Below are 144,179 nucleotides of genomic sequence, written 5' to 3' on the forward strand. Positions count from 1 at the left end.
TATCATACAGGTGGAAATACACAGGAATTATACAAAGCCTTAACTCTCATAGTTAGCCAGCTCTCAGTACAATCCTCATAGATGCTCACAGGCAATCTTGGCTTCTCTCCAGCCTTCCTCTCTGCCCTCCAAGCTCCTATTTCCTTGCACTGTTCATTGTGGATAATTCTCTCTTGCCAAGTGGAAAACCCATGCATCAAAACTCTGCAATCCTCAAGGATAAATCCTTGACTGCATGCATGAGTTTTCTCCATGAGAAAACACATGCAACTGATAGTACATTGTCCTTGACTTTAATCTCAACTGGGTCTTTCTCAAAATAGACATGCATGAGTTTCTGATGAGGGAATCTTCACTTAACTGGAGTAGCACTAGTTGAGTGCATGCATACATCAAGTGACTGTTAACTCTCTATTAGTTCCTCAAACAGTTTGGAACTAATTTAACTGGACTTAACTCAGTAAACTGAGTTAACTAATTACAACTCAATCTTATCTCCTTAATTTAAAGGATAACTCTTGCATGACTTTAAAAAGACTTCTAACTTGAATTTCTCTGAATAATTAATTTAAAATAAATTAGTTAATTATTTCCAAGTAGCTGTTAAGATTAAATTCGATTTTAATTCACAATTTAATTCAAGAACAAATTAAATTGGAATATTCTTATTGCCATATTTCAACACTTATTTGAAAATCCGTAAAAAAACAAACATCTACAAGAAGAGGAATAAAATAACATGAACAATTGTTAAATAATCAACATTAAAAAAAAAATTGTCCATACTTAGGACATCAGAAAATTTTAAGTGTCAAAAATATCCCTTAAAAAATGATGATTTTCAAAATTCGCATGAAAATCACAAACATTTAAAAAAAATTATCCACACTCAATACATTAGAAAATTTAAAGTGTCAAAAATAAGTCATCAACACTTTTCAAAATCAATATGAAAATCGCTAACATTTTTAAAAAAATGTTCATACTTGATACATAAAAAAAAAAAAAAAAAAAAGTGTTAACAACATGTTGTCAAAAAAAAAAAGAGGTTGATGTTGCATCAACACTATTCAAAATCAGCATGAAAATCACTGACATTTTTAAAAGAATGTTTGTAAGAAAATTTAAAGTGTCAAAAATATGCTTAGAAAAAGAGTGTATTCTGAATCAACATTTTTCAAAATCGGATGATTTTTTTGCTACCTCAAAAAAACGGGTAATCAGTAATTTTCTCATTTGTTGAGTGACTATGTTAAGCATGTATATAGTAACTTGGGTGTATAAAAGGAAAATGTAATTGAAAATGCAATCTATATCATGGAAAATAAGGGGGGGATTTCCTTGATTATGTAGAAAAATGATTTTATGTTTGATATTATTACTAATAATTATGTTTGGAAACGAGGTTAGATCTTTAGCCTTTATGAAGCAAGATCAGTCCTGGTTCCATCCAAAGTATTATGGAAAAATTGTTGAGGAACGAATGGTCCTAGTGGAGTGGCAAGTCTCGTTTGTCCTCAGTGGTGCCAGTGATGAAATAGACGATTACAATAAAATAGAAAATCTAGTGTGTACTTTTTTAAGAAAGAAAATCAATAATTTTGTTAATAACCATTACAAATCGAAACCGGAAAGCCAAAAGTTGCACATTACTGAACCCTCGATTACCAGAGAAGAAGACAAAACATAGTAATGCTAACAAAATGATTCGATGGGAGCGAATGCTTACATATTAAAATAAACCAAATTTGGAGTAATGTCATAATTAAAAGGAAACAATATTTCTTTAAAAAACAACAACAACAACCACAACCTCGTCCTCCCAAGATTCGGGGCATAATTGTTTAGATCATGGAATATAAATATATATATAAACAAAATTCATGAAGAATTAGTTCAAGGCAACTTTTACATGTCATGCTAACCCAATGTAACTCTAAGTACAAACACAATATGAATTAAAATGCCATAATATTGTAACTCCATGTCAAGGGGTAGCATAGAGTTAACTGTAATAGTGGTACCAAGCTTTATTCCTCAAAAGTGCATTCTTTCATTAAACATTATATGTAGAATGAAGAGTGTAACATAATAGCATTAAAATACCAAGAAATTGTAGGAAGGAAACCAAGCAAAACCATTTATATGCATACAAGTTTAAGTGGTACATTAACAACTAGAACATTGTCTAAAATTACAATAGAAAATACATACTGGGTTTCTCAATTTAAAATGCATTAAAAATTAAAACCCTTAACTGACATTAAACAATATACAAGAGTTGAAAGCCCAAATGATAATTTTGGGGTCCGTGAAGTAGAGCCTCAGTCCAAAAATGAACCTCGTAAGGGTGAAAGTTGAGTTAGTATTATAATAACCAACGATGTTTGCATTTGAGGAAAGCAAGACCCACACATCCAATTGACTAAAGAAGGGTTAAACCCCCACCTGCCACATCAAATATTCAGGCCGAGTTAACATTGGAGCTCGAATGTAACAAGAGGAAGAATTAAGTAGACAAAGGGAGGGCAATACACCTTAGGAGATTGATATTGATGGTTGTAGCGATTGCCCTAAAAACTTGAGAAAGGCAGCTTGAAAAATGAGTCAACCCTAATAGGATGCTCAGCTAGTCAGAGGGAATAAAGGCGTTGATCGTTCACGTTACCTGTGCAAGATCTGTATCATTTTGCATGAAAACCATAAGTCGTCGCGGGGCCATATCTAAATAAAGAGAATGAGACGCAGTGTTGAGGGTAGGGTCGGGGGCAGTTACACCTTAACCACCTCCCAGTCACATGCACCGTAGGATTAGATGCCCGCTCATCCAACGATGGAACAAATTCCAAATTTGTTCCATTAGAATGAAGAGTGTACCATAATAGCATTAAAATACCAAGAAATTGTAGGAAGGAAACCAAGTAAAACCATTTATATTCATACGAGTTTAAGTGGTACATTAACAACTAGAACATTGTCTAAAATTACAATAGAAAATACATGTTGGGTTTCTCAATTTAAAATGCATTAAAAATTAAAACCCTTAACTCACATTAAACAATATACAAGAGTTGAAAGCCCAAATGATAATTTTGGGGTCCGTGAAGTAGAGCATCAGTCCAAAAATGAACCTCGTAAGGGTGAAAGTTGAGTTAGTATTATAATAACCAACGATGTTTGCATTTGAGGAAAGCAAGACCCACACACCCAATTGACCAAAGAAGGGTTAAAGCCCCACCTACCACATCAAATATTCAGGACGAGTTAACATTGGAGCTCGAATGTAACAAGAGGAAGAATTAAGTAAACAAAGGGAGGGAAATACACCTTAGGAGATTGATATTGATGGTTGTAGCGATTGCCCTAAAAACTTGAGAAAGGCAGCTTGAAAAATGAGTCAACCCTAATAGGATGCTAAGCTAGTCAGAGGGAACAAAGGCGTTGATCGTTCACGTTACCTGTGCAAGATCTGTATCATTTTGCATGAAAACCATAAGTCGTCGTGGGGCCATATCTAAATAAAGAGAATGAGACGCAGTGTTGAGGGTAGGGTCGGGGGCAGTTACACCTTAACCACCTCCCAGTCACATGCACCGTAGGATTAGATGCCCGCTCATCCAACAATGGAACAAATTCCAAATTTCGTGCACTAGAGGGTCACAAGGTTGCCATTGTGCCAGATAGTTGGCTTCGAGAAACTTCAATGCTCATACAGGTATTCTTAAGCCCTCCATCAGGTTGTATGGCCTCGTGGTAACTCGCGAGAAGAGCGTAGCGGAACATCCATATTTAGTTCACATACAAGTAATATAATGATAAGGTTAATTAACTAATATAATGCTAAGGTTCATTAACCATCAAAGAATTTCATAAGAGTAGGGTTATTGTTTGTCATTCAATACATCCACTATGTACCTGGTTAACAAATGCGATACTTTTATGGTAGTAGGTAACTCTTTTGTTTTCTTTAATGTGATTAATTAAAAGGGAATGTTACATAAATCCTCTAGTTTCAAAAAAAATATTAAATCTATATTTTTATAATTAAAAATAATTAATGTCATTATAATATACTTTTAATAAATTTATAATAAAAAATTATATCTACACATATATATTCAAAATTTTGAATGAAGATAGAAGGAAGGCGATGGTGAAAGCGGTGATTAGGGTTTGCGCTGACTCGGCCACTCAAAGAGTTGTCCGCCTCCTGCTCTTGGACCAGATCGGAAACTGGAATCTGCACGATTGCTTGCTCCTGCACAGGGATATCCATGGAAGAGATGACGTCGTCGTCTGGGCAACTACACTACCCGGAACGGTATTGGAGCCGCCGCCTTCACAGCTACTCGCTACGCTACAAAGACTCACCTTGGAGGTTCCACAGATCTCACCTCAGCAGAAAGCCATCAGCGGATCTGCCTCTCGAACCTGCCAAATCGGTTTTCAAAGACGCCAAAGCTGGCCATTCTCATCCACTGTGTAGCAGACTTGGATCTGCAGGCTGCAAGCCCACGCATGCCCATGCACAAGGCTCCCCTTGGCACAGATGATGTCATCATCTGCGTGGCTGTTTTCTTGGCTAATGTTCCGAACGATCCTAATGTCGCCACTTTTAGAGTTGCTCACAATGTAAATAGAAGTAGCCCTAAAGCTCCTTCAGATCTCTTCTTTGTTGTACGTATGCCGCGGATCGGCTTCCCGAACCCGCTTGATAGGCCTGTAAAGGCGCCAAGGAAGGCAATACACATCGACTGCATATGTGCCCCTTGTCCAACTCTGGTCAATGCTCAAAGACTGGCGAATCTGGACATGGATCTGTCTGTTGTTGGTTGGAAGAAGCTTCCTTTCTTGACCCAGCCAGATCTGCCTGAAGAAACACATGCATTTCAGATCCAGGTCAAACTCTCGGGCAAGATGATGATGCAATGGGTACGCGCAACAGATCTTGTGCAGGATCTTTTGCAAAAACTCGAACGTCGGTTGGGGATCCCCTCCTCTTACCTCAAATTGCTATATAAGGGTAAGCAACTTATGAATCCCCTTCCTCTCTCCTTTTACAGCATACATAAAGAGGCTTCTATTGTGGCTACCTTTCGTTTAAGAGGTGGTTCCTTTGGGTAGACCTCCTCTGCCCCTTCTTTCTCTTTTAAAGATGCAGTCCGCAAAGAAGCTACCCACCCACAGTCCTCTTCGAAAGCAGCCCAACCAACTGTGGCTCCAAAGCCATTTTTGGTAGACAAATTAGAGGAAATTCCTTCCATCAATCTCTCTCATCCTGAGATTGACAATCGTTACCAGATATTTGCAGAATCCGCTCTCATATGCAGATTTAATGGGCTCTGGCCTCGCACATCAGATCTATACCAATGGATCCATACCAATTGGACTAAAAAAAGCAAGATCTACTTATGTTCAAAAGGATTCTTCATTGTGGTTTTTGACTTAAATGAAGATTACCATAAGGCCTTAACGGGAGGCCCTTGGTTCTGGGGTTCGGCTGGGCTTTTTCTCACCCCTTGGTTTCCAGACTTCGACCCTTCTACAGCTGTCATCACCAAGCTTCCCATTTGGGTCAGGCTCCCAAATCTTTCGGCACATCTATGGCATATCTCTGTCTTCTTAGCCATTGGAGACACTTTAGGACGCTACTTGGCTATAGATTCTTCAAGAAAGGAAAATGGACTCTACACCTACGGCAAAATTTGTGCAGAAATAGATATCAACAAAGGACTGTCGGATCAGATCAATCTCAAGATTGGAGATTTCCACTGGACACAAACCTTGGATTACGAGAATACAGCCTTCCATTGCCGCCATTGTCATCAAACGGGGCACCTCCAGAGTACATGTACCCAGTTCCTCGACAAAAAGAAGAATCTGAAACACAAACCCAAATCCAAGAGTTGGAATCCCTGTGTGCCACCCCCTCCTATGGACGATACAGATTCCTCTAGTTCGGATGAGGAGGAAATTGAAGCAGATGGGCAGAATGATGAGATTCCGCTGGACGCTCCCTCGGTCGGTCCGGCAGTCCCCTCTGCCCCTCAGTTCTCTCAGAAACATTCTCATATACCTTCGTCCTCAGACTCTGATAAGGATATTCCGCCGCCTGAGCAGAATAGTCTTCAACTTGTTATGGCTCAGCCAAACTCCACTGGATGGGTCAAAGTAGGCAAAAAATGTCGTATGGCAGTAACTGCCCTCTCGGGGTAGATTTCTCTACTTAGTTCTAGCTTTTTGTATTCCCGTGTTTTCTATGGCCCTTTCCTTGATTGTCTCTAAGGAGCAAGGTTGATAGCCTTTCACCTACGACTCCCATGCTTTTCTGCTTCGCTTGCATGCAAGCTTGATTATACTATACTTTTCTTTTCTTAATAGAATTAGTCTTACTCAGAAAACAAATATATATATATATATATATATATATATATATATATATATATTCAAAATTTTACATTAAACATATACATCAATCATTAAAAATAACCCTGCACTAAATATACTCAAAAATAATTTTAAAAAAATTATTATTTAAATGGCCACTAAACATATGCATTTATAAATCACAAGTAATTAAACATATACTAATTAAGGAGGCATTTATATACTTTTCAAATCCAATATGTTTGGTTTTGGAATTTTAAAATTTATAAAATATTTATTGTAAGTGTATATATTAGGTATTTTTCTTTATTATTTTTAATTTATATCCAATAAACAGTTTTAAAAACTTAAATTTAAATTGTTTAATCTATAGAATATGAGCGTGTCTTGGTTTTTAAAATTGTTGAATCCATTATGCATTCAAATATGTATTTTAAACAATAAAAAATCAAAATCTTTCTTGAAGTTGCATCACCAAATTGTAGTGAAAATGGTCATTTCATCTAACTTGTCATTTCATATATAAGTTAGATTGTGTCTTTACTACATATTTTGGGAAAAAAAAAAAAAAAAATTGGCATCTTTTCCAATCAAATTTACTCAAAATCTTGTAAGAGATTGTTAGACTCATAGTTTGAACCGTAAACTCTACACAATCGAAGTGCCCAACAAATTTTCAAAATGTTAAATTCATATAATCTGTTAAAAATATCTTTTAAATAACAAAAATCATGATTTGACCAAAAATTATTCACTTATTTTTAAAAAACACTCCAAAATATATAATAGTTAAAAATCTAAAAAATAAAATTGATTTTGAAAATCTATAAAATATAAATATAAAACTTATAATAAAAATCAAAAAAATGTTAAATAATCATCACAATAATAAATATGATAAAACACTTAATAATAATCCATATAAATTTATTAATAAATTAAAGCATCTAATTAGTTTTGGTTGAGTTAAAAATTTTAACTCTATTTCTCTTTTATTCAACTTATGTGAAAAACCTTCCACATTGAAAAAAGCAACTCCAAATTAAGCCAACTATCAAAACTTACCATTTAACATATATCTCTATAATAGTCAGATCACTCTATTGGTTTTACTTTATTCAATTTGAATGGTTGAATAATTTTTTTTCTCTAACCTTCATTACCATCCTTAGCCTAGAGGCATCACATCTTAATTTAATACATCATCTTTTATGAATCAACTCATCTTTTAACGCGCTATAGTTATAGTTTTTGCAATGCACATTAGTTTAACACGCACAACAAATCTTTGTTTTTTTTAACAAAGTTCTTTTTATATCAATGAAATACTTTTACCTTTTAACCAACTAGTGAAATCAAACTTTTTAACCAAAGTTGAGTATGGTTATAGTTTTTACCATACTTATTAATTTAACAATTCTTATTAGATGTTTTAACCAAAGTTGAGTATAGTTATAGTTTTTACAATACCTATTAATTTAACAATTCTTATTAGATTTTTTAACCGATTAATCTTTTTTATTTTTTAACCAAAATTTATAAATGCTTTTACCATTCAACCAATCAGCAAAATCAGATTTTTTAACAAACATCATTTTATATTAATGAAATGCTTTTACCTTTTAACCAATCAAGTAAATCATCCTCTTATTTAGCATCGAGGCTAGAGTAAATTTAAATAATATTTTTCCTTCTAAATTTTGGACTAATAATAAAGGTAATCATCTAAATATTCATGCGGATTAATGCTAACATTAAATCATAAACATTACATGTCAAGTTACATGCATCCTATCATGTATGTTATTTTATGCTATGTCATGCTATCTAATGTTTATTTATTTTATTCTTTAACTCCCTTTTCATCTTTCATCCCGTCTATTATTTATATGATTCCCTTTTTTTTTACATCCTCCCTCATTTTGTTACATGTCCTTTGACATTATTTATATACTTCTTTATTTTATTCCCTTTTCTTAACATCCACATGTTTTTACTTGGTGCTGTATCACCATAAATAAAAATATTAACTCCAATCCTTTCCATTAATAAAAATAATACTTTATTTTTTATAATTAATAAATAATAGTTTTAGATCTTATAAATAATTGATTAATTTGTTTTTTATTTTAATTTTCACTGTAGCAAAAATATTTATTTATTTTTATTAAATTATATATATTCTTAAAAGGTTATTTTAAGTCATCTGGAATAAAAGTGAAATTCTTCAATATTATTGTTAGTTGTTGTTAATCAAGACCACGGTTTACTCAATTTACTATCCCATAAAATGTGATAAAGTAACGAGTTGTCTCTAGTGAAGCTTTTTGAAAGTTTTTCTGATGGGTTTTTCTAGTCTAATTTCTCTAAAATCAGGCATGAATTTATTAAAAACAAGCTTCATAGGTAACCCTTGAATAATCTAAATGCCCTTCGGGTTTTTCAAAGTGTTGATACATAGTCAAAAAACCAATTTAAATAACATAAATCAAGATTTCACTTCAATTTAAGTCCAAAAAATCACACTAGAAACAACTCCATACAATAGTCTGAGATTTCCCATTATTTCATTCCAAATATTAAAAAACAAAAACATGTATAAATATTATTAAATTAAATTGAAATAAATATATTGATATTACGTAATTAACATAAAAATACCCTATTAATCTTTTATTGTTAATCTCTCTAAATGATCCAAAATGGATTTTGAATAGACTTCTAAGTGTTCCTCACAGAGGAAAATGAAAGTCCAAAGAAGTTCCTGGAAATAGCCCCACGGTAGAGATCTTTTCATTCTGAATCCACTGCAACTTGAATAGACAAAAATGGATTTAGGATACAGAAGTTATCACAGAAAGAAAATGCTCTTTGTTCTTTGGAAAAAGAAGCAAAATACCCTAAAAAATAGCAAAAAAACCCTTATAAAGAAAAATTGCATCGGAGATGGGCCAAGAGATAGACTTAAGCGGAGGCGGAAGAAACCTCGATTGTCGATCCCCGACATATCGGGCCGGACGCAGGGACATGCACATGACATAAGGTAAGGACCCCCAGACCGATGTGATATTGCGATCGCCGATATCAGCGAATCGGCATCAGTGATGGCATGAGACAAGGGACGAACCCCCGGGCCAATGCGACTTGCGATTGTGATATATCACATCGCAACGTCGCGTCGCAGCGATATAAAGGGGCGATAACATGTCGAACCCAACGGATTTATAAACCCGATTTGATCAAATTTGAGTTCTGGTAAAAGGGATTTTCTGTGTATTAACGTTTTTCAATGTAAAAACCGAAATATAAGGAAAGATGCCCGAAGCGATAAAGCCTGACTCGAAGGAGAATTATAAGCGCGGTTTATAAAATTTGAGTTCCGTAAGGGGGATTTCGGGCAAACCTCAAGCGGTAAATGGTATTGGGCCGGCTCCGCCCGATCCCATACAATGAATGATGCGTGGCTAGCGGAGAAAAGAGGAAAATTGTCTTTTCAGGCAGGTAACCTCCGTACTCTTAATCCACCCGAAATCGCATATTGACCGTTGGATCGGGGATCTCATAGATCGACGGTGGGGCTTGCGATAGTGGCCAAAGGCGGACCCGATATGATTATAGGGTGGATGCGATAAATTTTCAAGTCCGATAGAAAGAGTTCTGTCGGGTTTTCATGTATTTCCCATGTATTTGGGATTTTACCCAATATGCCTATGCGATGTGATATGCTGCCTAATGGCGGACCCGATAGGGATTTTAGGGGCGATTGAATGGAATTTCACGTCCGAAATACACACCCGGTAGTGTATTTTCCGAAAATCTCTGTGTAATGAAATTTTCTCAGTTTTCGAGTTTTTTGCCTAAGAGAAAGCTTTGAAACCTCTATATAACCACTCTAGATCATCATGCCACGCTGCAAGCGGACGTTTTACAGGGAATGATGCATTTTGAAGCCATAGAGCCACAGAGCTAGATGGCCAATCGAACTGAAAAGGAGCAAGGAAGCCGCAAAGGCACAAAGAGATGATGATACGCAGAGAAACGACTAGGGCAGTCAAAAAGCCGGAAAAGTACCTCAAAGGAAGTAAAAGCAAGAGAGCAGAGAGGGCGAAAAGCTAATGCGCAGAGCAATTGAGGGAGTCTTTGGAGTCACTTGGAGGTTAAGTGAAAAGCCAGAGAGCTGAAAGTTGCAGAAAGCCAAAGCCAAAGCCAAAGAAGCTAGCGCGGAAGAGTCAAAGCCAGAGCCAAGAGCCAGAGCCAGAGCCTAGAGCCAGAAAGTCGAGAGCTTCAGAGCCAGGGGATAAGATGGTGTTCTAAACCCATTATGTTCTGCGCAAACCAGTGGAGTTGAGCGTGGAGCTTGTAAAAGAACTTATACCATAATCCCAGAAAGCCTAATCGAGTTGACTAGAGCTCAAGGAGATGTAGCCCAAGAGTTTTGGGTGAACTCCATATTAAACTTGTTGTCGTATGTGTGATGCTCATTTGACGCATTGTTTCATTGTTATATGTTTTATATCAGTTTAAGCAAATCAATTTACAGCATATAAACAGTGTTAAAACAACCATAAGCATACACCTTATTTTCAAGCACATATTTAATTCCGCATTGGTTAATCATAAAGACTTGGGAATATTTAAACTTGGAAGTGGGGGAGGTTCTTGTAAGTTAGACAAGAAGTCTAAGTGCCCCATTTTCAGATCAGGTGGTATCGGAGCCTGAGATTGATTAACCACACCTTCCGAGAAGGTTACATCAGAATGTTTGATTGACAGAGCAAAGATTGTTTGTTTGAAAGGTGTTTGGGCAGTCAAAGATTGATTGTCTGATTGATTGTATGCTTGTTGCAGACTGACTATTGTTTGAATTTGCAAAGGTGAAGGGGAAACTATTGATAGCTCAGTGCAGGAAAGACAACAAAGAAGAAGGGCTGAAAGCATTCTTCTTATCTCAAAGGACCTCAAGGCAATCCTTGAAGCATAAGAGGTTTGTTGCAAAAGGTTGCTTGAATAAGCTCTTTGTTAATCTTGTTTGAAGTTCTTTTGTTCATTAGCATAATGACAACTTCTACAAGCGAGTCCTCAAATTCCCCCTTCTTCACAAAAGTCTTTGATGAAGACATGAAGCAAGACTTGTTCATCTTGATGGATATGGTGAGGGAAATGTATGAGGATGTTAGGAAAAGCAGCATACTTAGAGAGCAGTTGAATTCCGTGGAGGAAGAAAAACAATTGCTTTCTGACAAATTGCAAGAAATGGAGAGGCAACTTCATATTGCAAATATGAACCTAAGAATGATGCATGAGTTGGAGTCACAGCTCTTTGTTCCCAAATAAGCCTTAGTCAAGTATCAGCGTGAAAAAGAGGTAAATAGTTCCTGTTTGTCTTCAAATTCTTCTAAGAATGTTTATATTGGTTCTTTTAAAAAACATACTGGACACATAGGTTCCAAGCTAATGTCCAAGATGGGCTATGAAGGAAAGGGCTTGGGTAAACATGCACAGGGTATTCTTGAACTAATAATGGTTGAGGGAAGGCCTAATTATTTGAATCTTGGCTATGGATAGTCTTTGGAGAAAGTTCCAAAGCTACCATGAAGGCCATTGAAACAGTTCCAAGGAGTTTCATTTCAGGTCCTCTACCTCAAGAGTGTGAAGATTGTATTCAGAAAGAATGCAATAGCTTGAAACATCATTTGCAAGATGCAGGTGTTCAAAAGCACACACTTGAACCCAAGAGTTGTGGAGACTCTAACAGCGTTGAAGAGATTGATGGTATTCCAAAGGGAGCCACTTATTCATTTGCTTCACCTCCTCATGAAGGAAATAAAGGTGAAAGAGAAAGGTATAAATCTGGTTCTAAACATTTTCCTTTTGATTGTGCAAAGCACGATAAATTTCCATGTTGGTATGGGAAAAGAATTGCATGTTCCTTTTGTGGTTTGGATAACCATAATGTTTCTAGATGTTGAAAAGAATGGCCACATACAAGAAACTTTTGAAGGAAAAGAAGCAAGAAGCCAAAGGCCCATTGGACAAGGCAAATCATGCTGTCAAGAGGATGCACGTGTAGTGCACTCACTGCCATAAGCAAGGGCATCTTGCTGAAAAGTGTTACTTTGAATCCAACAATGCTTCCACAAACGCTGAAGAAGGTGGAAAGAGAAGATGGCAGAAATGGAAAGGAAGATTTCATGGATGATGTGTTTCAGGATGATTCACATGTTGATGTTGATGTGCAGAGAAAGGTAGTACCTTTGAAAGGGATTGGTGAAGAATGGTCAGAATTCTTATCCAATTAAGATTGCATGTCTATTGATATAAGGCATCTATTTGCATTTCTTTGTTAATGGAATGCAAGTTGCAAGATTTTACCAAGAAGGTGAATGGAGAAGTTGAATAGGAAACTCACTTTGTCGCTACAACATTATATTTCATTTCAGCTACGAAAGTACAGTGTGCTTAAGTGAAAGTTGAAGGATGAGATGCATGCATGGGAATGTTGTGCATGAACACAGAGATGTTGATGATTTCTTTGTTTTGAACATGTATGTGTAATTAACTTGCAAGGTTGATTGTTTGGACATGCATGTGATGTAATGTTGACTTGGGATAAGTTAACTTGGTCTCCAAGATGGAGATAATGATGAAGTGATTCATCTTTTGAAAAGAGTCCTAATGGTCTTTTTCTACATGCTTAACTTGAAGGGTCATTTGTTTTAAAAGCATGTTTTGTGCACTTGTTGTCTAGTCCGTCATTTGTCTGCAAATATAAGACATGGAGGTGTTCACAAGATGCGAAATATGTTTCTTTTGTTGAAGCAGGAGTTAGACCATCCAGTGGTTGTCTGTATTTCTGTTATCGTTAACAGTGGTTGTTGACAGCTTTTCAAACAAGTACAAATGAAAGTTTTGTGGAGCAGATGTACTTCACATTCGTTTGAGCCACCTTGGATCAATGATCAATGCAGAAAAGTTCAAACTACTTTCTGTGACCATTTCAACAGGAATTCTACAGGAACGCAAGGAGGAAGGCAATTCTTCCCAGGAGGACCAGCACATCCAGGAAGGAAAGTGGTCAAAGGCTTTGGTTTAGAAGCATTGTGCAAAGCAAATGTATGGAGGCTAAAAGAATAGGGTGTTTTTACTCTCATTTACTGTTTAGATCAGTATATCAGTTTTTTGGACCACAAGTTCTTTTAGTGGAAAGGTGTGATCCAAAATGGGTTTTGGATAGACTCCTAAGTGTTCCTCACAGAGGAAAATGAAAATCCAAAGAAGTTCCTGAAAATAGCCCCATGGCAGAGACCTTTTCATTCTGAATCTACTGCAACTTGAATGGGAAAAAATGGACTTAGGATGCAGAAGTTATCGCAAAAAGAATATGCCCTTTGTTCTTTGGAAAAAGAGGCAAGATCCCCTAAAAAATGGTAAAAAAACCTTATAAAGGGAAATCGCATCGGAGATGGTCCAAGAGATGGACTTAAGCGGAGGCAAAAGAAACCACGATTGCCAATCCCCGACATATCGGGTCGGAGGTAGGCACATGCACATGACATAAGGTAAGAACCCCGGACTGATGTGATATTGCAATCGCAGATATCGGCAAATCGGCATCGGTGATGGCATGAGACAAGGGACAGACCCCCAGGCCAATGCGACTTACGATTGCGATATATCACATCGCAACGTCGCATCACAGCGATAAAAAGGGGGCGATAACCTGCCGGACCCGACGGATTTATAAACCTAGCCTGATAAAATTTGAGCTCCGGTAAAAGGGATTTTCTGTGTATTAACGCTTTTCGATGTAAAAACCGAAATACAAAGGAAAGACGCCCAAAGCAATAAAGTCGGACTCGAAGGGGAATTATAGGCGCAATTTATAAAATTTGAGTTCCGTAAGCGAAATTTCAAGCGGGCCTCAAGCGGTAAATGGTATTGGGCTAGCTCCGCCCGATCCCATACAATGAATGACGCGTGGCTGGCGAAGGAAAAGAAAACCGCCTTTTTGCGCGAGTAACCTCCGTACCCTTAAGCCACCCGAAATCGCATATTGACTGTTGGATCGGGGATCCCGTAGATCGATGGTGGGGCTTGCGATAGCAGCCAAAGGCGGACCCGATATGATTATAGGGTGGATGCGATAAATTTTCAAGTCCTATAGAAAGAGTTCTGACGGGTTTTTCACGTATTTCCCGTGTATTTGGGATTTTACCCAATATGCCTACGTGATGCGATATGCTGCCTAATGGCGGACTTGATAGGGATTTTAGAGGCGAATGAATGGAATTTCACGTCTAAAATACACACCCGATAGTGTATTTTCCGAAAATCTCTGTGTAATGAAATTTTCTTCGTTTTCGGGTTTTTTGCCTAAGAGAAGGCTCTGAAACCTCTGTAACCACTCCAAATCATCATGCCACGCTACAAGCGGACGTTTTACAGGCAATTATGCATTTTGAAGCCACAAAGTCAGATGGCTAGTCGAACTGACAAGGAGCAGGGAAGCCGCAGAGGCACAGAGAGATGATACACAAAGAAACGGTTGGGGCGGCCGAAAAGCCGGAAAAGTACCTCAAAGGAGGCAAAAGCAAGAGAGCAGACAGGGCGAAAAGCTAATGCGCAGAGCAGCTGAGGGAGTCTTTGGAGTCACTTGGAGGTCAAGTGAAAAGCCAGAGAGCTGAAAGTTGCAGAAAGCCAAAGCCAGAGCCAAAGAAGCCAAAGCCGAAGAGCCAGAGCCAGAGCTGAAAGCCAGAGCCAGAGCCAAAGCCGAGTGCCAGAGCCAAAGCAAGAGCGAGAGCCTCAAGCCAGAAAGCTGAGAGCTTAAGAGCCAAGGGATAAGGTAGTGTTCTGAATCCATTGTGTTCTGTGTAAACCAGTGGAGTTGAGCGTAGAGCTTGTAAAAGAACTTAGACCATAATCCCAGCGAGCCTAGTCGAGTTGACTAGAGCGTAAGGAGATGTAGCCCAAGAGTTTTGGGTGAACTCCATATTAAACTTGTTGTCTTATGTGTGATGCTCATTTGCTGCATTATTTCACTGTTATATGTTTTATATCAGTTTAAACAGATCAATTTACAACACAAACAATTTTAAAACAACCATAAGCATACACCTTATTTTCAAGCACATATTTAATTCCGCATTGGTCAATCATAAAGACTTGAGAATATTTAAGCTTTGGAAATTGGAGCAATTCTTGTAAGTTAGACAAGAAAACTAAGTGCCCCATTTTCAGATCACTAAATCATTAATTATTTCAATGGATTTTTTTAGTTTTGGATCTCTAACCATCATCAATGCATACCAATCTTAAATTCTTATTTGACAAAAGAAAGAAATTTCCAAAACTCTACATAATTTATGTCCCAGAAAATCAGCTATGTAAAAACCAACCAAATCAAACTAAACTTCCATGACAAAATAAATAAATAAATAAAAATTAATAATACCACTGATAAAACACTTGACAATAACCAACATAAAACATAATAATAAACCAATAAAAAAACTATATAAGAATCTGAACAAAATGATAAACTGGTTTTGATCAAAATACTCAGTAATAAAGCAATAAATATAGTTTCGAACGTGAAATGCCTGTTGTGCTTCGTTTTGAAAATCAAAATGAAGCCAACCAAATCAAACCAGACTTCCATAACAAAATAAATAAAATTAATAAAACACTCGACAATAACCAATATAAAACATAATAATAAACCAATCAAAAAACTAAATAAGAATCTGCTCAAAATGATAAATTGGTTTTGATAAAAATACTCAGTAATAAAGCAATAAATATAGTTTCGAACGTGCAATGCCTGTTGTGCTTCGTTTTGAAAATCAAATTGATGAAAGGAGCAGTGTATGCGATCCAACCCAAGGTTTATAGTGCACAGGATAATATATAATAATTTATGAATAGTGTGTACAACAATGCTTTCTGGGTGAATAACATTGACCAAAATTTTCGCTGTGACTTCTTCTGAAAAAAAAATTATCCAATTCTTATACATTATGATATGGATCACAGAAGCTTGAATTCGAATAACATTAAAACTATGAAAAATGTGGATAAATAATATCAAAACTTTCAAAAATATTAAAATATTGATTTTGAAGAATATTAAAATATTGACTAACTATTATGTTGGAAATCTGAAAAAAAAAACCAGGCAGCATAGACAAGAAATAGAGTTTAGAATTTGGAATGCCAACCGTGTTTGGAAAATTATATGCTAGTTGAGGTGTATGCAAGTCATAAAAACATAGTAATTTCAAACAAAAAGCATTCTTCTGTATACTGTGTGTACCTTGATCGAACGCATGCACAGCAACAAAGCAACTTCTGCAACATCCTCACTTGAGCAACATCCTCCCACTGACAGTGCACTTCGTTCTAAACTCCTATTTGCCTCTAGGAATTTGTTTCCTTGTGCAACACCATGCACATTTACATGCTACTGTATTTCATGCTAGCACTACCATTTCATGCAATAATCCACAAGCTGCATACTCCACAATGCTGTATACAGTAATAACTGATGATGTGGCATACAGTGGGACTAAAAGTGTTATTGTCACCCACCTTGGTTTGAATCATGTTTAATACCGCAGGGGATATAGTTTGTGGCCTGTTATATCGACCCAAATGATTATAATGGCAAATCTCTAGTGATTTCGACAATAGTACGTTCTAATTACCAACTCCCCTTTGTGTAAATAAATAAATTACCCAAAAAAACAATAATAACTCAAGCTGTGATATACAATAATTTAAGAGGGAATAAAAAAATTCCATTGATATCATTAGCTTCTTGTACGGCCATGCTCCACTTCCCACTAAGCATGACACATGGCCTAAACAAGGCATCACAGTAATTTTATAATCATATTAGGTAAAAGTGAAATAGTAAACAAGTCAAGCAATGATAAATGTAGGAATTCATGTATTCAAATAATTCAATGTTCAAAATCTCATCCATTGATACAGAGGAGACAACCAGAATATGCCAACATCTTTCCTTCTGGACAATCAAATTAGAGTTTGTACTTGAAAGATGGATTAATCTATCATTGAGTGCTTTGTTTCAATATGACAAAACTCCTAAAATATTGCATAGACAGCTCTCCCAGTCTCGTGGGGAAGCTATAAGACCATAACATCACAATTATCACAAATTGAATCTCTAAAATAATGCCCCTAAAAAAGGAAAATAAAAGAAAGAAAGAAATCATAAACTTTAAATAACCCTGAAACATTATTATGAGGTAGCAAATTTAAGTCATGTAAAGGACTAATATAACTAATTAGTATCGGAATCATTGCAAATAACAGGAACAATCAATAGAATCCCTTCCACGGATAGTTGTCATGCTTCACCTTAAATTAAATGGCTCAATTAAGGCATGGAAAGACAGCGCTAATTGTCAATATCTTTATCTTTAAGCTCTGCAGATAACCTTGCAGAATTACATCACATTAATTGGTCTTGACAAGGACATTTGTTTTGACAATGGAACGTCATAGATAAGAAACGCATGGGCATTTATTGAGAACATAAGCCACCTCAGATTAACATGGGGAGGCATCAAATTTCAAACTTGCAGTTTGAAAGACAGTAGACTTCCTACAGTAGAGAGCATTTGCATTCATGTCAAACTTTAGATCACAGACTCAAATGCGTATGGCTTTACTATCCATAGGTTTACACAAACATAACTAATGGGAATTTATCATTCATCCAAATGTCAGAAATAAAAAAAATAAAAAAAACGATAAGGCAATTTTTTTGGGGATTGATGGCCTTTACTTTTCAAGAAAAACAAGATGACTCCTTACAACCTATACGGTAGATTGCCTCCTACCAACAACTCTCAATTTTCAATTCAAATCTGAAGCAAGTTTGTCGAAGTTCTATACTGGCTGATGCTTCACTTTCCATTCAATTGTTCTGGTTCTACCCTTCCCAATTATCATAGTAATTTACTAAAATTACACTTGCTGCTTTGAAATGCTGACCCATCAATCAGCAGTGCTCATCATGTATATGTTTTATTTCCTACTTGGCAGGAAGGCAGTAAGCCTCTTGCTTTAATGAGAACCTTGACGATTTCCAAGGTCAAGGAAATTTAGTGAACAATATCACTAGAAACAGGACCGTCTGGGTATTGCCCAGTTTCACGAATCATGCCTGGCTTGGTGCCAAAATCAGGACAAGTCAAGCCAGCTCAGCAAATACTTGGCAACTCACCAGACACTCATCTAACTTTTATGGGCGAATTTTGTATAATTTTTGTTCACCAGGTTTCAGCAAGTTTGGTCAAATCTGAGACATACTTTTCCTTTTGCTTAGCTGAGTTGTCCACTGAATTGAATCTGGCTACTTAGGCTAGAAAGATGTTATAGATGCATTACTCCTAACTCATTCCATCATATCTACTATCTTCATCAACTTGAACACTACCAACTGAACTGATTTATGGTGCAAAAATCAGCTTCAACCGTATAGAACGCAATAAAAATTTACTGGAGTAAATTTAAATATGAACCCTGTAGTTCCTCTGCAAAATTATTGGATCACATTCAACATGCCCAATTTCTTACAGCCATTTTCACATGGAAAAGCTTTTGTTAATAATGCGGTAGGCATCTCATCAAAATTCATTTTCAACAAGGTGATGCATAAATTCTAGGTTTCTTGACTGAGACAGATTAATTACTGATTACACAAAAGAAGCCAGTTAAAGTAAAATATATTTTTTAAACAGGTCACAATCGATACAATATAGAAATTAGATGACCATTAACATATTCATGAAAATAAGGCAAACCACTAGGTATCGCTGTAACCTTCTTTACCAGGCCAGCAACCATTCAGTCTATGCTTGGGTAGGACACTTCAGAATATGTTGCAACCAAATCAGTTAGAGGTTAGTAACCACTGCCCTGAATGATTTGAACACAATGAAGTATTCATGAATGTGCCACTCCACTGGACATTGCAGCAATCTTACTTGTCAAACCAGCAACCATTGAATCTGTATTGTATGTGACAGCACTCGATTCACTGCCCAAGTCCTCCTTTTTCTCATCCCCAGGTTTCATTGTGGAGTTTCTTCTTTGACAGGAATTGACAACAACTGTGCACTTGGAAGCATTGATGCTAGCACTCTTCACTAGGTTTCGTGGATCTGGAACTGCTCTACTTGGACCATTAGATAGTGAAACTGCAGAATCAATCACAGTTCCTGGTTGTGCAGGAACCCATGTATCAGCAACAATTCATCAAACTAGGAAAGACAGGTGCATATTATATGTAAACATCGTTTCCTTTCAGCTAAAAATGATAAAATCCCTTCATTTAAAGATCACACTTTATAATGCAACATGATGCATTATATACAAGACAGGAAAACTAAAGTTAAAACTCCAGTCCTCACCCTGATTTCTTGGTGGACTTTGAAGGGTAGCCTTAGTTACAGACGCAGTGATTCTTTCTTGCTGTTTTTCAGAATCCTTGCTGTGCTTTGTAGGATTCTCTCTGAATTCAATGACACGCTCTCTACAAAAATGACAGAAGTTGTTAGACTAACTAAATTGAGCTACATAACAGAAAAAATAAAAGATGTATCTGAGGCATACCTTGGTAAAGAGGCATGCTGCCTCCCAAGGGGTGTGCTGTTTTCACCTTTACTATAGTGTTCCTCTAGATGAGCAAATTGTCTCTTGAACATATCTACAGCACTGTCATATACAATAGGTACCAAATAATTAAGCAAAATCAATAAAAAAGAATATTGAGATCAATAATCATTTACAAAGATAAGTTTGGGAATTCCAAAATGAAGAACCAAGATGTTCTAAGAGTAATGTCAGTGTTCAGAAGCCTTGACAGTAAAGATAGGTATTTGCGGAAAGATCATATAAATTCATGAACAGTTAATATGAATCTTCCTTTTCTACACAGAAGAAACCCGCTTAAATAACTCCAATAAATTCCACAAATCTGACGTGTGAAACTGTCTAAAGTGAAAAACAAAATGAATGTCACATAAGGAAAATACAACTTGCCAGATCATGACGTCCTCCAAGGCACCCCAAGCATGAACTTCAAAACTCTTTTGAGAAAATGATGGCACCAGAGAACACCCGAAAAGAAAAAGTTGGGATCCATGGGAGATTGAAGAGTTTTCTAATAAAAGTATAAAGCTATTGTTATGACCCTGTAGCCAATATAAGAGATCACTCGTAAAAGATATAGTAGGGACCGGGAACTGGGCCCACGAATAATGAGTGATAAACTAATATATATAGAAGATTAATATTAAAGTCATTCACACACAATGCAAATAGATATAGTTCTGTGCCAGCAGGTGTCCAGTTCATATCCCCTTGGGTGAGGAACACTAGTTTACGCCAATGGGTTTGCCATCCACGAATGTGCAGAGGCAACTGTTGGGTTCCCCAAAAGGTTTTCTTTGGGGAAAAAGCACAAATGTATATATTATTTGATATTTTAACTTTATGGATCAATCTGGATATATTCACCTATTTATTAGGAAAATATGCAACTACACACCATTATTGTACTTATGACTCAGGAACCATCTTCCCCATCTTTATTTGGCATATTAAGTATTTCTTTGGTTGAATTTCTAGTGAATTGATTCATAACAGCTATTGCCACCATGTTTTTATCAATTTGTAACCTGTACTATATAAGTAAAACCAACAACCTCTACCAAAATGGATGATTTGTGTTGTTGTTGATCTTTACCAGCACTTTATAGGAAACATTATATAACCTAAAATCACTTTAAAGAATAACTTACAGGTGTTGATTTTTACAGTTTATATTTTCCTACTAGAATATAACCCATCTAAATGACTGGGATTGAAATTCAATTCCGACTTTCAAGGGAAAATGAGACCAAAGGAAGTATCAGTGTCCAAAAAATAGGAAAATGAAATCATCGAGAAAATAAATAAGAGACATTTTTACAGGACTAAGTTTAGATAGATGTGAGCTGAGTCAGCTCTTTTCTTTCATTGGCTGTAACTCAAATAACTTGACTAGTTGCTTTGCAAATCAACGGCAATATTAGCTAGAGAAACAAAGCCAACTTGGACTGCAGCTCTTTTACATTGCATGTTTTTCTCCATTCAACCACATGCAGCTCTTCTCTACCATGGTGATTTTTTCTGCAGCAGAATAGTTGTTTAGGTTGAAATTCAATACATATTAATGTTCTATGTTTACAAACAATAAAGTAGGACTAAATTTTATTATAGGGCTTTCAAACTTCCAACTCCAAGTACACCATGTGTTTTGTCCATGATCAGAGGTTTAGCAATGAAACAGCTCATCACAGAAAGATGACATAGCCATTTAAAACTCCTCAATCTACCATTTTCTAAACAACAACTATCAGCAATGATTGATGAATTCATCACAGTTTTCCACTTTCCTGAGTTGCACTCGCCAAGAATTGCTTCCTACTGAGGGGCTCAATATTTGAATCTAGAATTTATAAAAATAACAAGTTACCGATTTCAAAGAGAATGATGACATCTTCCGTTGATGGAAAGTGAAAGGAAATATATCCTTCAAATCCCATTAAGCCAGTCATGTGTCTCTTTTCTAATTGTTCAATTTTTTCAATTCTTCAATAGAATGCTATCACACCCAAGAATCACAACTAAAGTGTCAAACATCAGATTTTCCAATTCCATATCTAATATCTTCCCTGTTTGTCTAACACGTCAGCCAAATCATTCTGTCAGCAATGTATACATAATATAGAGCTGTTTCAATGTCAAACTAGGGAAATGAATTCAAAATTCCAAAATTCACTGTGGCTAGGTCTTGTGGCTTAGTCAAACTTAAAATTGGTCGGAATATATCTTTTATCTTTTCCCATGACCCCATCCATTTTTCATTTTTTGTTAGACTGTCCCATTATCGCTGAAACTTAAAATTTCTCCAATAATAGGTGGACCCAAAAATACAAGAAACCCACTATGAGATACTCCTTAATATATACTTTTTTAATATATTTGCTCTCTTAATAAAATCTACTGACTTTGCTTTGTTCACACGTCATGATAACTTGAACATGTCCTTTCACCCAAAATCTAACAATCCAAATGAAACACAGTGATTCAAATGTCCTATGATGTAAGCCTTAAGGTAGTTATATCCATGGCTACGTCGGCCTGCTATCATTGCAATGATGAGAAGATTTTTGTGGAGGGAGTTTGAGGCAGCCTATTATGAAGCAACTTCATTCAGAACCTATCCAGTATGCCTCGATGATTCTTCAGGGCTACCTTGGAGAGATGACGACCCAAATCTCTAGCTTGTACAGTGACAACATGGCCCGATTTAGTAGATGGTGACATGCTTTTTCCACAAAAGCTATGGTGGCACAATTTTGTTGATACTTTGTCCAAGGCAAATTCTATGATTCCCTAGCAGAATCAAAACAAAGAACAATTGCAGTTCCATAATTCAATTATTTGATAGCCAAGATTGTGCCCGATCTCTTAACTCCTTGATCTGCAAAGGATTGAGAGAGAGATCAAATAATTGTAGTGGTGGCTCTGCTTCCTCACAAATATCACTATGCTTCTCTTTCTATGATAATAAATTTTTTTTACCGTGATGTTGTATTCTAATAATCTTTCGTAATTATTTTTCCTGATTTCTAGTTTTCTTCCATTAACAGCAAACAGACTTTTTTTCATAGGAATTTCTAAATTGTAACTGGCCAAGGGCCAATTATGGTTACAAACCTATGGATCAAAGAAACTTTGATATAATCATAAAATCCAAATCCAAATCATACAAGTTCTGATAAAAAGTATTCTCAAAGGCCAAAATCAAACTCGACTCTTATACTAATGTAATGAACAGATGATAACTCACAAAACATCCAACACAAGGACAATAAGTTGAAATCTGTATATAAGAAATAATGTATAAATAATGAACCCAAAGAGAGAAAGGAATACACTGTACAGTGAGGTGACAATCAGGGGTTTCCTAAGAGTTATTTGGACTCCTTTAGTCTTTGCAAGGAAGGAAATTCAGGTGAAAAACAGACGGATTTCAATGCATTCACATTAGTTTCATCATAGAGAGGCTGCTTAGGATGAAAGAAACTCTAAAGTCTAGAATTTACTAAAACAAAACTGATCAATGGAGCATTTCATATTTTAGCACACTCCATACCATGAAATCAACTGTGCCCCACATGCCACCACATCTATCATGAACTCATCGTCTAGATCAAGCTACCATCATCTATGTATGAGCAAGCCGTCTTCTACGCCAAGCCACCAACCATGATCAAGCATCATTCATGATTCTTCAATCACCCAAAATTCAGGAACCGCCATTTCTAATTGAATCCAATTGCCACCACTTGAGCCAAATCTAATTGGCTACCATCGAATATAGTATTTCACTACCACTATGAGTCCAAGACGGTCCTATCATTCTAGCAGTGTCTCTATGGGACAGGTATTATATATTTACCCCACACTTTATTGGTTAGCTCCAGCAAACATCCATACCCTCCTATACGTGCATGCCCCTTTCTATGACCCCCCTACAGGTGATTTTACCATTTCCTAACCTCACTAATGGGTTTATTATTCCTACCCTCAACCCAAAACTCGAGGTCTTTGCCATTGCAATGGAAGATTTACCATATAAGGCCTCCAATAAATGAGGAAAATTAGAAACTCCAGAATGTGATTGAATGAGTGATGGTAATAGCAATGGAGACCAAAACTTCAAGAACAAAGATTATGGTGTTGATCAAGCAAATGGAACATATTGAATTGTTGAACTCCAAATTACAAATTGTGGTCCATTTGTTTACCAACAAAACTTCAGAAATTAAGTTAGTGAATTTAATGGTAAAACAGTAGGTTAATGACACCAAGATACATGAAATTCTTCACTCTGCAAAGGACTCCCTCTATGTAGATATCCTAGATCTTAAGCATAAAGAAGAGAAAATCCGTTTGACATGCTCTACTTAAACATGAGGCCAAAACGCAAGAGGATGTCTTAATTATTGGGTTTAGGTGATTCGGGTAGGAGCAAGGCAACCCCCATGCAGAGGCTGAAGAAGATGTTCAGGCCAAACCCTTAGAGTAGTATACCAAATGAGCTCAAAAATTAAATCTAAATGGGAGGGGACTTCAAACACCATCTTCTCACCCTTTGTATCCCATGTAAAGAAAATTTCCTTTCCTTAGGGACACCCTGTGATTACCTGATTAGACCTTAGAAAGTGCATGATTTCATTCTGACTTTTCACTTTTCAACTGTAAGCCCTTTGGGGTAAGCAAAAGCTCTTATCCCTCTCTTACAAGACTTTTCTTGATGTTGACCTTACAAGAGCCCAAATTGCTAAAGCTCAAACAAGCTCAAGAACAGGTTTCTACAGCTTAGAACAAATAGGTTGTTATTAGAGACCTTAGGGCAATTATCAAAGAGTTCACCCCATCACCTAATCAAGACCGTCCAAATAACAGCCCCATCAAAGTGGGTGTGGGGTATCCATTGGTTGTTGGAAATGTAATGGAATCTTTTGTTCTTCATAGGGCTCAACACTGAACAGAAGGTTCAAATCAGCCATTGAATTTTCTATTTTCTATGGAGACCCACATGAGCCCAACTAGGACCACTATAGACTAGCTAAGGTATCATTGTTTATCAGTAAATAGGCAAGATATCTAGAGTTCAGCAGTGTTCGCGGTTCACATGGTGTTGCTTACTTGTTTCACTACTCCCTTTAGGCTAAGGGCACCATTGTCACCTCAAAGAAATTCAACAAGATATAGAGTTGTTTCATTGAATCTTTTGTCCAATGAAGGGAGAAGACAACCCGCTATGAGGGAACTAGATTCTATGGAGGATTTTAGGAGGTGTGAAGCTTCACAAGTTTCAATGATTAGAGTGAAGCCTGAGAAAGGCACAAAGCCCTGTGAGAGCTTAAATTGTTTTGTGTGCCTGTGAGGAGCATATTAAAATGTGAAAGTTTGTTGATTTATTTTGGTTGCACTGTTTTGTTTATGTTCTCATCCTAGCAACTAAAAGAATGGCAAACTTCAACATGCCAAGCCTCAAGGAATCTGACTGATTAAATAGGAAATATAATTTCACTCCTGAAGTGGAGGTCACAAATGTTAATGAAAGAGATTGATCTAAGAGCATAGTCCATTGCACAAGAACTACTCTTACCAATCCTCAAAGAATAAGTACAAGGAGTTTGTTAAGGCTAGGAGGATTCTTTTCAACTCCATGAGTGTTTCCACCAAGATGCTTTTGAAGAACAAGCTTTCCCAAAAACATGAGCAATTCATACATTGTAACAAGTTACCTCATAAAGATCACTACGCTTAGAAATAAATTCTTTGCCAATGGTATGAAGATAGAAGATGAGGTATCAGTGCCCATAGCACTAAAGGGTTTTTTCTCATGTTTGGCAAGTCATTGTCCGAGGTGTTTGTACTTGAGAAAAAATCCCAATTTATGAGAAGATTTGGGATTCTTTGTCCAAGAAGAAACAAGGCAAGAAAGAGTTTTAAACTAAAGAGGTTAAAAAAAGAGGATACATGTATAGGCCAAGGAGGGGGAGACCAATGTTGCACTAATCGCCATAAAATCATTTTATCGCGACTTTTTCAAAAAAAAAAAAAGATAAAATTGGGCGATAAAATCGAGTTTTTTTTAGCCGATTTTTAGAAAAAATCGCGGAAAAATAAAATATATATATATATATATATATTATGAGGAGGAGGAGGTGACCCAAGCTACCCTTGTCACCAGTAGAGGACGTGGTCTACCTCTTGTAGCTCCTAGTTCTTCAGCTTCTAGAGCACAACAGAGTCTACTGCCAATTCCACCGACATCTACATCTAGAGGGGCAAAGGAAATCAGTAGTATTAGACTTTAGTTATTTGGTTCATTTCATTATAAATGACATTATGACTCATGATATGAGATACATTATTATAATTTTTGTTGATATTTTGAGGCTGAGTTGGGAGTCATGAGTCAGGACTTACTATTCAGGACATGATTCACTGTTATGTGTGATGTGGCACTAGAAATGATATTAAACATCTTATATATTAGTTCTTTTATCATATTTATGTGTCAATGTATTTATTTTATGTTGTAGATGCTTGAGATCTTAAAAAAATTGCCAAAAAATGAATATTTTTGTATGTTATGATTTTTTCCCGATTTTTACCGATTTTTTCCTGATTTTTACGAATTTTTCCGATTTTTTCCCTGCGCTGATAACATCCCGATAACGATTAGTGCAACATTGGAGGAGACATCCTCTTTTGACTCCCATGGAAGGAATCAGAATCATGTAACTTGTTACAAGTTTAAAAGAATGCACACTACATTAATCAATGCTCGAGCAAAAGAACAGGGAAGGACAAGCAGCAACATAAGCAGTTTACAAGGAGTGCAAATACCTCTAGGGTGGAATAAGTTAGCATCCAAGCTTGCAACCACCTTTTCTATGGTTTTAAATTTTTCTACCAATATCGCTTCTGGTGTCATTGGTATGTGTGGACAGTGGAGTGTCTTGACAAATGTCATTTAACAAGAAAGCATTCAGCAAGCTTCAAAAAAAATGATTAGCTGTCCAAGTGGAGTTGAGTGATGATGCTACGTACCCAATGATTGGAACCAGCACCATATCCTTCAAGATGCTTCCTAGCGATATTTTTGAGTTGCAAGATGTTCTTTTTGTGCCCAATTTACTGGGAATCTCTTGTGCCTCTTAGTGAGTGCAAACCTGAGATGTGAAGTCGAATTTGATGATAAAAAGTGTGTTAAACACACATGGACAGCAAAGACTAGGAAAGATAAATCAGTGAGTACATTTTTTATTAACATCAGATATACATTTATAGTACAAATATGTGACTCTTGGGTTTCAGATCCCAAGGTCTCTTGGACTGCTTTTGTCCATTCGACTTCCACACTAACCCATTAGGATTAGGTGTCCAACATTCCCCCCCTTAATCCGAAGGGTTATGTATGAGTCCAAGAAAAGAGTTGTAATACAAAATGTGCAAAAAATACATGGCAGCACTAGGCTGAATGTGCTCTATGAAATGTTGGTATAAAGGGCGGTGGTTTAAGGATGACCACCAACACTGGAACACTTAGTGTAGTTCCCGGAACTCTTCCAAAACTGGCAAGAAACTGAAGTTTTCTGCTAGAGGAAGTGTTCTCAATCTGTGATGGTTTAAGGATGACCAACAACTCTGGAATGCTTAATGCAATTCCTGGAACTCTTCCAAAACTGGCAAGAAGCTGGAGTCTTCTGCTAGAGGAAGTGTTCTTAATCTGTGATGGTTTAAGGATGACCAACAACTCTGTAATTCCTGGAACTCTTCCAAAACTGGCAAGAAGTTGGAGTCTTCTGCTAGAGGAAGTGTTCTAGATTGCCAACTGAAGGCATGTTCAGGGGCATCTTTGTCTCTGGCTACAACTCTGAAACTGGTGTGGCAGGTTGTGGCTCAGGCTCGCTTGATGTGACTTTGAAGCTTGTAGATGACCATCGTTTCCCCCCCTGTCAGATACAAGGTGAGAAGATGGAGAAAACTCAACTGCAAGACTGTTCAATATTCTGGAACAAGTTCTGACATGTGTTTGGAATATCTTCTTGGCTGTTGATGCCCATTGCCAAGAAGCGATCCATCAAAGATGAATCTTTGTTCTTGCAGGACGTTTGTTTTTGAAGCATCTTTGTGAAGAATGGCTGGTTTTATGACAGTGCTTACATGGATGAAGATCAAAACAGTGATCTTTCAAATGGCCAACTCGATCACAGTGTTGGCATTTCACAATCTGTTGTTGTTGTTGTTGCTGTGGAAGAGGGGCAGAGTCTGGAACAGTTGAAGCTGAACTGTCATGAATGAATCCAGCACTCTGAAACTGAATGGGCTTGGCATAGTCTGGAATATGAAAGGACAAGTCCTTGTCATATCCAAGACCAGTTCTGTGCTTGTTGTGGACAAGTTGTTCCCAAGGTCTGATGATGGGCTTGGGAAGTGCAGACTGAGTTTCTGCATCTGCATTTACAACTGCTGCTTTATTGGAATGAACAGTAACATTAATGACTTGCTGCTGATGGGTGGTTGTATCAATGTTCTGAACAAAAACAGGTTCAGAATGGTGTCTATTTTGATGTAGCTCTTCTTGCTGTAGCTGTGATTCAATCTGTAAAAAATCAATCTTTTCCTGTGCATTATATAAGCATGTCTGAATTTCTGAGAGAGATCTTTTGCTGATTTGTAATGTGTCATCAACAGTAGATTGTATAAGAGTTTTGAGGAACTCTAATACTTCACTGATTCTGGCCATTTTTTCTTTAATGTCAGAATTACACCTCAAACACTGATCACAACTACTACTCAATGCAAAAAGGTAACACCCACTAGCAATATCCCGTGCAACAAATGATCAGTGTGCGACCAACAAGCACCAATTACAATCCATATAAAAAATAAGATGATGAAGCTACGTTACTGTTGAAGACCTTAAATTTGATGCTATGATGATATCACTGAAATGATCAGTACAATATATGAGTATTTGATATCACTGCACTTGAATGCTAAAACACTGTATCAAAGGTGAAGTGATTGTTCCAGTGACAGAGTTATAGTGTACTGCTACAAGAACAAAGTGACAAGGAAATGCAACTGTGAAACCTTGAAAACTTGTTGTACCAATACAACCTGATTATTTCTTAATTACTGTAACTAGACATCATCAATATATATATATGTAACTAGACATCATCAATATATATGTGGCATTTCTGTTCTTGAGAAACCCATGCCTTTTCATGGCATCAATACACAAGATTATTATAGCCACAAAACCTTCACCAATCTGTCCTCAATCCAACATTAATTCAATCATGCGATATGGAGGAAGCCACTAGATGCATTCATGTTGGTTTTCTGTACACAAACCGATGTAAATCTTCGCCCATCAATGGTTGACGTTATTACGATGCTTTCAGAGCCTTATGGGTCATTGTCAATGGTTGACGTTATTACGATGCTTTCAGAGCCTTATGGGTCATTGTCCATTCCTCAGAAAGAATACCAAAAGGACACCGCTCACAACCAGATCTCAAATCAATACACCAGTATTTTTGACGTGGTTAAAACCCTCAGAGTGCAAGGAGGGAAACAGTCCACGGCCTGTCCCAACGTGGGTACAGACAATTTATTAATCAAAGAATGAAAATTTACATAAGCTTCTCTCATGCACGGATTTCCCGAACAATGACCCTCCATGCGCTTTAAATAGAACTCATGGACCAATCGGGTGTCAAGCCACGGATCAAGTGTCGGTAATACCGAGGTGAGAGTGAACCGTCGGATCACTACATATCGTGACCGTCGGATTGTAAGTTACAAAATGTACAACGGTAAAGAAACACACTTTACCTAACTCTAACCTAACTCTATACTAGACCAAGTTGAACTTAACTATATCCTATGTGTCGGAATATCCTAACATCCCCCCTTAAGAACAACTTGGGATAGGATTGAAGGATTTTACAAATATGACACAATAGGAGAAGGAAGGAGGCACTAGAGCCTATCCCCCCTTAGTGACAACTTCCTGAACTCCAAGCATATATCGAAGTTTAGTGAACTTCGCCTCTGTGAGAGCCTTTGTGAAGATGTCTGCAACCTGATCATCTGTGGGACAATATTGCACTTCAAGAACATGGTCATGAATGAGCTTTCTGATGAAGTGCATGTGTAGTTCAATGTGTTTGCTGCGCTGATGCTGGACTGGATCTTTGCATAGCTGAATGGCACTTTGATTATCACACCAAAGTGTGGTTGGATGCTGCTGCTCAAAGCCAAACTCTGATAGGATCTGACGAAGCCACAAGGCTTCCTTACTAGCTTCCACGGCACCACGATACTCTGCTTCTGCTGACGAAAGAGAAATTGCAGCCTGTTTCTTACAAGCCCATGTAATAGGTCCTGAACCAAGAGTGAAGACATAACCGGCAGTAGACTTCCGATCATCAGGGTCACCAGCCCAATCAGAATCAGTGAAACCAACTAACAGAGGAGCTGCTTTGGCACTGTAATGAATCCCAAACTGTACTGTACCTCGAACATAACGAAGTATTCTTTTAGCTGCTTTCCAATGACTTTCACGGGGGTTTTGCATAAAACGAGCAACAAGGCCAACAGCAAAGGAAAGATCAGGACGAGTATGGGTTAAATACAAGAGTTTTCCGACAAGTTGACGGTATAAGGTAGCATCAACTTCAGGAGAAGTACAAGAGACTGAAAGTTTGACTCCAGACTGAAAGGGAGAAGGGGCTGGCTTACAGTCTTCCATGTGAAAATGACGAAGAATATCACAAGCATACTTGGACTGGGAAAGAAAAATACCCTCTTGGGATTGCAAGACTTGAAGACCGAGAAAATAGTGTAAGTGGCCTAAGTCTGTCATTTCAAATTTCTTTTTAAGGCTTGACTTCACATGGTTTATAAGGTTGGGATCACTACCAGTAAGAATAAGATCATCAACATAAAGAACAAGGATGATAAGAGAGTTGCCCACTTTCTTGGTGTAGACAGTATTGTCAGAATGACACCTAGAAAAGCCAGATTCTAAAAGAAAGCTATCCATTTTGGCATACCAAGCCCGAGGAGCTTGCTTGAGGCCATAAAGGGATTTCTTAAGTCGACAAACAAGGCTGGAGTCTGTTTGTATGAAGCCAATGGGTTGTTCCATATAGATTTCTTCCTGCAAGTCCCCATGCAAGAAGGCAGATTTAACATCCATCTGATGGACTTCCCATTTTAAAGAGGCAGCAAGGGAAAGAACAAGGCGGATAGAGTTCATTTTGGCAACAGGGGAGAAGGTTTCAGTGTAGTCAATGCCTTCAACCTGTGAAAAGCCCTTAGCAACGAGACGAGCTTTATGTTTATCAACTTTCCCATCTGGTCCATACTTGGTTCTGTAAACCCATTTACATCTAACAAGTTTGCGTCCCTTTGGTAGAGGAACAAGATCCCATGTATCATTTGTCATCAATGAATGATATTCTTCATTCATAGCTGCTTCCCAATGTGGATGGCCTGAAGCTTCTGCAAAAGTGTCAGGATCATGATTTACTGGAGCTTGAGCCAGTAAAGAAGAGGCTCTTTCAAACTGAGAACGTGTACGTCGCTGATCTGTAGGATCACCGGCAAGATCACCTGCTGCATCCCGAGTAGCACGGACCCATCTTGGAAGTTGAGGATCCTGAGAAGGTGGGGGAGGATTATCATCCTCGCTTTCATCATCTGAAGAAGAAATGTTTTCAAAAGTAGAAGAGATAGGAAGAGGTGGCACATCCGCCGGACTAGGCTCGCAGGCCGATTTATTTTCATCAAATTTTACATCTCTTCTAATGATAACATTTTTGGACTTAAATGGAATAAGTCTATAACCTTTTACATCTTCAGAATATCCAACAAAAGTACATTTCTCACTCTTAGGTTCTAAAGCTTTATGCTTTTCATCTGGAATATGGGCCCATGCTTCACTTCCAAACACACGAAAGTGACTTACATCTGGTTTAATGGAACTCCAAGCTTCTTCTGGAGTGATATTCTCTAGAACCTTAGTAGGAGTGCGATTGATTATATAATTTGCACAATTAATTGCTTCGGCCCAAAAACTAAGACTGAGTCCTTTAGATTGCAGCATACAATTAGCCATTTCCTTTAAGGTGCGATTTTTCCTTTCAGCTACACCATTTTGTTGTGGAGTGTATGGAACAGTATGTTGCATTTGAATTCCATTTTCGGTGCAAAAGTTGATGAATGTGTTTTTAACATATTCTCCACCATTATCAGTTCTTAGCTTAAGAATTTGATGTCCAGATTGTTTTTCAACAAAGGCTTTGAAGGCCAAAAAAGTGTTAAATACTTCGCTCTTGAGTTTTAAGAAGTATACCCAAGTGCGTCTGGAGAAATCATCAATGAAAGTTAAGAAGTACTTGCAGCCAGAGAATGAAGCAACAGGGAGAGGACCACATAAATCACTGTGCACAAGCTGTAAAGGGGCTGAGGCGTGCCAAGAGGCACGTTTGTCAAAACTGTCCCGATGATGTTTTCCGAGTACACATCCGGAACAAACACCATCTCTGCAAGATACCATAGGAAGACCTGTCACCATATTTTCTTTACATAGATGCTGAAGGGAGCGATAGTTTAAGTGACCAAATCGCTCATGCCAAAGTTTGCTCACTTCATCATTATGAGCAACAAATACTGAGGGAAGATTGGATGACCCAAAGTTGTGAAACTTATACAACCTTTTGGAATCATCAGCAAGACCAGTAGCTAGAATCTGTTTAGGATCTTTTAGATCCTTGATTACAACATCATGAGGTGAAAATTCAACAATTTTACCTTCACCTGAATGAGTTATCTGATAGACAGATAGAAGGTTGCAGGATAAGGTTGGAACACATAATACATCATTAAACTGACCATTGTCTAGATGAACAGTTCCAGTCCCTACAACATTAAGAGATCTATCATCACCAATATATATATTTTTGGTGTTACAATCATTTAAAGAAGAAAACATGGCTTGATTTTTGGCCATGTGACAAGAGGCTCCAGAATCAATGAGCCACTCATGAGAATGAGAAGAAGAAGAAGATACATTTAATGCATAACCAGACTGAGATGATTGATAATGACATGCAGAAAGTGCCATTCCGGAAGTTGAAGTTGAAGTAGGCTCCACATGGATGTTATGTTTCTTCATTGCGGCTTCCAAGGCTTCCATCTTCTTAAAGCATTTGGATTCTAAGTGGCCATCTCGATTACAAAAGTTACAATGTCTATCAGACTTCTTCCATTTGTTTTTATTGGTCTTATCATTTTGCTGAAATGATCTTTCATTTTGAGGCTGAGATGGTTTAGGACCATTCTTTTGAGGATATGACTTCTTAGGATTCTTTGAATTTGGTTGCTGCTGGGCGGCTAACGCTTTCGTGGAAGAGTTTCCAAGATTAAGAAGACCAAGGTGTAAGAGTTTTTCTTGTTCTCTTATTAAGGAATCACAAAAGGAGTCAAAGGAAGGGGCCTTGTATTCTTGTCCATTGACAAATGAAAGCTTCCCTTGTAGAATGGAAAGTGGAAACAAATACAGAGTAGGCTGGTCCCAACTTAGTAAGGATGGAATAAATAAGGTTACCATCTTCTTTCTTAACTTTAACACCTTCCAAGAGATATCTAAGGGTCTTGAATTTGGACAAGAAATCTTCAATGCAAGAAAAATTATTAGGATCCAAAGTAAGCAGCTCATTTTCAAGTTGATGGGCTCTAATTTCATTTTTAATTCCAAAAACTTTAGCAAGTTTTTCTAATGCTTCATGAGGAGTCTCAAGTTCTGCAATGTGGAATCTAAGATCAGGAGAAACAGACATCCCTATCAAACCACGTGCTTGATCTTGTCTATTTTCCCATTTTGCCGCCTTGTCTTCATCTTTTGGTTTCTTCTCTTGGTCTGTGGCTATTCTGTAGAGACCTTTACTTCTAAGTAAATCTCCCATGTAGGCTACCCATTGGAAGTAGTTAGTGCTGTCAAGAATGACTTGGCATGGACTTTCCATTTTAAAAAAAAAACTGAAGCTGAAGATGCTGAAAGTAAGTGTTCCAATGGATAGATCTCGAAAAAATAGGCGGTTTTAAAAAAAACGGCTCTGAAAAAGGCTTCCGGATGAAGAAGTTATGGCTTTTTTGAAAAAAAAAATGTTGACGTTGCCGGCAAAGTGCGCGAATGTGCGGGAATGAAAAAATCCGCCCCCACAAAATGGAGACTTGAACCCAAGACCTCTACTCTCTTAAAATAGCTTTGAACCAATTGATCTATACAAAAAATTTGAGAGAGAGAGAGAGAGAGAGAGAGAGAGGGGGGGGGGGGGGCCTTGGTTTGCGTGCTTGCCTTGAGAAAGCTCTTTTTCCCTACAAAACACAAAACACAAAACCCAACACGAATATGCAAAGAAAAACGAACCTTACGGCTCGAAGTTAGCTTTAGCCAAAAAACTAGAAATTTTAAAAAAAATCTCAAAGTTAGCTTTAGCCGAAAAACTAAATATTTTTCTCAATGTTTCTGATTTTCCGAGATCACACTAAGGTGCAGGAAAAGAGCATACGCATGAGAAAAATCCTTCTTTTCTGTTTCTGATTTGCCCAGATCGCACAGAGTCGCAGGGCAAAGAGCATACGCAGAAATGAAAGGTATAGATCCGGTTAAAAAAAAGGCTAAATAAACTGAGACCGAAATAAGCAGAGAGAAAATAACAGTAAACTGCAAAAAACACTGTATACCTCCCGATCTGAAAAATGACGCAGCTAGGGCTACCGGAAACCTTTTCGCGTGAAACGAAAGGGGTTCCTCACTGGAACAGATGCTCCGAACGCAACAGAGCAGTCCTCTCGGCCCGAAAGCAGTCAGAAACAGCAGATCTAGGAAACGACAGCCGCATGCAGTTCTACCGGCTTCAGATTTGGATCACCAACGGACGCGGCCCTCAAATAGCTCCGATACCATGTAGGAATTTACAGGGTAAGTTCCTCAGAAAGAATACCAAAAGGACACCGCTCACAACCAGATCTCAAATCAATACACCAGTATTTTTGACGTGGTTAAAACCCTCAGAGTGCAAGGAGGGAAACAGTCCACGGCCTGTCCCAACGTGGGTACAGACAATTTATTAATCAAAGAATGAAAATTTACATAAGCTTCTCTCATGCACGGATTTCCCGAACAATGACCCTCCATGCGCTTTAAATAGAACTCATGGACCAATCGGGTGTCAAGCCACGGATCAAGTGTCGGTAATACCGAGGTGAGAGTGAACCGTCGGATCACTACATATCGTGACCGTCGGATTGTAAGTTACAAAATGTACAACGGTAAAGAAACACACTTTACCTAACTCTAACCTAACTCTATACTAGACCAAGTTGAACTTAACTATATCCTATGTGTCGGAATATCCTAACACTCTGCCCGAAAGTGAAAACCGACCAGCCTACAGGGAAGCCGCCTAACGTAAATGACTTATACAACTCAAGCAAACATTCAATACATATGTCAATGCGATTTATATTGTTTGGACAGCTGGATCAGTGATCTGAAAATGCAGCTATCAATGAGACTCCTGCCTTCACCGTTGTTGCAGCAGCAACAGTGAAACACCGGCAAGGGAATAAAGTGAAAAAGAAAAGAGAATGCGATTCAGCAGGTGCCACTGCATATGGAAACCGAAATCTATCCACGCAAAGCAATACACACGAACACAACCAGCACGATGTCTTATCATGGAACAACTTGATTAGAGACTATGTAGAGCATGGACTCTGCCGCGAAGCACTCAGAATGTGTTCTCAAATGCAACGCGTAGGCATAGAGCCAGACAGGTTGGTAATTATTTCTTTAATTAATGCATGCAGCAGCTTTTCAGATTTGCAAGCGGGCAGGGACATTTATCAAGAAATCATTGCAAGGGGTTTGGAGTCGAATGTTTATGTTGGTACTGCGCTCGCTTCAATGTATGTCAAGTGCGGGAGTTTGGAGAATGCTCGCCATAATTGACAGTTTGTGGTCCCCACTCATAAAAGTCTCTTCTTTGTATTAATAAAGTCCTAGCTACGTCCAGTCATAAACAACAGACTTATCCTTAGTCCAAATAACATTCACGGCCCCAAAACTCAATTTTCTTGGCATCTACACACAATAACAGAGGTGTGCAGCATTACGATCAGCAGAGAGGAGAATACGACCATGGTTTGACAGAGAATGAGTCCCCCACAAATAATACGCTCAGCCTAACCAACTGTATGCAGTCCAATAAGTGAGGATAGCCTTTCCAGCAGTGAATGGAACTCAGCGCTTTGACTAGATGCTCAAGCTGCCTCTTCTAAGAAGAATTTCGAGCCACCCTTTTGTATGCTCATTAGGATCCTCCACGTCGCAAGTTTTTAACACGTCGTCACCCACGTTTATTGACTCCATATATGTTTCATACAACGCCTTTCACCACGGCAGTATAGGCGGGAATATTGACGCCACAAGGAAATAACAACCCATTTTTTTAAGGCAGTTTGACAACTCAGCGATTTGTTTTCTACATCAGAGTAATACCACTCCGTAGTGGTTTCAATGCTGTTTGATGTGTGATGACACAGGTATCATTCTGGATATATGCACCATTTCAACTGCCACCAAATCCTGTGTTCCACCACCTGCATGTTCACGTTAATCTCGCCATATCTTTCAATGTGTGAAGCAGAGAAAGCACATCCAACCAACTTAGGGAGCAAAACATGGATTAAAAATCGTAACAACCGTCATTAATTCGTAATTCACGGCGACATTACAATCTATGACCACAATGGGAATGATAACTTCCAGATTTAAACTCAGCCTCAGTTTGGTCCTGTAGCTCAATTTCTCATGCCCAGAATTTCATGTACATCCTCAATCTGAAAAAATGATATTGAAAATACCCAATAAGCTTTTAAAATCAACTGATAGCACATGAATACCTCATTATTTTCGAAAACCTTGTTCTCCATTGAAGCTCATCGGTGAAAGAGTGATTTCACTCTCATGTCCAGACTAGCGGGTCTACAGACTCATGTTTGTGGTGCTTTCCATTAAAACTAAATACCAGAAATCATGAAGAAGGTCAAGCGACACCGTGCTTTTGATGAGATTTCACGTCGGGTTCACCAAATGAAAAACAGGTGAACGAGCCCGTAGTCTGCAAATTAGAGCGGCTAGAGAAGTTTTTGACAACTATAGAAGACAAGATGCTGGCTTGACAGGTCTGGAGAAATGCAAAGGCGTTATGCTAGAGTAGTCTCGGCGGTTTCCTGAGTTGCAGAGTTGCGTGAGCAAGAACGGTGGAACAAAATCCGCTGAGGGGAGTGCGACAGCAATAAATGAGGACAATGGTAGCATATGGCAGAGGTGAGCAGCGACTGTGGAGGGTCAGGTCGGAATGTAACGAATAGCTCTGAGCAGGTAAGGGGCGTTACAAACGCTCAATGCACCAGGATTATATAGCAGGCCCACCAAATTCAATCATTAATGCAAGAGTAACGACTTTCACAAACTCAACAATGCACAGTTAGGAATTTAAATTGTCAGGACAGCGCTTTTCAAAACGTTTATAAACAGTAAAGAGCGCAGGCATAATTTAAAGGACAGAGGGCGCAAGTAACGCAGAAGAGAGAGAGCGCAGGTATGATTTCAAGGGTCAGACAGAGAGGCTTAAAATAGCCAGAGTCAACAGATTTCTGGCAAACAATGAATTAATGGAGCTTTATAGGTAATGCGCAGAACTGGAAGGTCTGCACAAATGACATATACATAGAGACCACAAAACAAGTGGCTCAAATATGAGCAGGGCCAGAATTCGCCTGCTCTGATACCATGTTAAAAACACATGGACAGCAAAGACTAGGAAAGATAAATCAGTGAGTACATTTTTTATTAACATCAGATATACATTTATAGTACAAATATGTGACTCTTGGGTTTCAGATCCCAAGGTCTCTTGGACTGCTTTTGTCCATTCGACTTCCACACTAACCCATTAGGATTAGGTGTCCAACAAAGTGCATCATAAGAGGTTTTGACCAAGAACCTACTCATTTTTGTTCAAAAGAGTCCAAGAAGGAAGCCTTTATACACTTCGCGTTGAGTTGGAAACGCATGGAGCTTTGATGCATGATAGCAGCAAGTTGTGTGAGAGTTTGCACAAACACTTTGGTCACTTATACTACAGAACTTTTCCCCACTAGAAAAATATGATGCAAGAATTGTCGGATTTAAAGATGCAGCAGATCAATCTGTGCAAAGGTGTACACTCCAACACTGCTTTTCCTTCTACCAGATGGAGGTCAAGAGAGATTCTCACTCAAGTTAACACACTTTGGTGTTTGTGACCCTATATATTCCTCAAGTTAATAGACTTTGGTTTGTAGCATGTATTTTCTTTGAATGGTAATCTTTACAGTGTTTCCTTCATTGAAGATCCCTCCTAGAAAACATAGATTTATTTTATAAGATCTAAAAATGAAGTGCTCAGTAAATTCAAAAAATCCAGTCTTGTTTGAAAATCAAACAAGAAAGAGGATCAAGGTGCTTCAATTAGATAATGGAGGAGTACGCCTTAAAATATTTTGATGCTTATTGTAGGGAAGCAAGAATTTAAAGGAAGCTAACAGTGTCATACAACCTATTAGCACCCGAAAATTCCTTCTTTCAAAACTAGACAGAGTCTTGAACATTCCTAAGAATAGAACTAGTCTCACCTCACTCTAATCATTTCTCTCTTTAGGTTGGTGCTTTTCCAACCACAGGTGGATTCCCTAAGTGATCTAAAGTTTGCAATATGGTTCCTAGAGAGTTAGATTGACCTCAAATCTACAAAGTATGTCGTTGTCCTAAACTAATTAAATCAGAAATCAATGAGTACAAGTTAGGGGGAGCAAGCAAATAAGCCTAATCAATTATTCTAAATGATAAAAACACCAAGTATGCTCATTAATAGGTAACATCTTCTGCTGTTCCACTCTAGAACAGTACAAATTAGCAAACAAATGCACCACAAAAGGAAAACTCTAAAAACATGTGAACTTTCAATGATGTATGCAAGTACAAACTCAAACCTATGAAATTTTATTATATGCTCCTTCTATTTCTGCATAAAATAATGAAGATATTCAAGCTAATCACATTGATTTTTATTATGAACTCAATATTTGATTATGCATGATACCAGGGTGAATGCAAATTAAGAAAAGAAAAAAAAAAGTCTATAGTTTATTACTAAATATATATTAGAAAGAACAGATCAGCAAGCCAAACTTACTGATTTTACTGGGAAGACACACAAATAATGCAAGTTTTTGACTAAGAATGATCATTCAATGAGTGCAAATCAACAAATGCTACATTTTCTGCAACAAAAAGTTGCAGATCAGCGAGATTAACTAGCCCAAAGAGCCAAGAAAATGCCTATATAGTATAAACAACCTCTTACAGTTGCATCCAAATATTACTTTGCAATTCAACTATTCTAGCTTGTTTTTGGAAGATATTTGTTGATTTGCCTTAGTTTAGCGCCTGAAATCAATGAAATTTTAGATTGACCAATGCTTTGTCCTTGTAGTGGAACTATGAATGAATAATTGCCAGAATACTACAAGGACAAACAAAATTCTCCACTTGAACACAAAATACGTCATCAAAAAGAATCTGACATAATATTCATTGCCAAGAATTGTGAAAAGTACAAAGGAACACATCAACACTCTCAAGGATATTGGGGAAGCCAAGAATCCTCAACTTTTCCACATCCAGTGAATTACAATCATAGTATTGAATGTGAAGTCCTCCAACCAATACATGAGCACAAGTGTTTGCTCTTAATCACAAGATTTTAAGGTCAAATAGAATGGTAGCAGGGAGGTGAAAGGAAATAAAACGTGGAAGATTTCCTAGAACGAGGGATCTCTGAATAGTATAAGACCAAGAATTGAAGGAGAGCCAAATCTAGAACATCACTGGAAATAAACAAGTCTTCCACCAAGAAGTGGGTGTTCCTTGTTTAGCCCCATTGATAGATCATGCAAGGGCAAAAATGGACCAAGTAGGATACCTTCATCCTAGACAAGGATCAACCAATAAGAATAGAACAAGCTACTTCATCCAAACCAGCACAAACAAGACATCCTTCTTCTAAATATGAGAAAAACTCAAATAGAACATCATTCTCTCCTGAAAAGAGCACAAGTAAAGCCCTCCCCTTGTGATGAACGCATGTGATATGAAGTAAACAAGACCCATCTCTCTTTATGGCTACACTTCCCAAGTCTAAATAGAGAGTTACTTGATATACAAGTCACCCCAAAATAGAACCTAGCTAGTAGTAGAAAGGAAGTTGGAAATGTGCACTTGTCCCCTTGTCCCCAATTTTGATAGAATATATTCATGAGACCTGGAATGAAGCTAAGGACATTGGGGTACACTAATGTAAAAAACTAGCAAAAAGACTATCTCACCAACATATCCATGTTTGTGTGTCGAGACTCGAATGACAACATCTAAAGGGCTCTCAGCACCCACAATATCCTGAATTCATTGAAGGGAGGTGATAACCCAGTAGCCCTAAGATTGGCCCCAGGGGTCTCCTACAAAGCTCTACATCTAAAGGTGGAAGTCTCTCACGTGAAGAATGCTATGCATCTCTAATCTAGATAGTGCAAGAAAGTGCATAGGGAGCCTCCAAAATATTTATACAAACAATCATATCTTACTCAAATCTCATAATAAACAAATCATTGGAAAATGAATTACTCATTCTCCACCTCCGAGACAACAAATCTTCTATCCAGGGGGAATATAGTGGTCTATCTCAACATGCAATTAGTGAGAGCCAAACGAAACCCTCAACTAGCCAACAAGGATCAGCAAGTTGTGTGACCAATGGCCTTGGAGATAGTCAAATCTAATGATGGTGCCATCAACAATCCAAGAAAATGCTCAACATAGAAGGACATTTTGGGGCCAAGATGTTGTGGGGGTTAGGTCCAAGTAACCTAGATGTACTATTAATTAATATAATCTTTGAAAGCTCTGTTGATCACAATCTCAAGCTCTATTCTTTTCAACACAATTTCAAACAGCAAGCCAAAAGAATAAATAGTATGCATGTGTACTTCAATACCACAATTTAAAGCCCTTAGGACACAGTTTTCTAAGCATGTAACAGATCCAAAATGTATTATTATAACAAATTCTGACAGCAGCAAATTTGCTTCTTTATCTTCAGGATGTGTTAAATCAGTTAACTAATTCAGCTATTTGGTATGTCAAATCAGCATGAACAGCAACCTTGGAGGAGTGGCATCCAGGGAGTACCTAAATGAGGGGATTTAATCAATAGACATGTGAATAAAGTCATAAACTAAATAAGCAAACTTGTCTCAATATCCCAACTTCACAATGCCCAACAAGACCTACAGAAGCAATCCTCTCAGAAGAACATATTTCTAGATATGGGTATCATGTAGAAATTTCTGAAAGCGGGTTGATAATGCAAATTCAGAAATTTCACCCTCAATTCTCAAGGTTTCCTATGTAAAATTCCTACGAGCTTTCGGCCTTAAAGCTAATCTCAAACATTAAATTACAGGAGTAATCTTTCACTTATATTTAACACAATTTCACACAGCAACCCAACAAAATAAATATCATACACATGTACTTCAATACCACAATCTACAGAACTTAGGGCACAGCTTTCTGGGTATATAATATATCCAAAATGTTTTATTATAACAAATTCTAACAGCAACAAATTTGCTTCTTTATCTTCAAGGTATGTGTTAAATCACTTAACTAATTCATCTATATTATATATTATGTCAAATTAGCATGAACAGCAAATGTTGAAATCTAATTAGTCGAGAAGATAACATAAGTTGAAAATAAAATCTACAAGTACACAATATTTGGACAGTTGAAACACTTCATTTATATATATGAGAAGTAGTTCATGTACGTACCAACACCTTATCACAAGTGAGTACATAGAAAAACCCTAGCCACCAACTCTCAGATAGGAATCAATCCTAACCAAACCTGGTCACTCCATAAAATCTTTCGAACCTGTTACCACACACAGGCCTGGCAAGGTCCAGTCAAGGTGCCAGACAGTAAATACACACAAGATGCACTCACTGTCACCTCAGCATACTCTCCTCTCACTTTTGGCCACCTAATGCCATGAGGGGTATCCCAAACTATAAATACTTGACCAATGATCTTAGAATGACCCTTAGCACACACTTTTCTGGGCAGATATAAAGTGTCTTATTAGTTATTACAGCATATTATAACCGCAGAAAATCTGCTCTCTTATCTTCAATATATGTGTTAAATCACCAAACCAATTTTGATATATGTTATGTCAAATCCGCATGAACAACAAGTGTTGGAATCTACTTAATCAAGAAGGTAGCATAAACCGAAAATCAAATCTACAACTACACAATATTTCAACGGCTGAAACAATTCATTATATGTGTGTGTGTGTCTGTTGCATTGGTTTTGGGGACAGGGAACGGCAGGGACATTTGTAGTTGTTTCAAGCTTCTAAGCATAATAAGCTATACTTTATAGTATTGTGCACAACCCTAGCACTGGGCAATTATGAAAAATCTCAAGCAATTTAAAAAAGTGTTGACTGTAATTCCATTATTGGCTACTAGACATGAGCCTTAGCTTTACGAAACTTGACTGTAACTACTTTCAATTTGTAATAAGGTCTATTATGGATCTATTAGACAGAGAACTGTCTTTATGGCAGTTTTTCTGTCCTCATATTTTTTGTTATTGATGACTATGTTAAATATAAAATCCATTCCCTTCTCAATAGGTTTTGCAAACTTTTACAGCTTTGTTGAAAACCATCATAAAATACTTTTGTTTTGTAAAGAGATTAAATTCATATTTCAGATCAAGAAGGGGATTGAGTAGGAATTTGTACCCAATCCAAGGCACTACTATTTAATTGTTTTCACAAAGCTTAGGGTTGGGATGGTGGAAACATTGAACTCTAAGTTACCGAAAACGCTGCCCCCAACTCCCAGAAACGTCGTTCGACGATTCAGATACGGAAACACATACGAAATGGCTTGGAAACAGCATGGAAAAGTTTCCACCACGTTTCACTTTTTTGGAAACAGCCAGCCTGAGATCAGAAAATTTTCCACCACGTTTCACTTTTTTGGAAACGTCCAGCCTGAGATCGGAAACGTTTCAAAGGAGTTTCAAGAAAATTTGAATACGTTTCCGAGTTACCAGGTTTCCAAAGTTCTAGGCACTTTATTGCAAGAATATATTCCAGGTTTGTTTGTCCAGAGCATGTAAATGCAGCTGAATTCTTTGCATACCTTATATCCACTGATTACAGCTCATCTGAAAGTGAACATTTATCTTGAAAAAGGATTCATGACATGATAGAGGTATTTGCCAACAAGTTTTCAACAATCTCATATCTAAAGGATGGAAACCTAGAATTTGGAATCAAAACTCATAAGGTATCTATGAAATCAAGAAGGAAAGTTGTTACCCACAAAGTTGGTTGGTGGAAGCAGTTTCTTTGCATTAGGTTAAATTTCTCAGCATTTCTTTACTAGTATCATACTTCACAATACTTAATTGCTTAAATTGTGGCATCTTGATTCTTGGTCATATGATCTTAGGTTGTGAATAAATAAATCCAGCTTACTTCTTTCTATGAATTTCAGAGCATCTTCTGTTGTAGCTATTGGAATACAATCCAATTTATAATGTGTAGATGTTGTTATTTACAACGATTAAATTTACATTATATACGGTGATACTAAACAATATTTCTATGTCATGACTCCTTTAGAGTCTAGACCGAGATATTGTGCAACATACTATTTACGAAGTCAAATTCACTATGTTGCCTCTGTGTTAGTGTTGTCAAATTCATTAGAAAAATATATGATTTCATGAAGTATGATGTGACTCTGAAAACAATCTCATATTCCTTTAAACTGTGAGTGGATATTGAAAACACCAAGCCAACAACTCCTAGTTAGGAATCATTCCTAAACAAAGTTAGTTACTCCACCAAAGATCCTCTCTGGCACCTACACTTGCATCACATACATGTACAAGGAGTCTCCTCTCTCCCCTCCACAATAACCACATCAAGTAGCACTAGGGTTTTTGAATGACACAAAACCCTAGTCTTATCTCTCACAAGAGCTACTAGATAAAATACTTCTCTTGCCTTTGTAAGCGTTATTACAAAACCTATCTTCTTTGTCTCCTTTTAGTACAACCCTAACCCTAGATTTTCTTTTGAACTTCCTCAAAAAACCTAGCAGAGAAGACGAGAAAAACTATACATGAAAAAAGTACAAGAGATAAGGGGAGAGAGAGAAGTGTTCTACACTCCTCACATCCCTAATACAAGTGTGTGATGATTAATTTCACAAAAAGACTCTCCTTCCTCCATTTCTATAAAAGTTAAGGGAGACCAACAATACAAAGTGGACCCAATCCTCTATAAGCAACCTAGATAAAAGAACACAGCCCTATTCTCCAACTCTTAAAGAACATGTAAAGCTCTCCAACTCTTGGTGACATATGTCAAGCTACAAGGCATGCAAATCTAAAAAGCAAAAAATCCAAGGCTGAATATTCCATGCCATTCTACTCCACCTCCACAAGCCTCCAAACCTTGAACACTCCTCCCAAGACATGTGCTCCTCCAAATCCACCCCACCTACATGACCCTTCCTCCACCGAAACGTCCTCAAGTCAAGTACAAGCTTCCATGCAGGGAACCAATTGTGCCCATGCCATCTAGGGCTCAATGTTGTCCCTTCTGATGCCTAATTGCCTCCTCCAAATCAAGTTGTCCTCCTAAGCAAGTAACCAACCTCCATCTAACCATCATGAAGAATGTCATCAAGCTATCTAAGTCTCCAACACTCCAAGGAGCAGTGTCATTGTCCACACAAGCATCAAGAAAAGGCATAGCAATCCCAAAGTAGGCTACCTCGATAGTGTATGTCTTCTAAAAGTAAGCTATCTCCAATGTGTATGTCTATCAATGAACAACCAAGGTTTAGTCATACAACATGAACCCCACATCACATGTAGAACCATCGCCCATGGTGTAAACTCTTTTGGAGTAACCCCAAAAGTTAACACATCAATCACTCAAGGCCCTGAATCTATGCAAATGCAACATAAACATGAAAGTACTCTTAAGTCAAAAAGGATAGGGAATAAACTCAACTTGCACAATACAATGAGTAACTATTTGTTTGCACTAAGCCATACGTTGAAGCATGTTAGTCTAAACCCTCTCACTATGTGTCCAATCCACAAATCCTAAAACAGGGCCCCAAACTTGGGACCTATTTAGATAAATTAATCAGGTAAGATAAATTTAACAACGTCCAACAAATAGCAACAAGATTAGGTCAATTGGAATCAAAAGTACACCCAAAATAAACATAAGAGAGGACATTATCTTACATCAACCCATTCACAATTATAAAGGATGGTGGGGATGCCTCTTCTCCCTCCTACAACTCTACTTCTACTTATTCCATCTTTAAGTTGAGCTCAAGGTTTGCACTTTTGTCTTACCTAGATCGACCTCTTGTCTTTTGTTTATTGACATTTGTATCTATAGGAAGTATACCCATTGGAGTTTTTATAAGACTATATACCCACCACTATTCATTGACAAAGTATTGCCAACCAGATCCACTTGAGCACCAAAACTTCCATCATGAGTTTCTTCTCCTTGATGCCAAGTCATTTCACCCCAAGTGCATGTATAAAATGCCTTCAATGGAAGATAAAGACCACAAGCATGAGACTAGGAAAAGAGATTGGCAATGTCACATGTTGGTATCAAAGATCAACGCAGAAGTGGAGGAACTAGTTTCTCATCATCCACCACTTTGACCACTCCAATACAAGATCAAATAATATCCATAGAGAATGTTCAAGGATGAGAAGGCTAGGTTGGACAGTCATCTAACGAGGTAAGGTGCCTCCTCTAGAAACTCCCATAACATCCAGGCCAAGATAATTGTAAAAGTAGAAAGGGAGTTGGTAATGCATGCTTATTTCCCTATCCTAGGATGTGAGTAAATGGAACTAGATGGCCTTCAATTTTGAATAGAAATAGATACATGACCCTTAGAATGAAGGTGAGGACACTAGGGTACTTTGATGTAGCACGATCAAAAGAACATTGTCTCACTAACCTCTCTATGTATCAAACGACAACATCAAAAGGGCTCTTAGTAACCCCAACACCCCAAATGCATTTAAAGTGGGTGATCAACCCTCTCACTAGAAGGAGTATGGTAATCTATCTTAGCATGCAACTAACAAGAGAACCCTCAACTAGACAAAAGGGATCCTTGTGTTGCGTGAAAAATGGTGTTAGAGGTAGTCAATTCATATGATGGTGGCATCAACAATCCATAGAAAATGGCAGAGTAAACCATTTTGAGGACAAGAGATTGTAGGGAAAAGGACCAAGTATCCTAATGTAATATCAATCAATATAATCTCTAAAGACTATCAATCACAACCTTCGAGAGAAGAAGACGAGGAGTGTTGTCAAAAGAGTACCTGAATGGGAAGCGATCAATAGATATGTCAAACTTGTCTTACATCATCAACAATCCCTAAAGAGACCTACATGATACACCTCTTATATAAAGCAAGAAGAAGAAAATGAGAGAAATAAAATGAGGTACTGCCCTAAAAAAAGATCTTAACAAAGTTCTAATAGCTAAAAACAGAATTATTTTCTCCGTCAAAATCAAACTGACAGCTAATAATACTCCAACTTCCAAGTTGTTCTAAAGAGAAGTTCAAAGCAAGGGAAAGTAGCAGAATGAATAAATTCAGCAATTTCAAGTTTCAACACTAACCATTATTAGTATCAGTGCTGAGTAGAGAAAGCTTTCAGAAAGTTTATGTAATGTTTTCCTGCGAAAATAAACAGTCAACATAGATATTGTTCCCAGATTCATTTAGGGCCTTTCTGTGTCTGTTTCAAGTTAATTCCTAAAAATCTTGCTATTACAGTTTACTTTTTCCATCGTCACCAAGAAATTTATATCATCTTCTATAATGCGAACTCCAGTATTTTACTATTTTTATATATTTGGTTAAGATTACTCAGTGCACATAACTTCACAAGTAACTAAGAAATAAGGGTCAAAATCATTAAAATGAACAATGAAATCAAGATATCCATGAGCTAACCTTGGATACATAAAGGTGGCATTGTTGCCACCACATAGATACTCCTGTAGCATCTGAGGATGATACTCTAAAATCTGTCCAAGATATGGAAAACAGAAAAAGCAAAGTGATAGTCAGCATAAAGTTTTAGATTTCTCCCAAGTAAATCAAGAGAATAAGACATTTAAGCAACAGTGACATTTTAATTATAAGCAACAATAGCATTTCAATTGTCTATTTACCTCTCGATATATAAGCTCTCTCACATCGTCCTTTGTTAATCTTCTCCTTTCAAACTCAAACTCCAGCTTTGAAATAGGCTGCGTTGAAGGTTCACGCTCAACTTTTGCCAAACCATTGAAATATGGATCAGCTAATGCCTGAAAATTTGCACAGCAATGATAACTAAGTTGCAAACCACTTCCCTAAGCTAACATTATAATTGAAGATCAAACAGGAGACAACTCCTATAATAGAAGCAGCATTCAATATTGTCTTAGAACTTCATCTTTTCTCACCTCCTCTGCTGTAGGTCGGTCTTTTGGATCAAATGCAAGCATACGCTCAAGCAGACGAAGGGCAAGTGGATCTACATTTGGGAACTTCTGTGAGAAGGGTGTTGGCTGTTTTTTCCGCATGTTACTTAAGTATCTTCTGGCCTTCTCATTGCGGATCTGAAATTTTCATAAAGATAAACTATTCAAGAAGAGTTGTAAAGGAAAAGAAAAAACAAAACTTACACATGTATACTGTTTGCATGTGCTATTTCTTCACATCTTGCTGGAAGTAAAACATATGTCACATGGGCTTTCATAGGTTGTAACATCTACCACGAGAAGAATATTTCTGACTCCATTATCACTAAAATGTCAGTAATGGGTCACACTAACAAGCCAAACCTCCATGAGGAATGCCTGGGTAGCCCTTTAGATAAATCCACAAATATTCTTCCTTGCTGCAAATGCGATTAGCAAGAAGAGAGAGCCAACCCTAGAAAGTGTTTCTGTTGACGGAGTGCCAAGCAAATCAGTCATGATATCCAGTTGATGTACAACATTCTTCCCAGGAAACAATGCCTTTCCCGTAAGCATTTCAGCAAATATGCATCCTATGCTCCAGATATCAATGGCAGGAGTGTACTGCAACAGAAATATATCGCCAACAAATTAAGTAATAGGCACAGCATTATTTCCATAATTCTAACAGGGAAAAACAGATCAATGGCATTGTAAATGATAATAAAGGTTCAAAGCAATAAATTATAATGGATATAGATCCATGCATTGAAAAGAAATATCTATGCTAAAAAATGTGGAATTGACATACAGTAACATCTCTAAGAAAACCTTTCTAGAAAATGTTAGGACAGTTAGGAAATATATCTGCTCCGTTTCCCCAGAAAATTCTAAGAATCACACCAACAACATTGGAACTTCATTCAGGACTTTATTCACCAGTAGAGAATAAGATTTTGTAGCAATTCCAAGTCTGAATCTGAAATTTTAAAACATTGGTTTGAAAAACCATTTTTAGCACTGAAACTTAACAGTCAGCAAACACTGGCTGGGATATTACTGTCTTACTGGCTGAAACATCTAGATGGACAATAGCAAAATTCCAGGAATGCTCATAAAACTACCACCAGGGACATATCTTAGCAGTGATTGTAACACGGAATGTTGCTGGTAATTAGGTGTTATTTCCACTCATTCCCGAATGGAAGTTTGTCTTAGCAATGACACCTGTATCACTGTCAGGTCGTTTTCATGAAATACGACTTCCTCTTACACAAGAAACTGTCATGGTACTCTTTCCAGCGAATATCCTTTTGGAAAACATACCAAGCATATCTAATAAAACTTGATAAATGTTAGATGAGGTCAAAGTAGGAAAGGTTAGAACTTATCAAGGGTACACCCAATGTTTTAAAATGTGGATATGTATTTATTTTTTTCAGATATGTATTGCAATTTGCACTCAGTGCCATTTTGATATATATATACCCCTTACATGGTATATACTTCAGCAGACTTTGCATATTTTGTCTCTAATGAATCATGGTTTGGAGTCTTTAGAATGTAATTTTTCATTACAGTCACCCTGGAATATGAAAAGTTATAAAACTGCATGTCATTAACAACTTCAAAGCTAACCCTTTTTATGATAATATAAGTAAACAAATAAGTAGAATGCAATAAAATCAGCATGATATAAAGAAGGAAGGATATTGAGTGCCAAGAATCATTCTTGGGCCCAAAACTGTTTTAGCTCTCAGTTTATGGGCTTGTTTTTCCATCAGTTTCTGGACTTTTATGACTGCTAGTTTTTGGACCTTTAGGACTCAATTTACTTTTATAGGCTTTCGTCCCTGTTAGTTTTTGAATCTTCAAAACTAGGATTTTCACAGAGTTCTCAGAAAATGTTAAAGAGGGCAATGTCTTTTCTTTCTGGCTTGCATTCTGAGTGGTAGGCCTGATTCTTAGGGGCCTTGGCCTCAGCTAAATTGTACTGTTTACCTGTTTATATTTATAAAGTAGAAGCTAAAAACAAAATGACCTTATCAGTTCCAAAGGAAATGTCTCAACAAGATAGTTGTAACAACTAACAACCAACATGTATTCTCCCGTTTGCTTTAAAGTTTAAACAGTGTATAGACAAAATTATGCTAATCTCATACACAGCTGTCATTAGAAAAATTGCCCTCTGGGCATGGGGTAAAGCACTAAAAGGCAAAAAACAAATGACAAGTATGAAAAATGCAGCTCGACTATACATTAAAAGATTCACCTTAGTAAAGAAAGAACCGCAAAGCTCAGGAGCTCGATACCACCTGGTTGCCACATAATCCTGCAACAAGGTCCACGCAATATCAACATTTCGTGAACAAAAAAAAAGGTAAACAAATTTCTCTTAAGTATTGCCCCATAATCAGACTTTGCTACTTTCAGAAGCTAAAGGCCCTCTCTAACGTTGACTAAAGAATATGCATCATTTAGCATGCTTAGTGACTAGAGCATCTCATCTCACATCAGAGGATAGTCAACAAGATGATAAACACTGATATGTTTGGCCTAAAAGCCATGCAAAGCAATTCACACACCAAAGAATTGGCTCCTCTCCCATGAAAGCTAATACTATCAATGCTCTCCTCAGTGATTTAATTAAGATGCTGATTAGAGCTCATAAGGAAAGCAAATATTAACAGCTAATATCAGCCAGACTGGGAGCAGGACTCTACACGAAGAGAAAACGAATCCCTCATTCCAGGTAGCTATGCACATGGAATCCAGGTGAGAGAAATTACCGTCCAGAAAATGGCAGATGGAGCATCATTGAAGGAGACACGAGCAAGCCCAAAGTCACATATTTTCAATTTACAGTCAGCATTTGCCAAAATGTTTTTTGGCTTCAAGTCACGATGAAATACATTTGCTGTAAGAAAACCATAAAAACATTTCATCAAGTAAAATGAGACTTCCAATAGACAAAAGCCCAAAGAAAAAAAATTGTACTAGGACTGGAAGCAGATCTTTCAGGAGAGATTTTCAGACCTGTATGAATGTACTTTAGAGCTCTAAGAAGCTGATAGAGAAAGAACTGATAGTGTTCAGGTGTGAGATCGTCATTTGCTTTAATAACTTGGTGAAGATCAGACTCCATCAACTCAAATACAACATATATATCTTTGAATTCCCGTCGAGATGGAGGAAGCATAATGTGCTTAATCTCAACAATGTCTGGATGGCGAAGCAGTCTAAGGAGCTTGATTTCTCTCAGAATTCGTGTGGCATCAGATACATGTTCAAATACATCATTAATCTTCTTAATTGCCACTTTCTCACCAGTATGAGTATCAATCGCAGAACTTACTACACCATAGCTTCCCTTGCCAACAACCTCCTGTATCTGGTATCGGTTTGCCTCACCATATTCGGTGAAGAACTCCGTCTCCAGCGAGCTCTGGAATATCACAAGAACACCATTAGCATAAGAACATTTGCACAGTGTTACAAACCAAGACATTTTCTCAACAAAAAACCTGGTTGAATTCCAACATGATAAGGTCATTATTAGCAGATGACATTTGATCCAGTCTTACAAGTGAAGTTATATCTATACTTAAGGGGCCATTCAAGCTCTTTCCTACCAAGAGTTTACATGTTTAATCTCCAAGGCCCAACATTGTGTATCATACAAGAGCATATATCCTAAATGTTTGAAAAACTAGATGGGTTACAAAATTTTAGGTCAAAAAAGTTATAAAGGAAATGAAAATAGGCATGCCTAATTGAATGTGAAATTTGAATCTTAGGCCATGCTGCAGAAGTAAACAAGCATATGGTGATAAAACACCCCTCCAATTGAGATAAGTCACAAGTGTATTAATGTCCAACAAATGACCAAATGTAGGTCAATGTGACTGTTCAATACATATGTGGCAAAACAAAGTGGGAGTGCCAAAAAAATGTCACTCCTATAAAAGCAAGAAACAAAGCTGATCTCTATAATCTGGATGCAACTAACATAATGCAATGCTCCAGAACCGAATGCATGAGAGCCTCAAAGCTCCAAGACCAAGTGCCTATTGTCAAATTGGGGAGAGAGAGGGTCCTCTGAAGTTGAATGTGAAATGGCACGAGTGAATGTGAAGGCTTCCTGCCATCTAAGGCAGGAATCTCTGTATATAAATCCAGTTGGAGAAGTTCGATATGGCCTAGAGAATGTCTCTGGCCCTAGAAGAGGTGACCTACTGTCAATATTTGGTGGAAGGGAGTTGCCTACTAGTGAGGCATGAACTGTCTGAAAGCTCATATGACAGCCCCTCGTGGGTCTCAGTCAAGGACTGTGCTACCCCCAAAGGTATTGCCAATCTGGGCATCAGAATGGCACTGCACTCAACCTATCTTTTGGTGCCCCTGTCTACTGGGAGCACTAGAAAGAAAGGTGTGAACCGCTAAGTAATGTTGAGTCAAGTTGGGGAAGGGGGGGAGGAGAAGGATGTAAGCTCTAAGCCTGAGAACCTCTCCTAGAAACAACACTCAGCACCAGTGATTTTGATATTATTTCAAAAAAAAACGAGAAAAGACTCTCTAAATAGAAAATGGAACCCCCTGCCTCTCACAGTAGCAGGGGGCATCTGAATACAAAAGTTCTCCTCTATCTTTGTCACCTATGTATTACAACAAAATCCTCCACCCTATAATGTAAAGAGTCCCAAGCATCCAGGAGTTGGTCTTGTGTTAGTCAGGGAGGCTACCCATTATCACCTCAATGGCTCTTTCTCTCCCATTTTGTTGAATCTTCTCCAACACAAGGTGGCATCCTTAGATATGATTTCTAAGGCTATGGCATTGAGGCAGAAGATGATTTATTGAAGAGTAAGCCCAAGCAAAACATATGTTCTAGCAATAGATGAAAAGTGAATGGGTCAGGGAAAGCAAGATGGAGGTGAATCTCTAAGACCAGTACCTACTATGCCTACCAAATATTGGGCAACGTAGAGTGAAGAGGTATGGATCTAGAGGACAAATGCATGAATAGGTAATGTAAATGAGGGTTCATCTATTTGCCACAAACAAACCTAGGTTTGCTAAAAATTACGGCAGAAAACTACCCTGGAAGGCTAGGGATGCCATTCTTAAGCATTTGTTATGAAGGTCAGGTCATGTTTTTTTTTAGAGGTGGTTCACAGCATAGTTTTAAAATTCGGCCGATTCGAAACGGAAACGGCCGAGTTGATCCGTTTCATTGCCCAGAAATGTGACTCGGTGGAGGAAACGGTTCGGTAGGCCGAGTCATGGCTGACTCGGCCAACTCGGCCGTTTCCGTATTGAGTCGGCCGAGTAATAACCAGTGGCCTGTAACCCCATCAAAACAGCGATTTGACATTTTTTAATGAAATTTTGAAGTGTTTGCTGATTGGTTTGGACTCCAATGTGTTTTATGAATTAGTTAAATGTTATTTGGGGTCCATTTCCCCCTCCCAAACCCTATTTAACACACTCAAATGCTCTCTACTATTGATATGCTATTCAAATTTCATGGTAATGTTAAATTCTTAAAGTAAAAGTGACATTCTCCTTAATCTTCATTTTCATCCTTTTACTTAAATTTTTAACATTACCATGAAATGGCTCAGGATGTTTGAGAGTGGTTTCGGCCTCATTGGATTTCATATGGAGAAAGTAGAATTTTAGATTTCATTCAAAATCCAGCAGACTTATTAGTTTTTCAGGATTTCAGGATTGGAGGATTGCAATGTTTCCATTGAATTTTGTCATGTATTAGGGCATGGAACTTGTATTTAATCAAGAGCACCAATCCCTCTATGTACCTTGATGTTAGTGACATTGGTTGTCGAACTCCTCTGGGATTCACTCCCAAACGAGGAGCTTCTGAAAATATCGCTCCCGCTCCCGTTTTCGCTCTCGCTCCCCACTTTCGCTCCTGGTCCCAACTTCCAAGTAACACTGAGCCAGATGATGTTGGAAACTCTAGCAGTAGCCAGTAGTATTGGTCACAGACTTTTGTTGTAGAGGCCATTTATAGCCTCCTTGGTTATGTGTTTTTGTTTTGATCTCTATATCATCATCGTGTATGTATTGGACAATGCATTGGGTGCCATTTTGATATAATGGATATATTCATGAGCCTACTTTGATCATATGTTGTCTTCTATCTATATTCTAATGCTGTGTGTTTGGAAACATGAATGAAAATCTTTACAATTATGTGTTTTTATAAAAAGTAAATATTTAATGTATTTTTTACAATGACCGAATCACTGAAATCGAGTCGGCCGAGTCGATACCGAGTCGGAGTTGGAGTCGGAGTCGACCCTCGGCCGAGTCGGAGTCGGAGTCGGAGTTTTAAAACATTGGTTCACGGGTCGCTGCTACATCCACGAAAAATCTGGGCAAATCAACCCCGAAGAGAATCTTTTAAAGCCCGTCAACCAGACTAGTAGGGCCTAACTCCAAGGGCGTCGAGGAGAATTGACCCTGTGACCTACCAAGCGGCAAGGTACTTAACAACAGGGACTCGACCAGTTGAGCTAACCCTTGGGGCTAAAGGTCAGGTCATGTTACTCTAAAAACAACTAGGTTTATTAGATGCAAGCTCAACACAACAATAACAGATATAAGGGGGATTAAATCCTCACATTACACTATCCAACTAACACATAGTTCATTACAAGGCCTTCATAACATGCTACAAGGGTTTCCTACAACATAAATCAACATGTAAAAGGGCATAAAAAAGGCCTCACATAGATAGATTTTATACCTCCAATATTCCATTTAGATTTGCCAAAATGATGTACAATGTAGCTCAAGAAGAGAGCTCCTCAATTCCTAAATTCCCAACCACCATCAAATGGAGAGAAAATTCCTCTTCACAAGATTTTCTTCTCTCTTACAATAAAACATTATTATTCTCCAACTAACTCCTTGAAAAGACAAACAAATAATTTTGATGCATTTTCACTTCAGAGATGGATTGCACTTGATGTTATTTTGGTTATGTGCACCCTTACAAACTATATAAAAGAGAACTTGTAACTTGTGGACGTGGTTGATGAAGATTATAACTTCTAGATGATTGATGTTAAATGGTTTAATCCATGTTTTTATGCTTTTTATATCTAATTCATCATTCTACATGCTTTTGTTAACATATATGCATCAATATATATACACACACACACTCCCAACTCAGGAGCTTTCAAAAATATCGCTCCCCGCTTCCACTCCCGCTCTCAAGTAACCTTGGTCTAAAGTTGAGTTGTGAGGTAGGTGTTGACCATGTACATGTCAACAGTCTAGGAAGCAAAGTATAAAGAAATAGATAGAAAATTTGAGTCAATGTGATCATTGTAATCCCAAATTTTGTTTTTGTATTGTAAAAATGATTCTAGTATGACTATTAAGCCATGTAACAATACGTAGGTAAGCCTATGATTTTTGTCAAAGGGTTTCACTCTATGGAGTTTTTTAACCTCCCCAATTATCTGTGTTTGTAAACATGCGTAATTGGTAGAGTTTTTCTCCCAGATATACCCCAAAGCTAGGGTGAAATTTATTAATGAGGTTTTAGGTGAGTCCTAGTGTTAATCAGGTATTTGTATTTTTCATACTAGATCGTGTGTCTTGTGTCGCAGAATTTGGTTGAGTCTCAAGTGATCTATGTTTATGTGTATTTCCCCTTCTAAGGGTTGAATTATTATTTTAATGTAAAAATGTGTTTAGAAATATTTTTGGTGAATGGTTCCTCCTAATTAGAACACCATTCCCAAAATATTTTTTAGACACGCTTAAAGGGTGGAAAAATAATTAATCCCTTCTTGAGTCTTTTTAATTTTAATTTTAGGCAAAAGTAAAATTAATATTAACCAAGTATTATCCAAAAAATAAAATTTAGGGAAAATTAATTACCCTCCAAGTGGAAAATTCATCAAAAATATTTGAGGGTATTTTCAAAGGAAAATAATTCATGTCATAAATAAAATGCCTCATTTCCAAGGTAGAAAGACCCAATCCAAAAATTTGTTGGGCCCAAAAGATTATTTTCTCCAGCAAAATTAAATTTTTGGGCAAAGCAAATTTTATTTTGCACAAGTAACGAAATTCTATTTTTTGGAGGTCCTCCATGGTCCAGAAGTTAAAGTTTGACCCCTCCAACACAGTGAAAATGGAAGGTCGAATTTTTTTGGAGATTTGTGCCAACGAATCAAGGGATAGGATTTTTCTTCCAAGATCAAGCAATGGATTGATGCAACTAGCCATTATTTCCACTTGGAGGGGTTGATCCCTCTCATTTTCTATATAAGGAAGCTCTCAAGCTCCTCATTGTAACATGAACTGTGTTTAAAATCTTTTGTATTGAGCTAAAAGCTCTGTTGGAATTTTTGCATTAATAGAAAGTCTTTAGGGTTTCAATTCAAGGTGCATTCTCGCTTGATGATTGATGGTATGTGTTGAATTTATTTTAATACTCTAATTGTTTTAGCTAAAGATTATTATTCCATAGCCCGTGGTTGGATTATATATTAGCACAGGTATCTTGCTTTAGGTATTGGATTAGAGAAAGCACATCAAACCTAGCAGATCTAGCAAGTATCTCTAGATCTCTAGACTTCCTTGTGTGAATCGAGCCGCTCTAGAACTAATAATCTATGTGTAGAGGTCTTCAGATATTCAACACTTGGGTGTGCCCAAGTACATGGGCTTCAGGGTGACGGCATCTTGTTTGGACTCTGAGCTTATCTAAAGAATTATTGTGCAAGATTTGGATTGGTGCATCAAAATACAATTTATTTTTATCAATTATTTTCGAAATCTATTTGAGCTTAAAAGATGTATTTGGTAAATAGAGTTTATTTTGAATTGTGGATAGTGTAAATAATTTGTAAAATATTTTGGAAATTATTCTAACCCTTGTATATTATTTTTCTCATTTGTAAATAATATTTTTGGGGTTTTTATTTTAGAAATTTCTAAATCTTGTGTCTTGGGCTCTATTATTTAGCTTGCAGGTGTGAAGGCTCAAGGATTTCAAGGATAATTTGATTGTGAAGAGCTTTAGTCCTCTCCTAGCCTAGACGACTAGGGTTTATTGGGTATAGAGGCCTAAAGTGGAGTCGTCCAAGCAAAGATCAAGGTCGTTCAGGATTTGAGGCCTGTTCTAGGGCCTAAAGGCATGGATCTAGCATACCCACCTCTCATAGCTTCAACGTCGAGCCTAGAAGAGGAGGTCGCTAGCCCTATGAGGACTTTTTTACTGAAAATTCATGGTTTTTTTGTTATTTGCTAACATCTGAAGCTTGTTGCAGGTGTCTTGTGTGGGTTTCATCATTGATTTGGGCTTTAGAGATCATTTTTTTGACTAATTGAGGTAGCCGCAAGGTTTGGAGGGCTAATTAGCCCTACACGCAGGCCCAATTATGCCTTGGAGACTAGGCCACAAGGGTTTTCAAAGTGCTACACTTGCTCAAAAGTTTTCTTCTCTAATCTCTCTTTAGTTGTAGGCCTAAAGGCATTGATATCTAGGGTTTTCAAGTGATTTTCATTGCTAGTTTGCCATTGTGAATTTTGAGTCATTAGGGCTTGAAGTAGATTTGTTTTGTGGCTAACCTTTTATGTTTGCGGGCCCTAATTCACTTGGAAGAAGGGTTAGAGGGTTGATCCCATCATATCTTAGCCATCTAAGGCAATCTAGCCCTAGCCGTGAGGCCTAAAGCCTCTTTTTCACTAGGTCACAAGCCTTATTGGGCTTCTTAGGCCTAGCCGCAGCCCTTGGAAGACTAGATCCATTATACATATTTGTTTTAAGGCTAATCCATTGGTGTTGCGGGTTCTTTTTTAAGGGTTTCAAGGCCAAAATATCAATATTCCAAGACCTAGTCTTGTTAGCTAGTTTTGTACAAATCTGATCCATTATTTGCATGTGTGTTTGGGCTAACAATTTGTGGTTGCAGTGATCTAACCTCTTGTGAGTGCAGGCATTAGAGGAGTAATTTCTCTTGGGTATCCCCAAACTTCGCATAGGCTTCTAAGGGTTTGCATCTCCTATCCCCATCTCTCTCTTCTCACTGTTGAAATTTACATCAGATTTGAATTATTGACAACAGTGCTATAAGTGACATAAGTGGTGGCATTCATTAAGGAAAATGTCCTAAATCTAATCTAAATAATCTCAAGATCCTAAAAAGTGATTTACTAAAGAACTTAAGAGTAAGTTTATCACTGTTTTAGCTCATTTGCAATTGAAATATTGGATTGATATCATTGTAAAAGAAGTCTGATCAGATTTGAAGTAAGTGCTTAGGACTTAAATCTAATAAGTCTTATAAGCCTAAAAGTCACTTCATGATTGTTCAAAGTTTTGCCATTGAAATAGTGATTGTTTTCAAGTAGATTTTGGGACTACTATTGTGCAATGTGTGGGCTGATTTATAACAGTGATATAGTGCAAGAGAAGCTCTTGAAAATCTTAGGTTACATTGAAGTCTTGATAGTAGCCTTCCATTACTTCTCTTACGTTTCTTCTTGCATCATTGCAAAACATTGCATTGGCATCAGAATATCTCTATCATTTCAAATTGTTAAAGTGCTAGTTGCATTTTGCATATTGCATCTTTGCATTATCATTGCACTTAGCAAAGCATATCTTAACCACTCCCTTTGGCATGCTAAACCTTGCATTTGCATCCTTGCATTGTCATTATATTGCTTTGCATTTCTTGGCATCTCATTTTTTTGTAGTTGCAGCAGTTTTATTAAAAATCACTGTTAGTGATCTCTTATTGAGCTTGTCAACATTGCATTTAATCTAATGTGCTTCATTGACTTATGATCTAAGTGATAAGTGCTATAAGATTTTTCTTGTGCCAAAACGTTAAATCACTTCATCATAAGAAGATTTAAATAAGATCTTAATTACCTCATTGATAACCTCTAATAAGCTCTTGCGGTTGAAATTGCTAATATTGTTTCATTGGGATAGTTGTTCTCTAAGTACTTCATTTATTTGTTCATATTGCTCTTGTCATCTTGTGTTGAATAAGGATTTTGATTTCAAGTAATTTAATCTTGTTGAAGTACTTAACAAATTTAATATTCTCATTGAAGCAATCACTCACATCTTGCATCTTCATTCTAGGTTAGATGTGCATCTTTAAAATTAACCTCCAAGCATAAGCTTGGTTGTAAGAAAGATAGGGCCACCTTTCTCACACAATTTGCAAAGTCTAGACCCTCATCTGCAATTAACATGGTGACCTCGCAATTCTCTTGTGGGCAATTCCTTGTAGGAACGGAGGCACTTGGGTGGTTAGAACTCCACTGGAGGTATCATTAATGAGGCCTTAGCCTCCTTCCTTTGGACTTCTCTCTAGAACTTGCATTCGAGACTAGTTTCAAAAGAATTGAGAGGGAGGATTTACCTAAACTAGGCATCTAATTAAAATTAACCAAGATTCTGCATCTCACATAGATTTAGGTCTTGCACTTCATTTAGATAGATTTTGCATCCCTCAACAACTATTCATCCGGTAAATTGGAAATTATTAATTCATATTGTGCAAGTAATTAATTTTAAAATGCATTGGTCTCTAACTTGCAATCTCAAGGAATCTAATCCAATCGTGCTCAATAATCATACTTGCCACTTAAATCTCAACCAAGTTACTAGGCCATTCAGTTGTGTCTCCTTCACTTGTTGGTTCCTAGCAAATTGTTCATCATCTCTCCGTAGGGACTACCCCCCTTAGCCTGCATTTAGGAGACAGCTTAAACGAAGAGGGCAGGGATCAGAGTGACAACCCCCTACCCTGAGCGTTGTCTCAATCTCGTGTACAATTCAGGCAACAACAATAGGCACCATTAGTGAAGGGGTTTCTTGTGATGAGAAGCCACCTTGATGGGTCGGTCACCGCTCAACATTAGAGCTCTATATAAATAGACAAGCATGTGGGAGCAAATCATCAATAAAGCAAGCTCATTCAATCTTTTCTAGTGTATGAGAAAATTCAGCCAAAGAGAAACCTATTGTTGGAGATCATCTTAATCTTTTCTTCATCATTCTATCATTCTTTCTGGAAGCCGCACGTGTGAGGAAGAAGGCAAAGTTTGACCAAATCGTTGACTAGCATCTTGGAGGTTGCACGTGTGACAACTCGATTGTTCTTTGACCAAATTTTGATTGAAGTTGACGGCATCTATTTGACCACAAAGTTTGACTGCACATGCAAATTGTTGACTACAAACCATAGGTTTGACCACAGACTTTGACCAAGGTTAAGAGTTGACCACAAGGCCAAAGCTTGACCACAGGGCCAAAGCTTGACCACAAGGCAGTTTGACCAAGTCATTTTACCATTGTTAGATTTCTAAGTATTTTCACTGATTGACTATCTTTGACTTGTTGTTTGAACATGTTTGATTGGTATTTTGACTTGGATATTGGCACAAATTTCTTAACATTTATGATTTGTAAACCTTGTCGAAAAGACAATTTCACCTCAAGAAAATATTGTCGGGTTTTCTCCCAAGGTTGGGTTTTCCATGTGAAAAATCTTGTGTCTATTGTGCATGGTTGTCTTTCTATGATCTTTACTATTTTCATTGCATTTACTGTTGAGATTTTCTGAGTATAATTATTCAATGATAGCAGTGGCATAAAAAATATTGTTGTAATTATCAGGGGAAAAATTGTATTCTACTGCACTTGCCATAGAATTTCAACACTTTAACCGATAAACCTGGGTCTCATACCCATGCACCTCAAAGCCTCTTGGTTGATTTATGTACACCTCCTCAATCAACCCAATAAGAAACGTTGTCCATTCATTTGATATAAATGCCAACCAAAAATTGATGCTAAATACATAATGAATATGATGGCCTAGCTACTATGTCCTCATGGACAATTCCTTCTTATTGGGAGAACCCTCTAGCCACAAACAAGGCTTTGAATTTCTCTATGTTGCCACATGATGCATGCCTAACCTTATACAGCCACCAAAAGCCAATCATTGACTTCCCATCTAGTTTAGGCGCAATGCCCTACACATCATTCTTCATGATGGAATCATACTCCTCCATCATGACATCCTACCAAAGTTGTTGATTTGCTACCTCCTCAAAACTAAAGGGCTCTACATCAATGATGGAAAACATCAATACCGCATAATTCAAAAATTTCTTGGGAGGTTGACTTAACAAAATCAATCTTAGGAGCCCCAACTTGCTCCTATAAATACTGGAATGTTTGGGTAAGCCACTTAGGACCTACCTAGGGTTTCTAACTAGATTAGATGGTAAAAAGGCATCCCTGTTGAAATTTGGTACCAGAGGACAGGTGGTTCCCTTAGGCTTTGATCTTTGGCCTAGGGAAAAGTGTCCAAAAGAATTTAATTTTTCTCCTAAAGTAACTTTATAATTTTTATAAAGTTAAATCTAATTTAAAAGTGACTTTAAGTGATAAAGTTACTAAGTCTAATTTTAAAGTGACTTTTATAAAGTCAATGAAAAATTAGAAAGGAAAAGTGTCTTTGGAAATAAATGACTAAGTGGGTCTTTATTAAAGTGGGGTGAATTAAAAAATAGAAAGTGAGATTTAAATGAGCATTTAATCTCAGCCATTGATCTAAATCTATTTCAGCCATTAGATTTAGGGATCACCCAAAAGTCACTTAGGGTTGGGTTAAGGGAGGAAAAGGAGGAAAAGATCATTCATTCTTTCATGAGCAAATTGAGAGAAGGAGAGCAAGAGAGCAAGGGAGATTTCTGGACAGCTGAAAGCGGAGTTTCAGCAGAACGGAGTTTCAGCAGCTGAGAGCGGAGTTTCAGCAGCTGAAAGCGGAGTAACAGCAGCGGTGTATCAGCAGCTGTGTATCAGCAACGGTGTAACAGCAACAGCCGCGGTGTAACAGCAACAGCAGCGGTGTATCAGCAAGGCTGAGTTTCAACAAGGCTGAGATAAGTTGTAAAAGTCTGTTTGTTGATTTTTTGTTGAACATTTCTCTCACTGTAAAAAGGCATTTTCCAGAAATAAAGAAGAGCTCTCAAACTGGTTTTCCCCAAGAGTTGTAGGGGGTTTTTCCAGGGTCACATTGACCAAAAATCTCAGTGTTTGAATGTGTTTTAATGGCTGTTTATTACTGCTGATTTTTATTTCTGCAATTTCCAGCATTCTGTAAAATTTCCAGAATTTGTGTTTTCAGCAAATTTATTTTTTTCAGCATGTTAAATGTATGGTTATGGGAAAGGGCATTTAACTATATGGGAGAAATAAGGAGAAACTGAAAACCGGGGTGGGAAATGAGAAATTTCTACAATCCCCTCTACCTTCAAAAGCTTGTTAATCTTGATCCAATTTTTCCGAAATTTGTGGCTCGGCCTTTGGAGTAGCTAGCTCATCTAACCTCCTTAGTGTCTACTAGAGGTTCTTGAGACTTGGAGGACCATGCATTCTCATCAAACTTGACATATCTACTCACAAACACCTTTCCTTGAGATGGAATGTAGACTTTATAAGCTTTAGAGGTCTCATTGTAACCCACCAAAATGCCCTTCAAACTAGAACATTTTAGAATATCAACAATTGTAAGAAATACTTTTGCCCAAAGACATATCTACATCATGAAGAATCATAAATTTGGTTGTCTCTATGATGGACCTATTCTTACTTTATGCAACCCCATTCTACTAAGGGTTGCGATGCACTCTCAACACCTTCTTGATTCCTACTTGCATGCAAAAAATGTTAAAGTCTTTGTGGTTTACTCCCCTCCATTGTCAAACCTTAACACCTTAATCTTCTTTCATATTTGATTTTCTAGATGAACCTTAAAACTCTAAAACTTTCCAAAGGCCTCATCCTTGGTCTTCATTGTTAATTTGGCAGCTCGGTGACAAATTCCAACCATTGCATTAAATTCCTCTTTTCGAGAGGACCAAGATTGACTTATGAAGCACTCAATTCGGACAAGAGAAAGTAGATTTTTGAGGTAAAGCCCACAAGTACAAAATTGTCAAGGTCGGCCTTGGGTCAAATGGCACCTCTCAAAGACAAGATGGGACCCCTCAAGTTGCATATAAATTCAAGTGACCTCAACTTAATTTGGCATCTCCTCGACTCAACACATTTCTTCTCTCTCACTTGATTGGTTCATACAGGTCTAAGGCAGCTACTCTTCTTCACACGTGTGAGGGTTTGGAGACATCTTTGACTCCTTTCTTTGGCATCTTTGACTTTTGATGATTGGGCATTTGGTTTGGCTTGTTTTTCTTGGGTTTTGGATCTGATTAAGGAGGTCGAATTCAGTGAGGAAGGAAGGATGAAATTCTGAAGCAGCAAGACCACCTTTGACCAGTGTTGACTTTTCTACAGGAGTGGATCCAGTCGGTTCAGAGAAAAGCGCGGGGAGTGGATCCAGTAGGTTGTACCTCACCCTATTCGATCGAGAGAGCGTGAATGCATATATTATATATGTTATTATGCCATGAATGATAGATCGATTTCTTGAAGTTTGACCAGTATTGACCAAGGGTCAAAACGAGCATTTTCACTTTGATTTTCTTGGAGAAGGTTTGTCCCATCAGGCCACATTTTTGGGCACTAATACCGGGGCCTTTTGAGAAGTTTGCCTGTTGTTGACCATAGGTTTGACCGCAGAAAAGAGTTGTATATTTTCTCTCTCCATTGACCAAGTTTGACCGCAGTTTTTGGAGTTGTTTTAACTGATCCTTGACCAGCAAAAGAGGCTGCATTGACTGGGCTTTGACCAAATTCAATTGGACCAGATTTGACCATGACTTGATTGTTGTTGACTTGACTGGTTAGTGTAGTCAATTGTTGTTAACTTTTTGCATATTTGACTCTTCCTCATCATTTTGACATTGGTATATTGATTTGACATTAGATTGATTGGATATTGGATATTATTGAAATAACAGTTGAGCGTAGAACAATTGATGAAAAATTAACATCGTATCAGAGCCGAGAAAAATACAAGCCCAAGAGACATAGAGCAAGAGCATCCATCTTCTAAAGCAGTTAATTGAAAGGGAAAAAACTTTTGGTAAAAAATGTCTACCTCTTACTTCAAAGATAATGAAAAGTTAACTGATGCATCTGGCTTTGCAGCTTGGAAGACTAGGATCAATGTCACCATGGATGAGTATGATGTCTTGGAATACGTGGAAGGAAAGATTTCAAAACCTCCAGAAGATGCTCCCCAAGCAGTCAAATCCAAGTTTAAGAAAGGTGATATTAAAGCTAAGAAGATTATTATTAATTCTGTACGAGATAATCTACTTGTCTATATTTCATCTTTGAAGGCATACAAGGAAATGTACGATAAGATTGTGGGCATGTATGAAGTGAATAATTTGAGCCACAATATGGATTTGAAAAAAATCAACTCAAGGAATCTAAGTTGCGCAAGGGAGAGACTATATAATCATTCTTCATGAGAATCACTAAAATCAAGGATCAAATCTGGACTGCTCAAGAAATTATACCTGACAGGGAATTGGTGATGACTGCCCTTAGTGGCCTTCCTTCATCATGGGACATGTTCATTACTTCTATCAACAATAGAGAAAGGATCCCTTCTTTTGATGAACTATTTGCTCTATGCAATCAAGAGGAAACATTAACGATATCTAGAGGGAGAATTCAAAGGCCAAATGAAGGAGAGCCAACTCCCTTCATTGCTCAAGGGAAGAAGAAAAATGTGAAGAAAGGAAAGGGAAATCCATCTAAATCAAGAAGACCTCCTCAAACCAATCGAGATTCCAAAGATTCAAAAAGGCAAGATAGAGATGTTGAATGCTACAATTGTCGTCGAAAGGGTCATTATGCTCGAGATTGTCCTGAAAAGAGAGATGCTTCAAGAAGAAATCCTTCAAGGTCCTACAACAATAATTGTGGCTTCAATTACAACAGGTCACATGAAAGAAGGAATGATAGAAGAAGAGACTCTCCTGATGATTGTGAAGATAGCTATCGTCCACCAAAGAGGTTAAGAAATTCTAGGTATGAAAGTAATGCTACTAATCAATTTGAATATATTCTTATTTCCGCATTATCTAGCTCATCTCCTCCAAATACTTGGAATAGTTGGTTGGTTGATAGTGGGGCCTCTCATCACTTCTCTGGGTATAAGGAGGTTCTCTCTAATTTGGTAGAGAGGGAGTCCAATTTGAAAATTATTCTTGGAGACAACTCCACTCATCCCGTTAAGGGCTTTGGGTCTGTCAAATTTCACTTGGGCTCTGGGGAATTTGTTTTGCTTCATGATGTGATGTATATGTCGGTATTGAAGAAGAAATTGGTATCCATATCTGCTTTGGAAGACAAAGGAATGAGGGTTGCATTCATCAAAGGAAAAGTACTTACTTAGTCTGTTGGATCCCCAAAGAGAGATGCTTTCACATTGGGATCTAGATTTGAAGGACTCTATGCAGTCACTGGTAGACCTCTTCTAGTTATGGTCCATGATACAAATCATCAAAGCGAGTTGTGGCACCGAAGGCTAGCCCATCTACATTATGATGCTCTTCCTAAATTGAAGAAGTTAGTCTCTGGGATCCCAAATGTTCAAGCCCATCATGATGGTATATGTCCAGGGTGTGCCAGTGGAAAGAAAACAAGGGTACCATTCCCCTCTAGCAAGATCAAGACAAAAGATATCCTTCATCTCATTCATTCTCATATATGTGGTCCAATGCCCGTCAGTTTACTTGGTAGCCATCTCTATTACATCGCCTTCATCGACAATTTCTCAAGGAAGACGTGGATATATTATTTAAAGCAAAAAGATGAAGCCATCGAAATGTTCAAGGAGTTCAAGGCTTTGGTTGAAAATCATAGAGGGAAGAAAATAAATATCTTCAAGTCTGACAATGGTGGGGAATACATCTCAAATGAATTTGTAGACTTTTGCAAGAAGGAAGGAATCAAGAAGGAGACTATTATGCCCTACAATCCCCAACAAAATGGAGTAGTTGAGAGAAAGGACCAATCTATTGTAGAAATTGCCTGATCCATGCTCCATGATCAAAAGTTACCCAAGTTCCTTTGGGCTGAAGCAACAAACACAGTGTGGTATATGTTCAAAACAAGGTGCCTTATCAAGCTTTGGACAACAAGACCCCTGAGGAAGTATTCGCAAGTGTCAAGTTCGATATTGGCCATCTTCGAATTTTTGGCTGCTCCATATATTTCCATGTGCCGAAGGACAAAAGAAACAAGTTGGAAGTCGTTGGTAGAAAAGGTACATTTGTTGGATATAGTGAAGATTCTAACGCGTTTAGAATATATATTCCTGGTCAAAGGAAGGTTGAAATTAGCAAGGATGTAACGCTCGATGAAGATGCTACCCTTAGAAGAGCAAGGGACCTTCCCTCCACCTCCTCATCCTGAGAAGAAGAGTGATGATATGGATATTCTAGAAGGTCCACCTGTGCCTAAATCCAAGAGAGATATTGTTGATGGTCCCATGGAGCCTATGGACCCCTTGGATCCTCCTCCATGTGATTCCCCTACCAGGAAGAGGCCATTATATCTTCGTGACATGCTTCAAGATGTCGAGAAACATGCTATTGTCTGTGGAACATTTAGAGAAAGCAAGAAGCCATGCAGGTACCAAGCATATGTTGTAGCTATGAGCAATATGATTCAAGTTGAGCCTCATACCTTTGAAGAAGCCATGAAAGAACAAGTCTAGAAGGATGCAATGGCCAAAGAATACGAGTCAATTATGAAGAACGACATATGGGATGTTGTGCCAACACTGAAAGGGAAATTTGTGTTGCTTTGAAATGGCTCTACAAAATCAAGCATGGGCTTGATGGAAGCATCGAAAAATACAAGGCAAGGTTCGTAGCCCGTGGATTCTCCCAAAAAAAAGGAGAAGATTACGATGATATATTTGCTCCAGTGGCCCGGTATACAATCATTCATTCAATAGCAGCCCTTGTTGCAAATCAGGGATGGACTCTTCATTAAATATATGTGAAGACTACTTTCTTACATGATTTGCTTCAAGAAGAAGTGTACGTTGAACAACCTCCAAGACTTGAAGTCCATGACAGGAAGACCCATGTATGCTGATTGAAGAAAGCTCTTTATGGATTGAATCAAGCCCCCCGTGCATGGAATGCCCGCATTGACAATTACTTGATGAAGCTGAGATTCACAAGGAGCAGTGTCGATCCAAACTTGTACTTCAAAGTGGTCCAAGGTATTCCTCTCATTTTGGACCTTGGTATTATATGTTGATGACTTATTTTTGACAAGTGCAAATCCTCTTATTCTTGAATGTAAGAGGGAGATGGCTACTAAATACGAGATGAAAGATCTTGGTTTGATGCACTATTTCCTGGGACTTGAGATTTGGCAAAGACTGGGTGAGGTTTTTCTTTCACAAGGAAAATATGTTGTGAAACTGCTAGAGAGATATGGCATGGTTGAGTGCAAGTCCTTTCCTACACCTATGGAGATGAATTTCAAGAAGCTATGTGGAGAGGTTGTCGGACTAGACCTAGAAAACCCTTATGAGTATAGACAACTGATTGGTGCTCTAATGTTCCTCGTGAACACTCACCCCAACATATGTTTTGCAGTTAATACTTTGAACCAGTTGATGACTGAGCCTCACCATGTACATTAGGTCGCTACCAAGCATGCATTGAGATATCTACATGGGACTATTAACCTTGGATTGAGATATGTCGCTGGAGACGTTATACTACATGGATATACAAACACAAATTGGGTTGGTAGTGTTGTTGACAGGAGGAGTACTTTTGGATGTTGTTTTAGTCTAGGACCCACCATGATATCGTGGATGTGCAAGGAGCAAAAGCCAGTAGCCCTTAGCACTACTGAGGCCAAGTATATTGCAGCCAGCCTGGCAAGTTGTGAAGCAGTTTGGTTGAGGAAGCTCTTTGGAGAGCTAGACACAACAGTCATCTATTGTGACAAAAGAGTGGGATCTGTTTGTCAGAGAACCATGGAGTTTGATTGTTGTTGACCACAGGTTTGACTGCAGAACAAAGTTATACATTTTCTCTCTCCATTGACAAAGTTTGAACGAAGTTTTTGGAGTTGTTTTGACCAATTGAGATATTCATCAAGGAGGTGACTACATTATCTATCTTGCTCATGTGCTTAGAATTGAGTTTATTTTGCAACAAGATCTTCCAATTGATGTTCACACTTAGATATAGAATAACTAGAGCATCAAACATATCCTTAATTGCGACCTTTTTGATGATATCAAGGATCAAGTGGTCATTCACAAAGTCTAGGATGACTATGTTATCTATCTTGCTCATGTGCCTGAAATTGAGTTTATTTTGCAACAAGATCTTCCAACTAATGTTCTCACTTAGATATAGAGTAACTAGAGCATCAAACATATCCTTAATTGCGACCTTTTTGATGATATCAAGGATCAAGTGGTCATTCACAAAGTCTAGGATGACTAAGTTCATCTTGGCCATTTTCTTTTTATGTTCTAGCAAAAACACAAGATTGATCAGCTCTACACAAATCATGCTCCTCCAACAACATATATATCTAACACTTCCACCAGACAATGTTATAGGGACCTTCCAATTCCTCTTCGTATCTAACACCAAATGTAAACATACTCCTGTCCTCGGAATTTGTTGCTAGATGAAACAAACCAACAACCTAAAAGCAACCTATCACATCCATAATGTTATTCTCAAGCATGGATCTTGAGCATTCTCACCCTTCAAACCTCTGGACAACTCCCTATCACGTGTATGCAACCCTTCTATCCATACACAAATTACTGGAATGTTTCAGCAAATATGCTCTAATAACACAACAAAAATCAAACCATAGAAACTAACCTAAAAACTATTGATCGGTAAATCTTAAAACACCAATCAAATTTGAGCCAGGAGTCTTTAACGGTTCACCTACAAACACATACCACTGATAAAATAAAATAGCAAACACGATTTTCTGAACAATCAAAATGGCATCACTAATTAGCTATTAATTATGAAAACATAAAGTTAAAGTGACAGCACAAAACTCAACTCTCAAATCACCAAAAGGTGTCCTCCTCCTTTATAGACTAGGAAGGACATGTACAGTCAATCTAGATGCATGCGCAACAACACCTCTACTATGAGTAAGAAATCCTAACCCTAGTGCACCTATATGGATGGACAGCTGAGACAAAATAAGGTATACCCTCCTAGAGATATGTACCTTTCACAATGCTGGAAAATCCTCATACAAGTGTGCTCGTACAAACTTAGGGAATTGTGCCATCTATCTTTGTGCATTCAAAAGCTAAATAAAGCACAAAACAAAATTAGAACTGAACTATAAATTTTCAAAAGCATCTAACACTGGAAATGGACTGAAGATGGCCCTCAATTACTAGTGTGCCACCAAAACTATCGCACGAACTGCTAAAGGATGACACACTGCTGGTGCACAAAAGTTTGAAAATAGAAAGATCAATCAACAACTCAAAACTCAAACTCTCGAACCACAAAATGGTGAGTCATTCTTCTCATCTGCAAACTAGGAAGGGCAGGGGCAGTGAATCTAGATGCATGCACAACAATGCCCCTACTGGCAACCAAAACTCCTTACCCTATTGCACTTATTTGCATGGATAACTAAACCAAATTAAGGTATGCCCTTCAAGAAATCGTAGTTCTAAAAACTGGAACCAATGATCGGACCGGTCCACCTAATAAATCTGATATCAAACCAGAACCAGTCAAACTGGGACTGGTCAGATCTCAATGGACCAGTTTTTAAAAAAATACATTAAATAATTATTTTTTAATGAAAAAAAATATTTTTTAAGATTTAAAACATGATTCCAATCCAATAGAAACAAAATATGCAAAGTTTGTTCATTTATATACCATGTAAAGGTGAATATATCAAAATGGCACCAAGTGCAATACATATCATCGACAAAATACACAAGCAATGAGGCTCTAAATGGTCTAAAAAGTCCAAAAATAATGATACAAGCTACGAGACCATTGGCCTACTACAAGTCTAGACTCTACACATGATCAATCATCAAATTCATCACCACTACTAGACACATGAACATCATCATCAGCAAGAGCTACATAGACATCATCTGGTTCAGAGTCTGAGGATGCCTCAGCCTCATTTGCAACCTCAATAGCATTGCCACCAATAACAATAGAAGTGGACCTAATGGAAGCACGAGTTGGTCGAGTTGCACGACTAGTGCCTTCCATTGGTTGTTTGCCTTTCCTTGATGCAACTACTAGTCCTGGTTCTGATGGTGCCACCAAATTTGCTCTATCCCCTGCTAATGGCATGTCAATATCAAAATCAACATCAAACACATGATCTTCAGTCTCCTCCACCCATTGTGATGTTGGATCAATATCATCCAACACAATGGGATCTAGATCAATTGTTTTGTTCATCATTTGGTTCCACCTTAGTCGAAGGTTGTATTGCATGAAGACAGGATCATTTAACCGTTTTTGTTCCAAACGGTTTCTCTTCTTTGTGTGTATGCACTCAAAAACAGACCAATTGCACTCGCAACCTGAAGCACTACAAGTTTGGTTGAGGAGTCTAGTCGCAAACTTTTGCAATTGAGGACATTAGCCGTCAAATGACTCCCACCAATGTGCTGCAAAGAAAAAGACATTAATTACTAACTTAGTTCATTTCATTACTTATTTACAAATTACAAGTATTTATAGATAGTTTGAATTGTAAATTTGTAAACAATTTAACTTGAAAAGAAAAACAAATTGGAAATTGGAATTGCTTACCTGATTGATCCATCCACATCTCTTGCCATCTTTGGCAAGTTTTTGCCAAAGGCACCAATTGCCACACTTAAAAGAGTAAGTTTTCTGTGTATTTCCAACTGGTCTGCATGGATAGGGACCATGTGTTCCAAGCAATCAATCAATCTAGCTCTGACCTCCCCATCTTGCAGGTCTCCTAACCGAGCTTTATGATGATACATTGGGTTCAAAAAATACCCAGCCGCATGTATAGGACGTTGGAGTTTATGTTTCCATCTATTTTCAATGATCTCCCAGATATGGCTATATTTAGCTAACATGTCCTTGTAAGTTGCCCGTATCTGCTCCTTTGCCTAATTCATAGCCTCATAAATGTAGCCCATGGCCAATTTTTCCCCATCCACAATCCTTAGCACCTTAACAAGGGGCTCAGTAATTTTCACAAGCTCTGCAAACCTTTTCCAAAAATAATTGTCAAACACTCTTTTTGGTGCCTTTGCCATCTTGTCTACGAGCCCACCAAGATCCAATCCAATCATCAGAAGAAAACATTTTCTGCAAGTTTTTCTATTAAGCATTGAGACATTGAAACGTGAGGAAGTGAGTTGCAAATCTCATAATTGCAGGCCTAACAAGCTCTTTGCCCCTAGTGTTTTTCCTCATTAGGCTCAATACCCATGAGTGGTTCTACATGTATTTTGTAATGCACTTGGCATGCTCTATAGTGTTTTTTACCCACTCCACTTTGCCTATGTCCTCAAGCATGAGGTCTATGCAATGTGCAACACATGGAGTCCAAAATATGGTCCTATATTTGGACTCAAGCATCTTTCCAGCAAGAAAATAGTTTGAGGCATCATCTATAATGACCTGCACAACATTCTGCTCCCCCAGTTCCTGAATAATGTCATCCAAAAGCTCAAATAGAAGGGTTGCATCCTTCACCTTATCAGATGCATCAACTAATCGCAAAAACATGGTTCCTTGAGGACAAGAAACAAGGAAATTAATGATAGTGCAGTTCTTTCCATCGGCCATCCATCTAACATGATGGAACAACCTGTTTTGAGCCATGAATCTCTATACTTAGCCAAATACTCATCAATGGAAAAAATCTCTTTTTACAAAAGAGCTCCCCTCAAGTCATGCATACTAGGGCCTTTGAAGCCCTTTCCTGAAACTATAACAGAGTCCCACATAGCTTGGTAATAAAGTGAGTGAGCAGCAGTGTATGGGATATTTGCATCATACCACCATCTAACAATGTATTCATAAGAAGTTTCTTTGCATTGTTTTTTCCAATGTTGATCCAAAGTGGGTTGACAACTTCGCTGGGAGGAAGTGGGATTAGAAGAGGCAATGGTGGCAGAGGATGAGAAATAAATCTGGATGTTTGTTCTCTTTGTTCCTTTTGATCGTTGGCCAAAAGGAGGAACATAGTGAAATGGGTCATTGGTGGAAGGAATAGAAAAGGAGTCTTGAATCTCATAATCATCATACCCACTCTCTTTCATGGCTTCTAATAATTCCCTCTTCCTTGCAATGTCATCTTGGATGGCCTTCTCCCTAGCTTTATTCTACTCAAACTTTTCAAACTTGGAAAGGTATTCTGCCCTAATAGGACCTAGCACTTCATTTGGTGCTTCACATGGCTTTACTTGGCCTCTTATCCCAGCCAAGTGTTGTTTCATTTGGAGAATATAGCTCTCCCCCCCCAACCTCCAATAGGTTATGGCAAAATTTGCATACCATTTTTCCATCAATCAAATCACAATGAGCCCTGCATTGTCCTTGGCTTTTGGAGCCATGTTGGCTTGAAATAATTAAAATTTGCAAAGAAATCTGCCATTTAAAAAGTTTGTAGCTAAGAAAAATGGAAACCAAAGCTAAATTTAGGAAAAAAATGCACATGTAACTCACAAAATTTGATAGCATGGGGCTAGAGATTTGATATCATAGACACACAAAAATTTTAATACATGGACAGCAGTGAAATGAGAAATTTTTCAAGTGAAAATCCTTACCTGGAAATGCAAACTAGCTTCTTTAGCCTCCTCTTGAAGATGCCAACTCCACTGACGACTCCAAACTATCTCCAAAATAGCTTCAACTGCAACTCCAAGCCTCCAAGATGACTACTCCAACAAAAACTCAACACTCTCCAAGCTCCCAATCAAACTCACAAAAACTCCAAACGAGATGTGTGAGACAAATGAGAGGGGTAAGCTCCTTTTAAAGGCTTGGAGAGGGTGTTTTGGAGGGAAACAACCCTTATTTCCCTCCAAAACACCCTGGAACCTTCCTAAAGTGCGTTGTGTGGGTCCTTCGTGGCCTTGGTAGTGAACCGGCCGGTTTAGGACAGAACCGGTCGGTTTGACTATAAACCAGCTGGTTCCATCCTCAACCGGCCGGTTAGCACCGATTTTTCTGATTTGTGGACGAAGAGGTGGGTTAAACCCAATTTTTCAGCTAATTTGACCCAGTCAGCTAATGAACCTGCCAGTTTGACTGGTTTCCGGTTCAAGCCAGCTGGTTTTTAAGACACTGCTAGAAATACGCACCCTCCACCATGCTGGAAAATTCTCATGCAAGAGCATCCATACCAACTTAGGGAACTGCACGCTCTATCTTTGAGTGTGCAAAACTAAATAAAGCACAAAACTAATTTAGTACTGATATGCTAATTTGAAAAGCATCTCAAACTGGAAATACTGAATATGGCGCAAGCATGCACTCCCTCTCTTTCTCTCTCTCCATAAATACTAGTGCGCCCCGAATACTGCTGCATGAAGTGCTAAAGGAGGGCACACTGATGCTGTACGCACTGCTTTGCTTTGGGTGAACCACGTTAAACCCCTGTGTTTTTTGTGATATGTGTTTTTATGCTGTTGTTGTCTTTTGTTTTAGCTGCGCACCGTTGGCTCTAACAGCTGGAACACTATCTGAGCTACACAGGTAAACTAACAGTGCATTTTCTTGCGAGGGAAATCAAAGAGGAGCTAGGTCATACAAAATTTGGAATACTTTATGAATTTACAACTCAGCCAACTCCCAATTATTGCCAAGTTGAACAAAAGAATCCACTCTACGTGTTTGTTGAATCCCCGCCGAGTCCAAAGCTTGTGACAAAACATGACTTTGTATGCGATGAGGTTGGATTCCCGTCCCTGTGGCACAGACCCTATAGATGGATTTTAAGCACTTCACAAAAGAGAAGAATGCGTTGGTGTAGAAGAGTCTGAAACAAACGAAAAGGCTATTTGGGGGTCACACATGTAACTGAAATAGATATTTTGAATGGGAAAATCAGAAAGATACAAGTGCTGGAAACTCAAAAAATGGTGGAAATTATGATCTGTATCTTCAAGATATCTGAGGAACAAAGAATATATATAATAAAGAATGAAAAGCCCTCTGTGTAATTCCTTCGTGTAAACAATCAAGATAAAAACCACGTAGCACTGATTGCTAGAGCAGATCATTTAAAACGTAAAGGGTTTCACACTACATGTTATTGGCACGGCAATCTCTTTCTAAAACAGATTTAATTAGCAACATTGGCCATCCTTATAGCAGGCTGTCAACCTTTTGTACAAAAAGAGCAGATTTTAGCCGAATCTATTTTTCCTTGAATTGTTTGACAAATGTATGACTGGACAGCAAGTGAATCAGAATAAAGCATATCTTCATTTAAGAGGCAGTGCTCAGAGTCGCTCGCGAACCGGATGACATACATAGATAATCAAACATACTCTAAACATCAGCACAAAGTCCCATCAACACTCTCTTAATCTGAAAGCATGTGCGAAGACGCCAAAAAAATTATATATTTACATCCAAGAAAAAGGAGTTTCTGAAATTAATTAAACTGATTACCAATTACACTGACCAGCTGCTCAAGAATTGAATCTCACAGTAAAACTGAACAAATCTATAATTGCAAATATAAAAGGTGCTTTCTTTAAAATATTAATATTTAACAATTCGTTCAACCAATGCTGAAATGGTAAAAAATGAAAATGACCAATGTGCAAAGAAGCTACGGGCATATATAAACAAAATTTACTGCGAAAAGAAAAAAGAAAGCTAAAAGAAAAGGAGACCGACTTTCCTGGAGCGATCGGGCCCGGTCATTTTGCTTCTCAACTGCACGCGCACAGGCTTCAAGCCACGGCCCTCCGCCGCCTTGGTTTCCACAGGTAACGGAGAGACCGAAGAAGAAGAAAGGGAATCAACTGTTTGTTTCTCTTTTCCTGATTCGTGAGCGCTTGAAGAATGACTCCAGCGACGCTGATACCACCTACGGACGCTATCTACTACCGTCCCTCCCATATGTGTGATGATGCTCCTGTTCTTCTGCTCGCATTTCAGTCCGTCCGAATCCTCTTTGAAGCCCCGAGGATTCGAACCTGGATCTGTGCAGAAGCAGGCGAAATTCGTTTTCGATGCGCGTAGAGAAATTAATCCCGGGACTTCCAAACTCTTTTCTTTCTCCTCGTCCGCGTCCTCGGAAGTAGTAATAATCCGATTTGACGCGGCACACACGGCAGTCTTATTTCTCAGAGTATAACCCCATGAGCTCCCGGGTTCGGACCCCGAGTTCGACCTCTGTTAACTTAATTGTTTTTAGCTGCCGTGATATCACTCTCATTATTTTAATCCATTAACGCCGCGTATACGTGGTGGGTCGCCATGGCTTTGACTATCGCTAACAATAATCTCCGCTTCCGCTTATCCAGAGTGTTTGGCAGAGTGTTTGGAAGGGAAGTTAGCTTTATATTGAGCAGCTTTACACATGTACTGGATCCCATTCATCCATTTTAAAATATAATATAAATTAAAATTATCTTACATATTTTATTTAAATTAAAATTTATAATGGTTTATTTATGTTTTTTTTAATTAAATATATTATTTATATATATATGGTAAGTGAAACCTAAAGGGGTTGAATTTAATATTAGAAAATGAGGAGGTTTTCATCATAGGCAATTTACTATTTTCATGAAGGTCTAGCTTAAATCATCTAACAACTTGAGGTAGTGGTTGAATATTTGATTGCAGCTAAATATATAATATTAAATGGTCTTTTTATTGTTAAAATTTAAATTCTAAATCACTGTAGACTAATAATAAAACACCAGGTAAATCCTGAATGTAATATGTTTATATATATATTGATAAAAATTGAATGAGTGGTGCTCCTTAAATAGGAGTTGAGTGGCCATGCCTAATACTGATGTCTCTTCGTTTTAATTAATTATTTGATAATTTATTTATTATACTTAATAATTTATTTATCTAAATAATATTTTAATATTTATAACATCTTTCAAAAAAAATCACATACGAGATAGTCTCGTCCTGTTTCTGTTTCGAATCAACCAGTGTGGTTCATCTTCAGGACAAGATGATGAATCAGATCTAGGCAATGAAATAAATAGATGAATAGAGTCTTCAGGACAAGATGATGAATCAGATCTAGGCAATGAAATAAATAGATGAATAGAGTCTTCAGGACAAGATGATGAATCAGATCTAGGCAATGAAATAAATAGATGAATAGAGTCTTCAGGACAAGATGATGAATCAGATCTAGGCAATGAAATAAATAGATGAATGGAGCAGCTAACTCGCCATTAAAAATTAACAGCTAGTTTGGCTAAAAATAATTATTTATTTATTTTATTTAATTAATTTTTTTGGTTTTGACCCAAAATCCAAAAGAATTTTAATTAATATTTTTGAATTAGGTCTAAACCCAATAAATATTTTAATATTTTATTTAATTGTTATGATTTTAAGTTCATAACATTGTCTTCCCCTTAAGATGCTTTGTCCTCAAAGCATAGGTAGGCCTAGGTGTTAATGCATGAAATGTTTTGATTCTCAAAACGAATCTTCCTCTCGTAACCTCTTCCATTTGATGAGGTATTCCTTTATTGTCTTAGATCATAAAACCTTTTCTCGGGTAGTGAGTATACCTTCAGGTTCAAGGACTATTCTTCTTTCTTCATCTGTCTCTAGTATTTTTGTTTGTGCTATTTGGTTTTGCCCTAATACTCTTTTGAGACTTGATACGTGAAAGGTATTATGGATTCTGCAGTTGTCCGGTAACTTTAACCCATAAACTACACTACTTATCTTTTCTATTATCTGGTACGGTCCATAATATTTAGGTGGCAATTTATTCTTCCCTTGTTGTTTTAGTGATAGTTTCTTATAAGGTTGGAATCTAACAAAGACCCAATCTCCCTCCTCGAACTCTCTTTCAAAACGGTGTTGGTCGGCTTGTTGTTTCATTCTATTACGGGCCATGGTTATATTTTCTTTTAGTAAGTTGATGATCCTTTGACTTTCTCCTAAGTGGTCTTTAATTGTTAGTACCTTAGAATCAAGGAGTGCAAAGTCCTTCCACCTGGGTGGCTTGTAACCATATAAGGCTTGGAAGAGTGTCATCTTAGCTTACGTGTGGTACATGGTATTATACCACCATTCTGCCAGGTGTAGCCACTGCGTCCATCTGTTTTGTTTATCTGTAACAAACCAACGAAGATATGTTTCCAAGCATTTATTAACGATTTTGGTCTGTCCATGTGTTTGGGGGTGATAGGCCGAACTCATATTGAGGGATATTCTTGCTTGATGGCAGAATTCCATCCAAAATTTCCCTTTAAACCTTAATCGCTGGCTGTGACCTTAGGAAACCCATGTAGTTTGTAAATATTTTTACAAAACACAGCGATTTGTTTAGTTGTGTCAGTATTTTTAATAGCCATAAAGTGGGCATATTTAGTGAGCCTGTCGACTACTACAAATATTTTATCATTTCCATCAGATACAGGTAGTCCTTCAAAAAAATCCATCGAAATCTTCTCCCATTTCTGATTTGGAATGTGTAGTGGACGTAGCAATCCTGGAGTTGGAACATTTTCGCTCTTGCTTCTTTGACAAATATCACATTCTGCAACATATTTCTAAATGTCCTTGCTCATACCCTTTCAATAGAATGATTGTCGGATGTTGTAGTAAGTCTTGTAGAATCCAACATGTCCGGCTGCTAGCAAATTGTGAGACTCCTTTAATTTTTTCACCTTAAATTTGGATGCGGGTATTAAGTAAATTCTCCCCTTGTACCATAAGATGTCATTTTTACACTCGAAGTTGGTATACTGACTGATATTGTTAATCATGGAGTCACAATCCTTATCCTTAGCATATTCAGCTCGTATTTCATCCAACCATTCCGAAACAACTATCATGGTGGCACACGTTGTGTGATCGTCATCTTTACGTGAGAGTGCATCAGCAACGACATTCTCCTTTCCCTTCTTGTGTAATATTTCTAAATCGAAGGCTGACAACTTCTCCATCCACTTCTGTTGTTCTGTTGATAATGTCTTTTGTTGAAGTAAGAATTGAAGAATGTTGTGGTCAGTTCGGATTGAAAATTTACTTCCAAGCAAATATTGGCACCATTTCGTCAAAGCATGTATGATGGCGAGCATCTCCTTTTGGTATGTTGATTTTAAGCCTTCTCGTTTATTAAGTTTCCTGCTCTCAAATGTTATAGGGTGGTTGTCCTGCATCAATACAGCTCCAATTCTGAACCCAGAAGCATCACATTCGACTACGAACGGTTTGGAGAAGTCAGGAGTTGCTAGTACTGGTGTGGTTGACATCACTTCCTTTAATTTCTCAAAACACTTGTCTACTTGGTCATCCCACTTAAAAGCATTTTTCTTTAACAAATTCGTCAAGGGTGCTATCAGATGTGCGTAGTTTTTTATAAATCTTCTATAATACCTTGTTAAACCCAAAAATCCCCTCAACTTAGATATGTTCTTGGGTTTGGGCCATTCTTTGATTGCCTTGATTTTGTTGGGATCCACTTGGACTCCTTCCCTTGATATAATATGACCTAGGTATTCAACTTCCTTCTGCCCAAACGTACATTTTGATAGCTTGGCATAAAACTGGTTCTTTTCCAAAACAGACAATACTTCTTCTAGATGTTTGAGATGTTCTTTCCATGTCTTACTGTAGACTAAAATATCATCGAAGAAAACTAATACGAACTTCCTAAGATAAGGGTGAAAGAGCTCATTCATGGTTGCTTGGAAGGTGGCTGGTGCATTTGTTAATCCAAATGGCATGACCTTGAACTCGTAATGCCCTTCATGAGTCCTGAATGCTGTCTTTTCGACATCTTCTAACCTTACTCGTATTTGGTAGTAGCCTGATCTTAGATCTAACTTGGAAAAATATTTTGCACCATGTAATTCATCTAACATTTCATCAATGAACGGAATCGAAAACTTATGCTTAATAGTGATTTTGTTTAAGCCTCTGTAATCTATACATAATCGGAAAGATTCGTCCTTCTTTCTGACCAATACTACGGGTGCAGTGTATGGACTTCTACTCTTCGTAATGATTCCATGCTTCAGCAGGTCTTGTATTAAGCGTTCTATTTTTGTCTTGTGGTGATGGGGATAACGATATGGCTTAACATTAACTGGTGTTGAGTCTAGTTTTACTTCGATAATGTGTTCAATTTACCTTTTCGGGGATAACTTTATTGGTAGATCTTGGAAAACCTTCTTGTATTTCTAGATCAAGGATGAAATCTCTGATGGTTGATGAGTCCCTTCTATCGATAATAATTCCAAGTGCTGACATTGTGCAAAAAATGTTGGTGCCCCCTAGCGAATAAGCTTCTTCATCTGTTGAGCGGAGATTACTTGTGTTGGTGGTGCCTGAAACCCGAACAGTTGATATTTCCTCCCATCCCATTTGAATCTAATGAACTGTTTTATGTGATTTGTTGAATATGTACCTAGTGTTCTTAACCATTGTAAACCCAAAACAACATCTACTCCTCCTAAGGGAACCGTATAAAAACTGGACTCCATTGCATAGTCGTTTAATTGCAACTTAACTTTATGGCACTTGCCCACTCCATCTATATGCTTTCCATCTGCTACCATAACTTTTAAGTCTACTACCGGGTACGCAAAGATGTTCAGTCTTTTTGCAACATTTACATCTACAAAGTTGTGCGTACTTCCTAAATCCACTAGAACAATAACACTTTGCTTCTTGAGGTGACCTTTAAGTTTCAGTGTCTGTGGTTGAGCTATCCCTGTGATGGCTGCTATGGAAATTCGTGGCATATCGTCTTCTAATTCAGGACTAGGGTTTGCATTTTCGTCATTTTCTTCTTCGTTAGAGCTATCTTCTGAGGATTCCTCTTCTTGTTCAGCTTCATAGTTGTACAATTTTTGTGTTGCGCATTTGTGTCCTGCATAATACTTCTCTTCGCACTTCTAGCATTTGCTATCCTTTTTTCTTTCAACATTAGATTGTTGTTTTCCTTCACTTCTAATGGTGGTGGAACATACTTAGTATTTTCTGACAAGGGTTTACCTGTTTTTCCCATGGAATAGTTATTAATCTTGTCGTGACTGGCATATGGTGCTTTGTGAAGTTTGTATTTTCGCTCAATAATTATGGCTGCATGTCTAGCCTCCTCAATAGTTTTGGTTTTATGTAATTTTAATTCTTTGCGAATGTAATCTTTAAGGCCACAACGATACATTTTTACCAGTTCCTCATCTGAAAACCCTCTCTGCCTTACTGCTAATACTTCCCATTTGTGAGTGTATTCACTCATTGAACATTTTTGCTTCACGTGAACAAATCTCTCATAGACATCATCCTCCTCTTCGTCATGAAACCTTTTTAACAGTGTTTTTAAGGTTTTTCCAATTGAACAAGCAACCTGTGCATTTAGACGACCACCACAAAAACCAATCGTACGCTTTTGCTTCTAAGTAGTTAGATGCAGTCACGAATTTTTCTTGTTCGTTGAGCAGAGGGTTTGCTAAAAAAATTGCATCCATCTTCTTCACCCATACGACAATGCCTTTAAAGTTCTTACCATCACACTTCGGTAATTCATTTTTGATTTTAAGATGGTTCCTTCCAAAAGAATGAGTATAATATTGACTTCCTTCGAAGTGAATTTGGGGTATTTGTTGCTTCTCATTCCTCAGGAAGTCATGTTGTAAAGAAGTCTCCCCTTCTGGAGTCTTGGGACTCTGTGTAGCTGAAGGTGGATCGGTCTCTCCGAAGAGTCGGCTCATCAAGTTTTTTAATTAATAAATATCATTGGCCATCTGGTCTTGCTTACTAACTAACTTCTCAACATTATCTAGGTGTTTATTCAGCTTGTTGATGTCCTCTTGAACCTTTTTCATATCTCCATTGTTGTTGGCCGCCATTTTATTTTATTTTTTTCTTGAAGACCCATTTTTTTAAATGTTAATAATAATATTTTTTAATTAATTAATCAATCAAATAAACTTTAGTTTATATTATAAAGTTTTTTAAAGGACATAAGAATCAGTTTTTTTTAAAGGAAATGATTGGATGTCACCCCTCGGTCACGTCCGTTGACCTTGATGTTACCCGTATCTTATGTGTAGAAATATCGTGGCCCTCCTGTCAAATCATGGTCACTTGGTGTTTTACTGTGAACAATGATTGCAATGTTTACGGTGGCGGTTGTTCTGTCCGCTGACTTACCCACACCCACGCCGATAGAACCTATCCACACAGATAGAACCACCAGCGAATCTCGGGCTGGATATGCTAGAACCGAGCCACACCCACAACAACCTTCCTTGGTGGTCGATTACCCCACGCACACGCTGTCGACATTGCAGTGATACGCTTCTGTAGTTTTTTTTTTCTCCAAGACCACTGGGAACCGCACCTCTTTTCTGCAAGTACAGTGTTTCACAGTGTTAGTGTCAGTATCTTCATCCCTTCGTCAGAGATCAAATCCTCTTGTTGCATTCATATTAGGTGTCCCGCCCAGTCATTTGCATTCCATTAGGCGCATAAATCATCTGATAGTAGTGGCATTCCTCCAGTTTCCCTCATGTTATCTACCTGTTGGCTCATGTTTGTTCATTAAAAAGCATATACAGTCTTCTTTTTATCTCGAAACTTGCAAAGGTTGTCTTTAGGGTTTCATTGTCAATTAGGTCTAGGGTTTCATTAGGGTTTCGTAAAAAAATGTGTCAAAGTGTCAAATAATTGCCAGCAGGCCATAAGGAGGTTGCAACATCAATAAATTTCATCACCAAGTGTTTGAAAATGTGCAAAGTTTTGAGGAAAAAACAGAGTATTTAGCTTTTATTGTAAAAAATCATGAAAATTTTGTTTTCCGCATTGTAAATTTCTTCATCTGTACCCTGGTTTCTTTCCTTAGCCCAAAAGCTTCAACACCTGCAAGACAAGCAAAGCAGAGGTTATTTTGTTCATCACAAAGCCCAAATGCAGTGAAAAAGTCCAAAAAAAAAGAGTTCAAAATAAAGTCATTTGGCCCGCTTATTTGTGTTGCATTTACATGGTGATCAAGCCACTCTTACTGGTGTTACTTTCTCATTAACATGAAAAACCATTTCATTAGTTACCGGCATACCAAACATTGGAGAACCATGGAACAAGAGGCAGAAAATTGATCGGCAGCACTATGAGCCATACATCAAACCTGGTTTTTTGAGAGAGGTCAAGAGAGTGTTTCCTTTTTGGTACCTCAGGGATGAGTATGCTCCTTTAATGAAACTCGTCATAGAGTATTTCACCTGTGAGGGCCGGTTCTCCCCCTTGTATGCTTATCACTTCATGCTACCGATGCATTTTACTCGGGTACGGATGATGAACATTCCTTATTTCATATGCCGAAACATAAAGAAGATGACCACTCTTGTGTAGCACAAGACCCCTCAACATCAGTTCAACAATATTTATCATTTTGCTCTCATCAAAATTGTGGTCGTTCATCAGCTTGGATTACAGGGCATCACTTGGGATGACTTCATCTCTCGTGAGTTTTTCAGAGCTTCACAGGGACCTTTAGAGGCTGAGCATGAGAGAGGTGGACCTTCTTATCAACATGAGGGCCATGAGACCACTAGTGTGCCAGTGTTCATCTCCTATCAAAGAGGCACTAGACGGTTGTTCGCAGTAGCAAAGCGAGTGTTATCTCCACCTAGGGTGGAAGGGGCCTCTTTTCCTTCATCGGCATAGCAGGTTCGGGACCGAGGCAAGAGGCCTCTACAGGAGGAAGGACCATTAGGTGAGCGAGAGACTGATTTCATCCTCATCGAGGGTGATGATACTGACATGGGCCCACAAAGTGCAAACCTTAGAGAGATCATCAAGGAGCAGTAGGCGGACATTGATGCCTTGTCTACCAACTTTGATCAAGCTCAATGGACTATACAGTACTTGGAGCAAAGGAACAAGCAACTTGAGGATCAGCAGGTGGTTATGGAGTTACAAAACATTCGGCAAAACCGCCAAGCTGCCCAAATGAGGAGGGTGGAGTTCACTTCCTTGTAGCAAGAGATCAATGCCGATAGGGAGTCATGGCTCGAAAGAGTCAATATCCACTTGGATAGGAAGCTGGAGAAGGCAATAAACGAGAAGAATATGCTTAGAAACTTGTTATATCATTACTTGTCCCGGAATTTGGTGTGTCAAGTGAGAATCAGGAATTTGAAAGCAAAGCTAAAGAGAGCATCAAAGAGGCAAATAGAGGATGAAGGACTTCAAATCTTGGATAAGGCTTCCTTGGCCCATCACAGCACTTGATAGAGAAGACTCAGCTCAAATTTCAAGCAATTTGGAGCAATTTTTGTATTTTTGCAGATTTTTGGCACAAAAAACAGGTTTTTTCTGCCCTATGCGCCGCGCCACGTGGCGCTCGCTTTTGCTAGGGGCCTCCAAATCACAAAAACTCAGCATTTTTGGATTTGTCATGAAAAATTATGCTTGCCTACCTATGGCCAAGAAATTTGGGCAGGTTTTGAGCCCTCAAAAAGGTCAAAAACACTCAAAAAATGACCTCACTGCCCCTATTTTGACACACAGGAAGTAGTGTTGGGAGAATGGACTTTTGGAGGGGCAAATGGAGGCCAAATTGAAAATTACACTTGGGTTGGAAAGTAGACAGGTAGACCTTTCCAGAAAGCACACTTGGAGCTCATTTGGACATCGGGAAGGCCTCCAAAAGTGGGTCCAAACAGGCGCTACGCATAGAGAATCAGGTGCGGCGCATAGAGGAAAAATTGCCAGTTTGACCAAGTTTTGCTCTGTTTTTCGCCCAGCTTCGCCTAGTTTGACTTTTTCACTTTCCTAATGGCAAATTTATGATGTAATTTGATGAACATTGATGGATTATGATGTAAATATGTTAGATTTTCACTTGTAGAGGTAGATTCATCAGTTTAGAGGTTGTTTGAAACTGAATGAATCAGTTCCCTTGTTTCTAGAGGCATGCTGTTATGTTGCCTAGTTTCTAGTTCTCAGTTTAGAATCAGTTGGATCAGCTCCTAAACTTGTGAGCTAGACCCCTAGAGGCAAGGAGGAGCTATGTTTGTCTATATTATGTTGTTTTTCAGTCATTAGCATGGTTGGACTCTTGAGAAAGCCTTGAGCTTCATTGTACATTCATTTTTAGTATTTTGGCTGAGAAATTGAGACCAGGATTTGAAGCACTCTTTGGGATTCATGTGGCAATTTGTCTTGGTACAATGCTTCTCCTTGTGATTGTGAATTTGTTTATGTGATTGCATTATCTATCTTATTTCTTCTGAACTAAACAAACAAGAGTGTAAGTAGAATTCATTAAAAGTGCAATGCTCTACTTGAAGTTGTTTTAGTTGTTTAATGTTTTCAGTTGTTTGGGGAGGATTCATGATTGCTCTTGCCCTCTTCAACACCTCACATGTCTTTTCCTTCCATCTCACTAAAATTTAAGTGCCAAAACAATTGCCTACCTTGCCCCATCGAGATCTCTACAGAACTGAGCCTCAATCCCCACACCCCAAAATGTGTCTTTCCCTTTGAGCCAACAAATCATCATTTTATCAAATCAAACTCGTTTGCACATATACCTAGCCTAAAATCAAAAGATATTTTAGTCATCTCAAGCCCCATAGATCATCATTTGTTGAGATTGACCTGGAGAGAGCCCTCTCCTGACCTGGTAGGGCTAGCCACCAGGCTGAGCGTGGTTTGATGTTGGCCCTGGATCCTACCTTCTTCAGCCTAAGGTAAATCTAGGCACTAACACACAGTGAAATGCAGGTTGGGGATGGAAGGCTCGTCGAGCCTAACAGCCAGCAGAACCTTGTAGGTGTCATCAAACAAGTTCTGCCTCTAATACCACTATTAGACTTTAAATTCTAAATTATTGTATACTGATAATAAAACAATAGGTAAATTCTAAATGTAATATATATATCTATATCTATATATATATATATATATATATATATATATATATATATATATATATATATATATATATATATATATATATTGAATGATGTTTACAAGGCTGAGGCGGTGCTCCTTAAATAGGAGTTGACTGGCCATGCCTAATCAGAGAGACATGTCCCTTGGGGACTGATGTCTCTTCATTTAACTAATTATTTGCTAATTAATTGATTATAATTAATAATTTATTTATTTAAATAATATTTTAATATTTTATTTAATTGTTATGATTTTAAGTTCATAACATTGACCCATGCACTCATAAGTGGATCAAAGCCCACCTCCATGTTCTCATTTTTATGTAACACCACATGGGGTGTCAAATCGTAGTATCAATGTATTGGGTTATGGAGAGAACTTGCCACTGTGAGAGGAGGTTTAATACTCCACGTACTTCGCAAATGGTTACACTTAACTTTCTCTGATCTAGTTGTTTGACGACTTCTTTCGTGTTTAATCATAATTGTGTAATCTCTAACAATGGTGGCCCAACTCTCATGGTGAAGAACGTGGATAATGTTCGAGTAGATGTTAATCCAAAGAAAGAGAAAGTAAGAAAGCTTAAACAAAATTAGCATTATTGCCCCTTTCATGTTTGTCATTACTTATTTGTATGGTCACTAGTATGCATAGATGGCAAATAAGCATTGATTTTCTTGAATTGCTATAAGATTAGGCTTGGGAAGAATCATGGTTTTATGCTTCTAATTATTATACGATGCATCTCCCTCTACATGGTATTTAAAGTCATTACTTAAAAGTGAGCACTCATTTTGTATTTAGCATCCATTGGGTCAATGCTCATAAACTCCACATGGGGCAGGTACTCCTATTCATCACTTCCTCTCATCGCTTTGGGAAATTTCGAAGTCTCAGTGATTTTCCTAAACTGTTACAAGGTTAGACTCAAGAAGAGTCATGGTTTTATGCTTTTCGTTATTATATGGTTTGTTGCTCTCTAGATGGTATTTAAAGTCTTTATTTTTAGGTGAGTTCTTGTTATATATCTAGCTTCCCTTAGGTTTGTGCTTGCAGACTCCTCCATAGGGGGTAGGTACTTATGTTCATCACTTTCTCTTATCGTTCAAAAATTTTTGAAGTCTCTCTTCTTGTTCAAGTATTGTTCTCTTTAGCCACGCAATTGAGGTTTTTATTGGCACCTCCCTTGTGGCCCTTTGTATCTTTCAAAACCTCCTTAGCCTACAAGCAAGTGTCATTGCTTTAGGTTATCTCTGCTCTTAGTTCCCCTAAATCATTTTCTATCCCTTATTACACTATGTTGTGTGTTCAAATCCCTTTTAGTCACAAAGGCCAATGAGGCTCATAGTGTCCTCCTCCTCCAAGAGATTGATTAGCAGTGGGGTGCTTAGCAGTGTCCTTTGTAGCTAACATCCCTAAGGCGGAAGCAAGGGTGGAATGTAGGCTTCTATTGGATGTTGAATTTTAGGAAGAGGTTGCCAGATGGACACCAGATTTTAGAAACACGTGCAAGCTACAGAGTTGTATTAGTAACTCAAAACCATTATGGGTAGGGTGCTTATGGAACATCCCCATATGGGGTGTCAAGGAAGGAATAGATGTGTGTGTGTGTGGGCGAAGGGGGGATGGCCGCCATCCCACCAAATATAAATGAGGGGGGCATGGCGCAGTTGATCAGGAGCTCAAAATTTGCCAAAAATTCAAAGTGTCAGAATCTTGATAAGCTTAGCTTCAGATCAAAGACCTTGTCATTATGAATCCAACGATGTGAATGGAACTCAAATCTAAGCTCGTATGAAGAAGTTAGAGCAAGTCAAAGTTCAAGGTTGACTTGATGACATGGAAGGATTTGATGACATGGAAAATCCCTTCAGCGAATGAGGAGGCAGCAAGTGGTAGGCTGCCATTGGCCCCTGTATATCGCATATAATAGCAAAAGGCAGGTCGGCGTTAAAGAATCGGCCCTCGGCATAGAGTAGGTTGTGATGTGATGCGGTCGCAATCGCATATCGCATAATGTTAAGAATTGACCCTTGGCACAGTTAGGTTTGTGATGCGATATATTGCAATCGCATATCGCGCCCAGTACCCGTCAATAGATACATGTCACCACCGATAACGCCAATTGTGATTTACGATGGGGAACTTACATACCCGATATTGTTATACGTTGTATTTTATAACCCTGACGAGTCCGTTGCTATCGCAGTGTATGGACTTTGATATCCATCGAGGGAAAGTGTTGATTGCGATAGGACTGCCAAATGCGATGTTTTATGCATTGAGATTTATAATCCTGGCAGGTCCGTGTTATCGCAGAATGCAAGTTGGGTTGATACGCTGAAGGTTTAAGCGCCGATTGTGATTGCGATGGGGTTCCCAGATGCGATATGTTATATGTTGTATTTAATAATCCCGATAGGTCCGCAAAGTGCCTGATGTAAGGGTTTGTACACCGATGGACTTTGCCAATTGCGATATCCAACAGGGTTGCGGAACCGTAGCCTTAACCATCAGACCAACCACTTTGCATGTGACCACTCGACCCTTAACCGCGAGATAGGTGGGAATGATTGCGAAACCATTGATTTCAATAGAACTGTCAGTTTTAACTGTGGATAATGAATTTAACTGGCAGTAAGCCAGATTTGGAGGATAAAATTGTGGAAAGACTAACATAAGTCATAATTAAGGAAGTTTTCGACCAAATGGGATGCAAAAAGAGGCTAGATAGCCATTTTTGGACATTTTGAACTCATTGGAACATGTTTTAGGAGCAAATGAGCACTTTTGGATAGGCTTTTTGTAAAGTGAAGCCTATGGGTGCCCTAGTCAACTGGAGTGTTGATTCAGTTTATGGAGGAGTCCAAGATGGAGATGACCTTGTAGGGGTCTTCCAACCTCCATATGTTTTCTACAACAGCCATTACAACAATGTTGTAGCTTTATTTCTTCTTTGCTCTATATGTGTATGGAGAAAGAGAATTGTTTAAGTACTTTAAGTGGATGGTAGTACTGTTTATGTTCTTGGAAGTTGGAGTATGGGGTCTTGGTGTAAGATATTTGTGTTTGCTGAAGATTTACATGTTTCACTATAGGTTAACACGTGTATGGAGTGAGAACTTTTGTAGGAAGTTGTTTCTTTGAAGGAGAAACTAGTCATTCCATTTCACTACCTTATGTACTCTTTTTGTTTTGTTTTGTTTTTCGTTTTTGTTTTTTTGTTTTTGTTTTTTTTTTTGTTTTTGTTTTTGGGTTTTTGTTTTGCTTGTTTTGTTTTGTTTTGTTTTGTTTGTTTTTTTTATTTTTTATTGAGCATAATGAGAAGGGGTCATGCTTTTAGAGCTGATCCAAGGAGATGTAGCTCAGGAAGGTTGAACTCCTTTATCAATGGATGGTGCATTATTGTTTGATACATGATTCCATTCAGTGTTTTCGTTTCAGGTTTTAAGTTTTCTTCATCAAACTAACTTAAGTAAAAACACATAAAATTCATGTTTTCACTTGTTATTTTAGAGTCAAACCTCAAGCACATATTTTTTTTTATTCTGATGAGGGGAATTAGCACAACATTACTAATCTGTCCCAATTCAGATCAGGTTGGTATCAGAGCTATGGTTTGCTTTGTGCAAGGAGGAATTGATTGTTGTTTGCAAGTGAATGTGTTTTGAAGCTCATTGAGGAGAAGGTTTTGGAAAGGAGAGAAAGATTGTTACAATCTCTACCACCAAGTTCTACCTCAAATTGCAGTAGAAGCTTCAAGCAAATCATGTCCCAAGGAGGAGAGCTTGCAAGAATGTCAGAGGATGTGAAGGCTTTTAGAAAGGCTTTCTTAGACATGGAAGAAATGGTGAAAGTCCTCTATGAAGAGAGGAATACCAAATTGCAAGGTGAAAGCTCTAGACCTCCAAGAGGAGAATGTTCTCCAAGGGAAGAAGGTAACAAGAATGGTGATAAACCACCATCTTCTCCACAATCTTCATGTTTTTCTACAACTATTATGCAAGATGCTAGTGTAGAAAGTCCCTTCCGAGAAGGTAGATGGACAAGTTTGTACCTTTTGTCCACATGATGTGGAAGATGAGGTTCTATCAGCACCCAAATCTGAGGAGCTGAAAGAAGAGAGTCGAAGAGTCCAAGAGGACACATCTCGAATCAAAAGGGAAATTGAAAACATCTTCGTGTGTCAATCAAAAGATGAAGCAAATGGTAAGAATTTACATGCTTCTTCCTTATGTGAAAGTGTTGACGTAAATTCATTTACAGCCTTTGAAAAACATAGTAAAGGCATTGGATCCAAGCTCTTGACCAAGATGGGTTACAAGGGAGGAGGCCTTGGCATAAACTAGCAAGGCATTAAAAATCTAATTGAGGCCAAGGAGAGGCCTAAATACGAAGGCTTAGGCTATGTCGCAAAAGAAGAATGGTCTTCTAGCGACAGTTCATGGATATCGTGTTCCTTTTGCCGTAAGAAAGGACACAAGGAGGCAAGATGTTGGGAGTTGCATCCATAAATGGTTATCGCTTGGTTCCTCAAGTGTAAGGAGGACTTATAGTGCATAATGTCTCCAAAGAGAGATGTAAAAGCTAAAGAAGAAGGAAAGTCGAGTTCTTCTTGCCACGTAAGTTCCTCATGCAGGCAGCGTAAGCCAAAGGACAAAAAATAGAGGTATAACCATTCTGTTAATTCGAATGTTGTTAATTCGAATGTTGTTCATGATGGAAAACAACATGCAGATTTGAATAACATGTTGAGGAAAATGTTTCCATGCACCTTTTTCCTTTCATCTAACCATTGTGTAGATAAGTGCGATAAAAGGAAAGCAATCATCAAGAAGATGTTTATGTCTACTGGAATTGAGACCGAAAGGAGAAAATCTCATCCAAGGATAAAGGCAAGTGAGCCGAGAGGAGCTCAAAAGAACTTCTGTACTCACTGCAATATCAGTGGACATTGGGTCGAGAAGTGTTGGAAATTGTTTCCACAACTTCATCTTGGTAAGGGAAAGAAAATCATGCAAGCACCAAAAGAGGAAGCGACAAAAAAAAGTGGCACAAGATGTGACCATCCCTGAAGCAACTTCAGAAGAAGAGAAAGTTCAAATAGAGGGTTCATTCACCCAGATGGGTAAGAAATGGGCAGAATATTTGTGCAACTGAAGTTTGTAAATTTTTGTTTTGCACTAGTTGCATATCCCCATAGTTAGGTAATTTGTAAAAGTGATGTTCATAAATAAATCACTTATATGCAACAGTGTTTTCTTTAAGCATTAAAATGCTAGTTTGGCTTGTTGATAGTCAATTTGAATGGAGAAATTTGGGAGTCAAGTTTATTCCATTTTGTAAAATGCATTTCTACTCATAGTTTGAAAAATCATTCTAAAACTATTATACGAGTAGTTGCAACACATTTAGTATGTTCCAAATGTGTGTAGCACTTAAGTTATACAAGTATTCACTATGTGAAGCATGTTTGGGTTCATTTGGAAAAGTCTTTTAGGATCTCATCCTTGATAAATATTTTGAAAATAAGCAATTCCAAGGTGCTCATTTTCTTGGAATTCTTCTTGGGAAGGACGTTGTTGTGGATGGCCATAGTGACATGGACAAGTGTCAGCGCATTGTTTATGGCTCCAAAGAACAAAGGTGAAGGAGAAGGAAGGATGACTTGTAGAACACTTGCAGTTGCAGATTATTTAAACTTTTGGTCGAGTGGGGAAGAGTGATTAGGATGTCAAAATTTGCCAAAAAATCAAAGTGTCAGAATCTTGATAAGCTAAGCTTCAGATCAAAGATTCTGAATCCAACTGTGCGAACACAACTCAAATATGACCTCGTATGCAAAAGTTAGAGAAAGTCAAATTTTAGGGTTGATTTGATGACATGGCAAAGCCTTTCAGCGAATGAGGAGGTGCCAAGTGGTAGGTTTCCTTTGGCCCCTGCATATCGGAGCAAAAGACAGGTCAACGTTAAAGAATCAGCCCCCGACACAATCAGGGTTGCGATGCGATATATCGCAATCACATATTGCACCCGCTACACACCGATATAACGCCAATTGTGATTTGCAATGGGGGAACCTACGGACTCGATATTGTTATATGTTGTATTTTATAACCCTGACGGTCCGTTGCTATCGCAGTGTATGGACTTTGATACCCGCCGAGGGAAAGTGTCGATTGCGATAGGACTACCAGATGCAATGTTTTATGCATTGAGATTTATAATCTCGATGGGTCTGTGTTATCGCAGAACGCAAGTTGGGTTGATACGTCGAAGGTTTAAGCACTGATTGCGATTGCGATGGGCTTCCCGGATGTGATATGTTATATGTTGTATTTAATCATCCTAGCAGGTCCGCAGAGCACCTAATGTAAGGGTCTATACACTAATGGACTTTGTTGATTGTAATGGGGTTCTCAGATGCAATATGTTATATGTTGTATTTAATCATCCTAGCGGGTTCGCAGAGCACCTAATGTAAGGGTCTATACACCAATGGACTTTGCTGATTGCGATATTCGACACGACTGCGAAACCATAGCCTTAACCACCAAACCAACCACTTTGCATGTGACCACTCTGCCCTTAGCCGCAAGATAGGCGGGAATGATGGCAGAACCAATGATTTCGGTGAAACTGCCAATTTTAACTGCGGATAGTGAATTTAACTGGCAGTAAGCCAGATTTGGAGGAGAAAATTGTGGAAAGGCTGACAAAAGTCATAACTAAGACAATTTTCGACCAAATGGACTGCAAAAATAGGCTAGATGTCCATTTTTGGACATTCTAAACTCATTGGAACAAGTTTCAGGAGCAAAGGAGCACTTATAGGTAGGCTTTTTGGAAAGTGAATCCTATGGGTGCCCTGGTCAACTAGAGTGTTGATTCAATTTATGGAGGAGTTCCAAGATGAAGATGACCTTGCATGGGTCTTCCGGCCTCCATATGTTTTTTGCAGCAGCCATTACAACAGTGTTGTAGCTTTATTTCTTCTTTGCTCTATATGTGTATGGATAAAGAGAATTATTTAAGTACTTCAAGTGGATGGTAGTATTGTTTATGTTCTTGGAAGTTGGAGTATGGGGTCTTGGTATAAGATGCATGTGTTTACTGAAGATTTACATGTTTAACTATAGGTTAACATGTGTATGGAGTGAGAACTTTTGTAGGACGCTGTTTCTTTGAAGGATAAACTAGCCATTCCATTTTAGTAGCTTATGTACTCTTTTTTTCTTGATATTGAGTATAATGAGAAGGGGTCATGCCTTTAGAGTTGATCCACGGAGATGTATCCTAGGAGGGATGAACTCCTTTATCAATGGTTGGTGTATTATTGTTTGATACGTGCTTCCATTCAATGTTTTGGTTTCAGGTTTTAAGTTTTCTTCGTGAAACTAACTTAAATAAAAACACATAAAATTCATGCTTTTACTTGTTATTTGAGAGTCAAACCTCAAGCACATTTTTTTTATTCTTATGAGGGGAATTAGCATAACATTACTAATCTGTCCCAATTCAGATCAACAGTCCTCACCCCATGACAATTAAACAAGTGTCATTTCATGTACCTTTGCACATGACTTAGACTATTTTATGCAAATGATAGATTATACTTATAAGTGGTTTTTAATGATGGGAAATTTGGCATTCATTATAAAGGGTGGCTTCATAAGTGGAAATATCCAAGCCTTTCTCTTGGAATTATCAATAATCCAGTCCACCATGAGGATGTAACACCCTCCTCCCACATCTACCCAAGTAACTAGCCAACAGGGGTAAACATGTGATGAGAAGTTACTAGGATATGATTCGACTTCATGTGTGTCAGTTAAGGAAGTGGATCCTATGGAACACATCACAAAAGCCTTCCACATCAGCAACAAAACTTCGAGGATCCATCCCAACCACTCAGGTAACCATCCCCTCGGTCCCACTAATTTTTTAGACCGTTAAGCCCTCGGAAGCTCCCTTGATATGGACAAGCATGCGTCTAGGAGGCTCTAGAAGCTCCCACAACATGGGTATGCATGTGTCTAGGGACGTTTCTCCTCAAACTTGGGCGTGTGACTTCGGAATTTGTGCCATTTTTTCGGGGCCAGAGCCCAAGTCACTACCCAGAACTCAATGACAAGTTTAAAAATGAAATTTCATAGCGGAACAAAGGTATATTTGCAAAAACATAAACAAGGACTAGACTTGATCCCTATTAGCCATAACATGCAGTTCATCAAACATGTCACAAATATGTAATCTACAGGTTTAAACAACAAATCAAGGAATAGGGGTCTCATACTTATCTAAAAATCGCTAAGAAGCATTGATGCCTCAACACATTAGCTGCAATTTCATCTATTAGACCATAGATACATTATTCATTCGTTTACAAGTAAAAACATGATGACATCCAAACATAGCCACCACTGTCATAATACATGTTCATAACCAGCATAATAACAACAGAAATACCAAGGAAACAACATCCATATCTTCCACATATGAACTAGAATAATACTCAGGAAATAACAAGGAGAAATAACCTCATATTAATGATGCAAAGGCCAACCAGGTCTAGGACTTCCATGAACCACCTGACCATAAACATGGCTGAGCCAGATCTCTCTTCAGTGAGTCACCCCTGTGCCATATTCCAAGCGTCAATGTAGAATCTCATAAAACACATCAATCAAAAGAATCCAGGGCTTCCATAGGGCAAACCACCTCAACCCATTAAACAATGATTCCACATTAGAGTCAGACATCACAAACCATCACAAAATTGGTATCTAACCAAGCCTTCCAGGGCTCCAAAGCGTTTGTTCCAACCAAGGCTCCAGGACTAGTAACTCAACCCACAGTTTCCTCTAGGCTTCCAGAGTGTTTGTCCAACCAGGGCTTCCAGAGCGTTTGTCCAACCAAGGCTTCCAAGACTAGTGACTCAACCCAAGTTTTTATAGGGCTTCCAGAGTGTTTGTCCAACAAGGGCTTTCAAGAACTAGTAACTTAACCCAAGCTAAAGGAAACATGAGAACCAACCAAAAACATAGAGAAATGAATCCACAACACCATGGCTATCCAGGTAATGCCCAGGCTAAGCAAATCCACTGTCAATCCAGGCAAACCTCCTTGCTAATGACAGATCATGATCAATAAACCACATCCATGCCAAAACTAGTGAAGAAAACATACATGCAACTCGGTACCTGCAAGAAAAACATGTTGTAGTTGTTGATCCTGGTGTCCTCTTGTGCTTTCCTGCTCTTCCTTTTCCTTTTTGCTCCAAAACTCCAAGTATGCCACACACCTCCAAGAGTTCTGCAAGAAAACTCTAAGTGTCCAAAAGCATTTGAGAGAGAGATAATAGAGAGAGAGCTCTAAAACTGAACTGACAAAAGTCTGTGAACTGATCCTCAGAAGCCTTTTTATTAATGAGGCCTCCATTTTCTTCATTTTCCATTATTTTCCTCCTCAGATGCAACTTGTGACCTTTAACCCCCCTTTTCTCCTAATTTCCATTATTTTCATAAATGAATGTGCCAAAGTGCCATTTTGCCTTTCCAAAGTCTTTACCATTGCCTTTGCCAATTTCCTTAGCCAATAATCAACCACTAGTGATCCTCGTCACTATGCTTTTGCCCAACATTCAGTTTGGAATATGTATCCCGTGACCATGGTTATTATTTTGGCTTTATTAACTTTTATTACATGGAATTTTCACCAGGGTTGTTACAGATGATTTGTCATTTTCTAAGGTGGAGGGAGCTTGGTCCGTGTATCCAACACAACCCAAAGTTAAATTTCAATTTGGGCTTCAATATTATAGGTAATCAATGCCATTCATAGCCTTAAGCTCTCATGTGGGGTTTCAATGCAGGTAGGTGATGATTTCTGGTTTGAATTCTTAGCGTAGAGTCGCAATTCAGTGTTGGTACATTGCTTCTATTTGGATCCATGTTCCACTATGACTTTGTTGTTTTATTTTCTATTTCACCACTCCTAGTTGAGAGTTATTAGGCTCCTCCTATGCTCTCTCCCGCAATTTACTCCTTGCCATATTTTCCATGCCTTTGGCATTTCTCCAATGTTCTACAAGTGCTTTGTAGTAGAAGCAAGTCCTAAGGATTCTCTACATGTTGTGTTTCTTGGCCTCCTTTTGATTTATTGTTTCCCCCTCTTTCACCTCCCTTAGTCGGCATTGCATCCGCTCCTTGTTTTTATGGGTACCATTTAAAGCCATTTGTTTTTGTTACCTCCTTCTTGGCTTCATCCTTTATTGTTTGAGTTTTGACCTTAGTATCCGTTTACTGACTGCCATGTCTAGACAAACCATCAGGTACACAAGAGGAACAACTTATTATTGTGAGATGGGTTCCTGTGGTTAACAACATGCAAAGGCCTCGACAAGGTGTTTCAAACCCCATACTCCACCACAAATTCAAGAGGAAATTGCTAATGTTGAAAGGGGAATCATAGTGGAGTGTGAATACCTGTCGAACATGGAAATTGCAAGGGAATTCACTGATTGGATCCCAAATGTCAGACACACAAGGGGGAGGTTCAATCAATACATGTACAACATTGATATTTATTGGCACATGAAGATGCTACTCGAGAGAGTTCTTCTGAATATAAATGAAGGTTGGGAAGAAATCACGTTGGTGCTAGCTGAATTACAACTCACAACCAAGGGACTATATCATTGTTTTCAGTGAATCGAAGCTCACATGGGTTTTCCTCCAAATACAGGTTACTCACCAAGGAGTAGTAAAGAACCCATTATTTTTAATGAATCAAACTCTCCCAAGACAAGTTGATAAATTATGTTTACTCTCTTGTTGTTTATTTTTCCTTCTGATTCTCTAATTTTAACGTTGCGAGAGTTAAAGCAGACCATAAGCCTTATAGTACAGTTGGTATAATTTTGAACTCTCAAAACAATGTCAATTGTTTGTGCTAAAAAAACTCTGGTTCTACCAACTGGTTTAGTTTTCATAGTTGCAGACCAGTCCAAACCAACATGCATGTTTTAGTCTAGATCTAATGAAATGAAATGCTTTTGCTTACAAATAAAAAGGTGCTTGTGGAATGGTCGGAAGCCCGATAGGAAATCCTTCTAAATATCAATGACGTGCGCCTGCAATTGAGGAAACTCAATGACAAAGTCTCTATGCTAGCAAAGAAAGTCGTTGATGTTTAGTTTCCAACTTAAAGGTGAACACTATGGCACCTAACACTATACAAGTGAACTCTCCATTGCGTTAAATGTTCATTCTGTTTATTTTTATTTTCTTTACAAGGAGCAGTAAGGTTGAATCACAAGAAAAATAAGACTCAATGTTATAGCAAAATTCGAAACTCTATCAAACTCTTTAGTCTTCTTAAACATGAGATATCACAAAGGAGAACACTAGGGCACCTAACACTATACAACTGGACTCTCCATTGAGTTAAATGTTAATTCCGTTTATTTTTATTTCTTTACAAGGAGCAGTAAGGTTGAGTCGCAAGAAAAATAAGGCTCAATGTTATAGCAAAATTCGAAACTCTATCAAACTCTTTAATCTTCTTGAACACGAGATATCACATGTTCCATTAGTATGGCCAAAAACAATTTTCTAAACTAATTTCTCCAATAACAAAACAATAATCACAAACATAACACTTTATTTCTATTTTCTTATTTATTAATACATATCATTATCTAACATTACAAAAATATAAAACTATAGATATATATATAAACAATTACCTCTTGAGGGTTGTTATTTTGATTTGATTTATGAGATTTTTATTAATCACTTACTAGTCATATTTATATTATAAAGTAAGATTGAATTTGATTTAAGGGATTTTTATTAATCACTAAGTCACATTATTATCTTTATCAATCACTTACAAATTATATTAACATTTTTTTATATTATAAAGTATGTTTGGTTGATTAGTTAATAAAATTAATTATTATAAAAAAATAAATTTGTTGCCCTGAGAAAATATTTTGTCAAGTTAAATTAAAAAATATAAATAAATTAGAAAAACACCATTTGGATTTGATTTAAGAGATTTTTATTAATAACTAACTGTCTTTATCAATTACTGACCAGTTATATTATCATTTTTATATTATAAAGTAAATTTGGTTGATTAGTTAATAAAATTAATTATTAATGATTATAAAAGAATAAATTTGTTGCTGCGAGATAAGAGATTTTGTCACATAGCATTAATTAAAATTAAATTAAAAAATATAAATAAATTTAAAAAGCACAAAGATATATATATATATATATATATATATATATATATATATATATATATATATATATATAGGAGAGATTCCTAATGTTGTGCAGGGACCAGTGATTGATATAGTACTGTTCTCACCAAACCACCATAAATTGAGACTTTTGAAACCAATATTTAAACAAAAATAAATAACATTAAGTATAAATAAGTATTAATTTATGTCCAAAATTTCCCCATACATTGACTGGGCCCACAACTGTCCATAAATAGTATCTTACTACTTAAGACTGCAAACCATATTGATCCAACTAGAAAACAGCTAAAACCATAAATGCTTCCAAAATGGTCTATTCCAGAAGTACAAAGTAGCAGTCACTTCAACCCCCACTCATCAGAACTGAAGCTTTGTATCCCAAATAAATATCCCTACCTGCACATAATAAAAGGGAATGTATGTCAGCCATAACTGCTGTGTTGTTCAACAACTAAACCCCCTATGTTCAATAAATGACACCCAGCCCAATAACATTTAAACCCACTTTGTTCAATAAATGACACCCAAACCCAATAACTACAATAAATAACACCCAACTCACTCTATTTCTCATTAAAACAGATCAAAGCACATGGATCAACAAATAACCAATTCCCAACCATTAGATCACATCAAATTAAATCCAAACCACGCATTCAAAATGAGGCCATTGCAATCCATGTGCATCCATGTCCACCAATTAAATTCAAGTGCCAAAAACTATAAAAGAAGTCCACCCACTGTTGAAGTTGCATCTTATGCTTTCAAACTATTCAACAAACTTGAAGACAACATCAGTTGCCAATATATCCAAGTTAGTTATATCAATTACAACTCATTCTTCTTACAGTTTTGTTTTCGTTGTTTTCATTTATTAGAGTTCTTACATGATCTGTTTGGCCATAACTGCTAAAAGGATAGTTGGATGGTTTCACAAACATCGATTGAAACTCATTCTTCTTACAGTTCTGTTTTCATTGTTTTTATTTATCAGAGTTCTTACATGATCTGTCTGGCCATAACTGCTAAAAGGATAGCTGGATGGTTTCACAAACAGCCATTGAATAAAAAATAGGTTCTAAATACAACCATTTAGAAAAGTTAAAACCATTCCTTAAAATAAAATTTAAAAAAATGAATGCCTTCAACATACTTAATTTTTTCAGTTCAATTTTCTAAAACTTTTTATGACTGATAATAAAAATTGGAAACCATATAACCACACAACTGCTTTTTATAGAGTTTTTGTAGAGTTTCTTATTTCAAACTCTAATTTCTCCATTCAATGAGATAAATGTTTTAAAAACCTAAGATCTTTTCTCACGCGTCTTCAGTTAAGTTTTCTTTGTCCAATATGGGAATCTTGATTTACGTGAAAGTCTATCGTAATGGGAATGAACGAAACCTTTCAACTGCACTGCAACTTCTATCATAGAATCCTACTTGAAGCCCACTAGCAGATATCCATATAAAAGTTGCTAAACTGATGAACAGGCAGGCAATTGACTTAATTTCCATGTTGTTAGGAAAAGCAAGCTCCAACAATGTGATCATCAGGTGATCTAAACTTATACTTATGGATCAGCCACTTAAAATATTGTGGATATAACGTGGTAGTTTAAAAGATATTGTTTTGTATAATGTTGAAAGTGACAATAAGTCCATTCCAAGGCTGATCACAACTGCAAGTTGTTCCCAACATAGAATTTATGCCCAGCCTTACTGTGATTATGACAGGCATAGCACTCTTCTGGAGCATATGACCATATTTTGTTTGAGTTTCCAAACTAATTACTATGCCTGGAATGGTGGCCATGGACTGCAATGGAGAAGTTGCAGTACTGAGACATTTTTGGCAATGCCAAACAACAAAAAAATGGAAAATGATATTTGAAACAAAATATATGTGCACATTTCACTTGCTTATGCCTTAGCTAAAACATTGTGAGTTTTCAGTATTTTTGCAGATGGAAAGCATACCAACAAGAAAACTGATGGCAATGGAATGTAAGCCTATGGACTACTACCAACCTTAATTTAAAACAGCAGGTTTTTATTAAAAATGCTAATGAAATGTCAAAATTCTTGATCTATCATACTCTTAAAAAAAAAATCACCACACAGATGATCTTACCAAGAGAGTAGCTCTAAGCCTAAAGCACATCACAACATATATAACCTTAAAAGAAAGTAATTCTATGACTAAAGGCCAACTAAAAAGCATCAACTATCAAGATACCTTTGTAGAAATTTTGAATAATAAACACTTATTCAACAGAGATTATCCCGATTATACACTATTGCGGAATACATGCATAATACATAACGTCCTCTACGTTGATCATCAATTTAGCAGCATCAAAAACAATGAAACATCAATGGCATGCACACATTAACACGGTATGTAACCCGAGGAAAGCTTACAGCTGAAAACCCCACACTATTTGTATATTAATGATTGAGAACATGTAACAATACATAGTACAATACTCCTCAAAAGTATCAAGCACTATCTCCACCTGTTACACACAAAACTAGCTCAGATCCAAACAAGTCACAGGTTCAAATCTCCTCCGCTGCTTTGCCTGCCTCTATTGCACAATACCAAGTGAAAATCACTCACTCTGGAAATCACGTGAGCACAGGCTATAATACTGGGCATATACTGGGCAATCCTCATGGGCATACTCAATCCATTGATTGTGCAAGATCTCATGCACAACTATAGTCACAACTAATAGCAATCTCAACCTCTAACACCTGTCTCCACTGAATTGTACATGCACTGAGTTAACTGATGTATTCTTCAGTTGCATTATGAGTTAATAATTAGTGAATTGATTTAATCAATTAATTCACATCACTCATCACTAGTGTATTTGCAGTTAGACTAATTACAACTAGCTTAACAAAGTCAAACTGAACACAACTCCATCAACTCCACAACCAACTCCACAGAACTCACATGCATGAGTTCTAACTAATGTCCTGCATGCAATAGCTCAACTGACTCATAAGAAAAGCGTATTTCCTTCTGACAGCTGCATGTGCCACATCTGTAGCTCAAACTGAAGTGCTCCAAGAGGATAAGATAAAGTTTATAGTCCAAATATTATTATGAGACAATAATATTTGACTTTTCTATTTTTAGCCTGGCAGTCTAAAAATAGACTTTGATCACTCTGCTGTGAACCAGAAATAGAAGTCCATCTATTTTTCCCAACATGACCAATCATCCATAAACAACATCCTGCAACTCATAGACCATGATCCATATGTCTAAAAATAGACATAGTCTAAAAATAGACTTTGTGCCAAAAATAGCATGTGGGCCCACTTAGTGAAGGCGACTTCTTTCCACTGAGCTCCATCATCTTGTTGCATTCTCAACAACCTTCTATAGCTTGGGTGAGTTTACCAGTTTTATAGGGACACTATCTGATACCTTTTACAACTTGGATGAGTTTATCAATTCTAATTCAACACTATCCATCTGGCTAAGCAGCATTGAACACTATGAGAGTGGTCTGTAAACTTTCTAATTGAACACTATGAGAGTAGTTTGTAAACTATCTAATTTGAATAGATGGTAGATCTGATGGTCCAGACTCCATACACCACTAACAGCAGCATTCAATGCTATGTAATTGAGTGGATAGTGTTCACTATCAACTATATACAATAATGCATTAAAATAGACAATATTTGGATCCATTTATAAATTAGATACTGACAACTTGAATTTATAGCAGCAATGCATTAAATTTAGACAGTACTTTGGGTGCATTTATAACTAGAAACATGCAACTTGGATATACATGGTTGTATGCTAGTTCCTATCCTTACATTAACGAAGCAGTCATGGAAATGCATCCTTATAAGCCCAGCTTGCTATAAGGGAATTCTGAGCAAAAGCCTTGGAAACTGATTGCTGAATAATGCCTTCAACTGCACTGCAACTTCTATCATAGAATCCTACTTGAAGCCCATTAGCAGATATCCATATAAAAGTTGCTAAACTGATGAACAGGCAGGCAATTGAGAGACTACGAAGTAATTTGCAATGAGAGACTACGAAGTAATGCAATTCGATTTCCTGTAACATACATGTTGATAATTTCCTGTAATAAAGCAGAAGTATTTTTGCCTTGTATGAAAGCATAATTTACAAATATTCTAATGTCTAAATGCATGCAATAATTTTATAAGTTGTTGCATCTATGGCAAAAGGAAGTTATACTGCTCGTACAAGGAGAAGTGGCAGGAGAGTGACAAGGGGTGCGCAACTGTGATGCACATCGTCTGATGAGGATAGGACAGCTGATGTCAATGCCAACAATGCACCAGGGAACATTGTTGAGGATGACCATGTGACGACAGCTGATGTTAACACACCATCAGCCACAAAACCACCATCAACAACAGTCCAAGGGGAAAGTTCAACTAAAAAGATCAGTGCTATAAGAGGATGGACAAAAGAACAAATGTTAGTTGCAATTGACGACATAGAGTTTAATGGATACTCAGTTCGGGCATCTGCAAAAAAACATGGTATTCCTCCCTCATCAATACATTATTGGATAAATGGACTGACTCATACAAAATGTAGAGGGCCTCTTACAGTTATGACTGAGGAGGAGGAGGCTGAGGTGGTTGAGTGGTGTAAAGAGATGGCCCAATTGGGACATGGGCTAGAGTTGATACAACTCAAATCAACAGTTGCTCAAATCTGTCAAGGGAGGCCAAACCCATTCAAAGATGGGTTTCCTGGTAAATCATGGTGGTTTGGGTTTAAAAAAAGGCATCCAGAACTTGTATTGCGTACTGTTGAGGGCCTTGACAGAGACAGAGCATTAAATTTGCACCCTGCAGTTGTGCAAAAGTTCTATGACACACTTTCTAGTGCTTACGATAAACATTCTTATGGAGCAAACCATATATGGAACTGTGATGAAACAGGTTTATAGGCAGGGAGGAATTGTGGCATGTGGGTAATTGCCAAGAGAGGGAGCCAAAATGTGCCAAAGATTTTTCCTAAGAGCAGGGAGTGGATAGCTATTTTATGTTGTGTCAATGCAATTGGTACTTCAATCCCAGGATTTTATGTATTCAAAGGTAAAAATCAACTGAAAAACTATATACAGAACTGTGAACCAAGTGCATGCATGGATGACTAAAGAACTGTTTCTAAGTTGGCTTTTTCACTTTGATGGATCGGTACCAGGTGGCGTCTCACCTAATAACAGACACCTATTGATATTAGATGGCCATGGGAGCCACATGGTTGTACAAACAATTGAGGAAGCAAACAATTTAGGCATCGACCTGTTGACATTGCCCGCTCATACCACTCACAGACTGCAACCCCTTGATGTTAGTGTGTTTGGCCCTTTCAAGAACTATTTCAGGTCGAAGTGCGCTGCATGGATGGAAAAGAATCCAGGGGTTGAGGTGAAAAGGTTCGAGCTAGCAGAGCTTGCAAGTAAAGCTTTTAAAAGGGCTTTGACACCATCAAATATCAAGGCCGGCTTTAGGAGGACAGGAATCTGGCCACTGGACTATGATGCTCTTATGCATGATACTAGTTGTAGCCAAGCGTTTCATGTGGATGGTCAGGAAGAAGGGAATGCCTAAACGGGTGTTGAAGTGTAAGAAGTAGATGACCAAGATGATGTTGTTGCAGCTGGTAATATGATTTCCCTATCTCAAGGACACTTATATGCTAAAGATTATGAAACTGTATGTGAAACACAATATAACCATGAACAAATTCACAGTAACATGGAGATCGTTCCACCAACTCAAGAACATGAAACTCCTGTTGCTGATATTGTTAATGACATTGTTGAACATGCAGTTGACAATGACCAATTGACATTTCCAAGCCAAGTAACCCCACCTTCATGGCTAGCAGAAGCAATGATCAATATGAATGCACATAGTGTCTCAACAACCAACGAAGAAAGCATGAACATGCCCTCACAACCAGCAGAATTGAACAGTGAAATTGTTCATTTTTTTGTGGACAATAGATCAATGGAAGAAGATGAAGGACATAATGAGGCATCAAATGAAGATAATGCTATATTTCAATCAGTTCCATCATATATTGAAAGGGAAGTACCAAGCAATGACATGCAGGTGGGAGGGGTGGAGAAGACACTTGGCCGGTTCCTAAAGCTACCAGTAGAGAGAGTATCAATGAAAAAAAAGCAAGGTGCACCGGGTAGTCTTCATCTGGGCCGAAGCTCACAGTTTTTTTTTTTTGACAATAATGGTTATATTTTTTTATTTAGGGCGGCAAACTAGCTGCCGCATGCTCTTACAATACAGCATTGATAGAGAAAGGATTCTCGTGGTGAGCTGTTTTGAAATGCTGTCAAAGAGATCAGGAGACAGAACTCCGAGCAGGTTCGCCACACTTTAAGATAATACCAGTAAGACAAGTGACCAGGATCAGAGGGTTGTTCGCTTCGCCAACTTTGACAGGAGAATGTCCCGTAGAGATGAATGAGATGCTGCTGGGCAATGGTCATAGCAACGCCCAAGGGCCAGAAGACTTCCCTGGGCATTCCCTGATCGAGATATACATAAGAGGACCAGTGCTATTGATTGATGGAGAGTAATGAATCCGCGAATACTTTGGAGAGTATGCTACTGTAGTGGAGAAGCTCCAACGCCCAAATTTGCATCCCTCAGAAATACAAGTCAAAATTGCAGCCTTTCGGAGATGAAAAACTTTGAAATTGATGTAAACGGTCTTCAGGTGTGAGAACAGAGTAAGATTCTAATCTGGAGCTGAGATGACATCTTGAAGGTCGTTTGTGGGCGCTTTGAAAATAAGGCACTGACAGGAGACAGAGACCATTGAAAGGAAGACTGACTGAAGATGAAATCAGGCCTGAGATCATAGATTTAAATAGGTTGATAATACACTGAGGAGAGATCCCGAAGAGCAGGGGAAAGAGGAGAAGAGTATTAACCCTAGGAGCAATTAGAAACAGAGGTCCGATCAGCAGAAACATCATGGAATGGAACAGGAGGATTCCATCGAATTGACCACCAGAGATCTTCGATTACAGAGGGAGCCAAGATTGGCCTCCATATCAGCTTGAGAGTTGAGCTTCCTTAATATGTGGTAGAAGGAGATTTTACTGAACTTGGGCAATAAGAGCTGGATTTTTTTGATAATAGTGGCTAAATGAACCTGATGGGGACTCTTATGAGAGGTCAATGCCTGGATGATGAGTCTAGAATCTCCAAATACATAGAGAGAGAGGATATTTCTATTAATCGCCAGATTCAGCCCCTGCAATAGTGCGAGAGCCTCCACTCTGTTATTGGTTTCGATGCCCAGACCCCAATGGAACCGCAATTCCGTTGAACCTCCAGGACTCAGAAGAACCCCACCACTGCCAGCAACCCCAGGGTTTCCTTTAGAGGCCCCATCGAAGAATAAACAGTGATCATCCAGGGCAGATCTCCACTTGATGAACTCCAGTTCCTCCAGCCTAATCTCCCAGTTGGCATGGGCAAATGCAGGAGGAATGGGCCTTTCCTTCAGATTCGGAGCCAGTTCTTTGAGCCATTGCTCCTCTTCTTTGACCAGACTCATTTCATTCCTTGAGGTAGTATTGGCTTCCAAAGCCTCGCCTAGCAAAGCTTTGATTTTAGAAATAACTCTTGTAGAAGTGCAGCTTTCTCCTCTGAAAATTCTATTATTCCTCTCCAACCACAGCTTCTAGCAGATGAATTTAGGGATCCACATCCAACTTGTTTTAAGAAGACTTTTTTTTTTAAGGCAAAAGGGAGATAAGCTGGCCCAAGTTCGGAGCAGAGAAGGAATGTTGTCTGGGAGATCAAGATTAGCTGGGCCTAACATCAGAACTCCCCTCCAGACTACCAGAGCAAAGGGACAGAGCAACAACAGATGATTGACATTTTCTTCATCAGACAAACAAAGGGGGCATCTGGAAGGCCCTTCCATCCCTCGTCTTCGCAAATTATCTCTGGTGAGAATGCTATTATGCGCAACAGTCCAACAGAAGAAGTCAATTTTGGGGAGAGAGGGGAAATCCCATATAAATTTCCATTGAGCTGGGTCAGGAGGAGCATATGGGACAACCATCATTCTTTTATAACCTTCGGAAGCAGTGTAAGAGCCTGAAAGGGAGGCCCAGCCTCTTTTGCCTTTAGAGGTGGCCTTTGAAGGAGATTTGCCTTGAAGCAGATCTAATAGTAGTGAAGCTTCCCCCTGCAACATAAGGGGAACCTCCCCCAGATTCCAACAGTCCCAGAGTCTATCTAGGTCATCCTTCCAGTTAGATATATCCCACAGAGTGTGCAAATTGGAGGACTGAAGCCAAGCTTTGATATTTGCTAGACCATCCACTTGAATCAAAGGTTGATCACCCAGAATCGAGTCTTCCCAGATTTTGATCTTTCTCCCATTACCAGGGATCCAGTAAAGATAATGGCTGAATTGCTCCATAGTAGAGCTGCAAAGATTGAAGATCGGAGATCCTTTTAAAGATCTTGGGGGCTTATCCAGGCATCTCAAGCGTTGCCCTTGGAAGTATTTCTTCCAAATGACTCTTTTACTCCAGCTAGAGTTTCCAGAGACTAAATTCCACAGGATCTTGGATCCCAAAGCAAGGTTTTGAGCAGCCAAGTTACGCAGGTGGAGGCCGCCTTCCAGAAGAGGTCTCTTGAGAGTCTCCCAGTTCACTAAATGGAGCCTTCTGTCGTTGTTGTTCCCACCTTCCCACAGGAATCTTCTCAACAGACTGTCCATTTTGTTGAGAAAGGTTTTGGGGGCAAGGAGAACAGAGTGTTGATATAGAGGCATACTTATAAAGACCGACTTCATAAGAATGACTTTCCCTGCATTATTCAGCCAAGAGGCTCCCCAAGCTTGGATTCTGTTCTTTAGCTTATCGAGCAGCGGCATCCAGTGAGCAAATTTAGGCTTGGATTTGAAGATTGGGATCCCGAGATATTTAAATGACTCCCAATTTCGAATTCCATCCATTTCTAAAATCCTTGCAATATCAGACAGCTCCTTGATCGAGCAGTTCCAGCCATAGATAAAGCATTTTCGGTAGTTAATTTTGTTGCCTGAGAGCAACCTGTAAATGTCCAGCTCCTTCTTGAAGGATCTGGCAGAGATTATGCTGGCTCCTCCAAGCAGCAAGGTGTCATCTGCGAACTGTGCATGATTAATGTCTTTCACCTTGTGAGTCGTTCTGAGGCCAGGCAGGATTTGAATCTGTTGGTTATGATCAAGCTGGAAACTGAGTACCGAGGCCTGAATAGCATATAGGAGTGGAGACAAGGGACATCCTTGTCTAAGGCCCCTAGAGGCTTGGAAGAAGTCAGTTGAACGGCCATTGACCAGTGGCGCGATCCATGGCGAGGCAATACAGGCATTCACCCAGTTTATGAAGGCTGTTGAAAAGCCTAACTTCTTCATCACATTGAACAAAAAATTATGTCTCACCCTATCGAATGCGTTAGCCAGATCGAGCTTAATCACCATACCTTTCTCGTTTCTTTGGCAGTTAGAGTGAACTGCTTCTTGCACCAGCACAATGTTGTCCAATATCTTTCTTCCTTTTATGAATCCGCCTTGATTTTCGGGGATGATGGCTGGAAAAATATTCTTTAGCCTGTTGGAAATTATTTTGGAGACCAGCTTGTAACTTGAATTGCACAAGGATATGGGCCTAAATCTGCTGAAGTCGGAAGCGCCTTTCTCTTTTGGGATCAAGGCTAGAAAGGCCGAGTTGATGCCACCGCCCAGCTTTACACAATTTTGGGACTTTCTGACCATTCTCAATAAATCGTTTTTAATTGTCGACCAGCAAGTCAAGAGAAACCTGACAGTGAACCCATCAGGGCCGGGGGCTTTATCAGGCTCCATGAAATCTAGAACTTCCTTAAGCTCGTCCAAGCTGATCGGAGCAGTCAACATAACATTATCCGATTCCTTAACGCTCTTGGGAATTAAGTCCATCGGGTAGGCATGAGGATCAATAGGGGTTTCTTCAGGAGCCGAATAAAGATCTTTGAAGAAGGAATAAGCAACTCTCTTAATGCCATCGAAATCCTTAACCACAGTGTTTTGGTAATGTATCTCAGAAATTGATTTGAAATGCTTTCGAGCTTCAGCTTGTTTATGAAAGAAGCTGGTGTTTTTATCTCCGGACTTTAACCATAGATTCCTAGACTTTTGTCTCCAGAATTCTTCCTCCTCCTTGCTAGATCTGTGTACCTCTTTTTATAGCTCGACTTCTTTTTGGAGAAGACTTTGTGTTACAGGACTATGCTCCATAGCTAATTGATGAGCAGCAAGACTGTTAAGAGATTCTTTTCTTTTGGCAGTAGGTGTTTCCAATCTTTTAGCCCACTCCTTAAGACTTCTTTTTAGTCCCCTGATTTTCTCTTCCCACACAAAGAATGGAGAACCATGGACAGGCCTATTCCAGGCTTCAGAAACCACCTCTTGGAATCCTTCTTGTTGAATCCACAGAGGACTGAAACGAAAAGGGATGGGGCCTAGATTACCATCCAGAGAAAGCTCGAGGAGGATGGGCTTATAATCAGAAGTGAGATTTGGTAGAATTTTAGAAGTGGCCATAAGACCGCATGTCAGGAAAGAAGAGTGGACTAGGAATCTATCCAAACGGGCAGCAATGTGGTTGGGGGCTAATCTTTTGTTGGACCAGGTGAATTTGCCTGAAGAAGGTTTAATATCCTCCAGATCCCAGCCCAGCATAATATCTTTAACCCATTCTCTGGCAGGGTCCCTGACAATGGAGCCTCCCTTTTTCTCATCAAGAGCAAGGGTGACATTCAGATCCCCTGTAATAATGATATTTCCTGGATTTTGCTCTGAAAGAAAGGATTGAAGCGAGTTCCAACAAATTTTTTTCTCGCCTAGCAAAACAGGAGCATAAAGATTAAACATACTTACCTGTTGACCAGAATCTTTGTGGAGAAGCTGAGTGTAAAGCCAATGGGGGCTACTTTTTTCTTGAATAAGATCATATATGGCGCTGTTCCAAAAGGTGGCTATTCCACCAGAAGCGCCTCTTGCACTAACCGCTCTTCCTTGACCTTTTGGCCAAAAAACTTTACTGGATTGGAGTAGAAGAAGTTCCTCCAGCTTTGTCTCCTGGATGAGGAGGATTTCAGGCGAATATATTATCACTACGTCTTTTAAGGCTTCCTCTTTCAACCTGCTACCTAATCCTCTACAGTTCCAGGAGACGTATTTCATTATTTACTGACTTGAGGGATTGAGGCTCCTTTTGGAGCGTTGTTACTCTTGCACCCAGATCTAGTGTTCATCATTCCTTTGAGGGTTTTTTGGGAGCCTTGGAGGACATCTAGATAAGTTTTTTCCTCTCTCTGTTTCTTCTTGGATTTCCGACCCCTAGTTGTTTTGATAGGAGTGACTTGCGAGTTATCAGTTTTGGAATCTCTCTCTTCTGATTCTTCCTCAGATTCGGAGGCGAGACTGATGTGCTCTTCGTTGCCTTCTTTACCCCTCTGACAATCATCAACTGGTGGAACAGTTAATTCGGCTTCCATTTCTTTCACTTGCTTCAACTTATTTCCTGTTTCCTCTTGTGTCTCCATGACATCCACCTTTTCTCCTGATGAGGAGCCCTCTTTGGAAGCAGCAGTGGCCTTTGGATTAGGTTGTGGCTTCCCCAGCGATACATAGTTATTCTGCCCCGGGGGCTTTGGAACAGCCTTTCCCTTTTTAATTTCTTTCCATCCTTCCTCTTCAACCGTGTTCCCTGTTGGAGCTTTTGGGCAGTTTCGCTGAAAGTGGCCATGCTCATGACAGGTTCGGCATTTGAAAGGCAGCTGCTCGTAATCCAGCTTCTGATAATGCTGCCATTCTCCAACTGTGAATTTGACCGCTTCTGGCAGATCGACTTCCACGCAGATTCTAGCGCAGGTATATTGGCCCTTGTGATCAGCTTTGTCAATGAAACGACCCAGCCCATTTCCAATCTTCTGTAGGGATTGATAGCTCCAGTAGTGTATCGGAAGATTAGGAAGACGAACCCAGACCGGCGCCTCCTTAGGGACATCGACGGAGGGATCGAAATCGGGGCTCCATTTTTTAAGATACAGTCCCTGATTTCCTATAAAATACGGCCCGTTTCTGAACACCAGATCACGATCTTCTTTGTATGTAAATTCAAAAATGAAGTAGCCTCGTCCCACAGCATAACAGATCACGTTATTTTTCAGCTGAGGTCTCCAGTTTCGCTGAATCCATTTGTCCGTGATTTTTGTGGAAGGCCAGCGGCCCATAAACTGCCCTACCAGGCCTCTGTCAGCCAGAGCAAGAGCGATTTTAATCGTTTGTTCCTCTGGAAGTGCAATCTCTGGTATTTCTTCAAGTTTTTTTATGAACTTCGACACTTCTGAGAACTGGCGTTTCTTCCCTTTCTGCTTTAAGAGGCTGCGGAATGCTTCTTCAGAAGTTGATGGAGGGGTGGGAGCGGCCTCCCCACCCCCAGGACCGCTCATGGTAGCGTCAAGTCTCGACGGCGGCTGTAGACCTAGTCCAAACTCCGCAGAGAGAGCAGAGCGCGCGCAAAACCTCCTTCATTACCTATGTATTAGTTTTGATTTGCATACCGCCGAAGCTCACAGTTACTCACCTTAGAGGACTGTATAAACTTGTTACTTGAGTCTGAAAAAAAAGAAATTTGAAATGGAAGAATTAAAACAGAAAAAAGAAGGATCTAGTCAAGGAGAAGAAGGTAGCAAGGATTGTTGCAGTGCAACGTCGAGCAGATGAAAGGATTGAAAGAGATAAAGCAAGGCAAGTTAAGGACCAACAAAAGCAAATGGCAAGACATGAAAAGGAAAAACGAAAGGCACAACAAATTCTTGAAAAGGAACAAGGGATGATCAACGATACAAGAATAGCTGATGAAACCATGATTATTTCAAACTCATTGGACTCCATTGCAAATAATACACCATTATTCCAAGATCTCATAAACATTCAAGTGCCTCACTATCAAACTGAGGGTTTACCCACTTGCCTTGTTCCTACCAGAGTTGGTGTCAATTCTCTGTATGCTCATTACACACCTCCACTTAATGCAGGGGTCAGTAGTGCAAATGTGAGGTATGGGTACTCAATACCTCCATGGTTGGAAGCTGCAAATTGGAATCAATCATATGGCAACAATCAATCACTTCCTAATCAACCCTTGACTGGTAGGCCAACCTACCTGGCTCAAGAAGGTAATGTGGCGAGTTTTGGCACTCAAGATTCTCAGGGCCATAAAGAATAGGGGTGTCATATGTTTTTGGTTCTAACCACATTATGATGTGGATTTTGGATGGATTGTATCTTTTTCTTGTCACAGAAACATTTTGGCTTACAACCTAGGTTGTTTTATTTCATAATGTGTGTGACATTGTAGCCAAAATCCATTTTAGAAGGAACATCTATAGTCTATTATAATGTAGAAATCTTACAAGATTCTCAGGGTCATAAAGAATAGAGTTTAAGAATTCTCAATGAATTACGCATACTTTTAGGATATGCAATGTATCGTTAAATTCGCTAAACCTCTGATCTTTTGAATGTCCTGCATGCAATTACCAAATTAATGAAATTAAATGAATCAGTCATGAGAACTGAGGTATATCTTATATACATTGTATAAAACTACTTTTTAATTTGACTAGCCTTTGTGACTAGTGCTCTTTTTATTAGCAAATCTATCTCTAATCTTATGTCTACGACTTAAATCAGTTTATTGTAGTTTATATAATACAGAAAATACGAAAGTTTGAATGAAAATTATACGTGTACATCAATGTAAATCCAAGATTCCAAACCATTAGAGACAATTACTCGAGTTGAACTCTTTGCTTAACTGAATTTATATCCCAAGATGGACTCCTTAACTCATGTTGACCTAGACTAAAATATTCTCTAATGGTTTTATGTAAGAACATTCTGTAGTCATCTCTCTGGTTGATGTTCACAATATTCTAAAACGTGGCTATAGTTGTCCACAGCTTTCAAGTCTATTCCATAGAATCCATGTATGCTAAGCTCTGACACCAAATACTTGGAAGATATGTCAAATATATTCACAACCAATATTAATAATGCAAGTTGGTTGTTCCATCAACAAAGATAGAGTATTTTGGCCTTATAGAAACATTAGGGATAACGTGTAGCTCAATAGAAAATTGAATCAAAACAACATCATAAGACTAGGGCATATGATAGCTGGCCACCTAGTTAAACTGTTGTTCCATGAAGAAGAAAGCTTCACTCCCCAAATGCCGGGGAGAAGTAGGGATCCAGAAACTGGATCTTCCAAGTGAAACCTAATGACTAAGCCATTTTGGAGGATGATTCAAGAAAAATACTTGACTATGGAACAAAATTTTAGAGCTATGTACACAGACAATGCTCTAATATCAATTCTTCTTTCTAAGGCTCTTCACCTTAGAGGCTTTTGTTTATGGAATTTGACAATAAAAGAACAAAACTTGTTTGCAGAAAATGCCTTCTGGGTCAGTGGCAATGACAAAACAACAAGATTTTTGGATAATCAATGGCAGGGTCAGAAGAGGTGGAATTGTTTGCGGCAGATGGAAACAATTCCTAAAAGCTAGCAACCATTTTCATCTGCTGGAAACAATTCCTGTCCAAACAAGAAAACAAAAAGAATGCATGACTTCTATTATGGCATGGGCTTTCTTGAGGGTAGGATACTTTTGGAAGGAAATAACGGGCTGGCACATGATTTGCTCACAAATCCTAAAAGCTCATTAAAATTTTGATATAACTTCCTCACTTGTAAAGTTGATCGTTTCTTTCTTTGATTTGCTCCTATTTTGGGCATTTTGCAGTCCACCTTGGATTGAGTATCCACATTTTTTATTTCTCAAGTTTGTCAAATTTTTATTCTTTGAATCTTCTACTTCAATGTTTTTGTTCACACTGACCTGTAATTTTTTGGATTGCCATGAACAATAAATACCTAGCAATTTTCCCATGCATGCTGCTCCAATCGACGTGGAAAAGAAAGCAGGCTTAGTGACATAGTTGTGGTATGTAGATTAGCAAAGTGATGCATTTTAGTTTGAGTTTAAAAGAATGAACAATTGCATGATAATGCTAAACAATAAGGCAGGGTTTGGATTTTTTTAAGAGCCTTATTGTCAAAATGATCTCATCTACTCTTCTTGTCAAGGCTTTTATATCCCTAGCCTAGACCAGCTAGTCAATTCAGCTAAGTGGATTTGAATTTCTCTACCTCACGAAGCTTGTTACAAGTTCACCATGTTAGGTTAATAAAAAAGCTATTAACAATTTAAAATAAATAGAAAACAAATGGAGGCAACTATAATTTTTATGGTGCTTGATTCAACCTTCCTAAAAACATGTATCCAGTCCTAAATTGTTTCTCTAAAAAGGAAAGTAATCTCAAAAACTAGGCACAAAAGCATCCTAAATGCATTCAGAGTAGTAGTTGACTACTCATTGGAACTTTTATATATTCTTGAGAATACAGTGTGAGTTGGTTTGGTTCTGCTGCCTGCAAACATAACAATAAACAAGTAGCTATATTGATGTCAAAGCCTTGAGTTCATTACCTAAGATGGAGGGATATTATCTCTTCTTAATTTCTAATAACCATTCCACAATGATAGTAGCACCATGGAAAATAGGTAAGAACCAAGTACAAGAATCTGCATAGGACATGACAACTAAAGCAAAGATGATAGTATTAGCTTGATCAGCATAACTAAAACAAAGAGAACGGATTAAAGAGTCAAGAAGTTTCTCCAAGAAAATCAAGCAACAATCAGAGGCATAGCAACAAGTAGCAAAGCAAAGAGGAAGGCTTCAAAATAATGTTCAAGGAATGACCTTACAACTAGACTACTTGGATAATTGGTTCTTAACTAGACCCCAGCAGTCAAAGATAGGCTCCACCACTCAGGCCTAATAAATGGTTGTTGTCTGGTTTCACAAAATAGCATGTGTTGTGGGAATGTGGAGTTGCTAGAGCATTTTGGGAATGGATTACCGCTGAGTGCAACAATCTCTTTGTCAGTCTTCTTTGGGAGGGAGTCAGTTTGGGGATGGATGGATGATTAGGCAGCCTAGCAGAGGTATATAGAACACCTAAGCCTGACGAGCATCTTTTTTTAGGCTAAAAAAAGATGTGCTATTGAACGGGAATGCCTCCCCCTTCATTTGGGAAAGATTGCAGATGTTAGATCAATGTTAGCAGCGTAGATTTCAGCCAGAATTGGAATTTTAAAAAGAGTGTAGAACCTCTCTTCAGAATAAGGGCCAAAGAAGATATACTTGCATTCCTTGCATATGTGGGGAGAGGTAGGCTATAACCACAGCTTGGCCCAATGATATATACTACTTGGTGTACTCTTCCATTGTTCATTAACGAAATATGAGATGTGATTTCATGAAAAAACACAAACGAATAGCAAGGAACAACTGTGAACCTGCAATAAATTAAAAAACACAAACAAATATCAAAACAAAAATTACAGTAGAAATTTAGCTCACATAAAACAAGTTGAATGATTAACAGTAGCTTACAATAGTTCTGAGCTTCATTCAACAAGTCTGACAATGTCAAACCCTAACCCTTAGTCAGCTAGAGAAGTGTGCAATTTTCTTATGAGTATCCCTATGTTGCTAGTTCAAATTCCAGGGATTTGAACAGTGTGTGGGGCCGGTCTGAACAGAATACTCATACTCTGAGATTATGAAAAGTGAGTGGCAACAAATTGTACATATTGTCAGATGCCAAAGTTCGGCGGGCACTTTTCATGTGCGGAGACAATTACAGAAACAAATGGGCGATGGATTAGGGTTTGCTAGTTCAAATCCCTGGAAGCTCAATAAGCACGCTAACAGTGAATAAGCACGATAACAACGAAAATTTCATAGAATAGAACATTTGCTGGGAGAGAGTTTCAGGTGATGGTAAGATATTAAGCAGACCCGCACTCCTAAGCAAGCCAGGTAGCTGAAGGCTGAAGGGTAAAAGTTTTGCAGCCCTTGGGACAGTACTTCCCACCAAAAGCTTTGAATCAAATCAATATAGAGGCTGAAAATAGTGTTGGTGCACAAATACCAGCATGAAAAGCCACAAAGAACATCAAAATATCCACAAAAAAGGGATGAAAGATCCCTGTAACCCTAAACCCTCAAAACCTGCCATGCAAAGTTTACAAAAATTCCAAATAGGGTGTTTTGTGTTGAAAAACACATAGAAATAACTGGTAGGATTAAAATCCTACCGGATAGAGGCCATGGATGGTCGCCGACCTTCTCCGGAGCTCGCCACACCTTCGCTAGACCTTCTCCACACCTGCAACGAGAAGAAATAAGCCATTAGACAACAAAAAAAAAACCAAAAAAACCAGCACAGAACAACAAAACCTGCAATTACCTCTTAAAAAAAACCTTCGACCTCGAACTCGGTAAAATTGCAACTGGCTCCTCCCCAAACAACAAAAACTGCGAATTAAACCACCACCAAAGAAACCCTAAACAACCGGCGGTCCAGAATGACCAACAAATCCAGGCAGAAAACCACAAGAAAGCCAGAAACCCTGTTCCAACCATGGACGCATAACCTCGAACAATGGCGGACATCAACTCTTGGTTAGCAGACGAAGCATGCAGGTTCTGGGGCTGTCTTGCGTCATCTTCGGCGGAGGGCTTCGCCCAACAACCGGCCCCGAGCAGAAAGACAAAGGGAAAATGGAACATCGCAGCAATGACCCCAAACAAACCCTCGAAACGACGCGGAAAGGAGTTTTAAGTACATGACACGATGCCCAACACGTGGACCTCCACGGCGGACAGGTGTCGTACGGTAGTCACGAGGGTTCACGTGGCGGCAGGCGACGTGGCGGGGAGGGCACACAGGTAATGGCATCCCTCCCTTATATATTTTTAAATTTGATATAGAATAACACTACCATTGTTCATTGTCCATGTAAACTAGAAAACATAAAAGTTAATAAATTAATAATATTATTTTTAAAAATCATAAATTATTAATAAATAAAATAACATGATTTTTTTTAATTAGTTAGTAACTTGAAAATATTAGATTCTATTGTTGAAAATTAGATTATATTTATATTACAGTGTTGAATCACGAAGTGTTCTGCAACGGTACTGTGTAATAGCAAAAACTAACCATCTATGTGATTAAAAAATATATATAAAAAAAATTACATATTTACATGATAATATTTAAAAAACTAATTTTATTATTTTTACTAGTTGATAATAAATAAATAAAAATGTATTATATAGTCGTACTAAGAGATGTTTCGTGATTTTGATTAAATTGGTGACTTTAAATTAATTGATATTACAGGGTTATATTAAAAAGTATTTTGAGAATTCATATATATATATAATATTTTTAATTATTTAATATAAAATAATTAATATACGTCAATTAAAGAATTAAAGATGTGTATTTTTTTATTTTTATAAATTCATGTTTAATATGGATTTAAGCTTATTATAAATATTTATATTTTAATTAAAATTTACAAATTTACAAATTATTTTAAATTTTATTTAATTGAATAAAGGCATTTTTTAAAATATTTGAGTCAAAGTGATAACTTTTCCTTTAAATGAAAATGTGAAGAGTATGTACATAGCAAGGGACTACACATATCAAAATATACCATACAACCAAAAGGAAACTATTATGAAAAAGCCAGAACATGAAAGCCAAATCAAGTATTCAGTGATGTAGCAGGAGCTAGATTCTTTGCACTCAAACCATACCGAGGGTTTAAAATCACATTGGATCACGAAAAAATTTTGGGGCAAAATTTTGCAAATTGGTTATTTTTCGAACATTTTCCGAAGAAAAAAATATTCGCCAATTTGGTCAAAAATACGCTCTTTTTTTTACATATATATGATTAAATGGATAAAATTCACCAAATATTTATCAATTTTAATAGTAAATTACATGTTTTTTTAATGAATATTGACCTACATTCTATATGTATGACTTTTCAAATCAAAATAATCACCTATAGTGCTATACACATGCATAATATTTAAATCAATAAAAAATACCTTATGACTTTCGATGTGAGCTAAATGAGCTTGCATTATGTCAAGACTGTCTTGTTTTATCCACTAATTCCACAAAAGATCATTCAAGAAAGAAATGGTGTATTTCTTGTTCTCGTGATTGACTTTGTTGGCCACAACCACCAACTCTGCGACGACCATGCATCCATTAACATGGCATGAGGACCACAGTGTGCGCCAAACCAACATAGAGCTAGGAATAAGAAGGCAATTGACTATAGGACCCCCAAACACAGTGTGACCCCTCACAATGGATCAAAAAAATAAGAACTCTTGGAGATACTACTTCCCCATAAAATGACACAGGTCAAAAACCAACTAAGTTGTTGAGCATACCACACAGAATCAAGGGTTTACAACAATGTGAAGAGTTGAACAGATCATGCCCACACAGTAAATCGACAGGAAGGAACAACCAATGGTTAATTCAAGGAGTGAAAATTTCTTGATTACAACTAACTACATAGGAAACAAGGCTCCCACACTCAAGATCAAAGGAACATCAATAGACCCTTTTAAAGACCTTTCACCGAAACCCACAACACACCAAGAGCAAACAAAAGCCAAGGGAGAAAATGCAAAAGGGTCGGAGAAAGATGTTATACCAATTTAAAACCCTGAGGATGAGCTAAGGTTGAGGCAGTCAAAGACCCGAAGCCTGAATTCTACCCTGTATGATTGTGCCATATGGTCATAAAATCGTTATCATATCTATCTTCTATCTTGCTAACTCCACCAACTTCCTCTTGAGATCCACCTCCTGCAACCACCCAAAGAACCAAAAAGCTAATAAAGTGAGTAGCACTCTCAACATATCCACTAACATGCCAATTTAAAGCAAGAAGCTCCCATTTTCCATTTTGAATCATGGACATGTTGTCAAAGCAATGTAAAACTACCAACCACCAAAAGGGGGAGGAAAATCTCACCCACATCACCCTAGGGCATAAATATCCAACACTCTGCATTGAAACAAAATATGAGTAAACTGAAATGTTTTTAGCCATTGCAAACGATATGAGGTTTCACATATTCGTGCATGGGGAGGAGGGGAGCAAGCCACACCACCCCCTCTTGATTATCTTTGGAGATAGTGGGGTGGTGGGCAGCGCCTTCTATCCCACTTGACAAATGTTTGAACACTCCCATTGGGGAAGTCAAGTAATTACTTTTATAAATTATGAAATATTGTTTACTCACACAAAATTTACATGTAACCAACATAGATTCATTTTAACCTCATATCTATCAAGCATTTGGAGGGATCAGATCTCTTGAGGTGCAAAACTTATAAACAGTTTGCACCTCAAAAGATTTGATCCCTCTATGTTGGTTTTATATATGTGTGTGTATGTGTGCACGTGTGCCATGTGTCAACTCATATTATTGTTTACAATTTTATTTTTTTGTTATTAATATTTTTAAACACGGGTCTAAATATGTGTGTGTGTGAAAAAGATATACCTTTCTTCAAATTTTGCACTTGAAAAGAGGTTTGCATCTTGAGAGATTTAATCCCTGGGTTGTTGATAGATTTAGAGTTAAGATGGAACTATGTTTACAAAATTAAATATAACAAATTGAATTAAATCAATTTATTATTTTTATTTTTTTATTACCTTTTTAATTGAGTCTATATTTTGTTTTATTATTACTATTTTTTTTTTCAAGAATTCATTTCAACATCTCCAAATAAAACTTCCTTTTGGTGGAATTAATTAACATTTTTGTGTGTGTGTGACACCCCAGGTATTTGTAAATAAAGTGATAAACTTAGTGTGGTTATGGATGAACTTGATAAATTATTATGAGGAATAATAATTAATTGGAATTGTTTTTTTCTCACATGTGTTGAGTTTTAGAATTTACGGGGAAAAAAACATGAGTGATTCTTTTTTTTCACAAGACAATTATGAGCAAATTTTTATTTTTTATTTTTATTTTTTCCAGAGTTGGAGAACTCAGGGGGGAAGAGAGGAAAAAGGCAAGAGCCTGTTGGGAGAATTTTTGAGCTGGATTACAGCCAATGGATCTCCATATCTAGACTTGGTCTGTGAATAGAAGGATTCTAGGCTAGACCGAGAAGAATCTCTTGATTCCAGTGAATTTGTAACTGCTACAAAAAACTGTTATGGGACGAAGAAGCACAGAGGAGGATCAAGATGTAATAGCCTAATCCTCATTTGTTGGGAGGAAGGTCATACTTGTAAATTCTGGAGTCTCAACTCATAGATAATGCTTATGAGTTAAACAAAATAGATTTGGAAGGAAAAATCATAAGTCTATTTTTTCCAGAGCGTTTGTCCAACAAGGGCTTCCACGACTAGTAATTCAACCCACCAAGGGCTTCCAGAGCGTTTGTCCAACCAAGGCTTCCAAGACTAGTGACTCAACCCAAGTTTTTATAGGGCTTCCAGAGTGTTTGTCTAACCAGGGCTTTCAAGAACTAGTAACTCAATCCAAGCTAAAGGAAACATGAGAACCAACCAAAAACATATAGAAATGAATCCACAACACCATGGCTATCTAGGTAATGCCCAGGCTAAGCAAATCCACTGTCAATCCAGGCAAACCTCCATGCTAATGACAGATCATGATCAATAAAACACATGCATGCCAAAACTAGTGAGGAAAACATACATGCAACTCGATACCTGCAAGAAAAACCTGTTGTAGTTGTTGATCCCAGTGTCCTCTTGTGCTTTCCTGCTCTTCCTTTTCCTTTTTGCTCCAAAACTCCAAGTATGCCACACTCCTCCAAGAGTTCTACAAGAAAACTCTAAGTGTCCAAGAGTATGCGAGAGAGAGAGAATAGAGAGAGAGCTCCAAAACTGAACTGACAAAAGTCTGTGAACTGATCCTCACATGCAACTTGTGACATTTCACCCCCCTTTTCTCCTAATTTCCATTATTTTCATAAATAAATGTGCCAAAGTGCCATTTTGCCTTTCCAAAGTCTTTACCATTGCCTTTGCCAATTTCCTTAGCCAATAATCAACCACAAGTGACCCTCGTCACTATGATTTTGCCCAACATTCAGTTAGGAATACGTATCCCGTTACCATGGTTATTATTTTGGCTTTATTAACTTTTATTACATGGAATTTTCACCAGGGTTGTTACAGAGGATTTGTTATTTGTAAGGTGGAGGGAGCTTGTTCTGTGTACCAGCCAAATCCAACACAACCCAAAGTTAAATTTCAATTTGGGCTTCAATATGATAGACGATCAATGCCATTCATAGCCTTAAGCTCTCATGTGGGGATTTCAATGTAGGTAGGTGATGATTTTTGGTTTGAATTCTCAGCGTAGAGTCGCAATTCAATGTTGGTACCTTGCTTCTATTTGGATCTATGTTCCACTACGACTTTGTTGTTTTATTTTCTATTTCACCACTCCTAGTTGAGAGTTATTAGGCTCCTCCTATGCTCTCTCCCGCAATTTACTCCTTGCCATATTTTCCATGGCTTTGGCATTTATCCAATGTTCTACAAGTGCTTTGTAGTAGAAGCAAGTCCTAAGGATTCTCTACATGTTGTGTTTCTTGGCCTCCTTTTGATTTATTGTTTCCCCCTCTTTCACCTCCCTCAGTCGGCATTGCATCCGCTCCTTGTTTTTATGGGTACCATTTAAAGCCATTTGTTTTTGTTACCTCCTTCTTGGCTTCACCCTTTATTGTTTGAGTTTTGACCTTAGTATTCGTTTACTGACTGCCATGTCTAGACAAAGCATTAAGTACACAAGAGGAGCGACTTATTATTGTGAGATGGGTTCCTTTGGTTAACAACGTGCAAAGGCCTCAACAAGGTGTTTCAAACCCCATACTCTACCACAAATTCAAGAGGAAATTGCTAATGTTGAAAGGGGAATCATAGTGGAGCGTGAATGCCTGTCGAACATGGAAATTGCAAGGGAATTCACTGATTGGATCCCAAATGTCAGACACACAAGGGGGAGGTTCAATCAATACATGTACACCATTGATATTTATTGGCACATGAAGATGATGCTCCGGAGAGTTCTTCTGGATATAAATGAAGGTTGGGAAGGAATCACGTTAGTGCTAGCTGAATTACAACTCACAACCAAGGGACTAGATCATTGTTTTCAGTGAATTGAAGCTCACATGGGTTTTCCTCCAAATACAGGTTACTCACCAAGGAGTAGCAAAGAACCCATTATTTTTAGTGAATCAAACTCTCCCAAGACAAGTTGATAAATTATGTTTACTCACTTGTTGTTTATTTTTCCTTCTGATTCTCTAATTTTAAGGTTGCGAGAGTTAAAGCAGACCACAAGCCTTATAGTACAGTTGGTATAATTTTGAACTCTCAAAACAATGTCAATTTTTTTGTGCTAAAAAAACTCTGGTTCTACCAACTGGTTTAGTTTTCATAGTTGTAGACCAGTCCAAACCAACATGCATGTTTTAGTCTAGATCTAATGAAATGAAATGCTTTTACGTACAAATAAAAAGGTGCTTATAGAATGGTCGGAAGCCCGATAGGAAATCCTTCTAAATATTAATGATGTGTGCCTGCAATTGAGAAACTCAATGACAAAGTATCTATGCTAGCAGAGAAAGTCATTGACGTTTAGTTTCCAACTTAAAGGAGAACACTATGACACCTAACACTATACAAGTGAACTCTCCGTCGCGTTAAATGTTCATTCCGTTTATTTTTATTTTCTTTACAAGGAGCAGTAAGGTTGAGTCACAAGAAAAACAAGACTCAATGTTATAGCAAAATTTGAAACTCTATCAAACTCTTTAGTCTTTTTAAGCATGAGATATCACAGAGGAGAACACTAGGGTACCTAACACTAATACAAGTGGACTCTCCATCGATTTAAATGTTAATTCCATTTATTTTTATTTTCTTTACAAGGAACAGTAAAGTTGAGTCACAAGAAAAATAAGACTCAATGTTATAGCAAAATTCGAAATTCTATCAAACTCTTCAATCTTCTTGAACACAAGATATCGCATATTCCCTTAATACGGCCAAAAACAAATTTCTAGAATAATAAAACAATAATCACAAACATAACACTTTATCTCTATTTTCTTATTTATTAATACATATTATTATCTAACATTACAAAAATATAAAACTATATATATATATATATATATTTATAATAAATATAAACAATTAAGTTTTTTGTAATGAAGACCATTATCTTTTCAGGGGTGTTATTTTGATTTATGGGATTTTTATGAATCACTCGGTTACATTATTGTCTTTATCAGTCACTTACAAATTATATTAACATTTTTATATTATAAAGTATGTTTGGTTGATTAGTTAATAAAATTAATTATTATAAAAAAATAAAATTGTTGCCGTGAGAAAAGATTTTGTCAAGTTAAATTAAAAAATATAAATAAATTAGAAAAACACAATTTGGATTTGATTAAGAGATTTTTATTAATCACTTACTAGTCACATTATTGTCTTTATCAATTACTCACCAATTATATTATCATTTTTATATTATAAAGTGAATTTGACTGATTAGTTAATAAAATTAATTATTAATGATTACAAAAGAACAAATTTGTTGCTGTGAGATAAGAGATTTTGTCACATAGCATTAATTAAAATTAAATTTAAAAATATAAATAAATTTAAAAAGCATATATATATATATAAAATTTGATTTATAATAACACTATAATTAAAAAATTTAGGCTTTTGTGATCCATATCAATTTTGAGAAGAATCTTTGGCGAAAATCACATAGAGATATTATTTTGTCGATGAGTTTCGAACCAACCTGTCACGCCCCTACACCTGCGGTAGTCTTTCAACCGCTTATAGTGAGGTGCGGCACCACCAAACACTTTCTTTTCACAAATACTTATGTTCGTGGACTACGCCTTAATTCACTTTCTCCTACTTAGTTTGTGTTTCGCAACCAAGTATTATTATGTTTATCCTTTATACCAATGAACACCCATACTCATTCATTATCAACAACAATTATAAACAAGAAGACAATTGCACAGTATAAAGGGGAGGGGAAACTCCCTGCAATATGAGTCTGCCCGAATCAATATATTATCACTTTTACAATGTACAAGCTAAATCTTGGGAAACTCCAAATTTACACTTAGTCAATTTTCACAACTTCAGCAAACTCGGTTGCCCAGCTCGTCGGCACCTCCGCACGGTCGCCGCATGACTCACCAGCCCATCGTTCACCTCGTCGCACGTCTTCGCCGGTTCGCTCTTTGTTTGGTCGCAAATGCCCAAACTGTGTACACCTGCCCACACGCAGTCCCACTTGCCAACTCTTGGCAAATGCCCAAATTGTGTGAACAACACGTAGTACCGCCTGCCCAACTCTACGACCTCTGGTTCCAACCTTTGTCTCACCTTCGTGCACACTTGCACGGTGGGTAGGCGGTCCCCTGAGTCGCCAAGACACCCACGCCAAGTCGTCACACAAAACGGGCGCCACACGTTCACCGTGCACGCCTTGCCCAACCACCGAGCGCACCTTCGCCCAACACCAAGTGCAACCTTCCTTCACCGTGCGCTCACCCAAGAACGGCGCATGAGATGTGCGCCTTCACTTCTTGCCTTCTGTGCACTAGAACTGCGCACTCCCTTCTTATGCGAAGTTGTCAAGTGATTGTTCGATGTCAAATGCTCTTCAAACGCATCGCATATATATCCTTTGCAATGTGTGGGCGGGGCTTGCCCAGCCGACCGCCCAACCTTCATTTACACCCCCTTATCCAATGTTCAACGCCCAACTTTTAAGTCGGCCTGCCCGCCATCGCAAGTCGACCTCAAGCTAAACGCTCCACGCTCCTTTGGGTATAAACTCCCATCGCATATTCATTATCGCATGTTTTCGTTGTAAGTTTCATCGCACGCTTGTTGCAGCTTCGTCGCACAACCGTTGTGCGCTCTAACTCACCTCACGCCCGCGTGCGCGCCCGGCTCGCCCGGCGCCCAATCGCGCTGCACGCACGAGGACATTACATCCTCCTCCACCTGAAATCGTTGTCGTCCTCGACAACATATCATCCTGGTAGCCATCCACCAAGATCATCAATATCCATGATGTCAACTCCTCCACATATTACAAACATCACTGCAACGTATGTGATCCGGATTTAAACAGGAACGCAACAAATTACAGAGGTAACCATATACACAAAGATGCAGCGGAAATAATACTTCATTTCATTAATGGAAAATACTGAAATATGCTTACAACTAGAAATGGAAATAAACCAGTTAGGGCGATGGTAGCTTATCTCTGAGAAGAGATGTGATGGCTACATGCCTCTGAACTGTGTTACAATGAGGCTCGAAGGCCTATTTATTGTTGAGAAACAATGGAAAACCCTTAACATTCCAAAACCTAACCCTAGGAGATGAAACGCCAAACTGTGGGCCCCGTTTGGGGTAAATTGGTACATCAACTTCCCGGGGTCGTAACTTTGGCATACGATCTCCGTTTGACGCGTACAATAGCTCATTAGAAAGATCTATCCGAGCACTATCATTGTTGGAACGGGCAACATGGTTGACCCATGTTGCCCCCGGATTCCCCAAAAAACGTTGTTTAGGGCCTCAAAACGGCTCCGGAAGTTCAGGACCCGAAAAACTGCTAAAAATAGTAAGTTGTGCTACAATTAAGGAAACTGAAAATGCTGAGAAAGACAATGGTGGGGGTCCAGGTGGACTTGGCAGGTGGCCACCAATATCCACCTGGATCATTCCTCCCCCCTTAGGAAGCAATGGTCCCCATTGCGTTGAGCTCCTCCATGAGATGAGGAAACTTCTGCTGAACTTGTTCCCTGGTGAGCCACTTGCCCTACTGAAGGAGTTGGCCTGCTTTGACAACTCGATACAGTTGGATATTCTGTTGTCGAGTGTTCTTGATCTGTGTGTCCATGATCCGATCAGTTGCAGCTTGTTCCATGCAATCTGGATTTAGTTCTGTGGGTTTGAGCTGTTCTGCAATGTCGGATGTGTCTAGCAATGGTGGAAAGTATGGCCGAAGGTGGTCCACATTGAACACTGGGTGCAGGCCAAGGAATGGGGGAATGCTGAGCTCAAATGCATTGTCTCCCATAGCCTTAGTAATGGTGTAAGGACCATATCAGAGTGGTCTCAATTTCCGATAGGCTCCAGTAAGGCGTTCCTTTTGCAAATGCAACCAGACTTTGTCACCCACCTGAAACTTGTGTGGCACCCGATGTTGATCATGTCGCTGCTTGTACTTGGCATTTGATTTCTCAAGAATGTCATGGACCTGCTGGCGCATCTGTTGGATGCGCTCAATGAAGCTGGTGGCCTTATCTGTTTCGGACTGGACATGAACTGAATTCATGTGAGCAGCTGCAAGTGGCATGGCCACATCAATGGGGCATAGTGGCTGGAATCCCAAACCCACCTGGAAAGGGCTATGGCCAGTGGAGCTGTGAAGAGCTCGGTTGTAGCTGTGCTGAACATAGGGGAGGGTCTCATCCCATGTGCGTGGATGCTTTGAGTTATACATGCGCAGAATGTGCACAATCATCCTATTGACAACCTCTGTCTGGCCATCAGTTTGAGGATGGAAGGCTGTGGACTTCGTGAGTTTGGTGTCCAGCATTGACCAGAGACTGGACCAAAATGTGCTGAGAAACCGACTGTCCCGATCTGAGATGATAGACTGTGGGATCCCAAAGTGCACCCACACTCGTTTAAAGAAGAGTTTAGCAGTGGCTTCTGCTGTGATATTCTTCTTGCAGGCCACCATAATGGCCATCTTCGAGAACCTGTCGACGACCACAAAAACACAGTCATTTCCATGCTTAGTGGAAGGAAGGCCTGACATGTAATCCATGGAGATGGATTCCCAAGGTCGGCTAGGGGTAGGCAACGGGGTATAGAGGCCGTGCTTCTTAATAGTCGGTTTGGCAATGGCACAGGCAGTACATGATCAGATGTACTTCCCAACATCCTATCGAAGATTCGGCCAATAGAAATAATTTTGCAGTACTGCCACTGTTTTCTCGACCCCGAAATGCCCAGCAGCCCGACTGTAGTGTGCTTCCCAAATCATCTTGGCACGCTCGCTTGAAGGAACACAAAGGTGACCGAGGTGGCATAATAGGGCATCCTGGAGGTGAAAATCTGCAACATGCCGACCCTCCAAGAGTGTCTGGTATGTGTGGCCGAATTCTGGGTCGCTTTTGTAGAGAAGTGGCCAATCAGAAGTCTCGTGCCCACAAGAGTTGAGCACGATGGTTAGCGCCATGATCGGTGGTCGACTGAGGCAATCTGCAACATTATTGGTGTTGCCCTTTTTATACTTGATATTCAAGTGAAACTGTTGCAGGTATGTAGACCACTTCTGATGGCGATCATTCTGCAATTTCCCTTGGGTCTGTATGAACTGCAGGGGTCGGTGGTCTGTGTGGATGACTGTTTCCTTCCCCAAAATGTAATGCTTCCATTGTCGGCAGGCCTGTATAATGGAATACATCTCTTTATCATAAGTGGGGTACTTCCGGACTGTGTCTGAAAGTGTTTCACTGTGATATGCCACTGGATGTCCATGTTGAGTAAGAACTGCCCCAATAGCATAGTCAGAGGCATCTGTCTCGACCTCAAATGGTTGTTGTAAATCTGGTAACGCGAGCACTGGTGCCGTGCAGAGGCGATCCTTCAACTCCTTGAATGCCTTCTGTTGATATTCAGACCAGAAGAATTTTGCTTTCGCCCCTCCCTTGGTGACTTGACTCAAGGGCCAAGAAATATGAGAAAACCCCAACACAAACTTGCGGTAGAAGTTGGCCAGACCTAGAAAGCTGCGGAGCTCTGTTAGAGTGGTTGGAGAGGGCCAATCCCGAATGACTTGGACCTTGGCTGGATCGACATGCACCCCCTGTTCATCAATGATGTATCCCAGATATTGAACCTGGGTCATGCCAAAAGTGCATTTCTCCAAATTGGCACATAGCTTGTGTTGCCGCAGTGTTTGGAGAACCTGTCGGATGTGCTAGAGGTGCTCTTCCCAACTTTGGCTGAAGATCAGAATGCCATCCAAGTATACTACTACAAAGGAGTTGGTGAATGGCCGCAAGATGTCATCCATTAGCCTCATAAAGGTTGCAGGAGCATTCGTCAATCCGAAAGGCATGACCAACCATTCGAAGAGGCCCTCCTTGGATTTAAAGGCAGTCTTCCACACATCGGAGGGTTCGATTGGTACCTGGTGATATCCTGACTTCAGATAGATCTTGCTGAAATATTTCGCCCCCTTTAGTTGGTCTAGGAGGTCATCAATCTGCGGGATCGGGTACCTATTACGGACAGTGATCTTGTTCAGCGCCCGATAGTCAATACAGAGTCTCCACGTCCCATCCTTCTTCTGTACCAACACGATCGGGCTCCCATAGGGCGATGAACTCGGACGGATGTGACCTTTCTGCAGGAGCTCCTGAATCTGCCTCTTGATTTCATTGTTCTCCAGAACGGAGCGCCGATAAATTGGTCCATTCGGTAGCGGCGCACCTGGGGTCAGATCGATGGAGTGCTTGACTTGACAGTGCAGAGGAACCCCTGCCGGGGAGGTGAAGATGTCCCCGTACTCCTCCACAATCTTGTCCATCTGTAGTTGTCGTGCAGAGGGACCCCGTTTGGAGGCCACGGCCACTGTCTTCTTCTTTCCTTGAGGGCGTATCATCAGGAAAACAAATTTCCTGGTTTTGGAAATGATCTTACTGCATTGTTTTGCAGTAATCAAAGAGATGGCGGCAGGTGGTGCTACCTCTGGTATCCTGAAAAACTTATTTCCCAATGTAATAATAACAGCACGGGGCCTTGATTCATACACAGCATGTCGCTTCCACAAGTATGGTTGTCCTAGTAATACATCACAAACTTCAAGGGGAGCAATGTCACACAATACCTCATCCGTGAAGGGCTTGATGTTGTATGGAAGGCGACACTGCTGGCTCACGCGAAGATCTCATCCTTGGTGCAGCCACCCAATGGTGTATGGTTGTGGATGTGCTGTGGTCGATAAGCCCAACCGCTTCACGACCTCTGCCGAAATGAGGTTCTTTTGACTCCCGCTATCAACAATGAACTGTATCGGGGAGCCCTTTACCCACATCTGGGAGTGGAAGAGACGCTCCTCCTCCTCTGGATCTTCGGGTTCATTTTTCTGGATCTTTGCGGTAGCAAAAGTGGCGCTGGGATCCGCATCAATGATCTGCTTCCCTTTTTCATACCCCTTATTGGGTTCTGACTCAGAGTTGGAACATGCATCTGATTCTGAAACCTTTAGCTCAGCCACCAGTGACTGCTTGGCCCGACACTCACTTGTGTTGTGAGTGGAGCTCTTATGGAACTCGCACCATTTTCCAGTGTCCTTTCTCGGCTTCGCGGCACTGTTCTTTGCTTGCAGCTTCGGCTGGTTGTCTTGGGCTGTCCCGCCTTAGCTTTGTCCCTTGTTCTGTGGTTTAGGGGCACCTTTCCCCTGCTTTGGATTCGCAGATCCAAAGTCTCGCTTCTTTTGTTTAAACTTCTGCTCGACCTTGACGGCATATCGGTATGCTGCGCCGAGCGAGGGGATATTTAGGAATTGTATTTCTTCCTGGATGTACTTGTGCAGGCAGCCACGGTATTTGAGTATCAAATGTTGCTCCGAATCCTTGATACCCAACTTTGTGCGAAGGGTATGGAAAAGATTGGTGAACTCCGGCCCGTCTTGGTCCCTTCCCTGCCGCAGCGTGGTCCACTTTATGTATTCATCCTCATAGCTTCCGACAGGGTAGTACTGCTCCTTGATGGCATCCCGGAACGAATCCCAGGTGGGTGCGGCTGAAAATAGTGAGCCAGTACTTTCATCCTTCTGCTCGCAGTAGGTTTCCCACCAGTCCTTGACGTGGGGGCCTGCTTTGAGAAGAGCAAAAACAATCTTTTCCCGACTCGAAAATTCATGAACAGAAAAATAACCCTCTAGCAGATTTAACCATTTATCTACGACATCTGCGTCTATCTGACCCTCGAATATGGGGATTTCAAAATTAACTTGTACCTTAAAGGGTGTGGCGTTTCCAGAGTAGCTGCTGGAAGCCGATGCGTCGCTTCTGGGTAGCCGCTGAAGGATCTGGGCAAAGCTGTCCATCATCGCGTTCCGTTGTCGCTCGAGGGCTTCTTCGAGCAAGATTTTGATGGGATCTCCTGGCCCCTCGTCTTTCTTCTCGTCCGCCATGGGAGGCCGTCGGGATTTGCGAGGCTGGTCTTGCAAAGGTTCAACCAGTTCAAGCCCTAACTCCTTATATCCCGACCTTGTTGGGGACATGCAAAGAAAAACAGAGAAAAAGCAGACCACTCTGATACCACTGATCCGGATTTAAATAGGAACGCAACAAATTACAAAGGTAACCATATACACAAAGATGCAGCGGAAATAATACTTCATTTCATTAATGGAAAATACTGAAATATGCTTACAACCAGAAATGGAAATAAACCAGCTAGGGTGATGGTAGCTTACTCTGAGAAGAGATGTGATGGCTACATGCCTCTGAACTGTGTTACAATGAGGCTCGAAGGCCTATTTATTGTTGAGAAACAATGGAAAACCCTTAACATTCCAAAACCTAACCCTAGGAGATGAAACGCCAAACTGTGGGCCCCGTTTGGGGTAAATTGGTACATCAACTTCCCGGGGTCGTAACTTTGGCATATGATCTCCGTTTGACGCGTACAATAGCTCATTAGAAAGATCTATCCGAGCACTATCATTGTTGGAATGGGCAACATCGGTCCATTCCATGGACCCATGTTGCCCTTGGATTCCCCACAAAACGTCGTTTAGGGCCTCAAAACGGCTCCGAAAGTTCAGGACCCGAAAAACTGCTAAAAATAGTAAGTTGTGCTACAATTAAGGAAACTGAAAATGCTGAGAAAGACAATGGTGGGGGTCCAGGTGGACTTGGCAGGTGGCCACCAATATCCACCTGGATCAATATGTAGAACCACTGTCTCCATCATGTCTCGCCCCGGCAACCACCTGTCACCAAGATCACCATACCAAGGTATACACCTCATTGGTATGTCATACATCAGAGATCATCCCCAATCCATGATCATCGATCACCCTGTCACAATCTCCACATGCTACTCTCCATCACGGAAGGCTGGCCCCTCCATCTCAAGCTACATGACCACTGCAACATCTCGTGTCGACCTCATCATGTGTCATCATGTGAAATGCTGCCATGATACTCCAACATAATGCTAACACATTTATGTACATGCTATAGCACCCATGTTTGAACTAGTTGGGTAGCTAATCCAACTGTCACGCTCAAACCATGAGAATGCACATCCTCATGCCACCATCAGTTGTTTCTCAAAACATCCTATCACATCCTCAACTCGATCAAGAATCCATCTCCATACAAGTGTAAGCAATGCTCAGGTCCATGAAGTAACCCTCATCTCATCGGCAACATGATGTCCATGATGTTTGGTGTCAATGTGCTACATGAAATCAGCCACATCTATCCCAACATCATCCATATGTGTATCTCTTCCATATGAAGAGATCATCTCATCAATCTCCAACTCTCGGTGTGTCACATCCAGGTCCATGAAGCAACCTCCATCATATCTGCAAGGTGTCATCCCTCAAGTCTGCCATAGAAACAAGTATCTACTTGTCTCATCTATCCATGTGCTGCCCATGATCATAGATCAATCAACTCCCATGTCAAAAGGTAGTTGAGTCTTGGCTCAACACATGCCCAAGTGTTGCCACCAAGGCATCATCATCGTTGTAACTCCATCACTCCAAAGTGTCTCATATCGATCCTCCACATCAAGTCACTCTTTCAAGCCATTCCCATACATGTAATTGAAAGTATGCACCCCATCCTGCATCAAAGTCTCTGACCTCATCTAGATCCTCTAAGTCCACCATATATGAAGTTCCCAAAAGTCACAACCTCATGTCATCATGAGCTCCATAAGCCATCCCCAACTAACATCCAACAAGCATACAAGTCTCGGTCCAAAGGCCTCTGCAAGATGCCTCAACTCTCCATGTAGTAGGAATGCTCCATAGTCTGCTCACAATCCCATCCAAGTCCATGGCTTTGTTGTACAAAAGTGCACAACCTTTCCATCGGCTCATAAGTAAAACATCTCCATGTCACACCAACAAATCTACCTGCACAACATCCCTGCTTTGGCACTCCTCATTGGATGCCCATAAATGACACCTCTACAAGTGCTCCCACATAATGTCCCTGCATAAGACTGCCATGCTCCATGTCTCCAACCTGATGTCCATGACTAAGTTGCCCATGTAGTCCAACCAAGTAGACCCATCACAACAATCGGTCATCCTCACCCAAGTCTACAATTTTCGGTCTAGTGAACTCGGTCACCCAACCATATCATCATCACATGAGTCTCTCCATCATAGCTCCTCCACCAAAGGTTCCACCAAGACTTGCTCTTGGTCTCGGCAATGAGAAGTCCACCCAAGAAACTCAAATGTGTGCCCTTCAACTTGTTCATGTGTCATGCCGGGCACTTAGCCAATGTGACTAAAGCATGACCCATTCATCCGCAACGATCATCATGTTCCTCCCTTGTCACGGGCCTTTGCACCTTTCATCATAAGGCCATAAACAACCCCAACAAGTCCCGCAACAATCAACAACCCTGGCTCTTCATCGTCATCATGAGGTTCCTCCAAATGAGTATCCTCATCCATCCATGTCTGCAAATTGCACGAACCTGGTCCAACTTGATCAATGTCAAGTTCATCCCCCATCGTTGTCACATTTGCAACATCCTCGATCATCACGGCTTCCTCTTCTTGGTCAACACAATTTGCAACTTCATCCTGCTCCATTGCCCAACCAAGTTGAAGAAGTTCGTCTTCAACATTCTTTTCCAAGACTTCAAGCTTTTCTCGAATCCAGGGATTCTCTTCTTTCATCTGCTTCAACCTGTATAAGGTCAGCAAGAGCTTCCCTTCACATTTTTCCAAACCTGCCATGCTTTGTCGTTCAGCTTGGCCCAAGCATTAAGCTTCACCTCTGCTAAACATGTTTCACCATTCACCTGAATCACCCTGATATTCCACCTGTTACCTGCAAAGCTTGAACTTCCTTCCAAGTCTTTGGTCTTCGTAGAATCAACTCCTTGATTCAGTTCACCAAGTTTCTTGCAAAACTTGGACCAGCTCTGATACCACCTGTCACGCCCCTACACCTGCGGTAGTCTTTCAACTGCTTATAGCGAGGTGCGGCACCACCGAACACTTTCTTTTCACCAATACTTATGTTCGTGGACTACGCCTTAATTCACTTTCTCCTACTTAGTTTGTGTTTCGCAACCAAGTATTATTATGTTTATCCTTTATACCAATGAACACCCATACTCATTCATTATCAACAACAATTATAAACAAGAAGACAATTGCACAGTATAAAGGGGAGGGGCAACTCCCTGCAATATGAGTCTGCCCGAATCAATATATTATCACTTTTACAATGTACAAGCTAAATCTTGGGAAACCCCAAATTTACACTTAGTCAATTTTCACAACTTTGGCAAACTCAGTTGCCCAGCTCGTCGGCACCTCCGCACGGTCGCTGCACGACTCACCAGCCTGTCGTTCACCTCGTCGCACGTCTTCGCCGGTTCGCTCTTCGTTTGGTCGCAAACGCCCAAACCGTGTACACCTACCCACACGCAGTCCCACTTGCCAACTCTTGGCAAATGCCCAAATCGTGTGAACAACACGTAGTACCGCCTGCCCAACTCTATGACCTTCGATTCCAACCTTTGTCTCGCCTTCGTGCACACTTGCACGGTGGGCAGGCGCTCCCCTGAGTCGCCAAGACACCCACGCCAAGTTGTCGCACAAAACGGGCACCACATGTTCACCGTGCACGCCTTGCCCAACCACCGGGCGCACCTTCGCCCAACACCAAGTGCAACCTTCCTTCACCGTGCGCTCACCCAAGAACGACGCATGAGATGTGCGTCTTCACTTCTTTCCTTTTGCGCACTAGAACTGCGCACTCCCTTCTTATGCGAAGTTGTCAAGTGATTGTTCGATGTCAAATGCTCTTCAAACACATCGCATATATATCCTTTGCAACGTGTGGGCGAGGCTTGCCCAGCCGACCGCCCAACCTTCGTTTACACCCCCTTATCCAACGTTCAGCGCCCAACTTTTAAGTCGGCCTGCCCGCCATCGCAAGTCGGCCTCAAGCTAAACGCTCCACGCTCCTTTGGGTATAAACTCCCATCGCATATTCATTATCGCATGTTTTCGTTGTAAGTTTCGTCGCATGCTTGTTGCAGCTTCGTCACACAACCGTTGTGCGCTCTAACTCATCCCACGCCCGGCTCGCCCGGCGCCCAATCGCGCTGCACGCACGAGGACATTACTATATATATATATATATATATATATAATTTGACTTATAATAACACTACAATTAAAAAATTTAGGCTTTTGTGATCCATATCAATTTTGAGAAGAATCTTTGGCGAAAATCACATAGAGATATTATTTTGTCGACGAGTTTCGAACCAACTAGTGTGGTTTATTGTCAAGACCAGTTGAGGAGTCAGATCATGGCTGCAAAATAAATAGGGAGTGCAGATCTTCAAACAGCTAGGTAAATCTGCAAACAACTAGGTTTACCATCAATAGCTATATAACAATTATAATGTTAAAAAATCAAAAGTAATTACTTCTAATAATAAAATAATATCATAATTATAATATATTATAAATTAGAATGTTATATTAATTAAAATATTTTCAATTAGATTGGAGTCTGTCTTGGCTTGTGAATTTATGCGAAGAAACAATCGGAAAACTGGATGGCGAACCCTAGCTCCCCCGTCTCCTTGCCCTCGGCCGCCGTCGGCTCCTGGACTGCGCTGTGTGAGAAAAGGCTGGAGCGAACGGCGCATCGATACAGAGGCTTTCTCTCTGCTGCAGATCAGCAACAAGACCACGCCATTTTCAATGGTTCGAAACCCAGATTTGAAGGTCCCTGGCCCCAGGCCGCCGTTGGGTCACAAATCGCGCCGAAAGCAGAAGGATTGAAGATACCTGGGCAAAGATCATTGGCAGGTCCTCAAGATCTCCAAGCCATGATCGCAGGGGTTGTAGACACAGAAGAGTCTGCTTTCCTCTTATCGGCGAGCTCCGGGAAAACAGGGCCCCGTCCCCCTGCTTCCATGGCGCAATGGAGCAGCCCCCTTTCGACTATCGAAGCAGTGGATAGGGAGAATCGGAAGGCGCGATGGACCAGGGTTTCCAGGAAAGAAGGAACGACACTAAACAGAGGTATGCCGCCCCTGCACACTAAACCAAAGCCGGATCCGAATCTCTATCAAGGCATCTGCCTTCCCGCCCCTCAGAACGGTTGGGGAAAAAAGCCTTCAGAATCATCCGCAGCTTTCCAGATTCAAATCAGGCTTCTTTCAGGAAAAACCATGCTTCAATGGGTTTGCCAGGCGGATCCAGTGTGGAATCTCAAGCATGCATTGGACATCAAATTGGGAATCCCTTCGGCAGACCAACGGCTTCTCTACCAAGGTAAACATCTGGAGGACCTCTTACCTATTTCATTTTACGGTATTGAGAAAGATGCATCTATTATCCTTTCCCTCCGTCTTAGAGGAGGAGCTGGGGGAGAGCCTTCCTCAGCTAAGGGTTTTTCGTACAAAGATGCAGTCCATGGCAAGCAAGCTGAAAAGACAGAGCCACCAATACAGACTTCACCCAAGGCCTTTCTGGTTGACAAATTGGAGGAGATCCCATCAGTTGAAATCTCCTACCCTGATCTTGAAGACGACACCCAGAAATTTGCTGAAAGAGCCATCATCTGCAGATTCAATGGGCTCTGGCCGCGCTCACAGGATCTTTATGACTGGATCAAAGCCACCTGGACGGATCGTTGTAAGGTTTATTTCTGTGCTAAAGGATATTTCATAGTGTTGTTCGAGGACCTAGAGCATTGCTACAATGCCCTAGACGAAGGCCCTTGGTTCATGGGATCAGCGGGTCTCTTCCTAACTCCATGGTTTCCCGACTTTGACCCAGTTTCAGCAGTCATCACCAAGGCTCCGGTATGGATCAGGCTTCCAAATCTCCCAGTTCACCTGTGGCGTACAGAAGTATACATGCAAATAGGCAATGCCCTGGGTCGCTTCTGGATGGGAGACTACCAGAGAGAGAGGCAAGGTCTCTATACATACGCCAGAGTATGTGTGGAGCTTGATTTAAGCAAGGGACTGCCAGAGTACATCAATCTCAAGATCAAGGACGCTATCTGGACCCAGTTTATAGAGTACGAGAACACTGCCTTCAGATGCCGTCATTGTCACCAAACAGGGCACCTACATATCTCTTGCCCATCGCTGTCAGCAAAAGCAAAAAAGGGCCTCTTTGCTCATACTAAGCCCAAGCGTTGGGCCCCCTGCCCACCGCCGCCAACCAGAAGCTCCAGCCCCCCTAATATGGAAAAGGTTCCAAGTAGGGAAAAGGAGGAAAATCAGTCAGAACCAGATCAGATACCGCAGACGATGGATCCGCCCACGAACTTTATGGAGCACACCCATGTCTCAGCAAATTCCCAGAAACGTCCCCATGAGACTTCCTCCTCTGACTCAGAGAAGGAGTCCCCAATGATAGAGAACTCCAGTCTCCAAGTTGTTGTTGCCCATCCTCCTCACGAGGGCTGGACACATGTTAACAAAAAGAAAGGGAAAAAACAGTGTGGTGTAATCACTGTCCCGCTGGGGTAACAGCTTGTATTTGCTTTCGATTCTTCAGGTACAGCAGTGTTTGTTTACTCCTTCCGAGACCGAGGTTGGTGATTTTATCATTTCCGGTCTGTCGGTCTCTTGTCTTTCCTGCAGCTCAGGGTTTGTTTCTCTCTTCCGGGACCGAGGTTGATGTATCTATCATTTCCGGTCTGACGGTCTTTTGCCTCTCCTGTTTGTACCATATTGATTTCTCTTAATAGATTTAGTCTTTACCGATAAAAAAAATAAAATATTTTCAATTAGGATATTAAATTTTATTCCTTTTTAATTTTTAATTTATTATATCATAAATAATACAATTGTTCATGGTCCATGTAAAGTGGAAAACATAAAAGTTAATAAATTAATAATATTATTTAAAAAAAATAATAAATTATTAATAAAATAAAATAACATGATTTTTTAATTAGTTAGTAACCTCAGTGCTGAATCACGAAGTGTTTTGCAACGGTACGGTGTAATAGCAAAAAGTAACTATATATGTGATTAAAAAAATATATAAAAAATTAATTACATATTTATATGATAATATTTAAAAAACTAATTTTATTAGTGGATAATAAATAAATAAAAATATATTATATAGTTGTATTAAGAGATGTTTTGTGATTTTGATTAAATTGATATTACATGATTATATTAAAAAGTATTTTGAAACGTCTTATATATATATATATATATAATATTTTTAATTATTTAATATAAAATAATTAATATAGGTCAATTAAAGAATGTTTTTTAATATTATATATATATATATATATATATATTTTAAATTTATGTTTAAAATGGATTCAAGTTTGTTATAAATATTTATATTTTAATTAAAATTTTAAAATCTACAAATTATTTTATTGAATAAAAGCATTTTTAAAAATATTTTAGTCAAAGTGATAATTTTTTTTTAATTAATTATTGTTTTTAAAAAATATACTACATCATTCTTGACAAAAATATATTAGTCTCATTTTGCCATAGGGGAAACTATATTTTTAGGCCACTATTATGAAAATGTGAAGATTCTGCACATAGCAAGGGACTACACATATCAAAATATACCATACAACCAAAAGGAAACTATTATGAAAAAGCCAGAACATGAAAGCCAAATCAAGTATTCAGTGATGTAGCAGGAGCTAGATTCTTGCACTCTAACCATACTGAGGGTTTAAAATCACATTGGATCATGAAAAAATTTTGGGGCAAAATTTTGCAAATTGGCTATTTTTCGAACATTTTTCGGAGGAAAAAATATTCGCCAATTTGGTAAAAAATTCACTCTTTTTTTACATATATATGATGAAAAGGATAAAATTCACCAAATATTTATCAATTTTAATAGTAAGTTACATGTTATTTTAATGAATATTGACCTACATTCTATATGTATGACTTTTCAAATCAAAATAATCACCTATAGTACTATACACATGCATAATATTTAAATCATTAAAAAATACCTTATGACTTTCGATGTGAGCTAAATGAGCTTGCATTATGTCAAGATTGTCTTGTTTTATCCACTAATTCCACTAAAGATCATTCAAGAAAGAAATGGTGTATTTCTTGTTCTCGTGGTCGACTTTGTTGGCCACAACCACCAACTCCGCGACTACCATGCACCTGTTAACATGGCATGAGGACCACAATGTGCGCCAAACCAACATAGAGCTAGGAATAAGAAGGCAATTGACTATATGACCCCCAAACACAGTGTGACCCCTCACAATGGATCAACAAAATAAGAACTCTCGGAGAGACTACTTCCCCATAAAATGACACAGATAAAAAACAACTAAGTTGTTGAGCATACCACACGGAATCAAGGGTTTACAACAATGTGAAGAGTTGAACAAATCACGCCCACACAATAAATCGAGAGGAAGGAACAACCAATGGCCAATTCAAGGAGTGAAAATTTCTTGATTACAAACTATCTACATAGGAAACAAGGCCTCCACACTCAAGATTAAAGGAACATCAACAAACCCTTTTAAAGACCTTTCACCGAATCCCACAACACACTAAGAGCAAACAAAAGCCAAGGGAGAAAATTCAAAAGGGTCGGAGAAAGATGTTATACCAATTTAAAACCCTGAGGATGAGCTAAGGTTGAGGCAGTCAAAGACCCGAAGCCTGAATTCTACCCTGTATGATTGTGCCATATAGTCATAAAATCGTTATCATATCTATCTTCTATCTTGCTAACTCCACCAACTTCCTCTTGAGATCCACCTCCCGCAACCACCCAAAGAACCAAAGAGCTAATAAAGTGAGTATCACTCTCAACATATCCACTAACATGCCAATTTAAAACAGGAAACTCCCATATTCCATTTTGAATCATGGACATGTTGTCAAAGCAATGTAAAACTACCAACCACCAAAAGGGGGAGGAAAATCTCACCCACATCACCCTAGGGCATAAATATCGAACACTTTGCATTGAAACAAAATATGACTAAACCAACCATTGCAAATGATATGAGGTTTCACATATTCGTGCATGGGGAGGAGGGGAGCAAGCCACACCACCCCCTCTTAATTATCTTTAGAGACAGTGGGGTGGTGGGCAGCCCCTTCGATCCCACTTGACTAATGTTTGAACACTCCCATTGGGGAAGTCAAGTAATTACTTTTATAAATTATGAAATATTGTTTACTCGCACAAAATTTACATGTAACCAACATAGATTCATTTTAACCTTGTATCTATCAAGCATTTGGAGGGATCAGATCTCTTGAGGTGCAAAACTTATAAAAGATTTGCACCTCAAAAGATTTGATCCCTCTATGTTGGTTTTATATATGTGTGTGTATGTGTGTACGTGCGCCATGTGTCAATTCATATTATTGTTTACATTTTTTTTTTTGTTATTAATATTTTTAAACACGGGTCTAAATATGTGTGTGTGTGAAAAAGATATACCTTTCTTCAAAGTTTGCACTCGAAAAGAGGTTTGCATCTTGAGAGATTTAATCCCTGGGTTGTTGATAGATTTAGAGTTAAGATGGAACTATGTTTACAAAATTAAAATATAACAAATTGAATTAAATCGATTTACTATTTTTATTTTTTTTATTACCTTTTTAATTGAGTCTATATTTTGTTTTATTATTACTATTTTTTTTCTTCAAGAATTAATTGCAACATCTCCAAATAAAACTTCCTCTCGGTGGAATTAATTAACATCTGTGTGTGTGTGTGTGTGGGGCACCCGAGGTATTTGTAAATAAAGTGACAAACTTAGTGTGGTTATGGATGAACTTGATAAGTTATTATGAGGAATAATAATTAATTGGAATTGTTTTTTTTTCACATGTGTTGAGTTTAGAATTTACGGGAAAAAAAATCCTGAGTGATTCTTTTTTTTTCACAAGACAGTTATGAGCAATTTTTTTTATTATTTTATTATTATTATTATTTTTAATTTTTTTTTCCCAAGAGTTGGAGAACTCAGGGGGGAAGAGAGGAAAAAGGCAGGAGTCCGCTGGGAGAATTGTTGAGCTGGACTAGAGCCAGTGGATCTCCAAATCTAGACTTGGTCTGTGAATAAAAGGATTCTAGGCTAGACCGAGAAGAATCTCTTGATTCTAGTGAATATGTAACTGCTACAAAAAAACTGTTATGGGACGAAGAAGCACAGGGGAGGATCAAGACATAATAGCCTAATCCTCATTGGTTGGGAGGAAGGTCATACCTGTAAATTCTGGAGTCTCAACTCACAGATAAGTTCTTATGAGTTAAACAAAATAGATTTGGAAGGAAAAATCATAAGTACTCTTCTATTTTTATGATATGTATATGTCTGAATGTATGTTGATTGTTAAATATTTACTATGTTCAGTGTGAAAGAACATCATGGAAAAATATAGTAATTATGTGCTTGCATAAGAAAGGAAAAAGAAAGAAAAGAGATTCTATTTGCTTTCTGTACGAAATATATTTGCACAGGCGAAGAGAAAGATCACATTCTAATTATCTATTCTTCAATGGTAACGAAAAAAGAAGAAACATAAGTAGGAAAATCCTTTGCATTCATGTGAAAAAATTCTATTTATAACCCTTTACTAACAAACCACAGTAATTTATATGAAAGAACCAGACAGTGTTGCAGGAGGTACCTGTAGTCAAAAGCACTGAAACCCTGCACTCAATCATGATTATTAACAATTCTTGAGGCTCACTTACAATTATGCTATACAAATAGGGAACCTTAACACATCAGTTGAGATGCGAAACAAAGCATCGACAAAAAGAAAAACCTTGACAAGCAATGCTCAGCATATCGACTGTGACCCTTAGTAAGAATTTAAGTAACAAAGGCTGCGAGGGTTAAGAGACCTAGATAGAACCAATGAAGTCCTTTGGATTTCCCTCACAAATCACTTAATGAGGTAATGGAGAGGTGGTTCCAAAAGGGTTAAATTTAAAGAAATGAGTTGTTTTAACCAACACATAACCGTATCATTTCCAGAAAACATGTAACCATATGCTGGTAAAACAATGTAAACTAACACCAGAATTCGCAAAGGTAATAAATATAAACAAATATTCAACATAGTTATCATATGAAAATTGAAACCATGTTATGTTGTTAATCATAGTGGTAGAGAAATTATAAGGGTTAAACCGGGGACAAAGCATAATAATTGATGAGCTAGAAAAACCCATATGTTCATAAGAAAGCAAGGCATATTTTACCGAGAACTCAGTAGGCAATATCCTGACATTTAGCAAGAACAAAATAAACAAAGGAGAAGCTCAATTGAGTCATAAATTTATAGATGGAGGAGTTTTCACTTCCTTCAAAGAGAACAAAAACCTTTTCCTCTAATCAATAGATAACCCTAACTAACGGTATAAGATTAAGTAGTAATAAATAGTGGCTTTGGGTTGTTCTTTACGACGACGAACCCTAATAGATAATCAAACCACAACATGCTAGAGAAACACCTAAAATTCAGACCCATAAGTTGAGACAATGGAATAAGTACTCCAAGCTTTTTGATGTCCATGGTGAATCAAAATGTGACTTGCCAGGGTGACCAGAACTGCCACATCAATCTTGCTGGAAATTATAATTCATAGATAAAAGAATAGGAACAAACCTACAGAAAAATTACCAACCATGGCAAGTCCTTGTTGCTCAAAGCCTGTAAAAAAAATAAGGAATTTGGCCATAGAGCCACCACTCATGAACAAAAATTGCAGTAGGTTATTGTTAAACTTTCAACAAAAGCAGTGGAAACAATATAGAAGGAAAAGAAAAACCTTAAAAACTTTATACCATACATACAGTCAAATTCTCTGAGCAGTGACTAGCCGCTAAGTGTTGAGAAATCAAAACCGGTGCATGAAATATGGTATTCCCAGTGGAGGAGGATGTTGAAGGTGTCACAGGTTTTCCATTAATGGAGAAACTTGCAGAGCAAAACCCTCCCCTGGAGAACATCAAAAATGAAAGACTGAGGTAAGGGTTAGGTCGAGTGGTTACTGAAAAGAACCTTAGGCAATCTTTGACCGTCCAATAAAATAACCTCCGGATCAACGCCTGTAATGATTCCATGTGGCGCCTAGGATGGTTCTAGAGGCTGGGACCGGATGGCCACCCGTAAAGAAACAATGTATGGTTATATAATCTCCAAAAACTTTATAACATACGTCCATGTAATTGTTTAATTAATCACGTAATCATAGTTGCAAAGTTGCTTGAGATATGCAAATAATGTCTACAGTATGTATATTAGCCTTTGGAACATTGCGAGTACGGGTTAGTATTAGGGGTGTAATAATATTTAATGTTGTTTTTTTTGTTTTGTTTTTGTTTTTTCGAAGGGTAGTAGATATGACAAGTGGTATCAGAGCTACAGGTTGCTACATTGTGACCTGAACGGATTGATGTAAATAACACAATTGATTTATTATGCACAAAGAGAAAGAGAAGGAAGTTGATCCAATATGAGCTGGGGATCACGGATTATTCCACCAGGGGGATCATCTGGAAGACTAGAGACAACACCTATGCCCGAGGGCAACCCAGAGTTGTGGGTTCAACTAGGCAGGGAAAGTTCGAATACAACTGCTACGCTGTTGGAGGATGTACTACAACTTCAAATAGAAATGTTGAACATGAGAGTTGATAACGAAAATTGGCGGTTGCAACAAGAAAAGTTTATGAAAAGTTTTTCAGACAAACAAATCAACGAAATCCAAATCCTAGTTAGGACGAAGGTGACAGAGAAGAGTTCCATAGACAACAAGGAATTCATTCTAAGTCTAAAGGAGGTCGAGCAGGTAATGAAGAGGAATCCGATAATATAATCAAAAGTAAGGGACCTGTTAGCTCTGCTACATAACTCTGATTTTTGAAGGCTAGAAACAAGCGCAACCCTCTCAGTCATGCTCGAAGACACTCATAATGGTTGTTCTCACCTTTCCCTTTATCTCGCTCGTCCTCCCTTCATCTCCCTTTCCTGTGCTTTTCTGTTAAAAACCACATAAAAACCCCTTTTTCTTAAGCCCCGAGCCCTAAAACCCACAACCCCATAAAACCGCGCCCATATGACTTGGCGACCTTATGAACTCATTGTCGTAACCTCAGCCGTTGATTTCTGCCTGCCGATCTAACAGTTCCCCGTCGTGCCTGATAGAAAACCTGCGTGATTAAATCCCCACCGCCTGATCATCTCCATCGAAGATCCAACGGTAGCTGCTATCCCCGCGCCCACAAAGCAATGAAACGTTAACGCGCAATGGATAGTGGTTTCCTCTCTCCTCCGCTGCCACACGTCATGCACCGAATGGGATCGCACACCCTCGTTCTTTACCGCCCAATGTCCAAAGGCAGTGTGATCGAAACTGCTTACCGCTTCACCTCATGACCCCACCCGATAACCGCCACGCGCCTTCGCCGCCCGATCACCGTTGGATCTGTCCACCTGAGATTCGACGGGCCAAGTGCATTCTGCTCCCACTTCTTCCGATATCCTTGTCGACTCATCTCCGCCATCTGTCCTCCCGATCTGACGGCCGATCTTTCTCCTTTGCCCAACCCCTCCACTCGCCATGCAACCCACACCCCTTGACCGCCCTGTGTGCCTGAAGGACGAAGGTGACCAGCCTACCAGTACCAGTCACAATTTCTCCTCAACAACCACATTTAACAGATAGTATGGCCGAGGAGGAAAAGGACAGAGCTTGAGCGTGTAACTGCATTTAGCAGTTATGGAGCTTCATGGATATGAACACTTCAGCTGCCTGAGAGGACATCAGAGCACCCGAGAAGATCAGATTTACCCACTGAGACAAGTAAACGCACTCAGAGACTCCATCAGACAGTTAAATGTAGTTGGTGGTCAATTATGACCCCTCCATACCTGAAATGGCCAAGTGCCTTTGTAATGAAACTCTATATATACCCACGGACAAGATGTAATCAAGGTTGATGGTTGATGTTTTGATGTAAGGTTCAATTTCTGGAGACTGTAACTATTTTGATACTTGCAGCATCTCGTCTTCATTTTCAGCTAATACAAGCTTCTTTTGCTATTAATTGCTCACTTTCCATTTATCTTCTCTTCCAAGCTATGCCTGATATGCTATATTCCTGAACTCTTGATGTTTAGCATTAGAGTAGCTGTCATCCTATCTCTGTGTTAAAATCTTGTATGTATCATTGAATAAGTTATTCAGGTTTCTCTTCTTCTAGTGCCAGAGAGCTGTCATCCTGTCTGTGCATTGGTAGATTTGAATAATAGACTTTTTTACTGGTTGCAGTCGGCCATCACATGGTCTTGTGCATCTACTGGTGTGGTCAGTATTCTCCATATTTACCCAATCTTAAACTGTGAGTAGTTGGTGGTCTAAAGCCTTGTAGTCTAGGGGTTTTCACGCATGTATGGAGTTAAGCAAAGTAGGAGTGCTTATCTGGCTTGGACAAGCATCATTCCTTCCATTCATCCATTTGCAACAATAAGTTGAATTTATATGTTACCAGGCATCTCCGAGCTACAACCTAGGAGAGTTTCTTGGAGTGATAACATGATTGGCGCTGTTGCCGGGGAGAGGAGATTGAAGCTCAGCTTCCCTGGGAGAACGACACAGTTCTAGCTTTGATGATAGACAAAGTCCGGACACATTTCTGGTTGTAATCATCTATCTGGCGACTCCACTGGAGGACCAACCTTTGGCGACTCCACATTTCAGTTCTGGCTCAGTTTGTGAGACATACTCGGAGAAATCCTCAAAAATCACTAGCTGACCCAATGCCTGACCCTGAGAAGATTGTTAAGCAAAGAAGAACATCACAGAAAGGAGCATCAGGATCAGGTAAGCCTAAGAAATCTTTTGTATCTCTGCAAGAGAAGATTATAGCTGAGAAAATACAATTTGAAGATATAGAACCTAGCATTGTTAGTGAAGAAATACCCTCAGAGATTCATAAAGCTCCTTGTTCATTAAGCCCCCCTTTGGATCTAAGTCCAAAGACAGCCTCCCACACAGTCCATCGTTTTCCTTCATCTCTGTCATTCATTTCACAGCTCCCTACCTTTCAAACTTCCAGTATCCATCCACCTACCCCAGTCATGGCAGGCCAACAAGCTCCCACAAAGATGGAAAGAATCATAGCTGCTAGGTATGGACCTCTGGTCTTGCATGTTCCTTTGAATGCCATGCCTGCAGGAGAATATTAGAAATACATGCCTAAGTTTACTGGTACAGAGGGAGTAACAACTGAAGAGCACCTTGAATCTTTTTATAGTTATGCCGATAACCTAGATATCAGTGAGGATGATGTGTGGATGAGAGTGTTTGTCCAGAGCCTTGATGGAGAGGCTCGGAAATGGTTCAGAGAACTAGCCCCTGGGTCTATAGCAGACATTGAAG

At 38.8% G+C, this 144,179-nt stretch overlaps 1 protein-coding gene across 1 annotated transcript; it reads right to left on the reverse strand.

Annotated features, from left to right (window-relative positions):
• Window positions 1-19,124: 19,124 nt before the first annotated feature.
• Window positions 19,125-75,329, reverse strand: LOC149254266 (mitogen-activated protein kinase 9-like). Its single transcript, XM_089460105.1, has 11 exons — window positions 74,761-75,329; window positions 50,887-51,295; window positions 50,640-50,767; window positions 50,123-50,182; window positions 48,325-48,474; window positions 47,854-48,009; window positions 47,578-47,715; window positions 47,357-47,430; window positions 20,032-20,133; window positions 19,830-19,951; window positions 19,125-19,637 (listed from the first exon to the last, which is right to left on the reverse strand). The coding sequence occupies exons 1-11, from the start codon at window positions 74,983-74,985 to the stop codon at window positions 19,363-19,365; spliced, it is 1,839 nt and encodes a 612-aa protein (XP_089316231.1). The 5' UTR covers window positions 74,986-75,329; the 3' UTR covers window positions 19,125-19,362.
• Window positions 75,330-144,179: the final 68,850 nt, after the last annotated feature.

This window comes from Pinus tabuliformis, chromosome 7 (genome assembly GCF_031772625.1).
Source record: "Pinus tabuliformis cultivar Carrire ecotype Pingquan chromosome 7, CPIR1, whole genome shotgun sequence".
In the NCBI taxonomy this organism is placed as follows: domain Eukaryota; kingdom Viridiplantae; phylum Streptophyta; class Pinopsida; order Pinales; family Pinaceae; genus Pinus; species Pinus tabuliformis.

What these genes read in the sequence shown, in the direction of transcription:
- LOC149254266 (XM_089460105.1), bottom strand. Translation starts at nt 74,985, where the DNA reads ATGGGAGGGACGGTAGTAGATAGCGTCCGTAGGTGGTATCAGCGTCGC. An exon ending in CATCTGCCATTTTCTGGACG is followed by an intron (nt 50,183 to 50,639) that starts GTAATTTCTCTC and finishes ACCTTGTTGCAG; the next exon opens with GATTATGTGGCAACCAGGTG. An exon ending in GAGAGCTTATATATCGAGAG is followed by an intron (nt 47,431 to 47,577) that starts GTAAATAGACAA and finishes TATCTTGGACAG; the next exon opens with ATTTTAGAGTATCATCCTCA.